General features: G+C 38.5%; 13 protein-coding genes and 1 long non-coding RNA gene across 14 annotated transcripts; 8 read left to right on the forward strand and 6 right to left on the reverse strand.

The window, feature by feature from the left end:
* Window positions 1-14838: 14838 nt before the first annotated feature.
* LOC110620171 (germin-like protein subfamily 1 member 13) lies at window positions 14839-15803 on the forward strand. Its single transcript, XM_021763789.2, has 2 exons — window positions 14839-14996; window positions 15128-15803. The coding sequence occupies exons 1-2, from the start codon at window positions 14882-14884 to the stop codon at window positions 15673-15675; spliced, it is 663 nt and encodes a 220-aa protein (XP_021619481.1). The 5' UTR covers window positions 14839-14881; the 3' UTR covers window positions 15676-15803.
* Window positions 15804-18609: 2806 nt separating this feature from the next.
* LOC110620169 (germin-like protein subfamily 1 member 7) lies at window positions 18610-19542 on the reverse strand. The gene is made up of 2 exons (XM_021763786.2): window positions 19363-19542; window positions 18610-19266 (listed from the first exon to the last, which is right to left on the reverse strand). Exons 1-2 carry the CDS (start codon window positions 19490-19492, stop codon window positions 18719-18721), a joined length of 678 nt encoding a protein of 225 aa, XP_021619478.1. The 5' UTR covers window positions 19493-19542; the 3' UTR covers window positions 18610-18718.
* A 1765-nt stretch (window positions 19543-21307) lies between these two features.
* On the forward strand, window positions 21308-22267 carry LOC110620170 (germin-like protein subfamily 1 member 17). Its single transcript, XM_021763787.2, has 2 exons — window positions 21308-21467; window positions 21556-22267. Exons 1-2 carry the CDS (start codon window positions 21347-21349, stop codon window positions 22098-22100), a joined length of 666 nt encoding a protein of 221 aa, XP_021619479.1. The 5' UTR covers window positions 21308-21346; the 3' UTR covers window positions 22101-22267.
* Window positions 22268-25603: 3336 nt separating this feature from the next.
* LOC110620168 (germin-like protein subfamily 1 member 13) lies at window positions 25604-26584 on the forward strand. The gene is made up of 2 exons (XM_043958816.1): window positions 25604-25770; window positions 25903-26584. Exons 1-2 carry the CDS (start codon window positions 25644-25646, stop codon window positions 26445-26447), a joined length of 672 nt encoding a protein of 223 aa, XP_043814751.1. The 5' UTR covers window positions 25604-25643; the 3' UTR covers window positions 26448-26584.
* A 4847-nt stretch (window positions 26585-31431) lies between these two features.
* Window positions 31432-33980, reverse strand: LOC122724452. The gene is made up of 3 exons (XM_043959417.1): window positions 33951-33980; window positions 33417-33714; window positions 31432-33287 (listed from the first exon to the last, which is right to left on the reverse strand). The coding sequence occupies exons 1-3, from the start codon at window positions 33978-33980 to the stop codon at window positions 31432-31434; spliced, it is 2184 nt and encodes a 727-aa protein (XP_043815352.1).
* Window positions 33981-37347: 3367 nt separating this feature from the next.
* LOC122724337 (germin-like protein subfamily 1 member 16) lies at window positions 37348-38476 on the forward strand. The gene is made up of 2 exons (XM_043958880.1): window positions 37348-37529; window positions 37681-38476. The coding sequence occupies exons 1-2, from the start codon at window positions 37406-37408 to the stop codon at window positions 38229-38231; spliced, it is 675 nt and encodes a 224-aa protein (XP_043814815.1). The 5' UTR covers window positions 37348-37405; the 3' UTR covers window positions 38232-38476.
* Window positions 38477-40771: 2295 nt separating this feature from the next.
* Window positions 40772-53656, reverse strand: LOC110621607 (probable UDP-N-acetylglucosamine--peptide N-acetylglucosaminyltransferase SEC). The gene is made up of 14 exons (XM_021765874.2): window positions 53594-53656; window positions 53337-53408; window positions 53138-53218; window positions 52857-53055; window positions 52585-52752; window positions 52000-52075; window positions 42546-42580; window positions 42370-42456; window positions 42127-42254; window positions 41934-42016; window positions 41640-41745; window positions 41395-41541; window positions 41176-41296; window positions 40772-41073 (listed from the first exon to the last, which is right to left on the reverse strand). Exons 3-14 carry the CDS (start codon window positions 53185-53187, stop codon window positions 40960-40962), a joined length of 1314 nt encoding a protein of 437 aa, XP_021621566.1. The 5' UTR covers window positions 53188-53218; window positions 53337-53408; window positions 53594-53656; the 3' UTR covers window positions 40772-40959.
* A 50-nt stretch (window positions 53657-53706) lies between these two features.
* Window positions 53707-54603, reverse strand: LOC110619994 (probable UDP-N-acetylglucosamine--peptide N-acetylglucosaminyltransferase SEC). The gene is made up of 4 exons (XM_043959418.1): window positions 54511-54603; window positions 54283-54351; window positions 53919-54121; window positions 53707-53737 (listed from the first exon to the last, which is right to left on the reverse strand). Exons 1-4 carry the CDS (start codon window positions 54601-54603, stop codon window positions 53707-53709), a joined length of 396 nt encoding a protein of 131 aa, XP_043815353.1.
* A 948-nt stretch (window positions 54604-55551) lies between these two features.
* LOC110621417 (germin-like protein subfamily 1 member 7) lies at window positions 55552-56469 on the reverse strand. Its single transcript, XM_021765697.2, has 2 exons — window positions 56301-56469; window positions 55552-56204 (listed from the first exon to the last, which is right to left on the reverse strand). Exons 1-2 carry the CDS (start codon window positions 56428-56430, stop codon window positions 55657-55659), a joined length of 678 nt encoding a protein of 225 aa, XP_021621389.1. The 5' UTR covers window positions 56431-56469; the 3' UTR covers window positions 55552-55656.
* A 19905-nt stretch (window positions 56470-76374) lies between these two features.
* Window positions 76375-96019, forward strand: LOC122724343. Its single transcript, XR_006351644.1, has 2 exons — window positions 76375-77584; window positions 95724-96019. It is a non-coding gene; the product is annotated as an uncharacterized LOC122724343 (long non-coding RNA).
* A 4537-nt stretch (window positions 96020-100556) lies between these two features.
* LOC110620735 (U-box domain-containing protein 9) lies at window positions 100557-102862 on the forward strand. Its single transcript, XM_021764573.2, has 2 exons — window positions 100557-101039; window positions 101617-102862. The coding sequence occupies exons 1-2, from the start codon at window positions 100749-100751 to the stop codon at window positions 102676-102678; spliced, it is 1353 nt and encodes a 450-aa protein (XP_021620265.1). The 5' UTR covers window positions 100557-100748; the 3' UTR covers window positions 102679-102862.
* Window positions 102863-112454: 9592 nt separating this feature from the next.
* LOC110620089 (U-box domain-containing protein 9) lies at window positions 112455-115296 on the forward strand. The gene is made up of 2 exons (XM_021763669.2): window positions 112455-112891; window positions 113944-115296. Exons 1-2 carry the CDS (start codon window positions 112601-112603, stop codon window positions 115021-115023), a joined length of 1371 nt encoding a protein of 456 aa, XP_021619361.2. The 5' UTR covers window positions 112455-112600; the 3' UTR covers window positions 115024-115296.
* A 15713-nt stretch (window positions 115297-131009) lies between these two features.
* On the forward strand, window positions 131010-133935 carry LOC122724403 (U-box domain-containing protein 9-like). The gene is made up of 2 exons (XM_043959322.1): window positions 131010-131508; window positions 132562-133935. The coding sequence occupies exons 1-2, from the start codon at window positions 131218-131220 to the stop codon at window positions 133639-133641; spliced, it is 1371 nt and encodes a 456-aa protein (XP_043815257.1). The 5' UTR covers window positions 131010-131217; the 3' UTR covers window positions 133642-133935.
* A 1532-nt stretch (window positions 133936-135467) lies between these two features.
* LOC110620189 lies at window positions 135468-137411 on the reverse strand. The gene is made up of 4 exons (XM_021763816.2): window positions 136931-137411; window positions 136559-136762; window positions 136108-136356; window positions 135468-135706 (listed from the first exon to the last, which is right to left on the reverse strand). Exons 1-4 carry the CDS (start codon window positions 136934-136936, stop codon window positions 135653-135655), a joined length of 513 nt encoding a protein of 170 aa, XP_021619508.1. The 5' UTR covers window positions 136937-137411; the 3' UTR covers window positions 135468-135652.
* Between the last annotated feature and the right edge of the window lie 4548 nt (window positions 137412-141959).

A 141959-nucleotide genomic window follows, 5' to 3' on the forward strand; every position in this document is an offset into this window, starting at 1 on the left:
AGGGTCTAAAACTGCCCTTACCTTTGTAAACAGAAAGATGCACGTTCTGAACAAGGGAAAACGGATCAACCTCTCAAAATCTCAAAAACGTAACTTTAGTTTCTCTCAACTCTCAACACTTTTGCAAGCACCTCCAGCTTCTGTATGATCACCCAAAACATATACAAGTGAATCATAGAGACGTGGCCATTCCATGGCAAGAATCTGAGGCCAACACTTGTCAAAAACCATGACTCAGCTCACCAGCCAACTCATCGTCGGCTGCCCAATCACATGCAAGACCATGCAACGTTCGGGGGCCAAACTCACCTTCGGAAGCCGAACACCTTCGGCGGCCGAACTTACCTTCGGCGGTCGAACTTGGCTCAACTGCCTTAGGTTATTTCAACTCAAAACTATCATACTGTAAACCCAGAAAACACATCATAAGACGTAGAAAACATAATTCCTACCCTTATATAGAATCCCAACACCCCGGATTCCACCAGACAACAGGAATTCCGGTGCCGGACTCTAGCCGGGTATTACATGCTCTGTGATCTTCTTGAAGCCGTAACTCGAAGACTTATGTTTTTCATGCGTGACATACGAACAACATATAATATCTGAGCTTGTTCGTATGTATCGTGCATCACATTTGGGCAATCGAATGTTTGCCTATAGGGGAACAGTGAGAAATGCTTATGGGAATCAACTTATTCAGTTCCCCTATAATAACTCGGCCGACCTACAGAGCTCGTTTTCCGTATCCGAGAGTTCCTCTGTATCGAAAACTAGGATAGTGTGATGGGTGATAGTGATGTAAACGTAGACGATGTATTTGGTCATGTAAATCCTCTAAGGATAGCTTTTTATTCTGTAATGTGGATATTCGTAACGTGCTGTAATGAAACTTTCATTTTTTCGTTCATATCCGAACTGTTCCTTCTTTATTATGAATGAGATGTTGAGACTGTTTTCTTCGTGGTTTTCTCTGAGAAGTCTACGATATTGTTTTTTCCTTCTTGCCTTTTAATTGACCTGACCCAGAATCCATTTAGCCAGTCTGAGTTTTTAGTTTACTCTTTCCGAGCTGTACCGACCGACCTGCGAGCTCGCTTTCGGTTTACTTTATCCAAGCGAGACCTACCGACCTGCGAGCTCTGCTTTTAATCAAGGGGTTGAGCTTCTGACCCATAACTTTCAATTTACTTTTTCCGAGCTGGACTAATCGACCTGTGAGCTCTGTCTTTAATCAATGGGTTGAGCTTCTGACCCATAACTTGGTAAGATTCCGAGGCGTCTTCATCGCTTCGTTCTAGGCTCCTGGCCTTTGCTTAATGATGATCCTTCTTAGGTGATAGGCTGGTCTGACCTTTATCATGCTTCCCCCTGTTTGTCCCCTTGGGTCTTTCTACGACTTACTCTTCTTCCTTAGTTTTTACTGCCTGAGCGGTGATGATGTGCATTTTGCGTGTCAGGTCGTCCTAAGTGAGAGATTCAATTGGAGCTCGGTCTCAGGGTTTTGACAATTTGGGTTTATCTTATGTAGATAGCGTGTGGGCCTTCGGCTGATGGGCTATTGTCGTGGGCCCGACCCTTTGTAGGGGTGGAGAAGCCCAGCGGTTATCTCCTTGCCCCTTTACCTTCTCGCCGGTCATTATCTAACCGTTGAGAGGGTAAACTTCGAGAGCAATTAATGATCGTGCCGCTCCAAGACAAAACTGCTCAGAATAACGTTTCATCTCATTATTGCCTTTCACTTCGAATTCTCCCTGTCTTCTGAAGAAACTCGCTCTCTTCCGTTCTCTGTTTTCCTGCAACTTCTTCTGTTTTTTCCACCCTATTGCGTTTTCAGGTACGCTTCTTTGCTCTTCCATGGAGGGTCCAAAGCTCCCGGATGTCACTAATCTTAGGTTGCATATCACTTCTTCTACCATAAATAAACATATTTCTCAGAGGTATCTAGATACTCCGCTTTATCTTATTCGAGCTCCTTTCCAAAATGAAAGGATAGTTCTTCCAAACCCTCCCCCCCTGGTTTGATGGATCCCCAGAGGGGGCGTTGAATAGTCTTTTTTCTCAAACAGAGGGATTTCGGTCTACCTTTCCCTTTTACTCCTTTTTTTGTCGAGGTTTTTCGATACTTCGGAGTAACCCCCCGGATGTTATCCCTAAATTCTATTCTGTTCATGAGTTGTTTCGAATCCATCTGCCGAAGCTGGGGTTTCACACCCACGGCCTGTCTGTTCGTCACTTTCTTCCGTCTCGTTAGGGCGGTTCAGAATTTCTATTATTTTTCCCCCCGTAGTGGGTTGTCTCTTTTCACGGGCTACAAGGATTCCATAAAGGGATGGGTTGAGAATTTTCTTGTGGCGGAGCTGAAATTAGAATCCGCCTTATCATGGGAAGTGGATCTAAGTTGGGAGGATGTTCCTCCGGGCTGCAATGACCTGCCCCGATTGAGCCTTATTGAGCAGGTGGGGTTGCTTCGACTGACTTCTGTTGAAAGGAAGTATGACGTCGAGAAGTGTATGTTCTTGTCTAATCTTAGGGATATCCGGGACACGGGTACAGTGCCTCGTCCAGTGACTCCGTTTCTTCTTTGGAAATGATATTATAAAATGCGCTAATCCTTTATAGTTTCGTGTTTTTGCAGCTTCTGTCGTTGAAATGGAAGAGATCAGGCATCCGAAGAACTTAGTCCTGTCTCAGGGATAATATGCATGCAATTTTCGATGCCCTTCGGGCTGGGCGTTCTGTGCCTGAGGTCGCCGCAGAGGTGGCTCAAGTTGCTTCTTCCAAGAAAGTTAGCCGACCTCCTACCAAGGTTTCCTCTCGAGATCCTAAGCTGAGCTCTCGAGGCTCTAAGTCATCTCGGCCATCTAGTCGTGGCAAGTCGGCCTTGACTATTAAGCCTACTGAAGAACCTAAGTCTGCTCAAGCTTCTTCAGAGGGTGTGAGGGAAGTTTCTCTAGCCATTGTGGAGCAGACCGAGGTCGTTGAACAGGCACAGTTGGGTCTTGCTCGTTCTTCTGAAGAGGTGTCAGGGGGAAAACTTAAGTCCCCCATTACCGATGATGAGGAGGCCCCTGGGAAGGGAAAAGAGATCGTCCTTGTGGAGGATGACGTCTTGGAGGCGCCTGCCAAAGATGCCCCTGCCCCTGTGGGGGTCAGGTCTGAGTCTGGAGACTCCGTAGGGAAAACCGAGGACAAGCGTCCAGCGCCTCATGGAACATCTGCCCCTCCTCCTGCCCAGAAGAAGCCCAGGGTTTCCAAAGGATCTTCTCCTGCCCTTCCTCCTATTGGGAAGGGAAAAAGATGTTCCTGTTGTACCTCTATTGTCTTCTACTGACAACGACACTCTGAACGTAGCGGACATCACCTCTCAATCTCCGGCCAATGCTGTCGCCGAATTTCTTAGAGAACGGATGTTCGGCGGTGCTACAGAGGCCTCGGATCCATGCCTGCTTGCCCTTACTGGTTTTTTAGCCAGTTCTACCAAGGAGCAAGCGTCCTTCCGATCCCGATCTCGTGAAGAGCTCGGGAATACAATCAGGGAGATGCTTTTGATGGTAAATTATTTTTCTCTCTCTTTTGGTCTTTTTTGTTTATTTCTTTTAACGGTTGTCCTCCCCTACTAGGTGACGGGTCTTTTTATGGAGGTGGACGCTCGCGACCACTCTCTCCGGGAGTCCATGGATCGCCGGATTGAAGAGGCGCGCCTGGAAGAGAATATATCCGCCACCAATGACGCCAGAGGCAATCTTCTAGCTGCTCGGGAACATTCCCAGTCCCTCCAGGTGGAGTTGCACTCTACGTTGGAGGCCCTTAAAAGAGCTGAAGGCAAAGCGGCTGAGCCAGCAGAGCACACCAAATCCCTGGAAGCAGAGTTGTCTCGTACTCGCAGGGTTCTCAAGGAGTCTGATGAGAGGACAGCTGAGGTGGAAGTTCGTTGTGTAGAAGTTTTAAAGCAGCTGTCCTCTATGACAGCGGCTCTTCAGGAAAGAGATGAGGCTGTAAGTCAAAGGAATGAAATCCAGTGCCAATATGAAGCCTTAAAGGCTGATTCTGAAGGACTTCAAGTTCACCTGAATGAGGTGAATGCTCAGAAAGAGAGGACCCTAGCTCGGGTGGAAGTCCTTGAGCAGGAGCTGAGCACGAGCTCTGAACGTATCAGAGTCCTGGCTTCATCGGCGGAGGAGTCCCAACTTCGCCATCAACAGCTTAACCATGAAGTCAGGACTTTGGAACGTAAATGTTCAGCCCTGCTCGAGGTGGTGAAACATGCTGAAGGCAAGGTCCTGCTAGAATGCGAGAGGTGTCTAGCGGAATATCAGGAGTCGGAGGAGCTGAAAAGAAAGATTGAGCAGGCCTGTGAAGCTCACCTTCAGGACTACAAGGATTCTCCTGAGTTGAAGGCATTTATAGCTGAGGCCTGTGAAACACATCTTAACGAATATAAAGCCTCTACGGATATGAAGGCTGCTATTCTTCATAAAGCCTTCCGCATGTATGTAACTGGTTACAATCGCGGTATAAGAGAGGCTAGACACACTCCTGATACTCCTCTGGCAAAGCTTCGTATGGCCGAAGTGGACTCTGATGGTGAGCCGGTGTTGTATGGAGAAGATGATTTCCCTATGCCTAGAGGGGACTGTCGCGTTGGAGGCCCGTCAGCTGTATCTTCTGAAGAAGAATCTGAGCCGGATGGGGAGGACATGGGAGCCCTTGAGTCTGAAGGAGGCGACCCCGAATCTGAAGGGGAGGACCTCAATCCAGGGTTGGAGAGTGCCCCTGTTGTTGATACTGAGACATCTGACCCAAAGGATGCCGGGCTTCCTCCAGATACAGTTGTAAATAAACGTAATGTAGGCGAGGATGTTCTTACAAATGTAAGTCCTTTAAGGACTATCTTTCCTTCAACCTCGCCCGATAAGTAGGTTGTAACAGCCCTGTATTCTTAATGAAATTTTAATTTCTTTTTACTTGAACTATTTTTCGCTTTATAATTTATCTCTCCTTCTCGTAACTGTAATGCTTACATTGTATATTTTTATTCATAAGCTTTTTCTGAACTAGATTAGCCTTTAGTCATGAGCTCGATTCTTAGCTGATTGTCTGAACTTATAAGTCAGATCACATACCTTCTAATGGTGATTAGCAGGGCTGCCTTTTTGCTTTTAGTTCTGTCTTGTCAGGAAATGAAGCTGAGGTCCTTTCTTCCCAAATTGCCCCCTTGACCTCCTCAACCTTTCATTACATGAGTGTTGAGGGGGTAAATAATTTTTTCCTGCTTCCTTAGTTATGAGCTCGGATGTCTATTTGACGGACTCGAGTTATGAGTGCGGTCCTGCAGCTTCATATGGAATTTTTTTTTTTATCCGAGCTGAGAACTCGGCTCTTTACTCTTCACTTAGGCTTTTACGCCTATGGCTTGTGATGCTTCATATATCCCTGGGTATCTTCCAGGCTATTTGCTGTCTAGACCTCTTTGTAAGCTGAGCTTAGCGTCAGCGATCATTTTTTAAGTTCAGTACCTTTTGGCCATAGTGCTCCGAGCTCCTTCGGGAGATCGGAGTTTGGCCTGCCTTTGATGCCTTTGGACGCATCTTTTTGTGAGGTCGGAACTGTATTTTTATGCATTGTCCCTGCATATGATATGGGGGATTTTTGCTTAAAGATGGTCTTAAGGCCTTCTCCAGCTGTTTTTTACTTTGTTTTCCCGGGAGTTCTTAGGGAATCCCGGTCTTCTTTGTGTTTCAGGGACGACCTCGGGGCCTCGCCGGCTGTTTTTTGCTTTGTTTTTCCGGGAGTTCTTAGGGGATCCCGGTCTTCTTTGTATTTCTGGGACCACCTCAGGGCCTCGCCGGCTGTTTTTTGCTTTGTTTTCCCGGGAGTTCTTAGGGGATCCCGGTCTTCTTTGTATTTCCGGGACGACCTCGGGGCCTCGCCAGCTGTTTTTGCTCCAGGAGATCTTATGGGATCCTGGTCATTTTTGTATTTCCGGAATGACCTCGAGGCCTCGCCGGTTGTTTTTGCTCCAGGAGATCTTATGGGATCCTGGTCATTTTTGTATTTCCGGGATGACCTCGGGGCCTCGCCGGCTGTTTTTGCTCCAGGAGATCTTATGGGATCCTGGTCATTTTTGTATTTCCGGGATGACCTCGGGGCATCGCCGGTTGTTTTTGCTCCAGGAGATCTTATGGGATCCTGGTCATTTTTGTATTTCCGGGATGACCTCGGGGCCTCGCCGGCTGTTTTTGCTCCAGGAGATCTTATGGGATCCTAGTCATTTTTGTATTTCCGGGATGACCTCGGGGCCTCGCCGGTTGTTTTTGCTCCAGGAGATCTTATGGGATCTTGGTCATTTTTGTATTTCTGGGATGACCTCGGGGCCTCGCCGGTTGTTTTTGCTCCAGGAGATCTTATGGGATCCTGGTCATTTTTGTATTTTCGGGATGACCTCGGGGCCTCGCCGGTTGTTTTTGCTCCAGGAGATCTTATGGAATCCTGGTCATTTTTGTTCCGGGGTGACCTCGGGGCCCCGCCGGCTGTTTGTGCTCTCTACTTGGTTTGTGGTGTCAGGAAATCTAGGGGATCCTGTACACCTACCTTTCTTTTTCATGGAGGAATATTATTCATGATAATAAAGATAATCTCATTGTGTAAATAACTTGTTTCCTTCATATTTATCAGAATACAATGTTTTTCTTTACAACTATATCAGGGGAAATACCTCTTTAGGTGTTGAATATTCCAAGCGTGGGGCTCATGGTTCCCTTGCATATCTTCGATCTGGTATACTCCTGGCCGGACTACTTTTGTTACTTTGAACGGACCCTCCCAGGTCGGTGCTAGCTTACCAGCTGCCGCCCTTTTTCCTGTGGCTTCCAGGTTTCTTAAGGCCAGGTCTCCCACTTTCAAGCTTCTTTCTCTGACCTTTTGGTTGCAGTATCGTGCTGCCCGTTGTTGATAGGCGGCAGTTCGGATTTGAGCTTCTTCCCTGATTTCCTCAAGGGCATCCAGGTTGCTTCTTAGCTTGTCATCGTTAGTGCTCTCACTAGCAAATTGGACTCGAAGAGTATGAATCTGCAACTCAATTGGGACTACGGCCTCTGTACCATAAGCAAGTGCAAAGGGCGTTTCTTTAGTGGGTGCTCTAGGGGTGGTTCGGAGTGCCCACAGGATGCTGTTGAGCTCTTCTGCCCAATTTGCCTTTGCCCCATCTAGCCGCTTTTTTAATCCTTGTAGGATGGCTCTGTTGGTGATCTCTGTTTGGCCGTTAGTTTGAGGATGAGCCACAGAGGAGAATTTATGCCAGATACCCATGTTCGTTGTGAAAGCTCTGAAGGTGTTGCTATCAAACTGTCTGCCATTATCTAAAATAAGCACTCTGGGTACACCAAATCTGCAGATGATATGCCCCCACACAAAATCTATCATCTTTCGAGCTGTGATTGTGGCTATTGCTTCTGCCTCTGGCCATTTTGAGAAGTACTCTACAGCCACCACTACAAATTTCCTCTGCCCCGTGGTTTTGGGGAAAGGTCCCAGGATGTCAATTCCCCATTGTGAGAAAGGCCATGGACTGGATATGTTGGCTTGAGGAGTGGCTGGAGTTTTGATGGCATTGGCAAATCTCTGGCATACGTCGCACCTTCGGACGAACTCTTCTGCTTCTCTTTTAATAGTGGGCCAATAATACCCTTGCCTGAATACTTTATTAGCTAATGTCCCTCCTCCCTCGTGGGCTCCACACATGCCTCTATGTATTTCTTCCATCACCTTCGTAGCCTCTTCCGGGCTCACGCATCGGAGCCACGGACTAGACTTTCCTTTTCTGTATAAGGTCCCCCTTATCGCTTGGTAGTTAGCGGCACGAGCTGCTATTTTTTTGGCTTCATCTTTATCCTCGGGGAGTTTACCTTTCTCCAGGTATTCTAAGTAAGGGGTCATCCAAGTCGGGTTCTGTTCCACCTGCAATATCGCGTTAGTTTTATTAAAAGCAGGTATATGGACATGTTGTATGTACACTTCATCGGGAAGCTGTTCCAATTCTTCTTTGGATAATCGGCTAAGCAGGTCTGCTTCCTCATTTTCTTCTCGGGGTATTCTTTGAAATCTGATGGTTACTCCTCGACTTGTGAGCTCGGCTTCTAAAGTTTTTACCTTAGCCAGGTAATTCTGCATAATGGGGTCTCTAGCCTGATACATTCCTGTTACTTGGTTGATCACCAGCTGAGAGTCGCTGTTTATCTCGAGATCGGTTACTCCCACTTCCAGTGCCACTAACATCCCATTTATCAAGGCTTCATATTCTGCCACATTATTCGAGGCTTTGAACTCTAGACGTAAGGCGTAACATACCTTAAAATCCTCTGGCCCCTTAAGCATTATTCCAGCACCACTGCCCTCAGTGCCTGATGCTCCGTCTACATACAACTTCCAGTTAAATTCTGGATGAGGCTCCCCCTCACGTTCCTTTCCTGCTATCCCTGAGGATGATCCTCTCTGCTCCCCGTTGAATGTACATTCTACTATGAAGTCAGCTAAGGCTTGAGATTTTATAGTTGTCCTAGGTCGATACTCTAGACAGTAAGGGCTGATCTCTACGGACCAAGCCAACATCCGACCTGAAGTTTTCGGCCTGCGTAGAATCTTCTTTAAGGGTTGGTCTGTCATCACAACTCCTTAGTGGCCTTCCAAATAAACTTTGAATTTCCGGACTGCTAGTAATAGGGCGTAAGCCATTTTTTCAATGTTCGAATATCTGACCTCGGTATCTCTGAGTACCTTGCTGACGTAAAAAACGGGTTTCTGCTCCCCTTCCTCCACCCTTACTAACACTGCGCTGACTGCTTGTTCTGAGGCTGCCAAGTATATCAGGAGTTCTTCTCATTTCATAGGACTACTGAGCACGTGGGGCGAGCTAAGATATTCCTTAAGCTCTGCGAAGGCTTTTTGGCAGTCTTCTGTCCATTCAAAGTTTGGCACCTTCCTCAATTTTTTGAAAAATGGTAAGCATTTTTCTGCTGACCTTGACATGAATCGGTTGAGTGCTACTACTCTTCCGGTTAGTCTTTGGACGTCCCTTACACAGGTCGGCTCTGGCATTTTCAATATGGCTTCTACCTTCTCCGGGTTAGGCTCGATGCCTTTTTCGCTCTCCATGAATCCCAAGAATTTTCCTCCTCTAATAAAGAAAGCACATTTTGCTGGGTTCAACTTCATTCTGTACTGGTTTAATACCCCGAATACCTCCCTCAAGTCTGCTACGTGCTGCTGGAAATTTGGGCTTTTGATCACCATATCATCTACATATACTTCTACATTTCTGCCAATCTGGTTTTTGAAGATTTTATTCATCAATCTTTGGTAAGTTGCCCCGGCATTTCTCAATCCGAATGGCATAGCTCTGTAGCAATAAGTTCCATCTTCAGTTATAAACGAGGTTTTTTCCTCATCCGACCTTTCCATTGGGATTTGATGATAACCAGACATAGCATCCAAAGAAGACATATAATCGAAACCGGTCGTAGAGTCGACCATTTTATTAATATCAGGAAGTGGATAACAATCTTTAGGGCATGCCTTATTTAGGTCAGTAAAATCTATGCACATCCTATATTTGCCATTGGCTTTTTTGACTAATACAGGATTTGCTAGCCACTGTGGGTACATAACTTCCCTAATAAAGCCTGCCTCCTCGAGTTTCTGCACCTCCTCCCTGGTGGCCTGCTGCTTCTCTCTTCCTACTACTCTCTTCTTCTGCTTTACTGGCTTGGCTTCGGGGAGTACATTCAGTTTGTGTGTCATTACTTTAGGGTCAATTCCAGGCATGTCGAAGGGCTTCCAGGCGAAACTAGACACATGACCTCGGATCAGGGCCATGACTTCAGCTTTTTGTTCTTCAGTGAGGCTGGCGTTGAGACTGAAGACCTTTTCTGTGTCTGCTTCTGATAAAGGGAAGATCTCCAGCTCCCCCACCGGCTCTATCCTGGCCTCTGTTTTCTCATCCCGAACCTCTAGAACTTCTGAGTCAAGGGCTTTTCCAGTGGAGCTTGGTTCTGCTACTGTGGCTAAGTATACTGCTCTTGCCTCTTCCTGGCTGCCCCGGACTATTCCCACCCCTTCTTCTGTTGGAAATTTAAGCGCCAAATACCTGATACTGGTGACAGCTTCGAAGTTGAACAGCGCAGGCCTCCCCAGGATCACATTATAGCTCAACGGAAGTTTGACCACTAAGAATACCTCGTGGTGAGTGCGAGTCCTGGGTGCTTCACCTAAGGTGAGAGCCAGCTTCACCTAAGGTGAGAGCCAGCTTCACCTTCCCTTCTACGAGCACTGGTACTCCTCCGATTCCCTTGATTGGTGCTTGGTCTCGGACTAACTATTCTTCCGAAATTCCCATCTGCTGAAAAACCCGGTATGACAGCAAGTTGACTTTACTCCCGTCATCCACTAAGACCTTCTTTACCCGATAATTATGAATGACGGCTTCAATGACAAGCGCGTCATCATGGGGCATCTGTATACCCTGAGCATCTTCTGAAGAGAAGGTGATGGTCATGGGAGACTGGTCAACGATTTGCATGACCTCAGTACTGCTGCTATCTCCCTCCCGATTTCTCTTCTTCCCCCGGCGGCCCATCCGACCTCCCGTTCCTCCAACAATCATGTTGATGGTCCCACTGGATCCATCGTTCACTGGTCCAGTTCCTGTTCTCCTCGGCATCTGAACTGCCGGACTGGATTGAGGCCTTTGTCCCACTGATTTCTTCACAAAGTTCTTTAGGTGCCCCCTCTTTATCAACCTCTCGATCTCTACTATCAACTGGAAGCAGTTGTTGGTATCGTGGCCATGCGTCCGATGATATTGACAATACTTGTCAGGATTCCATTGGTCTGCTTCCGACTTCATAGGTTTGGGCCACTGGAGAAACTCCTTATCCTGGACAGCCATGAGCACCTCGGCTCTGGACGCATTTAGTGGAGTCGGCTTCTCAGGGACCCAAGGGGGAGGCAATCTTGACTCATGGACCCGTGGAGGGGGAGGCCTTTGATCCCGTCGCTCCCAGGCCTGCTTGTACGGCTCGGCCCTCTTGCCGTGTTTCTTTTCATGTTTCTTCGGCCTCCTTTCTTCTGAGGCTTTCTCTTTTCCTGTCATCCCTTTGGCAAATCGGCTTGTTACTAAGGCGTCATCCTGCCTTATATACTTCTCCACTCTCTTCATCAGCTCGGCCAGGGAGGTTGGAGGCTTCCTGCTTAAGGAACCGAAGAACTCAGCAGAGGTCGTTCCCTTTTGCATGGCCTCTACCGCCCTTCCTTCATCGAGTTCGAGAATCTGCAGGGCCTCCGTATTAAAACGAGCGACATACTCTCTGAGTGATTCGCCCCCCCTCTGTCTTACTGTCTCCAAGTAGCTCGTCTTCCTCTCTGCTAGCACCCTGGCTATGAATCGACTAATGAAGCGAATGGCTAGGTCTCCGAAACTTCTGATACTTCCGGCCTCAAGGCTGTTGAACCACGCCCGTGCTGGTCCCGAGAGCGTCGTTGGAAATACTTTACACATTAAGGCATCTGACAGAGTTTGCAACTCCATGAAGGTCTTATAGTTCATGACGTGCTCCCTTGGGTTACCGGTCCCATCATAAGCCGCCATTGATGGCATCATAAACTTCTTAGGAACAGTCTCTTGCTGCACCCACTTTGAGAAAGGGGAAGAAGTAGGCAAAGAGGTTTGGCTTTGGTCTTTCTTACCTAGCTCGACTAAGAGCTGTTCTCTCAATCTCTTCAACTTTTGGTCCACCTTCTCGTCTTCTGGGCTGGGTTTTTTCTCCAGGTGGTACTCCTCCTCCTCTACTTCAGTTCCCGTCCACCCGTTTGTTTCGGCGGAATAGTTATCCACCTCCTCATTTTCTATCATCTCTCTCGCCCTCCTCGCATGGATTTGGGCCTCCAGTCCTTCCTTTTCCCCGGCTCTTCTTCCTCTTTCTCCAGTATCGCGGCTGCTGGTTTGAAGACGGTCAGGTGCAGGTCGGGGGTCATTGGTCTGAGGTTCCTCTACAACCGGGAGCGCATTTACTAGGGTGCTGAGGCCTCTTTGTTGCATTATCTGCCCCAACCAGTGGGCGGTGTTTTGTAACTGGAAAACCATGTTTTGAAGATCCTGGTTAGACAGGGTAACAGTGGGAGTATTCCCTGCCAAACTTGGCGAGGGATTAAGAGGAACAGGCGTTTGGTTGTTTAATGTCATAGGACTAGAAAAGGAGAATTGTTGCCCCTCTTGGGCAGAGCTTAGGTCATTTGGGACGTTAAGGTTACTCTCCTGGTGATTAGCCATCGTGGATCTCAGTGGGTTTTGTTAAGAGTGAACACTCCGGTGATGAAAAGATCTCCGTCGTTTCCCACAGACGGCGCCAATTGATGATCTGAGATCCAGTAGAATAGGGTTTTACAAGGATTTTTGTGTTGAAGAATAAAGCTTGGTCCATCTCTCTAGAGGGGTATCCCTTTTATCCTTTCTTTCTGCTTGCTGGTGACGTACAACGGCTCTCCTATGATTGGGCCACGCGTCTCTGCCATACAGATATGGGCGTACGAGGATATCAGGCGCCTGCTCCATGCGTAACAGCCCCTGATTCTCCCCCGTGCGTACGCTCGAGCGGATCTGCCAGGCTGTATGACGAGTCTCGTTCTGGATTCTGGGCTGGGCCGAGAGCTGGGCTGGACGCTGAACCCATGAGGAGAAGGAATCTGTGGGGAGGTTATACGGGCTGGGCCGATCTCGATTAGGAAGAATCTGTTGGAGTCCGGCCTCAGGGGTCTGATGATCCGGGCCTGTTTTACTTGAGAGGGCGTGCGGGCCTTCCTTTCATGGGCCATGGCCGTAATCTGGGCCCAGGATTAGGATAGGGAAATCCAGCAGTCATCAAGATCAGATACCAATTGTTTATATATATATATATATATATATATATCACGTATTAATTGGGTGTTTCATCTCTTCATGGTCCACGTAAATCTTTTCCTTGTTTATTAAACTAGCACAAAATGGTGAAACAAGACAAAACTTCACAAAGGGAGCTAATCCAGGTTGACTTGGTTTCGTTGTTTTGGGTCTCTCCTTTTCGAAGCAAAACCCTTTTTAGTGAAATTTCATATTCTAAGACTAAGAAATAGGTTTTGTAATAAGGAACAAGTAATTGGTTGTTTTGGGAAGCTTAGTGTTTTGAGTATTCCTAGTAACTAGCTTGTTTTTATATTTGTAATTTACTTGCATTTCAATCTGGTTGTGTTCATCTCTATTTTTGGAGGCTCTTTCGGTAGGATGTAGTGGGATTGATGGCCATCCATCTCCTCCCATTCCTCTATCTGTTATTAATAAATTATTTTTCTATTTTTATATATATATTATCAATTTAATTATTATTTTAAATATAATTTTATAATAATTACTATTCAACATTTATTAATGTGATTTTTCAAATACGAGATTAATTGATTCATTAATTTCGCAATTATATATATATATAATGTCTGTGTGTTCTAGAAAGTACAGGTTGGAGGGCATATGAAAATGGAAAAATCTTTATAGAAAGGCAAGAACAACCAACAAATCCTGGAAATTTGGGTTTGATAATTGGAGGAACGTCCCATCCAGTACTCAATTTCCATCAAGTTTCAAAGTCCTTGCCATCTTAGAGTCAGCGGAAGATTATATTAATCTTCTAATTATAATCTAAGGATCTCTGAATCCAACCACATTACATTTTAGGTGTAACTAATTTGTAGTTAATTAGTCTAACTCATCAAATCTTTGAACTTTTCTTCTCAATCCAACGATCCTTTATCCTAATACAATGTTTTGATTTCGGTTATTTTCATGGTAAGGATCACTTTTTCGAAATAAATTTCAAATCAAAGTGATTTTGATCTAGATTGATATTTTATATACTATAAGATGTAATTTTATAAGATAATAAGTTTATAACATGTATTATTTATTTAGTTTTTAGTGTAAAGAAAATTTAAGGGAAGAATATGAATTTTTCAAAAAAAGAAAATTATATTTTGAATAAGGTTGGTTTTAGTTAAAATCACTGATTCAAACTAATGATTCTGCGTCAATTTCATTCATTTTCCAGAAAGAAGAGACCAAATGATCAGCTTCTATGTTCTGATTTTAACTAAATAATTCATAAATTAGATATTTTTATTATTTATAATTTCTCATCATATTGCAAAATTTGGTGGTGGAAGCGGACATGGAGAGTGTATGATTAATTAAGTTAAAGTTTTAAATATTTTTATTTAAATATTAACAATCTTTTACACATATATATTATATATTAATAAAAATTTTGAATATTTTATATAACTATTAAAATTTTTAAATATAAATTAATTTTAAATTTGAAAATTATTAAATTAAGATCTATAAAATTAAATAAATTAAAGTATTTTCGGATGATAATAATTTATTTTAAAACGAATTCAAATAATTTTCGTGTGATTGTTCGTCAATGCAAAATTTATAATAAAAATGATGGAGAAAAAGAGAGGAGGGACATAGAACATGACAATATTTAGATTAATATTATTAATTTTTTTATATTTTTTTATATTTAAAATACTCAAAAATTTTAGTCAATACTAAAACATTTTTTTGATAAAAAGATTTGGAGCACTTGGGAATGATTAGATGTATATGCATATCCTTGGAGAAGAATTCCTTGATTGATGAAATTTAAAAAAGAAAATAACATTACCTACTACTTGGAAAATCTTTCATCAGCCTGTAGAGATTTTCACCTATAAATACTCATATATTCATGCAAGATTTTTCACACCATCAGCTCCCACAACTAAAGCCTAGAGAAATTAAAGTAGTCATAAAATGAAGGCCTTTCATTTCCTTGCCTTATTGGCTTTGGCTTTCTCTTTAGCCTCTGCTTATGACCCTAGCCCTCTCCAGGACTTCTGCGTTGCAATTCCTGAACCTAAGAATGCTGGTATCTCTATAAGCTTAGCTTTCAGTTTTTTCTTTCTGCTTTCTTTCATTGACATCTTTTTTCTTATTTTGTTGAATGCATGGTCATCAATGGTGATACTGACAATAACCTTTATGAATTAATTAATGCAGTGTTCGTCAATGGAAAGTTCTGCAAGAACCCAAACCTTACTGTAGCTAATGATTTCTCATTCTCGGGACTCAATATTCCAGCAAATACACAAAATCGAGTTGGATCAAATGTTACCCTCTTGAATGTTGATAGAATACCAGGACTTAATACTCTTGGTATTTCACTTGCTCGGATAGACTATGCACCCAATGGTGGCTTGAACCCTCCTCACACTCACCCTCGTGCTACAGAGATCCTCGTAGTTGTGGAAGGCACCCTTTATGTTGGCTTTGTCACATCCAACCCTAATCGTTTTATCTCCAAAGTCTTATACCCAGGAGATGTGTTTGTATTTCCAATCGGTCTCATTCATTTCCAGTTTAATATTGCAAAAACGCATGCAGTTGCGTTTGCAGGTCTAAGCAGCCAAAACCCAGGTGTCATTACCATAGCAAATGCAATCTTCGGACCTAATCCACCCATTAATCCTGATGTTCTCGCTAAAGCTTTCCAGCTGGATAAGAATGTCGTGGAAAATCTTCAGAAGCTGTTTAAGAATAATGCATGAAAGATCTAGCAGAATTAGTCAATGTTTGCTTACTGTTTAAGAATGGTGTTTGGTTATGTTTCCTTCAGTGTGGCCAATAATTGAGCTTGCATATCCTAATTCAATAAAGATGTTTTTTGTGGCGTTTATATATATTAATTAAATAAAGATATATTTTTATTAATTTTTTTGTTGCTTTTCCTATATAGATTCATTTCGATTTTAATATTGTATTTCACTTTATGTATATATGTATTTTAATCCTTGATATATATCATGTCCCTCTAACACTTAGAGAAAAAAAAAATAACAGTGTAATATAAATTGAATAAAAAAATCTTAAATTTAGTTGTTTCGCTTTCATTTGATGACTTTTGCCTTTTTCATTTGTTTATTTGAAATATAACTAAAAATTGAAAACAAATTATTTAAATACTTTCTTTTATCACTCAAATTACTAAAAATAACAAAAACAATGAAAATCAAGAAAAATTTGAAATTAAATGTATATTTAAAATTTATGAAATAATATATAAAATATAAAGTCCTTTACGATTAGAATATGTGTATAGAATATGTGTCTGTGCTAAAAATAACAAAAACAATAAAAATCAAGAAAAGTTTGAAATTTAATGTGTATTTAAAACTCCTAAAATAACATATAAAACATAAAGTCCCATACTATTAGAATATGAGTATGTAGTCCGACTAATTAAATATGGACAATTAAAAAGAATCGATTTTAATAAAAATTAAGTAGGTCATTTGATCCGATCAAAGAACAAACATAAATTTTCATTACGATATTCGGCTATATTAGTTCATAACAAAATCATAAATACATGTATTAAATATCATGTCAACGTGACACAGATAAATAGATAGAAAATGAATTAATTGACTCTACATTTATTAATCAATTATCTACCATCAATAAACCGCTTGACACATCGGCTAAAAAGGCATTTTTGTCTCATCTAATAATCTAACTTACATTTTTTTTATTTTTCTTAAATCTTTAACCTATTCGAACCAATATATAAATCTATTAACTTTTCAACCACCAATCCCAATCTATTGATCCTCGCTTAATCGGATCCTTACTCAAGCATCACCATTCGATATATCTTCCGAATCTTAGTTCATCACACTATATTTAAAAAAAAAAAAATATTGATTTTAAATATTAGAAATATCATGTGTCAATCATAAAGGGAAAGTATCATACTTTTTTTTTTTTTTTTTTCAATGGGAAAGGTACCATACTCATTTATTATAATGTAACATAAAACACTGACTCAAGCTAAAGTATGAGAGACTGATTTGCAAATTGCTTTATAAACATATTTGCAAAAATATACTATTAATGTTAGCAAATTCTGCAACATATACAGTTTACTGTATGTATTTACACTCTTCACTAATGAAAAGAAAGTTTTTTTCTTAAATTTTGGAGGATGTAATTCATACTTTCTAAATAAGCATACACACCCTAGTGCTTTGAATAATTTCCCTCTAAAAAGCAAAGCTACACTATGTCCTTATTTCAATAGATAAAAGAAAAAATGAATATTTTTATATATTTAACTTCGGCTGAAATTTAAACTCAAACATCTTAAATTATATATATAAAAAAAAAAAATTCAATACCATTAAACTAAAACTCATTATTAAATGATAATTATAATAATAATGATATAAATTTAATCTCATATAAAATCAATTAAATTTATAAGTTAAATTTATGGCTTCTTATGGCTTTTGAAGAAACGCGATATGGTGGCCTTTAACTTGTAGGTGTCGATCCAAAGTAAGTTAAGAGTCCTAATCAAGATATGCAAATCTGACAAAGTGTAAACCCGAATAAAAGCAAACCTTTTGCCTCCTTTGTTTAGTTTCCTTGCAACATAGACATTGAAAATTCTGACAAACTTGGAAGCAATCTTATGCAAGAAAGCTGCATCACACTTGAGAGGGAACTTTTCCAGGTAAATACTAAGATTTGATGAAGAGGAAGTGGGATTGAGGTGATGTTCGGCAGGAAGATGGATGGTTTGGGCAAAAGGGGTTGGGATGGGGTGTGCATGTTCATTCTTATATAGAGTACCCTTTATCGATTGGATTTCGGAGCCTCAGCATACAGGCTTAACTAATGCTCCAGCTTCTCCTCGAAGATCTTCATCGCCGGCTGATTGCTCCCGTAATTGAATGCAGTTTCTCTGCAAGTAGTTCATGGTGCCAAAAATAATAATTTAGCTAGCATGCCCTAGATGTCTCCATCTACTGGACAGCATGCATCATGGTTATTGCAGCATCTTTCACCGGTAAGAATGGCTATAGCTGCCCTACGGATAAGAGGAGTCCAACAAAATTAAAGCTCCACAAAATCTGAAATAAGAAGTTGGAGAAAAATCCAAGAGGTGAAAGCTTTTTCTCTCTGGAAATACAGGAAATATGTAGATCCTTATACAATGATTAATCCACCATTATCGCCTTATTAATTATAAATACTCATCTGTTGGTGCAAGATTTTTCACATCTTCAGCTCAACAACTAAAGCCTAGAGAAAGTAGTCATAAGATGAAGGCATGTCATTTCCTTATCTTGTTGGCTTTAGCCTTGCTTTCTCTTTTGCAACTTCAGAAACTGTTTGAGAGTGCATAAAACAATTAGACATTGCGGTTCCTTAGTGCCTCGGATGGGGCTCTATCTCGTCTCAACATGAGTAGTTATAGGTGAAAAGTGTGAGAAGCCTTGCATGTAAAGATGAGTATTTATAGGTGAAATTCTCTGAATTATTCAATTGTTATCCCTTGCGCACAATCAGCTGATGAAGTAGTCTAATGTCTCCAAGAGTCTTGAGTCTTGACTTGTAATGCAATATGCAATTCAAAACAAAAGTATGAATCACTATCTACAAAAATATGTATAGAGAAATTAACTAAAGCTGCACACAACAAAATAAAATCATTTCTTTATTTAATTAATACTCATGGCAATACAGGGAATGTAAACACCATTACAATTAAATGATTTTGTAATTATTTTACGCATGCCTCTCTAATCAATTACTATCCCAGAACAACTTCTGAAGAGAGGTGACAACATTCTTGTCTAATTGGAAAGCCTTAGCTAGAACATCAGGATTAATGGATGGATTAGACCCGAATACTGCATTTGCTATAGTGATAACTCCAGGGTTTTGGCTGCTTAGCCCAGCAAAAGCGACTGCATTTGTCTTTCCAACATTAAACTGGAAATGAATGAGACCGATTGGGAACACAAAGACATCTCCTGGATATAAGACTTTAGTGATAAGGCGATTAGGATTGGATGTGACAAAGCCAACATAAAGCGTGCCTTCGATGACTACTAGGATTTCTGTGGCACGAGGGTGAGTGTGAGGAGGATTTAAGCCGCCATTGGGTGCAAAGTCTAACCGAGCGAGAGAAATACCAAGAGTATTAAGTCCTGGTATTCTATCAACATTCAAGAGGGTGACATTTGATCTAACTCTATTTTCAGTATTTCCAGGAATATTGAGTCCAGAGAAGGAGAAATCATCAGCTACAGTGAGATTTGGATTCTTGCAGAACTTCCCATTGACAAACACTGCATTAAAGAATCTCTCAATATCAAGCATCTATCAAAGCAAGAAAGGATTTCAAAATATTAAATAAGAAAAAACAAAAACAAGGTTATAAATACCAGCATTCTTGGGATCATTCATTGCCACGCAGAAGTCCTGGAGAGGGCTAGGATCATAGGCTGAGGCCATGGAGAAAGCCAAAGCCAAGACTAATACTGCAGAAGCTGCAAGGAATCGACTTCCTTCCATTTTGTTTTTTTTCTTAAGTTGGGAAGACTATCTTTAATTAGCTTATGTGATATGAATGCAAAGTGTGAGAAGCCTTGCATGTAAAGATGAGTATTTATGGGTGAAATTCTCTGAATTATTCAATTTTTATCCCTTGCACACAATCAGTTGATGGAGTAGTCGTTCATTGTTTTCTTGTTTCTTAATGTTCCAACAATGAATCATTCTTTCTTTTGATGGAAATGGTCATCTTTCTTTTGTTTCTCTTAATGTTTGAATTAATCTTCAGTATCTTGGATTAGTTCTACGCTAGGCCACAATTTTAACACACTAAGTAAAACTTTTCTCCTTCTGGGTTAAAAAGAAATGTAGATTAATATAAATCTGTAAATGACTTGCACTAATTTTCTGCAATATTTATTTTTTCCATTTATTAAATGGATATATATATATCTATGACTAAATGGTTCAAACATCATCTTTATCTCATTTGAGAATCGACATGTGTATATGTGGTATTAGTTGTATATATGGTTGGAATGCTTAGGAAAATTCAGACAGTCTAATTAATTAATGGACTAATTAAAAGATATAGATAGGATGAATAAACAAATGATACTGCATGGATTTTAAACAATTTATACCATCAAAATAAATATTTATATCTGAATTTATGATAAAATATCTTACGAATTTAACTTTAAATATTTATTATTTAATACTTAGTAATTAAATAGTTTATAATAGCCGCAGTCTATATTATGCATTTGTTGCTTAATTCCAAGTTTAATTATAGCTGATTCTATGTATCATTTACCTGCCCATTACCAAATTACGTATAAAATATTAATAGAATATATGAATTCGTTATAATTTGACAAATTAATCTTTGAAACAAGACCAAGTAAAAAAAATTAATATCCGCTTGCTTATTGTACTTAGTCATGAGAAGAAGTCATAATGAAAACAATGGATTTTTTTTTATTTTTTTTTATTTTTTTATTTGTAGAATAAGGCTATTCTGTGATCATGTCTCCACGGGTAACCACTAAATAAGTCTCCGATTGGATCATACGTAAATTTAAAAAATAAATTTTTAGCAGCCATTAGTCATAAGACTATGCTATTATATTATATTTATTAATTATTATAATAAGCAGAGTTAGATACTTAAAAATTTTCAAATCATTTTATTTCAAGAATAGCAATTAATATTTCTTGTAAACAATTTTTAGCAGTACAAATTCTCAAACCCTAACTCTCCATTAAACCAAAAAACAGAGTAATAAGAAAAATAAATTAAAAAATATATACTTTATCAAATAAATGGGAAAATTTTGATTTCATAAAATGGGATGTTATACTATATACGTTCTCATACAATCACTGGAATAAGGCCATCTTTTATTATGTCTCCATGGAGGACTTGTTCATATGTAGTTTTAGCAGCCATCAAATTTCATCACTCTCCCTTATTATATTGTACATACCTAATATTATTGCTAGATTAAAAAATAATTTTTTAGCAGCCAGCAAATTCCTTGTAAACAATTTAGCTGTGCAAATTCCCAAACCCTAACTCTCCATTAAACCAAAAAACAAAATAAATAAAACTATAGGAGGTGAAAATGAAAACTTCAAAACTTGAACGATTTGAAGCGGTCCAAGTTTACATTGAAAATTAATTCAAAAGGAGGAATGGTTAGATGTATATGCTTACATTTATAGAATAATTCGTGGTTTGGTGAAATAAAAAACAGCTAACCCTTGAGAATACCTGAGAGAGCTTTACCTATAAATACTCATCCGTTGCAGCAACATTTTTCAGACCTTCAGCTCAACAACAAAAGGCTAGAGAAATCAAGCAGTCCTAAAATGAAGGCCTTTCATTTCCTTGTCTTATTAGCTTTGGCTGTGGCTTTCTCTTTTGCCTCCGCCTTTGACCCTAGCCCTCTCCAGGACTTCTGTGTTGCAATTCCTGAACCTAAGAATGCTGGTATACATCACAATATTAATCTTTTTTCTTATTTTGTTATTTTCATGTCTAATGGATACTGATACTAACTTTTTATGTATTAATGCAGTGTTTGTTAATGGGAAGTTCTGCAAGAATCCAAATCTCACTGTAGCTGGTGATTTCTCTATTTCGGGACTCAATATTCCTGCATTTACAGGAAACCGAGTTGGATCAAATGTCACCCTCGTAAACGTTGACAAAATACCAGGACTTAATACTCTTGGTATTTCTCTCGCTCGCTTAGACTTTGCTCCTAATGGTGGCTTAAACCCTCCCCACACTCACCCTCGTGCCACAGAGATCCTTGTAGTTGTGGAGGGCACCCTTTATGTTGGCTTTGTCACATCCAACCCCAATCGTTTGTTCACCAAAGTCTTATACCCCGGAGATGTTTTTGTATTTCCAATTGGTCTCATCCACTTCCAGTTTAACATTGCAAAGACGAATGCAGTTGCCTTTGCTGGTCTAAGCAGCCAAAACCCAGGCGTCATCACCATAGCAAATGCAGTCTTTGGGCCTAATCCACCCATTAATCCAGATGTTCTTGCTAAGGCCTTCCAATTGGACAATTATGCTGTGGAAAAATTGCAGAAACTATTTGCCAATGCCTAAAACAATCATTTAAAGTCAATGGTGCTCATTATTTTAAAATAATGTTTAGTTACATTTCATGCATTTGTCTCTAATAATTGAGCAAGCATATACTAGTTATATGCAAATGTATGCATTCTTGGTGTTCTTATAATAATTTAATAAAGAGACTTTTGGTGTGCCTTCTCTATATGTTCATTTCGGATCCGTATTTGAAATATGGGCTGAAACACTTGAAAAGAAAAATAATAATAAAAGAGAAAGAAATATTGAATCAATACTAACAATTGAATCAGAGTATCTAAGACTCAAAAGATTCCTTCCACTCTTATTTAAGTTTAGCCTGTTTTGTTTGTCTGGTTGAGATTGCTAAAAAGAGAAGAAAAACTTGAGATTACAAAACGTTTTTCATCTACTATTAATTCAATTATCAGCAGCCTAAATGTTCTTCCTATAGTGGTGTCTAGGGAATTTCTGGTCCTAATGGCTCCGTTGCCTAGTCAGTCTTTACCGAATCTCTAGCCTGCTATTGTTGGATTGGGTTACTGCGGCATCACATCCCTGGATTTGGCACCTTTTCCACATCATCTGCATCCTTATTTTGGGTTGGCTTAGCTAGGGTTTGGTTTAAAAGTAGAGCTGTTATGTTTGATTATTTCCTGATGCTTTTTTTTTGTGGTATATTTGAGCAATTGAGTTGCCCTGCAATGTGGGATTGTCTGTTCTTGGTACATAGATCTGATCTTTCCAAGTTTTTCAACTACCATGCATACTTGTCCTAGATTAGATATATTTGTAAGGTTGATGATATATTTCCAAGTTTTTTTTTTATTTCCTAAATGTTCATTAATAAAATTTCACGTCCTTATGTATAAACATATACACATTCAACATCAACTTTTTTTAAAAAAAAAAAAAGTAGAGAAAACATTAATTCTGTGCAACCATATTATTTCATATGATTCAAAAGAATCTAATAAGTGTTCTCATGCATAAATTACTTCACACCTTCCAATTAAACAGATAATCTTGTTTTCAATGGATTTATGCTAAAATTAATCATAGATGAGAGCTTTTAAGCTTTTTTAATGTACTTATCATATTATGGTTCATTATAACTTTTTTTACTGGTTCGTAATAATAAAATACCTTGAGTTAAAGAATGTAACTATACAAATTGGGTAATTCGTGCACGTCACTCCTTTTCCATGGTTGCTCCTTCTTATCGCATCAACATCTTTTTCTATTTGATTTTTCGTCGTGTGGCTTTTAGATACAACTGGTGATTCTTGAGTCTTTTCACCCCTCTCTTTCTTTTTATTTTTCTTATTGTTTGGCTATTAGCTTTTTTTGGTTTGCCACGTGGATCTCAATAAGTTTGGTTTGGAAACTCCAGCGATCGGATAGTCTCATTCGTTGCAGACAGCGCCACATGATGTAAGGGAGATCTAGGGGGTGTCCATATGTGAACACCTGGTAGTGGTTCAATCCAATAGGTTGACTGTTGATCCAGCCTCCAGGATTGGTTCTGTTGAGTCCTTCCACACTTGATCTTGTGGGAGGGGATCTGTAAGACAGACAAGATGATTAGGGGTCCACTGGGAATGCCCCCAGTGGAGACCCTCCGAAGCTCAGGTTAGATTGTTAATATAGAGAGGAAATAAAAGTAAATGAAGTAATAAAATATTTTCAAGAAATCTCCAAAGGACCTTTATTTTGAGGATATTTCTGTGAGTATATGTGAAGAATATTAACTCCTTTTGGGCCTTGGCTCCTAGAGAAAAGAGAGCCTCTATCTGGCGGGGTTCCTCAGTTGATATATCAAAGAGAGAGTCCACTTTAAGAGAACTTTTTGTTTTAGGGAGAGTCAATTTACCGAAGCTTGAGAGAGAAAGATGGTCTCTTCCTTATAGCCTCTTGTGGCAAGGTGGGTTTTGGGATATTTATATCCCGATTTCCTGCTTTATGTTCTACCGGATTGGATGGTGACATGGTGCGGCAGGTATGTAAGCCAGCTGGCAGACAACTGATTAATGCTAAGCCATTGAGCCCATATTTTTTGGCAGGTATGTTAGGTGGATGAGCAGTCTTTCTGCACACTTATTTAATATCTCGGAATGGGCTAAAGAGGGGTCGATTATCGCATGGAAATTGGTTGACTTACTCTAGTTTTATCAGGTGATGCCCAGTCTGCACGATCTTCATTGGGATCGATGGTCTTTACATTTGTTTCTAATATGTGGTAGGAGCAATGAAAAGGTCGCCCTGCTCGTTCTGGGTATGGAGGAGGTCAAGAGTGATAATGGTCTTTTTTCAATTTGGTCAGATCAGATAAAAAGGTTAACTCGTCTCTTTTAAATCACGCGTACACGTGTCACGATCTCAACCTTCATTACTTTTTATATATTATCAAAATGAAACGATTTATAACTGCAATTTAAATATATATTACACTAATTTATAGTCATTTTATTAGATACATTATAAAGTGGTGACCATCTTCCTATAATAGTTGAATTAAAATATTAAATCTTATAATATAGCATGTTAAAAATTGAAGAGTATATAATTAAATAATGAAATAGTGCTAAAAAAAATTGGCCTATTGTATGCTAACTGCTAGAGGCCTTGCTTGAATTCAAGATTCGTAAGTTTCTTTCATGCATATGCATGGGGTGACAATTACTTCATTGACGTGGTCTTTGAGACAAACGAAAGGAAACTTCAACCGCCACCACAAGGTTTCTGATTATTTTTTCACTTTGCATTTGAACTTTTCTTTTCAAATCCAACCACCCTTTTTTATTATTTACAAAGTTTGAATTTTAACTACTGATTTTATTAAATTAATTTGATGAATTGATACTCGGTCTTTAAGTAATGCCATATTCTTTTGCATTTTTATCTCTTAATATTTTCCTAATTTTTTTTATTCAATTGGATAGTCCCTCCATTTATTTATTTTTTTCTCAATATATTCTAGCAAAATCAGCCCAGTAAAAGATAAAATATTCATAAAAATTCATGAAAATAGCTAATAAATTCATGAATGTAACCATAATTTATATTGTAGGAACTTGTACGATCTTTTACCATATATCAAAACAGATATCTACACTAAGAAACAATCTGTTCTAATATGATTTAGTCGAGCTGAGTACATACAAAAATCCAACCCATAAACATAGTATCCTCTTTCCCTTAAACAAAAAAAGGTGGTGAGAAAAGAAAATTAGAACTCTAGGGAGGTCAAAATGCAAATTTTCATCACAGGTTGCAGAAGCTTGAAAGAGTTGAATCATTCCAACTTGAGATTGAAATTTAATTCAAAAGAAGGGATGATTAAATGCATATGCACATACTTGTAGAAAAGTTCCTGGGTTGCTTAAATTTTTTTTAAAAAAAAAATGGAAATCATTAACCACTACCTAGCAACCTTGCATCAGCATCTAGAGATCAAAGCAGAGATGAGAGACTAATTTAACCTATAAATACTCATTTATTCATGCAAGATTATTCACACCTCCAACTCAACAATTAAAGGCTAGCAAAACAAGTCATAAAATGAAGGCCTTTGATTTCCTTGTCTTGTTGGCTTTGGCTTTGGCTTTGGCTTCCTCTTTTGCCTCTGCCGATGACCCTAGCCCTCTCCAGGACTTCTGTGTTGCAATTCCTGAACCTGAGAATGCTGGTATATCTATAAGCTTGCTTTCAGTTTTTTCTTTCACGTTCTGTCATAGTATATCCTTCAAAGAATCCTTTTTTCTTGTTTAAATGCATATATGGTGAATGGATTCTAATAGTAACTAATGTGTTAATGCAGTGTTTGTCAATGGAAAGTTCTGCAAGAACCCAAACCTTACTGTAGCTGGCGATTTCTCTTTTTCGGGACTCAATATCCCAGCATTTACAGGAAATCGAGTTGGATCAAATGTCACCCTCCTAAATGTTGATAAAATACCTGGACTTAATACTCTTGGTATTTCTCTCGCTCGCTTAGACTTTGCTCCCTATGGTGGCTTAAACCCTCCCCACACTCACCCTCGTGCCACAGAGATCCTTGTAGTTGTGGAAGGAACCCTTTATGTTGGCTTTGTCACATCCAACCCCAATCGTTTATTCACCAAAGTCTTATACCCAGGAGATGTGTTTGTATTCCCAATCGGTCTCATTCACTTTCAGTTCAATATTGCAAAGACGAATGCAGTTGCGTTTGCAGGTCTAAGCAGCCAAAACCCAGGCGTCATCACTATAGCAAATGCAGTCTTTGGGCCTAATCCACCAATTAATCCTGATGTTCTTGCTAAGGCCTTCCAATTGGACAATGCTATGGTTGAAAAACTTCAGAAACTATTTGAGAGTGCATAAAATAATCAGTAGAAGTCAAAGCTGCTCAGTGTCTCCAATAAATGAGCAAAGCATATCCTTATTAACTAAAAAGATGCTTTCTTGGTGTGCCTTCACTAATTAAATAAAGAGATTTCTCTCTGTGTCTTTTCTATTTACGTTGATTCTATTCATTTTAGATACAGTATTGCACTTTACTTGAAATATCACTATAAACTTAATTAGTATTATATAATTAAATTAATCCTTGAGAAAATGTGACCGGAACACTTGGAAAACAAATTAAATTTTAATTAAGATTCAAAGGGCCACAGATGTATATCATTGCAAGGGCGCCAATTTTAACCAACTCCCCGGCAAGGAGGCTCCACCTTCCTTAATTGTGCATGGGCGGCAAGGAGAGTGTGAAGGCAAGACTTGGGTACCTTGAGGAGCATCTTGAAGACACTTGAGCAGCAAGTAAAGACCAAAGGTCCCACTCCTTGCATTTGAACACATGCCCCACGTTTTTCCTTTTCACATGTTCATGGATAGCACATCTTGGACTAAGGGCATTTTGGGCAGCCTCTTGAAGTCTTTTGGGCAGCCTCTTGACACCTTGGGCAGCCTGTTCACTAATTAGGAAGCAAGTATCATCTAGGGCAACACTTTTTATGTCACACCTATTCTCTAATCTGTAGAGATGGATATGACTGGAAAAACTGCCAGAGCTTCCCCTAATATTTATACATATAAAACACCTTTAACCTGCTATGATTTCAAAACATTAAGCATAAAAGAGAAAAACTGATAGTTGGACCTGTCAATTCATAAAATATTTACAATCAACAAAACACCTTTTCCACTGGGCTGTACAATCTATACATGATCTATCAAAATTATAAAAGAAAAGACAAAAGGCTTAGGATTGGTCCGACCTCCTCTAGACTCTGAGTGGACGATGTGGAAAGAATGACAAACAAGAAGATGAGGACTGCTGAGCAAATCACCAAAAAGGAACTGTAAATTTAAAAGAAATAAAAGGGTGAGTACAAACTACTCAGTGAGCGGATAAATAAATAACAAAGGGGAAAAGATAAGTTTAGGTACTTAATAGTACCAAATATTTAGCTAAAATAAGTCAGCTGAATAAATACAATTTAATTCCATCAATATAAAATAAACTGTGAAAAATAGAATCCGCATACACTCATAATATGTTCCCTGCAGATAATGCTGGCATCTCAGGTATAATAAAATAATAACAGCCTGATAGCAATGCTGGCATCTTAGGCTCTATAATGACAAATTTGGCCTAAGAGCTAATGAAATGCTGGTCATACACATGTGCAGAGCTACCCCCAAAGGGTGACCACCTGACATACGCCCCAAAGGCTATCTGTATATCAAGCGCTGTCCCAAAGACAGTATAACTATATATCATGCTGAAAATAAATCACCTGTCATCAAGGTGTTATCTGTTCGGTGCATATACAGAGTGTAATCGGCTATTTATTCAGCTGTGCTTTACATTAAATTTTCAGTGATTCAAGAAATATAAAATAACTTTATCCTTTCCCATTTTAAATAAACAAAATAACATATACACATATAAATACATTTAAGAAAAATATCAATGTTATATATTTATCCCCTCACCAGAATACTTGGGACAAAAGACCTAGGTCGCAGGAGGACCCCTATTATCTATCCTGGAAGCTGGATCCTCTCCTAGAATTAAAAAGAAAATAAAATAATATATCAAATAATAAAAATGCTCTAGAACAATAATATAAAATGTAAAATACGAAATTTTAAATATATTTATATATATATTTTTAAGAAAATTTCGGTAATATTTCGGCATAGTTAGTCCTTCCAAAAATATCCAAACTCAACAAAAATACTCAATAAGCTGTAAATATTATTTAAATCAACCTATAAAAATCATTAATCCCAAAAATAAATATTAAAACTCATTAATTGGATCTACCTAAAACATAACCCATTTTTATCCTCAAATCACAAAAATCACTATTAAAAGGGAAAGAAAATAAATTATATCGTAAAAATTGAATAAAAGGAATAAAACTCACCTACCCAAATTTTGGAGCCTCTGGAAGACATTATTGAATTTTTTAAGCAGAATATAGGTTTAATCAGGATCTAGCTGAAGGATCTTAGAAGTTTATGGGTTGGTTGGGTTGAGAAGGAGAAGATTTGGATTTAAAGAAAAGGAAATTTTTTTTTTTTTAAACTAACAGAGCAAGCTCTATTTCTGGAGGAGGAAGACGGTGGCCGCGGTTTCGGGATCCTTCCCGAAACCAAAGCTTTTAATTATTATTATTATTATTATTTTTGTTTAAAGGCCTGGGCCTGGGCCTGATAATTCTCTCCTCCTAATAGAAATTTCGTCCTCGAAATTTACATACCTGGTGAAGGGAATAAATGTGGAAATTGAATTCGCATATTCTTCTTTTTCCCAGATAGCTTCTTTAGTAGAATGGTTACTCCATCGAACTTTAACCAGGGTATTATCTTGCTCCTTAAAACCTTCTCTTCTCTGGCAATGATCTCTACTGGCTCTTCTTCATATGTTAAATCTTTCCTCAACTCAATAGGCTATTTCTGGAGGATGTGGGAAGGGTCACTTCTGTATCTCCTTAACATAGATACATGGAAGACATCATGAATCTGAGATAGCTCTAGAGGTAGTGCTAAAGGATAAGCAACTGGTCCAATTCTCTCTAAAATCTCATATGGTCCAATGAATCGCGGACTCAATTTTCCACGTTTGCCAAAACGTACAACCCCTTTCCAAGGAGAGATCTTCAGAAATACCTTGTCGCCAACATTATATTCAATATCCCTTCTCTTCAGATCTGTATAACTCTTCTATCTGTCTTGTGCTGCTTTTAATCTACTTCTGATCATCTGAATTTTATCTGTAGTGTGTTGTACAAGTTCTGGACCTTCTAATTGTCTTTCCCCTATCTCATTCCAACACAATGGTGTTCTGCATCTTCTCCCATACAAAGCTTCGTAAGGAGCCATGCCGATACTCGAATGATAACTATTATTATAAGAAAACTCCATTAAATGCACATACCTATCCCAACTTTCTTTAAACTCCATTACACAAGCTCTCAGCATATCCTCCAAGGTCTGAATAGTTCTTTCTGATTGACCATCAGTTTGAGGGTGGAAAGAAGTGCTAAACTTCAACTTAGTGCCTAAAGCATTTTGCAAACTAGGCCAAAAACGAGAAGTGAATCTTGGAGCTCTATCTGAAACAATAGAAACTGGAGCACCATGAAGTCTTACAATCTCATTGACATAGATCTCTGCTAACTTGTCTAAAGAATAATTCATCCTGACAGGAAAAAAGTGTGCTGACTTGGTTAATCTATCAACTATCACCCAAACTGCATTATGTCTATGCGAACTACGAGATAACCCAAAAATAAAATCCATAGTGATGTGTTCCCACTTCCATTCCGGAATAGAGAGTGGTTGCAGCTTCCCTGTTGGATGTTGATGTTCTGCTTTAATCTGTTGGCAAACTAAACATGTAGACACAAAGTCAGCTATTTCTTTCTTCATACCTGGCCACCAATAGTTTTCTCTAAGATCTCTGTACATTTTTGTACTGCCTGGATGCATAGAGTAAGCAGAACAATGGGCTTCCTCCATAATCTCTCTCTTCAAGCTTTCCACTTTGGGTACACACAGTCTATTACCAAACATTAAAATATTGTCTTCCCTTAAAGAAAAGTCAATACGGGTGCCATCTCTTACTTCATTACTGATTTTACTCAACTGCTCATGTTGATTTTGGGCTTCTCTGACTTTTTCTATCAACACTGGTCGAACTTTAAGAGTTGCTAACAATGCTCCTGCATCATCCACTGCTAGCTCTACCCTTAAGGATCTGATCTCTAGTAACAAAGGAAGCCGAACTGTTTTGAGATAGGCTAAATTACTAAAGGACTTGCGACTAAGAGCATCAGTTACCACATTAGCTTTACCTGGATGATATTCAATAGTACAGTCGTAGTCCTTAAGTAACTCAATCCACCGTCTCTGCCTTAAATTCAACTCCTTCTGTGTGAGAAGATACTTCAAACTCTTATGATCTGTAAAAATCTGGCAAGTCACGCCATAAAGATAATGCCTCCATGTCTTTAATGCAAACACTACTGCAGCTAATTCCAGATCATGGGTGGGATAATTTAATTCATGTGGTCTAAGCTGTCTAGAAGCATAAGCTATCACCTTCCCATGTTGCATGAGTACACAACCTAAACCCTTGTGAGAAGCATCACTATACACCACAAATCCATCTGTACCTGAGGGTAAGGTAAGAACTGGAGCTGATGTAAGACACGTTTTAAGCTTCTCAAAACTCTCTTGACATTCATCTGTCCATTCAAACTTTGCATTCTTTCGAAGGAGTTTAGTCAATGGTGCTGCAATGATGGAGAAATCCCGAACAAAGCGACGATAATACCCTGCTAAGCCCAGAAAACTTCTAACCTCGGTAACATTCGTCGGAGGATCCCAATTGACTACTGCTTCAATCTTCTTAGGATCAACCAAAACTCCATCTGCTGAGATAACATGTCCCAAGAAAACCACCCGATCAAGCCAGAACTCACATTTGCTCAATTTAGCATATAGTTGTTTATCTCTCAAAATCTGCAGTACTATCCGTAGATGCATCATGCTCTTCCTTGCTACGAGAATACACTAAGATGTCATCAATAAACACAATAACAAAGCTATCCAAGTAGGGCTTGAACACCCTATTCATGAGATCCATAAAAGCAGCGGGTGCATTAGTTAACCCGAAAGGCATGACGAGAAACTCATAATGCCCGTAACGAGTTCTAAAGGCTGTCTTAGGTATTTCAGACTCCTTGATCTTCAATTGATGATAACCAGACCGCAAATCAATCTTAGAGAATACTTTAGCACCTTGAAGTTGATCAAAAAGATCATCAATGCGGGGTAAAGGATACTTATTTCACACTGTGACTCGATTCAATTGTCTGTAGTCAATACACAACCTTAAGGAACCATCCTTCTTCTTCACAAATAGCACAGGGGCTCCCCAAGGTGAAACACTGGGTCTTATGAAACCTTTATCAAGTAACTCCTGCAATTGTGCTTTTAACTCCTTCAATTCTGCTGGGGCCATTCTGTATAGTGCCATGGAAATAGGAGCTGTACCTGGATTTAAATCAATAGAGAATTCAATCTCTCTATCTGGAGGCAACCCAGGAAGCTCTTTAGGAAATACATCAGGGAACTCGTTTACTATTGGTATATCCTCCAATTTAGGTCCTTCCTGACTACTGTCCATCACATAGGCTAAGTATGCTTGACAACCCTTCCGAAGCATCTTCCTAGTAGTCATGGCGGAAATCACATAAGAAGGAAGTAAACGCCTCTCCCCAAAGAAAGTGAACTTAGACCCTTCTAGACTATTAAATACCACTGATTTCTCAAAGCAATCTATTGTGGCATGATGACGGGATAACCAGTCCATACCTAGGATGACATCCAGATCTTGTAGACACAAAGGAATTAGATCCACTAACAGCTCATGGTCGCCCAACTTAACAACACAATCCCTATACACATGTTCACATACTACAGAATCCCCAACTGGAGTACTCACAGCTAATCCACAGTCTAAAGGTTTTAATTCTCTATCAGCATGCTTAGAGAAGGATTGAGATACGAAAGAGTGAGTGGAACCAGGATTTATAAGAATGTGTGCATCTTTATCGAAAATAGTTAACATACCAGTCACCACCTCTGGAGATGCTCGTGCCTCCTGCTGTGTCACAGCAAAAACTCTGGCCTGAGTGCGAGGTCTGCCAGGTTGCATCGTTGGTCTAGACTGAGAAGATGAAGTAGCTCCACTGGCTCTGCTTGTGCCAGGCCCCACTTGTGCCGTAGGTACACCCTGTGATGGTGTCACACCATACCTTAGATTCTGAGGCGCCACTGATCCTTGCTGAGAACCACTGTCTCTGGCTATCAGCAATGGACAATCTCTCTTAAAATAGCCCGAAGAACCACATTCAAAACAACCCCTATCGAATTTTCTGCACTCCCCAGCATGATGTTTACCACAGGTGGCACATTGAGGAAAATGTCTCTTCCTTTGTTCAAACCCAGAATCATATCCTTGTCCTTGTCCACGTCTCTGTGCCCCAAAGGAACTACCCGCTGGTTGTGCTACTGAGCTCTGATTGGACTGTGGTCGAGCAACCTGCTGCTCTGTGTTAACAAAAGAACCTCTACCACTACCACTGTATCCAGCTTGGGACTGAAATGAACTGCTCCCTCTCTTAGTTGGTCTTTCTCTAAACCCCTGTGAGCCCTGCAAATGCTTTCTACTCATCTTCTGTTCATACTCTTTCTCTTCTTGCTTAACTTTTTCAACATTCAAAACTGCTTCCACCAACTCTCTGAAGTTATTACCTCTGAACCAGGTCATAGATGATCTGATATTAACATGTAGACCCTGTCTGAATCTGTCACATTTTGCTTCCTCAGAAGGCAATATATCTGAAACAAAGCAATAATAAAGATCTTCAAACTTGTCTACATATTCTCTTATTGAGAGGCTTCCCTGAAACAACCTGAAAAAGGCATCATGTTTTCCTTTCCTATAACTTTCTGACAAATATTCCTGGCAAAATTCATGTATAAATTGATCCCAAGTCAGTCTGACTCCATGTCTACGACGAATGCCATCAAACCAAGCATCAGCCTTACCCTGAAGTAAACCATGTACATTTTCCACCTTCTCTGGATCAGTCAACTTCATTAATTCAAACACTTTTAGCACTTTCTTTAACCATTTATCTGCAATGTCAGCATCAGAGGAACCCTCAAAATCATAAGCTCCCAAACGTCTAGCACGATCCACTATCTCCCACGGATCTCTAGGTTTGGCTGTAACAGCTGCTGTAACTACTTATGCCACAAAAGCACCCAGGTCGGCATTTATCTGAAAAGGATGGGCTGGTGCTACAGGTGAAACAAAAGGTGGAGCTGCAGGTGCGACAGGAGGTGCAACTGCAGGTGCTGAAGGAAATGATGGTGCAGTCGGATATGTTCTTGATTCAACATCATGAGAAACAGAATCTCCATGTCCTTCTCCGCTCTCGGGTAAAACATGATCTGCCACCCCTTCAAGAGATGGAGGTATAACTGTAGGATCCCTATGAGGTCGACCAATATCAGCTAATCTAGCTGTACGAACACCACGGCCCTGACTTTTATTACCATACTGACTCGAGGAAAGTCTACAGAATCTATAAACCTAAGCTCTGATACCAAAAATTGTCACACCTATTCTCTAATCTGTAGAGATGGATATGACTGGAAAAACTGACAGAGCTTCCCCTAATATTTATACATATAAAACACCTTTAACCTGCTATGATTTCAAAACATTAAGCATAAAAGAGAAAAACTTATAGTTGGACCTGTCAATTCATAAAATATTTACAATCAACAAAACACCTTTTCCACTGGACTGTACAATCTATACATGATCTATCAAAATTATAAAAGAAAAGACAAAAGGCTTAGGATTGGTCCGACCTCCTCTAGACTCTGAGTGGACGATGTGGAAAGAATGACAAACAAGAAGATGAGGACTGCTGAGCAGATCACCAAAAAGGAACTGTAAATTTAAAAGAAATAAAAGGGTGAGTACAAACTACTCAGTGAGCAGATAAATAAATAACAAAGGGGAAAAGATAAATTTAGGTACTTAATAGTACCAAATATTTAGCTAAAATAAGTCAGCTGAATAAATACAATTTAATTCCATCAATATAAAATAAACTGTGAAAAATAGAATCCGCATACACTCATAATATGTTCCCTGCAGATAATGCTGGCATCTCAGGTGTAATAAAATAATAACAGTCTGATAGCAATGCTGGCATCTTAAGCTCTATAATGACAAATTTGGCCCAAGAGCTAATGAAATGCTGGTCATACACATGTGCAGAGCTACCCCCAAAGGGTGACCACCTGACATACGCCCCAAAGGCTATCTGTATATCAAGCGCTGTCCCAAAGACAGTATAACTATATATCATGCTGAAAATAAATCACCTGTCATCAAGGTGTTATCTGTTCGGTGCATATACAGAGTGTAATCGGCTATTTATTCAGCTGTGCTTTACATTAAATTTTCAGTGATTCAAGAAATATAAAATAACTTTATCCTTTCCCATTTTAAATAAACAAAATAACATATACACATATAAATACATTTAAGAAAAATATCAATGTTATATATTTATCCACTCACCAGAATACTTGGGACAAAAGACCTAGGTCGCAGGAGGACCCCTATTATCAATCCTGGAAGCTGGATCCTCTCCTAGAATTAAAAAGAAAATAAAATAATATATCAAATAATAAAAATGCTCTAGAACAATAATATAAAATGTAAAATACGAAATTTTAAATATATTTATATATATATTTTTAAGAAAATTTCGGCATAGTTAGTCCTTCCAAAAATATCCAAACTCAACAAAAATACTCAATAAGCTGTAAATATTATTTAAATCAACCTATAAAAATCATTAATCCCAAAAATAAATATTAAAACTCATTAATTGGATCTACCTAAAACATAACCCATTTTTATCCTCAAATCACAAAAATCACTATTAAAAGGGAAAGAAAATAAATTATATCGTAAAAATTGAATAAAAGGAATAAAACTCACCTACCCAAATTTTGGAGCCTCTGGAAGACATTATTGAATTTTTTAAGCAGAATATAGGTTTAATCAGGATCTAGCTGAAGGATCTTAGAAGTTTATGGGTTGGTTGGGTTGAGAAGGAGAAGATTTGGATTTAAAGAAAAGGAAAAATTTTTTTTTTAAACTAACAGAGCAAGCTCTGTTTCTGGAGGAGGAAGACGGTGGCCGCGGTTTCGGGATCCTTCCCGAAACCAAAGCTTTTAATTATTATTATTATTTTTTTTGTTTAAAGGCCTGGGCCTAGGCCTGATATTTTAAGTATAAAAAGACACATAAGGAGCCTCCCCATGTTTTTTCAAGCCCCCTTGGAGGCAAGTGGCCACATCTCTTCTTCTACCTTTCTTCTTTTTTTATTTTTTCAGTTTTTTTTTCAGCCATGAGAGGCTGAAGCCCTTTATTCTAATTGAAAATTAGGTGATACTTTAGTTGTTATATGGATTGGGAGACTTGATCAAACATTGTTTAACTTTTAGTTGTTCAATATTTGTGCAATTTCATACTTGATTTCAATATTGCTTTGTTGTTTAGATCTACGTTGATTCTTGATTTCAAAGTAATAATATGTTAGTTTAGATGATTTAAGTCCGTAATTGCTTGGATTATTCAAAAATAAGAACACTTGGTGTAAAAACTAAGGAAATTGTATGATCTAACGACATCTCATGCGATTGAGTAGTTAGGATTGGATCTCTCTATCTCTTTATGCAATTAACAATTGTTTTGATGCCTAAGGCCCAAGAACGTTCCTTGGCAATTTGTTAATTAGTAATTAATTATAGGACGTCCCCTAATTGGTTTAATCATAAGGAGAGACATGGTGGTGAGAAGCGTCTTCCATCTCCATAACTAATTTATTGAATCTATCAAGGGAAACTAAGTGTCAATGATCAATCCCAACAACTAAAGTAGATCAAACTCTTCAACTAGATCTTTCTCATATTTGATTTCTCTTTATTTTTTTTTACTATTTGCTTCTTTTATTGCTTTCAGTTTTAGATCTTTTGAATCAATCTCAAAACTCCCCATTTTACTTTCAGTTTAGTTGGTTTCACATTTATCTCGTTTCAATTTATTTACTTTCAGTTTATTTCGCTTTCAGTTATTTGCTCTCAGTTAATTCTCGTTTCAGTTATTCTCTTTCAGTTATTTGCTTTCAGTTTCATCTCGTTTCAGTTTATTTCGTTTTCAGTTTATCTCGTTTTCAGTTTATTTTTATTTTAATTTATTTTATTGGTCTTGATAAGGAAAATAGGTAAGTTCTCAATTTCCTGTGGATTCGATCATTTCACCACTATCTGCAGTTGTAAGTTGTTGATAACCAGAAAGGTTATTTTTGACCGATTTCGACAACCGCGAGTCAAAAATTGGCGCCGTTGCCGCGAGCCCAGTAAGTCATCTGCTGCATCTCCATGATCACACTCATTGAGGGTTGAATAGTATAAATCAACAACTCGTCTGAGAGTAAAAGGGCAACAGATTGAAGCAGGTAACCAACCAAAACTACTTTTTTTTGAAATATATGAAAAGTTGCATTATTAAATAAGATTTTCTTTTTCCGTTATACACCTACTATATATTAAGAAAATATACATCATCAATGCAATAAGAATTAGACGCTGGCACAAAGCTTGGAAGCAACCATGCATGACAAATACTACAATAATGTATCCATCCAAAATGAAATTGCAAATTTGTTAGAGAGAAGAAATGGCAACAAAGTTTCTGGAAACGTATTTACTGTGCCGCTAGTGTTTGTTCTCCATGGACCTACTGATTCAGAACTACTGAACTAGTTTGGGATTGGAGCATGAAGAAGCCAACCAAAACCACTCCTTCAAAAACCTTTGCTCTCTTCCTAACATTAACACCATATCATTTTTAGAAATTTAAAAATGTTTTAGCAGCCATCAACTTGTTACTGTGCCACCAAAATACTGAATTTTCCTCGAGTTCAGTTGCAAGACTATAAATTAATTGATGAGTTGTTAATACAGACATAAAATTTTCAAGCTATCTATTTCAAGTATAACAAATAAAATTCAAAATCTAGACGTGGTTCACCCAGACCATGTGATATGGTGATGTAAGCGTAGAACTTTGCAAATGAGCTTCATCTATAAATAGAAATGAAATCATGCAAGATTCCTCACCCAAAATTAAAGATATAGGAAGCTAGAGACAGTTTGATCAAATGAAGAGTTCTCATTTCTTTCTAGCCTTTGCACTCTTGGCTTTGGCTTTGTCATATGCCTCCGCCTATGACCCTAGCCCTCTCCAGGACTTCTGTGTTGCAATCAATAACCCCTTCAATGCTGGTATAGTCTTGTGAAGTTTTCTTGCTTTCTTTCAAGTTTCTATCATAACTTTATCCTATATAAATATATATATATACACTTTTTTTGGCAGTCTCTGTTTTGGTTTACAATATGGAGTGATGACAGTTAACAAAAATTTTATGTTGTGCAGTGTTCGTGAATGGAAAATTTTGCAAGAATCCCAACCTTACTATAGCCAATGACTTCTCTTTTTCGGGACTGAATGTTCCTAGAAATACAGGGAATCAAGTAGGATCAACTGTAACCCTCTTAAATGTGGAACAAATACCAGGAGTTAACACTCTTGGTATCTCCCTTGCTCGTATAGACTATGCACCGAACGGTGGTTTAAACCCTCCCCATTTTCATCCTCGTGCCACAGAAATCCTTTTAGTCCTCGAGGGCACTCTTTACGTTGGTTTCATCACATCCAACCCCAATCGCCTTATCAGTAAAGTCTTAAATCCAGGAGATGTTTTTGTGTTTCCAATTGGCCTGATTCACTTTCAGTTTAATATTGCAAAGACGAATGGAGTTGCCATTGCTAGTTTAAACAGCCAAAATCCTGGAGTTGTCACTATAGCAAATGCAACCTTTGGAACTAATCCACCAATTAATCCTGATGTTCTGGCTAAGGCCTTCCAGCTGGACAAGCAAGTTGTCAAAAATCTTCAGGCCAAGTTTGGTGGAAGCAACAACTAGAGAGACACGCACAAATAAGTTTGGTGGAACCAGTAACCTTCTTTGATAAGATAGTGCAATATTCTCTGTAATGCCGTGAGAAGAATAAAACAAAGGGTGATTTCCTATTACGTGCTAATGTCTATTATGTTCATTTTGGGTGCAGTATGAAACACTGGAATTCCTGTAAAATAAGCTTTCCTGCTATTCCAGCAGCTCAGTTTGTAGCCAAAATTTCAATGTCTATCTAAACTCATTTCACTGTAGTGCTGAAGGACCATCAAAGTGAATACTAATTATCCTCACAGTTCTGGCACTCAACCACAAATTTACAAAAATAAAACATAAAGACGCCTCTATTTAACTCTTGAACCAAATTTGATAAAGAGATAAAAGATCAAAGTGATGTATAAAGGTGAGAAATATGACAAAATATGTAACAAATAATTTAAGTTTTGAGAGGAAAAACAGAAAAAAAGCTCACTTCACTTTCTTGAAATTGACCCATCATCCGTTTCTTTTCCTGCAAAAGACACGGTATTTTCAAAAACTTAACAAAGCCACTTCAAGCATTTGTGAGGGCAAGGGCAGAGGAAAGAAGCAGCAGCTGTGGTGCACATATCGCAGTCATCTCAACCAAATAATTAGCTGCTTCCATTCTACGTATCTTCCTCCAAGTCCGCGCATAGTTAATCAACATCGTTACACCGGCCTATTTGGAGCATGTCTTATAACTTTCATTTTACCAAAGAAACAGAAGGCATCATCAAATTGCCCTCTCGTACAAGCATATGTACTCGGAAATGTCCTCAGTCGAACTGCGCAATAGCCGAAAAGACTCATCAATGAACTAAAATCTTATGTAAGCGTTTATATTAGAACAAAACCCCAACTTGTACACACTGTAATACGTATCAATACAAAAATCAATTTCCTGCTTTACAAATGGCTTCAATCAACGAATAACATATTAACATCCGGCACAAATTTCCTAACAACCATTCAATTGACAAATCACGCATGCTCGCTAGAGAATTAAATCTCTTGTTACTCATTTCCTCCGAGAACTCCTGTGCTTCCCTCAACTTCCCACTGGAGCACCATCCATTAACAAGAACCGCATAAGTCGTCTTATCAGGAACCAACCCTTCCCAATCATCCTCCTAATCAACGCATAAGCTCCATGCAACATATTCACTTCACAGAGGGCAAAAAGCAAGGCATTGTGAACATCGAGCACCGTTCACAATTCAAACTAGTGCACTTGTTAAAAACTACCACTGCCTGATCGATGTAACTATGCCTCCAGTAAGGTATTGAGAAATTTGAATTAGGGATCCAATTTTGTTTTATCAGTATAACAACTAATTTTATTTATTTCAAAAAAAAAATTTTACACGTATGTATATTAAAGATAAAATTATGAAATTGAAAGTCAAATTAACAAAAAAAAGATATTCACATGAACAAAATATTGTGAATTAAATCAGTTTGTTCATATAAAAATTTTTTAAAATGTTTAAATAACTTAACCTATTATCTACATAAATACTACATTTTATTTATATTTAAATTTTTTTTAAATAATCTAACTCATAACATATTAATCTCATTAAATAATCTAAGATATTGCGGCCTATTATATTGGTTATGTGGGATATCAAGGGTAGGGGTGAGCAGTATTCGGTTCAAATCGAAAAAATCGATCGAACCGAATCGATTTGAAAATTTAGTTCGGTTTTTTATATATTTCGATTCGGTTCGGTTTTTAATTTCAAAAATTTTAGTTATTTCGGTTCGGTTCGGTTTTGATCAGAAAAAAACTGAAAAAATCGAACCGAACCGATTAGTGATAATAATATGTTTTTTTCAATAATATAGAGAAATTAAATCATATTAAGTTTAAAATATTTTAATTAAATTTAAAATATTAAAAATAAAGTGTGAAAAATAAAAAAATAATTAAAAATCGAAACCGATCAAATCGAACCGAATCGAACCGAATCAGACCGGTTCGGTTCAATTCGGTTTTTGACCAAAATCGGTTCGGTTCGGTTTTTACAAACACTAAAATTTCGGTTTTCGGTTTATTCGGTTCGGTTCGGTTTTGAACCGAACCGACCGAATGCTCACCCAGGCAAAGTAGGCGTCTTTGCCGGCGGAAGGAATCGGGGAATTAAAGTTAGAGAGGATTTGAAATAAAATGGCGGCCGTGAATCTGGCGCGGGTGAGTTCGGCGGAGATCTGCACTTAAGTTGGCCTACAAGGAAAAGCGACGTATCACCGATTGAGCGAAGAGGCTTCCGAGAGGAAGGCCACGAATGCACCAGTTTCTTGTATCACAAAGTTGCAACGTTATTGGGGATTATCTTTACTACGCAACTCACCAACTTCCTTGGGTTATTACAAGACTCTAGTTTATTAGTTAAGTTTACATCATCTCATTCACCAAGCGGCAGCTCGTATTGAAGACCTTACAAGTAGGCACAGGACGTATACCTGTTCACATATATTCTTGAAGAAACTCTTTATCATAAAGTTTGAACTGAATCACAACCGCAGAAAGAAATGTTATACATAGATTGAATTTAGTCGATTCCCACGACAGATTTGGCTAAATGAACAGTTACAAATTCGATCACCATATGATCATCTCAATGATCTTAACCAATATCAATGTATCATGCTAAGTATACTTATAGATCTTTTTCTCTTGCTCTTATCTACAATGCCGTCTATTCACTCCCCCTCATCTATCATAAGGGAACTCGGAGTCCCTTTCTGTCACTTTAAAGTGCTGAGGCTGCTGTCCTGAGCAATGGATATTCCACATTTTGAAATATGCCCTCTCCAGATTACGAACCTGCATAATTATTTCAAGAAAAAATCAACTTCACAAAACAAAAAAGGAATAATAATAATAACAATAATAATAAATCATCAGGAATACTTCACTAGGGCTTACCCAGCGTGCCGTATCAAAGAGCGGGCAAGTCATGCGGACTGCCTTCAGTTTATTGGTAAGAGCCTGCAATTTTGGCTTATTCAAAGCCAGAGACACTGCTCTCTCTTCGTATTCCTTCATACTGTCATATGGTAAATTAGTGAGTCAAGAAAATTCACACAACCCATTATGCTTCAGGCTGAGAATTGTTCACAAGCACAGAGAAAATAAAATGCCTACCTGCTAACAATCATCTCCTCCCCTAGTCCAGTGGCAAGACACAATGATCCAGCAACTCTTGTAGCCATTTTCTCAAGGGGCAGTGTTACCATAGGTAAACCTGTCCATAAAATATCCGTCCCTGTTGTATGTGCATTACATAATGGCCTAAAAGAGAGAAATCCAACTATGAGTACCTAGAGACCCAGGACCAAAATGACTACCTTCACACACGCACACAAAGACAGAGAGAGGAGAGAGATTACGAGTCCAGAAATAGATCAGCTAAAGCACTGCGCCTGATATGTTCATGTTTCATGGCAACATCAGTGAAAATAATTTGCTCTGGATGTACCCCTTGTGCAACAGCATCTGAAAAACACCAGATGGCAAAGTTAGACTAAATAGGTACTTTATACTGCAAACTTATTCACATTGTTCTCCCAACCACAGGACAGGAACTTGGACAATTCATCTAAGGTGGTCATTCACAAAAATTTGAACAAATGCACAACAAGAATATGTGAATTCTACAGAATGAATAAAACAAGTTCACCTACATGAACGAAGTCTCATTTCGCCTGCAGCTGGGAACCTAAGGAGCCAAAGGGCACTGTTGGGCACACGTTTGAGAATGTTGCACCTATAATGATCAAATATACAAAACAAAACAAAAAAACCAAAAAACAGTAAGATACCTGAAAGTGCTACATTGTGCATGCATAAAATAAGCCAACAGACAGATAACAATACCAAGTATTAAAGATTTCAGGATCCATCTTGTACAACTGGTTGAAGCATGCAAATATAAATTTGTCTTCAGGAAGACCATAATCTGATCGCTTGTGCTGGCATGTTGGATCCAGAACATCTAGATTTTTCTGAAAAAAAATAGTAGCAGTTGTACACACTAAGATTCCAAAATTGAAACAACATAAGATGGTTTAAACCAAAAGGCTACAATTCTCTTCTCTCAGGATTTTCATAGGGACATACCTGCTTATAGTCATTCACAAAGTAGCAATGAGGCATGTGAACAAGCTTTTCGGAGTAAATATGCGAGTAACGTATAGGTGAAACAAACTGAGAGCAAAGTGCATACATATCAGACTGGTGAAAACAGAGACCAAACTTAATGCATGTTTAAGATTAGATTGAGGTCAATCTCCCACCTCATCAGTGACCAAATAATCAATATATGTTGCTCCAGTTGTAACAGCCCGGAAACCGAACTGTCACCGGCACTAGGATCCAGATCGGCTTAAGGCCGCCGGGACCCGTAGTAAGCCTACTGTGACCTCTGTGTACCTGTAGAAGCCCATACATGATCATACATTTTCAGTAAAAATTAAAATCTTTTCTTCCTTTCCAAGGCTTAACCTGCGCATAACATAACTCTATATCATTAACCCCTACTAGAGCACTCATCAAAGCTCTAGGTGGGCTACTCATTCTATGTTAAGCCTGGTTTTCATTACATAACATAAAACATTTACATTAAAACATGATCATGTATACAAAGGGTTTACATCTCTTATTAGTCAAGCACAATCTATACACTGCACATTACAATCTATCTCTTTACAAAACATGTCCATACTAGCTATTTCATATCCTTCTTTCTCTTCCATACCCTGCTAACCTTGCTCTGGACTCTGAACCTGCAAAACTGGAGTTAAGGGAGAGGGATGAGCTATACTAGCCCAGTGAGCAGAACTAGAAAACAGGTGATAAAATATGCTCTCATAGAATGCGTCATAACACAGTTATATCAACGTCTGTTACATCATCCGTATGGGTTCACGCAAGCGTCCTTCCCCAGAGAGTTCACGCAAGCGTCCTTCCTCTCACGGAATCATCTTCATTTCATCAACATAGCACAATGCAATGAGTCATCTTCATGGTTTCTAATGCAACAACCTATATACATTATGATGCATGAAGCATGATAAAATATTGGATTTTTCATATTAAAAGATTTAAGTTTAGTTCCACTCCCCTTGGCTGACTCTGATCTAACTTGCAGGTTCAGAACTGTGCTCACTGTTGACCTCCTTGATTCCTCTGGTCCGTTCCTACACAGGTGGACTTATATGAGGGATCAAACTATCATAAGAACAACTCTAAGAAACTCCCCAAAACCCCTCTAAAAGATCCTAAAACAATCACATAAAACATGCAAAAGAAGGCTGGACAGGGTACATTCGGCGGCAGGTTCGGCGGCCGAAAGTCCCGTCCAGAGACGAAACTCATGCACTTTCGGCGGCCGAACCTCTTCCTTCGGCGGCCGAAAGTCCTCTACTCTCCTTCGGGTGCACCTTCGGCATCCGAAAGTCTCGTTCAAAGACGAAACTCAACCTTCGGCAGCACTTTCGGCGGCCGAACCTTGCCTCCAGAGACGAAAGTCCCAACTTTCGGAAGCAAGCTTTGGCAGCCGAAACTGCCTCCACAAGGGGTTCGGCGGCCGAACCTTCCTTCGGCGGCCGAACCTGGCTTTGCCTAACGGGCAGAAGCCAGCTCTGCTTCATGCAAACTTTCCCCTCAGCTCCTCTCAACATGCATATCAACACCCACAACCAGCATATACTCAAATATATGCACAAAGGGGTCCAAAACTAACCTATTACCCCAAACACACAATATCAAACATCACTTAAACATTTTATATCCATACTTGCACCAAAACATGCATAAAACCTAATCATGCATACTACCCATCAAACCTTCATAAAACCTTTATACATCAACAAAGAAGCTCAAGATCAAGCCTTACCTCCTAAAGAACTTGAGGATAGGTGATCTTCACGTGGAGATAGGGAGAAAACCTCTTCCAAAGCTCCAAGCTTCAAAACTCACTTCTTTGCTCAAAACCTTCAAAATACCTCAAAACCTTTAAAAACCTTGAAAGATTTGATGAAAAACATGAAGATCATCAAAGTCAACATGGAGAGGTCTTGGACTCACCTCTGGCTGCAAGTGAAGGAGAAATATCCTCTCTCCACCGACCTTTGGCCCTTTTATAGGTGGCTGGCCAGACCACCTTCGGCAGCCGAACGTGCATCCGAAACCCTGCAAGGTTCGGCGGCCGAAAGTGACCTTCGGCGGCCGAACTTTGCATTTCTCCCTTATTGCTTTTCTTTCAAAAACTCATTTCTTTTAACACTTTAAAACATTAAAACACTTAAAACATTTTGGAAAACATGTGTATTACCCTTCTAGATGCTTCCGACACCTGAGATTCCACCGGTCTACAGGAATTCCGATGCCGGACTCTAGCCGGGTATTACATTCTCCCCCCCTTAAGAACATTCGTCCCCGAATGTTCCTCAAACATAAAAACACATAATCACATAGAAAAGGGGAAAACTAACCTTAAAACAAATATGGGTATTGCTGGAGCATAGACTCCCGTGTCTCCCAGGTGCACTCTTCCAGATTATGGTGGTTCCACAGGACTTTCACCATCGGTATCTCCTTGTTCCTTAGCTTCCTGATCTGTGTGTCCAGAATCCGTACTGGCTGCTCTACATAAGTGAGATCTCCTAGGATCTCTACCTCAGGTTCATGAAGAACCTTACTCGGATCTGACACAAATTTCCTTAACATAGAAACATGAAACACCGGGTGAATTCTCTCCATAGATGCAGGCAAATCCAGCTTATACGACACATTCCCGATCTTCTGCAAGATCTCAAAGGGACCAACGTATCGTGGAGCTAGTTTACCCTTCTTTCCAAAACGAACCACTCCTTTCATCGGAGACACCTTTAGCAATATCATATCACCCTCCTGAAACTCTATCTGCTTCCTATGGACGTCTGCATAACTTTTCTGTCGGCTGACAGCTGTTCTGATCCTCTCTCTGATGATAGGCACTAACCTGCTGGTAATTTCTACAATCTCTGGCCCTGCAAGAGCCTTCTCTCCTACCTCTTCCCAGCAAACAGGTGTTCGGCACTTCCTTCCATACAGAGCTTCATAAGGAGCCATCCCTATGCTAGCATGATGGCTGTTATTGTAGGCAAACTCCACCAAAGGTAGATGCTGCCTCCAAGAACCGCCAAAGTCTAACACACACATTCTTAACATATCTTCAATAGCCTGGATGGTCCTTTCCGACTGACCGTCTGTCTGTGGATGGAAAGCAGTACTGAAATCCAATCTGGTGCCCATCTCAGCTTGCAGACTCCGCCAAAACCTGGAGGTAAACTGTGGTCCTCTGTCTGATACTATTGACACTGGAACTCCATGCAGCCTCACTATCTCTTCCACGTATACCTGCGCCAACTTGTCCACAGAGTAGTTACTCCTGACTGGAATGAAATGTGCAGATTTAGTCAGTCTATCCACAATCACCCAGATAGAGTCTAATCTGTTAGACGTCGCCGGTAACCCCACTACAAAATCCATAGCTATGTTCTCCCATTTCCACTCTGGAATCGGCAGTGGGTTAAGCATTCCAGCCGGCTTCTGGTGCTCTAGCTTCACCCTTTGGCAAACCTCGCAGGCTGCCACGAACTGTGCCACTTCCTTCTTCATCGCTGGCCACCAATACACTCTTCTCAGGTCTTGATACATCTTGGTGGCTCCAGGGTGAACGCTATACCTCGCATTATGAGCTTCCCTCATAATGTCTTCCTTTAAACTGCTGTCATCTGGTACACATAACCTCTTCCCGTGCCGAAGAATCCCCTCACTGTCAAATCTGAACTCCGTATTGTTGCCAGACTGAACAGTCCTGGCAATCTTCACTAACTCGGGGTCCTCGTGCTGTTTCAGAGCCACTTGCTCTAGAAACACGGGTGTAACTCTCATCTGTGCTATCAATGCACCTGTACCAGATAACCCTAACTGTAGCCCTTCATCTATAAGCCTGTAAAAGTCCTTCACCACCGGCCTTCTCGTTGCTGATATGTGGGATAAACTGCCTAGTGACTTCCGGCTTAAGGCATCTGCTACTACATTAGCCTTTCCCGGATGATACTGGATCTTGCAATCATAATCACTGAGCAATTCTACCCACCGTCTCTGCCTCAAGTTTAGCTCTTTCTGACTCAAGATGTGTTGCAGGCTCTTATGATCTGTAAAGATCTCACACTTTACCCCATAGAGGTAATGCCTCCACATCTTAAGTGCAAAAATAACAGCTGCCATTTCTAGATCGTGTGTCGGGTAGTTCAGCTCGTGCTTCTTCAGCTGTCTTGAAGCATAAGCTATCACTCTGTCTTTCTGCATCAACACACAACCCAATCCCACTCGGGATGCATCACAGAATACTGTGAAATCTTCATCACTAGTCGGCAGAGCTAACACCGGTGCTGAAGTCAACCGTCTCTTCAACTCTTCAAAGCTCTCATCACATTCTTCTGACCATACAAACTTCTGATTCTTCCTGGTCAGTCTGGTCATAGGAGCAGCAATTCTAGAGAAGTCCTGTACGAACCTCCTATAATAGCCTGCCAAACCCAGAAAACTCTTGATTTCTGTCACTGTAGTGGGTGTAGGCCAATTGGCTACTGCCTCTACCTTCTTGGGGTCTACTGCTATACCTTCATCTGATACTACATGCCCCAAAAAGGAAATGCTCCTCAGCCAGAACTCACACTTAGAGAACTTGGCATACAAGCCATGCTCTCTCAAAGTCTGCAACACTATCCTCAGATGCTGGGCATGCTCCTCTGCATCTCTGGAGTACACTAAGATATCATCGATAAAGACAATAACGAAACGATCCAAGTACTCCCTGAAAACCCTGTTCATGAGATCCATGAATGCTGCAGGGGCATTAGTCAACCCGAACGGCATTACTAGGAACTCATAATGCCCATATCTGGTCCTGAAAGCGGTCTTAGGTACGTCATCTTCCCTGATCTTCAACTGATGGTATCCGGATCTCAGATCTATCTTAGAGAAACAACCTGCTCCTGCCAGCTGGTCGAATAGATCATCAATCCTGGGTAGAGGATACTTATTCTTGGTAGTGACTTTGTTCAACTGCCTGTAGTCAATACAAAGTCTCAGAGATCCATCCTTCTTCCTGACGAACAGTACTGGAGCACCCCAAGGCGAGGTACTCGGGCGGATGAAACCCTTGTCTACCAACTCTTGTAACTGCTCTTTCAACTCTCTCAGCTCTGCTGGTGCCATCCTGTAGGGAGGAATAGAGATCGGTCTTGTACCAGGCATCAATTCAATCTCGAACTCTATTTCCCTGTCAGGTGGTAGTCCTGGAAGCTCTTCAGGAAACACATCTGGGAATTCTCTAACAACTGGTACTGAGGATGGTTCCCTAACCTGTTTGTCTAGCTCTCTCACATGAGCTATGAACCCCTGACACCCTCTCCTCAACAACCTACGAGCCTGAAGGGCTGATATCAAACCCTTAGGTGTCCCCCTCCTATCTCCTCTGAAGACACATACTGACCCATCCTGGTCTCTGAAACTGACTACCTTGTCTTTGCAGTTCAAGGTAGCATCAAACGTAGATAACCAATCCATCCCTAGAATGACATCAAAATTTGTCAACTCTAGAACCACTAGGTCGGCTGGAAGGTATCTACCCTCTATGCATACTGGACTGAACCGACAGACTGACTCTGCCAATGATGGGTCACATCTGGGTCCACTAACCCAAAGAGGACACTCTAACTCTGTGACTATCAACCCCAATCTCTCTGCGGCTCTAGAAGCAATAAAAGAGTGAGAAGCACCGGGGTCCATCAAAGCATACACCTCGGAACACCCAATGATGAGATTACCTGACACCACTGTGTTCGATGTGTCTGCCTCTTGCTGAGTCATGGTGAAAATCCGTGCTGGGGCTGACGGACCTGCACCTCGGGAACCCATCCCTGATGAAGAGGCTGCCCTTCTTCCTCTGCCTCTGCCACTGCTCTGTGGTACGGCTGAAGCTACTGGCTGTGCTACACTGCCAGAAGTCATCTGCTGGGATGGTGCAACCAAAGTCGCTTGAGGACATTCCCGTGCCATATGTCCTTCCTGCCCACATCTGTAGCAGGCTGTAGTTCCCATCAGACAAACTCCTCGATGTAGTTTTCCACATTTCTTGCATACTTGACCTGTTGTGCCAGAGCTGGAGCCACTACCTATTCCCAGACCAGATCTAATCTTGTTCCAGAACTTTCCCCTTTTTCCTCTTGCCTTCATTCCCTTCTTGCTACCCATAGCTGCTGTGCTCTGAGAGGAGGATTCCAACTTGGAACCTGAAGACTGTGCCTTAGGCTGTTTCACTGTTCCTTGTATAATGGCACTCGCCTCCATCTTCCTAGCTGCATCCACAATGGAGTGGAAACTTTCTTTCTCAGCTGGAAGAATCAAGGAGAAATACCTGGGGTGAAGTCTTGTGGCATATCTCCTTGCCTTCTTCTGATCCGTGTCATACGCCTGACCCACATAGGGTAACAATTCCAGGAACTTCTCTGTGTACTCATCCACTGTCATCTCATCCGTCTGTCTCAACTGTTCGAACTCTACCACTTTCATTTCCCTGAAACTGTCAGGAAAAGCCCAACCAGCAAATTCATTGGCGAACTCTTCCCAGGACATACTGTCTATTTTGGGGTCCACGTAGCTCTTGAACCATTCTCTGGCTTTCTTACACTTTAATGTGAACCCTGCCATCTCAATGGCCCTGTGATCATCTGCTCCCAACTCACTTGTGATCATCCTGACTGCACTGAGATACTCAAAAGGATCATCTCCTGTGTTGAACTTAGGAGCATCCAACTTCAAGTATTCAGTCATCTTCACCTTACTTCCCCCTGAGGTACTGGGTTGCTGTACTTCAACAGCAGGGGCTGCTGGTTCTGATGGTGGTGCTGCTTCTCTAGGTTCAGGGTTTGCTGAACTTGATGGAACAGGTGGGGGTGGATACATGGGATAAGGTGAATAAAAAGATGGATAAGGCATATAAGGCATGTAGGGTGGATATGGGGCAAAGCTAGAGTAATCCGACGTACCTTCCATCGGATAACCGGGGCCCTGTGTAAAGGTTGGAAAGCCAAACCCTGAGGCCTGTGTGCCTCCCTGGGACTCCCCCATACCTTCCTATGTCCTTCCTCTGCTCCTATTTTCATCTCTACTTTGCTCAACATCTCTTGCTTCTCTTACTTCCTCTGATCTTCCTCCTCTGACTATACCTCTCCTGCTCTCATCAGAAGACCTTCTAGGGTCTCGTGACATTCCCTCACTGCTTGACCTGTGTCTCCTTGCCCTTGGCAATGCAGGAGGACGAGCAGCTGTACCCTCACTTCCCTGTGGGACTCCAGTCAATCTCGCGGATCGACGAGTTCCTCGAATCTCAACTCTCTGGAACACAACATATAGCAAAACACATAAGCATACATCACCTATCATATAACAATGCACATGCATAAATCATGGCATTTCACATCATCATCAAAAAGACAGGACTGTCATCCTATCCTAGTGGACATGTTTTCCTATTGTGCTTGACCAACTATAACCTCTATGAGCCCATCTTTCTCTATAGGTCCGACCATACGAACCTCGTGCTCTGATACCACTCTGTAACAGCCCGGAAACCGAACTGTCACCGGCACTAGGATCCAGATCGGCTTAAGGCCGCCGGGACCCGTAGTAAGCCTACTGTGACCTCTGTGTACCTGTAGAAGCCCATACATGATCATACATTTTCAGTAAAAATTAAAATCTTTTCTTCCTTTCCAAGGCTTAACCTGCGCATAACATAACTCTATATCATTAACCCCTACTAGAGCACTCATCAAAGCTCTAGGTGGGCTACTCATTCTATGTTAAGCCTGGTTTTCATTACATAACATAAAACATTTACATTAAAACATGATCATGTATACAAAGGGTTTACATCTCTTATTAGTCAAGCACAATCTATACACTGCACATTACAATCTATCTCTTTACAAAACATGTCCATACTAGCTATTACATATCCTTCTTTCTCTTCCATACCCTGCTAACCTTGCTCTGAACTCTGAACCTGCAAAACTGGGGTTAAGGGAGAGGGATGAGCTATACTAGCCCAGTGAGCAGAACTAGAAAACAGGTGATAAAATATGCTCTCATGGAATGCGTCATAACACAGTTATATCAACGTCTGTTACATCATCCGTATGGGTTCACGCAAGCGTCCTTCCCCAGAGAGTTCACGCAAGCGTCCTTCCTCTCACGGAATCATCTTCATTTCATCAACATAGCACAATGCAATGAGTCATCTTCGTGGTTTCTAATGCAACAACCTATATACATTATGATGCATGAAGCATGATAAAATATTGGATTTTCCATATTAAAAGATTTAAGTTTAGTTCCACTCACCTTGGCTGACTCTGATCTAACTTGCAGGTTCAGAACTGTGCTCACTGTTGACCTCCTTGATTCCTCTGGTCCGTTCCTACACAGGTGGACTTATATGAGGGATCAAACTATCATAAGAACAACTCTAAGAAACTCCCCAAAACCCCTCTAAAAGATCCTAAAACAATCACATAAAACATGCAAAAGAAGGCTGGACAGGGTACATTCGGCGGCAGGTTCGGCGGCCGAAAGTCCCGTCCAGAGACGAAACTCATGCACTTTCGGCGGCCGAACCTCTTCCTTCGGCGGCCGAAAGTCCTCTACTCTCCTTCGGGTGCACCTTCGGCATCCGAAAGTCTCGTTCAGAGACGAAACTCAACCTTCGGCAGCACTTTCGGCGGCCGAACCTTGCCTCCAGAGACGAAAGTCCCAACTTTCGGAAGCAAGCTTTGGCAGCCGAAACTGCCTCCACAAGGGGTTCGGCGGCCGAACCTTCCTTCGGCGGCCGAACCTGGCTTTGCCTAACGGGCAGAAGCCAGCTCTGCTTCATGCAAACTTTCCCCTCAGCTCCTCTCAACATGCATATCAACACCCACAACCAGCATATACTCAAATATATGCACAAAGGGGTCCAAAACTAACCTATTACCCCAAACACACAACATCAAACATCACTTAAACATTTTATATCCATACTTGCACCAAAACATGCATAAAACCTAATCATGCATACTACCCATCAAACCTTCATAAAACCTTTATACATCAACAAAGAAGCTCAAGATCAAGCCTTACCTCCTAAAGAACTTGAGGATAGGTGATCTTCACGTGGAGATAGGGAGAAAACCTCTTCCAAAGCTCCAAGCTTCAAAACTCACTTCTTTGCTCAAAACCTTCAAAATACCTCAAAACCTTTAAAAACCTTGAAAGATTTGATGAAAAACATGAAGATCATCAAAGTCAACATGGAGAGGTCTTGGACTCACCTCTGGCTGCAAGTGAAGGAGAAATATCCTCTCTCCACCGACCTTTGGCCCTTTTATAGGTGGCTGGCCAGACCACCTTCGGCAGCCGAACGTGCATCCGAAACCCTGCAAGGTTCGGCGGCCGAAAGTGACCTTCGGCGGCCGAACTTTGCATTTCTCCCTTATTGCTTTTCTTTCAAAAACTCATTTCTTTTAACACTTTAAAACATTAAAACACTTAAAACATTTTGGAAAACATGTGTATTACCCTTCTAGATGCTTCCGACACCTGAGATTCCACCGGTCTACAGGAATTCCGATGCCGGACTCTAGCCGGGTATTACACCAGTGGTCCCAGGAAATCCCATGTATGACACCTGTATGGGTGCAGGCTGCATAGCAAATATTTCATTTCTGGCACCCTGCATGATAAAAGATGGAATATATGTTAGAAGGCACGATGGAAATACTATGGAAAATTACTCTTACTGAAACACGTATAGAAACCCCAGTCCAGAATATTGCAAATTATCGCAGAGAGCATGTAATAGCATGGTTATGTTCAACTTCCATAACAGAAATTTTCACAAATCAATCTCAGGCTTTAAAAATATACAAAACAAACGCAATTGGAAACCAAAATAAAATTATTTTCCAAGCTACTCATCTTTTTCTATATAGAGATTAAAAATAGGGGACCCAAGGGAGATTTCTGTTCAATTTCACAATACCAATCAACATACAAATAGCGATTAAAAGTCAACCTTACATGTAAAAATCAGCCATTGAACAGGTTGCAAGTAATTTCAAGACGATTCAGGCAGAGTAAGTAATGTAATCCAAACTGAATGTTAACACTTGATGCTGCAAATGTTTAAAGCATGAGATCCAATTTCTGCAGCACTTATCCCAAAAATTAACCAGACCTTACCTTGGTATAACCATTGAGATTAATGAGAATCTGTATTTTATCCTCATTAATTAGTTTGGCAATCATATCTGACGACATGGCAGAAACATCTACAAAATGCTCTGCTTCAGATTGGATACGCTGCCTCCATTCTGTACCATCATTTGGACTCAATGCATAGCAGAAGACCTGCATGGATTTTGTTAATTTTAACAGAAGATTGCAGAAAGGGAATAATAAATATTCCGAGTCACTAGAGGTGAAAAAGAGAGCAAAATTCAAAATTTACAAACCTCAACATTCTCTCTGTTGTGCATGCCAAATACAGATCCCATAAGGTGTGATAAGGGGTGATTACCAAAGTCACTGCTAACATAGCCAATCCTAAGTCTCTCACTACGATCACGCTTTACGGGAATTGGTGGAGGATGATTGAAAGGAGGAAGTCCAAAACGTGAAGCAATTATGGAACAATGAGCTGCATATTTGCTGCTTCAAGATGAAAGGAAAAAATGAGAATGAAAAGCATCAGGTCATACAGAATGACTGCAAAAACTAACACTCCATCTTCTACCTGATATCGAGAGCCAGTATTGGATCAATGGGATATATATGCAATAGCATGAAAAGGCTGCACACTAGGAAGAATAGATATCTGAAAGCATAAATTATTTTAGAGAACATATTAGCCTCATATGAAAAATATTTTTAAGGCATAAATAACTAATAAACAATTAAAGAAACAATTGAAGGACATCAGTGACGTCTCTTACAGAAATCTGCCTCCGGATGATCCCTTCAACTTCAGCAAACATCTTATCTCTATCCTCCCAACTGCATACACACTAGAGAAAATATCCTCAAATATATTAGTTTACAATAATCTTCTGCATGAGAAACATAAAAATTCCTCCAAAATTCTTTATCAGAACAGCTTCAATAAACTGAGGCTGAAGTTTATGAACAAACTACAATAATAGAAAAGGAAACAAAAATTTTAAATATGCATCATATTTCATTTTGGTTATACCTGTAATGTGTGCAGAAGGTTGCAAGTAGCTTCAGGGAAGTCCGGTCGAAGATGCAAAGCCTGTCTGTAGCTCTTTATAGCAGCCTCCACATGTCCACTGCATATCATATAAATTAATGTTTACGCAGCTGGAAAAGCAATATCCTATGGAGCGCAACAGCAACAGGATTTAACTTATTGGTTCAATCCAAACCTTATACTTTCCCCACAGCATAGAACTAAACATGGCAGTTTCAAGCTATCCCACAAAGAAAAGGGGGAAGAAAAAGACAGGTAAAAAATTGGATAATGATAAAATTTTGGATAGACTATCCTAATAGAATACCTGTCTTTATAAGCTGAAGCCAAATTTGCATGAGCTTGAGCCATATTTGGCCGAATAGTAATAGCACGAATGTAATCCTGAATTGCTTCACTCACTCTACCAATCTCCTTGTAAGTGTTGCCCCTGTTTACAAGTCCATCAGCTGCCAAGGGATCAATACGAAGAACCTCATTGTAGCAAGATATAGCATCTGCATAATTTCCCTGCCATGAGAATGAAATGAATAAAAGTTTTAGTAAATAAACATCACAAGAATTCAAGCAAGATCAAGATGGAACAATGCTGGCATTCAATTTGTTTAATACACAAAAATAAATAAATAAATAAAAAGCAGGAAGCTGAAATAAGTATCCAATGCCATCACCTGTTGTTTATAGATTACAGCAAGATTGTTGAAAGGAGCAGACAATCCTGTTGTGACTGCCAATGTAGCCTTGTAATATGAAGCAGCAGTCGATACCATATTCCTGGATTGAGGTGATGTTTGGCAGGAAAGATGGATGATTTGGGCAAAAGGGGTTGGGATGGGGTGTGCATGTTCATTCTTATACAGAGTAGCCTTTATCGATTGGATTTCGGAGCCTCAGCATACAGGCTTAACTAATGCTCCAGCTTCTCCTCGAAGATCTTCATCGCCGGCTGATTGCTCCCGTAATTGAATGCAGTTTCTCTGCAAGTAGTTCATGTTGGCAAAAATAATAATTTAGCTAGATGTCTCCATCTACTGGACAGCATGCATGATGGTTATTGCAGCATCTTTCACCGGTAAGAATGGCTATAGCTGCCCTACGGATAAGAGGAGTCCAACAAAATTAAAGCTCCACAAAAATCTGAAATAAGAAGTGGGAGGAAAAACCAAGAGGTGAAAGCTTTTTCTCTCTCTGGAAATACAGGAAATATGTAGGTCCTTGTACAATGATTAATCCACCATTATCGCCTTATTAATTATAAATACTCATCTGTTGATGCAAGATTTTTCACATCTTCAGCTCAACAACTAAAGCCTAGAGAAAGTAGTCATAAGATGAACGCGTGTCATTTCCTTATCTTCTTGGCTTTAGCCTTGCTTTCTCTTTTGCAACTTCAGAAACTGTTTGAGAGTGCATAAAACAATTAGATATTGCGGTTACTTAGTCATTTCCTTGCAGACCCATCAATTCCGTTCAACCTATTTTTTAGGTAGTCCAAAATTATTAATTTAACTTTTAACCGGCTTATATATACGATCTCAACTTCTTTTGAAAAATCGACGTGGGATGTTTCAGTAGAAGTGTCCCCCATGCCTTAAGCTAATTGAGTGGCTTGGATTATAGCATTTTTGTTATCTGCTAAAGGGGTAGAACAATAAGATTAATTCCTTACTAAAACTGCTACAGTTGCCTGCGAATCTCCTTCTTCCTTAGCCACATTACTATTGCATTTAAGAGTTCCCTTTGGAGCTTTATGCCTGACTGAAACTATATTGGCTGGCTGGTTGTGTTCAGAAAGGGCAATGTTTTGCATGCATGGGAGTCTAATTGTCTCCAAGAGTCTTGAGTCTTGACTTGTAATGCAATATGCAATTCAAAACAAAAGTATAAATCACTATCTACAAAAATATGTATAGAGAAATTAACTAAAGCTGCACACAAAAAAATAAAATCATTTCTTTATTTAATTAATACTTATGGCAATACAGGGAATGTAAACACCATTACAATTAAATGATTTTGTAATTATTTTACGCATGCCTCTCTAATCAATTACTATCCCAGAACAACTTCTGAAGAGAGGTGACAACATTCTTGTCTAATTGGAAAGCCTTAGCTAGAACATCAGGATTAATGGATGGATTAGACCCGAATACTGCATTTGCTATAGTGATAACTCCAGGGTTTTGGCTGCTTAGCCCAGCAAAAGCGACTGCATTTTTCTTTCCAACATTGAACTGGAAATGAATGAGACCGATTGGGAACACAAAGACATCTCCTGGATATAAGACTTTAGTGATAAGGCGATTAGGATTGGATGTGACAAAGCCAACATAAAGCGTGCCTTCGATGACTACTAGGATTTCTGTGGCACGAGGGTGAATGTGAGGAGGATTTAAGCCGCCATTGGGTGCAAAGTCTAACCGAGCGAGAGAAATACCAAGAGTATTAAGTCCTGGTATTCTATCAACATTCAAGAGGGTGACATTTGATCTAACTCTATTTTCAGTATTTCCAGGAATATTGAGTCCAGAGAAGGAGAAATCATCAACTACAGTGAGATTTGGATTCTTGCAGAACTTCCCATTGACAAACACTGCATTAAAGAATCTCTCAATGTCTAGCATGTATCAAAGCAAGAAAGGATTTCAAAATATTAAATAAGAAAAAACAAAAACAAGGTTATAAATACCAGCATTCTTGGGATCATTCATTGCCACGCAGAAGTCCTGGAGAGGGCTAGGATCATAGGCTGAGGCCATTGAGAAAGCCAAAGCCAAGACTAATACTGCAGAAGCTGCAAGGAATCGACTTCCTTCCATTTTTTTTTTCTTAAGTTGGGAAGATTATCTTTAATTAGCTTATGTGATATGAGTGAAAAGTGTGAGAAGCCTTTCATGTAAAGATGAGTATTTATAGGTGAAATTCTCTGAATTATTCAATTGTTATCCCTTGCACACAATCAGTTGATGAAGTAGTCGTTCATTGTTTTCTTGTTTCTTAATGTTCCAACAATGAATCATTCTCCCACAAGTATATATATACATATATTTATATGTAGAAGTAACCTTTTGATGGAAATGGTCATCTTTCTTTTGTTTCTCTTAATGTTTGAATTAGTTTTCAGTATCTTGGATTAGTTCTACGCTAGGCCACAATTTTAACACACTAAATGAAACTTTTCTCCTTCTGGGTTAAAAGGCAATGTAGATTAATATAAATCTGTAAATGACTTGCACTAATTTTCTGCAATATTTCTTTTTTCCATTTATTAAATGGATATTGATCAAGCACAATTTAGCCACATTTTTATCATAATTATTATTGTTTATTTACACATTTTTTGGTTAATTTATGGTTTTTATCTTGTTTTTACAGAAAAGGAAGAATTTGGAAAATTGGAGAAAAAGTGCAGAAAATTGACAGAAAAGTGATTGGGTCAGTGATTTGCCCAGTGATCTGCCCAGATCAAGCTGAAGCAGAAACCTGGAGGCAACAGGCAGAAGTGATATGGGCAGTGATTTGCCCAAGACACTCGAAGAAACTGGGCAAATCACTCGCAGAGGCAGAGAGGACTGACTCACAAAAAAGTGATTGGGTCAGTGATTTGCCCAAAACACTCAAATCACCAGGCAAATCACTTTGACAGCAGAAACTGACAGAAGAGCGGGAAATTGGGCAGAAAATAGAAATCCGAATTTTCAGAAGTCCAAATCCAACCCAATCACTACCAACATAAAACCAAGAGCCACGAAAGAGCTTCTCATCCAAGGAATTCCAATTACAATTAAATTCAACATCATAAGAGGAGTCAAACACCAAATCAAAAAGGGATTTTGAAACCCTAGATGGATGAAATTCTGCAGCTATAAAAGGAGAGCCTCCAAACCAGCAAAGGCATCATTAAATTAGCTATTGAGCCTCCTCTTCCTCTCGCCAGAAACTCTGCAGCTCTTCCTTTTTTCTTTTCTTTTCATCTTTTGTGTATTATGTCCACCATGAGTGGCTAAACACTTTCTTTCTAGTTGAAGTTGGTGAATTTCAGATTTTGTGATGAATTGGGAGATTTAATACTCCATTGTTGAACTCTTGTTTATTTCAATATTTATGCAATCTGATCTTTTCCATAATTATTACTTTGCTTTTAGAATCAAAAAGAGCCTATTGCTTTTAAATTGCTTAAGTGATAAATTGTTTGAATGATTTAGGTCCGTAATTGCTTAAATTGTTTAAACTCACATTTAATCAAGTTGCATGATCTAAACTTGACCACGCGGTTGGCAAGGTTAGAATTAGGTTTCTCTAAGTCTTAATGCAGTTAACAGTTGTTCGATGCTATAATGCCCCAAGGACGTTCCTTGGCAACTTGTTAACTAGTGTTTGATTAGCGAACGTTTCCTAATCAAACTAGAACTAAGGAGGAATTTGGATTGTGAGAAGCGTCTTCCACATCCAAAACTAATTTATTGAAATAAATAGGAGAGTTAAAGAATCAATGATCAATTCTAAACAATCTGAAATAAGATCCATACTTCAACTAGAAGCTTTTCTCTTATTGATTTACTCATCTTTAAATTATTGCTTTCTTTTGCTATTTAGTTTTAATTCATCAACTCAAACCCCCCTGTTTTATTTACTTGTTATTTACTTGACCTAGTCATTATTAGGAAAATCATTGGTGTCAATTCTCTGTGGTTCGACCCTATTGCTACTATCTACAAGTTTATTGTTGATTGTTTAATAGGTTTATTTTTGACGGCTTCGACAACCGCTTATCAAAAATTGGCGCTGTTGCCGGGGAATTGATCTAACTAACGTATTTTCCCTTTATGACCAGGTCTGGCCGTAAAGACACTCTTCTTTACGACCCTGAGATTGAGAAAACTGCCAAGCACTTAAGGAAGCAAGCAAATTTGAGGAACCAAGCCTCAAAAGCATCTTCATCAGCAACACCATCTCACAGAGCTGTTGTTATACCTGCTGATTTTTCTGCACCAGCAAATTCACCTACCTCTGCACCAGCTGAAGCACTTGCTGTCACATCTGCCCCTCCTGCAGAAATTTTTGCACCAGCAGACTCTCCTACAGCCACTACTGCATTTGAACCTAATACCCGATTCCAGGTTATGGTAGAAAATCCAGCAATGGCGCAACCACCTGCTGCACATGTAGAAGCTGAAAATCAAGCCAGAAACGTGCCCATCCAAGCACCTCAGCCACGGGAAAGAACTATCGGAGAGTTAGCTAAACCAACAGGAGATCAAGCACCCTTATGCATTGAATATCCCCTATTGACAGCACCATTCGAGCTAAGGACAGGTCTGATCCATCTCCTTCCCAAATTCAGAGGCCTAGAAAATGAAGACCCTCACAAGCATTTGAAGGCATTCCACGTTGTGTGCTCAACCATGAGACCCCAAGGTATTCCCGAAGATGATATCAAACTTAGAGCCTTCCCTTTTTCCCTTGAAGACTATGCCAAAGAATGGCTATTCTACTTGCCACCCGGATCCATCACATCATGGGCTGATATGGTAAGAGCATTCTTGAGAAAATTCTTTCCAACCTCAAAAGCCATAGGCATCCGTCGAGAAATAAGTGGCATAAAGCAAAAGCACTCTGAAGGCTTGTATGAGTACTGGGAGAGGTTCAAAAAGTTGTGCACAAGCTGCCCTCGGCATGATATTTCTGACCAATCTCTCATTGAGTACTTCTATGGAGGTTTGCTACCCTCAGAGAGAAAATTTATTGACGCAGCCTGTAGAGGAACAATTGAAAAAAAATCACCTCGAGAGATGAGGGACTTAATTTCCTCCATGGCTGCAGCTTCTCAACAATTTGGAGACCAAGAGCTGCCAACAAGGAATGTAAATGAGGTGAGTAATTCCATTTTATCATCCCAACTTTCTGAACTCACCAATGCTGTCCGTAGCCTTGTTGTGAGTCAAACCCAACAAGTCCAGCAGATTCAGCAGCCCAAGACATGTGGAATATGTGCTAACAACCACCCAACTGATCTATGTCCTTCCCTTTAAGAGGAGGACCAGTAAGTCAATGCTGTTGGAGGCTTCAATGGGCAAAGAAGGTATGATCCCTATGCAAATACTTATAATCCAGGCTGGAGGGACCATCCAAATTTCAGTTATGCAAGGGGAAACCAATACCCAAGCTACCAGCAAAGGAACCAAGCTCAAGCTGCACCTCAGAACTCCAATGAATCTCTTGAAGAGATTGTGAAGAATTTAGCAAGTACCGTGCAAAATCTTGAGAAACAAGTGAGCCAAATGGCCACTTCAATGAGCAAATATGAATCTCAAGGGAAGCTACCCTCCCAAACTGAGATAAATCCAAGGCAAAATGCTAGTGCCATCACATTGAGGAGTGGAAAGGAGTTGCAAGACAATAGGGCTGAAAAATTGCAAAAACAGGGCATGGAAGAAATTCTGCCAGAAAGTGATCAGGGCAGTGATTTGCCCAATTCACTAGGAGAAACTGACCCGATCACTGGTCAAACTGAGCTGTCCAGCAGTGATCTGCCCAAACCACCAGAGAAGGCAGAAAGTGATTTGCCCAAATCACCAGAGAAGGCAGAATCCAGTCAAAGACAGAAACAGCAACCAGCAGAGAAGTTCAAGGTACCTCCTCCCTTCCCAAAGAGATTTGCAAGGTCCCAAAAGGAGAAAGAAGAAAAAGAGATACTTGAGACACTCTGCAAGGTGGAAATCAACATTCCCCTACTTGATGCTGTAAAACAAATTCCAAGGTATGCCAAGTTTCTCAAAGAGCTATGCACCAACCGAAGGAAACTTGCTGAACGTGAAAAGGTAAGTGTGGGGGAGTGTGTTTCAGCTGTCATCCAAAGGAAACTTCCAACCAAATGCAAGGATAGAGGAATGTTTGCCATTTCATGCAAAATAGGCAACATAGGAATAAAGAAGGCCATATGTGACCTTGGAGCTTCAATAAATGTCATGCCTCTTTCTATTTTTAACTTGTTGAATGCAGGTACACTTAAGGACACCAGCATTATGATCCAATTGGCTGATCGATCTGTTGTCTACCCCAAGGGAGTGCTAGAAGATGTGTTGGTGCAAGTGGACCAATTAGTCTTTCCAGCAGATTTTTATGTTATTGACATGGAGGAAGACAAGGGCAAAATCACCTCTGATATCCTACTTGGAAGACCATTCTTAAGTACAGCAAGAACTAAAATTGATGTGCATGATGGCACATTGACTATGGAGTTTGAAGGGGAAGTTATCAAATTTAATGTTTATGATGCCATGAAATTCCCCAATGATGTTTCTCCTGTTTATGGCCTTGATGTTATTGATGATTTAAGTCAAGAAATTTTTGATTTTGATCAAGAAAATTTACTTTATGATGGTCTTTGCAGGAAAGGAGAAGTGGACAGCAACATCACTGAAGCAGAAAAAATAGCAGACTGCTGTAACTTGCTGGATGTGGGTGATTTGCCCAGTGATTTGCCCAGATCACCAGATAATCTGCTCAAATCACAGACCAAATCACTGGAGCAGACAGACTTCACAGACAGTGATTTGCCCAGATCACCAGATAATCTGCCTAAATCACAGCCCAAATCAGACAGCAAACAGCAGAAATCAGCACAAACAGCAACTGCACTAGAACTGAAACCATTACCCAGCCACCTCAAATATGCCTACTTGGGAGCTGGAAACTCACTACCAGTCATTATTTCTAACCAGCTCAGCCAAGAAGAAGAGGAAAAGCTCCTTGATCTGTTGAGAAAGCACAAGAAAGCAATTGGGTGGACCTTGGAGGACATAAAAGGCACCTCAAGACCATTCGGTGGAGGCTCAAGACAGGATGCAGCACATGGAAAGCATGTTGCAGCTGCTGGTTCAACATTTTCTGCCCACAGACCAGCCACGACAATGATTTGACCAGTGATTTGCCCAAATCACCTGCTCAAATCACCCACATCCCAGGCAGTCCCTTTCCTTCTCCTTATTAATTTTTTCATATGGGAAAATTACTTCTTAGTCCCTCAGGTTTAACGTAATTAACACTTCTGTCCCTCTATTTTGGCGACCAAACACTTAAGTCCCTCACTTTCTCTTCCGTCCAAATTCATAGTCCTTCCGTCCATTTAAACCGTTTGGTCAAAGAGTCAAAAGTGAGAGGTGATAATTTTTTCCAGAAATACCCTTCTCTTAATGTGAAATTCCTTTTTTTTTCTCTCTTTCATGCTTTCTCCCGTTGCAGAAGAAAGAAGAAGAAGAAGAAGAAGAAGAAGAAGAAGAAGAAGAAGAAGAAGAAGAAGGAGAAGAAGAAGAAGAAGAAGAAGAAGGAGGAGAAGAAGAAGAAGAAGAAGAAGAAGAAGAAGAAGAAGAAGAAGAAGAAGAAGAAAAAGAAAAAGAAGAATAAGAAGTTACAGAAAAGAGGGTAGGAAGAGAAGAAGAAGGAGAAGAAGAAGAAGAAGAAGAAGAAGAAGGAGAAGAAGAAGAAGAAGAAGAAGAAGAAGAAGAAGAAGAAGAAGAAGAAGAAGAAGGAGAAGAAGAAGAAGAAGAAGAAGAAGAAGGAGAAGAAGAAGGAGAAGAAGAAGAAGAAGAAGAAGAAGAAGAAGAAGAAGAAGAAGAAGAAGAAGAAGAAGAAGAAGAAGAAGAAGAAGAAGAAAAAGAAGAATAAGAAGTTGCAGAAAAGAGGGTAGGAAGAAGAAGAAGAAGAAGAAAGAAGAAGAAGAAGAAGAAGGAGAAGAAGAAGGAGAAGAAGAAGAAGAAGAAGAAGAAGAAGAAGAAGAAGAAGAAGAAGAAGAAGAAGAAGAAGAAGAAGAAGAAGTTGCAGAAAAGAGGGTAGGAAGAAGAAGAAGAAGAAGAAAGAAGAAGAAGAAGAAGAAGAAGAAGAAGAAGAAGGGGTATTTGGGTTTGGGTTTAGTGAGGGTTAATTTTGTCAATTCACGTGTCCCAAACGGCTATTTTGGACGGAAGGACTGCGAATTTGGACGGAAGAGAAAGCGAGGGACTTAAGTGTTGGGTCGCCAAAATAGAGGGACAGAAGTGTTAATTACGTTAAACCTCAGGGACTAAAAAGTAATTTTCCCTTTTCATATTTATGTTTAAACATCGAGGACAATGTTTGGGATAGGTGTGGGGGTATTTGCTATTAGGTTTAGGTTATATTTTTTCCGTTTACATTATCTTTTTGCTTTCTTTTTATTTCTTTTTGCATCTTTTTGCCCCATAAACACACACCAAAATTTTTTCACACATTTTTTTCACTTTTTGCGCATACACACAGAATTTTGTCTTGGCTTTTGTTCTACTCAACATAGATAACAAGGTTAAAAGAGTTTCCTTATCTCATGACCCCATTGATTTGCCACCCCTTTAAGCTTAAATTGAATCATTCACAGTATGTTACCTTCACTTAGGGAGTTTTTCTCTTGAATTGAATCCTCAAATTTGCTAAGGTCAGGGGAAATAAAAATACAAATACATGCAAACACAAAGTTAGTGTAACTCCCTAAGAGCTGATTTGCCCAAACTACCATGAAAAACCAGCATAAAGCACAAATCGTAAACCTGTTCCAATGGTCTAAGACTATGAACTGAGCCTAATAGCCACTTGGAGAAGTGACTGACTGAGTAACCGGGGGTGTATCACCCATGTACACAATCGCGTAAAAAGGTCAGTAACTTTTTCAAGCAAATAAGTTTCGATGGTCTAGACTATGAACAGAGCTAGTAGCCACTTGAACGAGTGACTAACTGAGTAACCGGGGGTGTATCACCCATGTACACAATCGCGTAAAAAGGTTAGTGACTTTTTCAGGCAAGGATAAGAATAAGTGCTGCTGAAAATAAAAATAAAAATTAAATAAAAAGGAGAAAGAGAGAAGGTGGCAAGTCACTCCTAGGGGTTGCATTAAACCTAACATAAAGGAATAAGCATGACTGAGTCAAAAACCTTTCTCTTGACCATGGTAGGTGAAAGGAAACAAGGAAAGGAGAGGATGACCTTAGTGCATGTATTCTATACTGTGATACTTCAATTTAGGAGTCTAGGGGGGGCTGATTAAGTGGTACTTAGGCTCAAAAGAAAAAGGAGCTTGATTGACTAAGTTATTTATTGCTTGAGGACAAGCAAAAAGCTAGGTGTGGGGGTATTTGATCAAGCACAATTTAGCCACATTTTTATCATAATTATTATTGTTTATTTACACATTTTTTGGTTAATTTATGGTTTTTATCTTGTTTTTACAGAAAAGGAAGAATTTGGAAAATTGGAGAAAAAGTGCAGAAAATTGACAGAAAAGTGATTGGGTCAGTGATTTGCCCAGTGATCTGCCCAGATCAAGCTGAAGCAGAAACCTGGAGGCAACAAGCAGAAGTGATATGGGCAGTGATTTGCCCAAGACACTCGAAGAAACTGGGCAAATCACTCGCAGAGGCAGAGAGGACTGACTCACAGAAAAGTGATTGGGTCAGTGATTTGCCCAAAACACTCAAATCACCAGGCAAATCACTTTGACATCAGAAACTGACAGAAGAGCGGGAAATTGGGCAGAAAATAGAAATCCGAATTTTCAGAAGTCCAAATCCAACCCAATCACTACCAACATAAAACCAAGAGCCACAAAAGAGCTTCTTATCCAAGGAATTCCAATTACAATTAAATTCAACATCATAAGAGGAGTCAAACACCAAATCAAAAAGGGATTTTGAAACCCTAGATGGATGAAATTCTGCAGCTATAAAAGGAGAGCCTCCAAACCAGCAAAGGCATCATTGGATTAGCTATTGAGCCTCCTCTTCCTCTCGCCAGAAACTCTGCAGCTCTTCCTTTTTTCTTTTCTTTTCATCTTTTGTGTATTATGTCCACCATGAGTAGCTAAACACTTTCTTTCTAGTTGAAGTTGGTGAATTTCAGATTTTGTGATGAATTGGGAGATTTAATACTCCATTGTTGAACTCTTGTTTATTTCAATATTTATGCAATCTGATCTTTTCCATAATTATTACTTTGCTTTTAGAATCAATAAGAGCCCATTGCTTTTAAATTGCTTAAGTGATAAATTGTTTGAATGATTTAGGTCCGTAATTGCTTAAATTGTTTAAACTCACATTTAATCAAGTTGCATGATCTAAACTTGACCACGCGGTTGGCAAGGTTAGAATTAGGTTTCTCTAAGTCTTAATGCAGTTAACAGTTGTTCGATGCTATAATGCCCCAAGGACGTTATTTGGCAACTTGTTAACTAGTGTTTGATTAGCGAACGTTTCCTAATCAAACTAGAACTAAGGAGGAATTTGGATTGTGAGAAGCGTCTTCTACATCCAAAACTAATTTATTGAAATAAATAGGAGAGTTAAAGAATCAATGATCAATTCTAAACAATCTGAAATAAGATCCATACTTCAACTAGAAGCTTTTCTCTTATTGATTTACTCATCTTTAAATTATTGCTTTCTTTTGCTATTTAGTTTTAATTCATCAACTCAAACCCCCCTGTTTTATTTACTTGTTATTTACTTGACCTAGTCATTATTAGGAAAATCATTGGTGTCAATTCTCTGTGGTTCGACCCTATTGCTACTATCTACAAGTTTATTGTTGATTGTTTAATAGGTTTATTTTTTACGGTTTCGACAATCGCTTATCAGATATATATATCTATGACTAAATGGTTCAAACATCATCTTTATCTCATTTGAGAATCGACATGTGTATGTGTGGTATTAGTTGTATATATGGTTGGAATGCATAGGAAAATTCAGACAGTCTAATCAATTAATGGACTAATTAAAAGATATAGACAGGATGAACAACCAAATGATAATGCATGGATCTTAAACAAATTATACCATCAAATTAAATATTTATATCTGAATTTGTGATAAAATATCTTAAACAAATTATACCATCAAATTAAAAATTCATATATGAATTTGTGATAAAAAAATTCTTACGAATTTAACCGTAAATATTTATTATTTAATATTTAGTAATTAAATAGTTTATAATAGCCGCAGTCTATATTATCATAGAGATAAACACATTCGAACAGCCGAAGCTAAGCATTTGTTGCTTAATTCCAAGTTTAATTATAGCTGATTCTATGTACCATTTACCTGCCCATTACCAAACTACATATAAAATATTAATAGAATATATGAATTCTTTATAATTTGACAAATAAATATTGACTAAGTAAAAAAATTAAAATCCCCTTGCTTATACTTAGTCATGAGAAGAGGTCATAGTGAAAACAATGGATTTTTTTTTCTGTAGAAAAAAATTGTACGATGTTGTTGAAATTAGAAAAGTTGCTATGCTAAGCCACCGTATTAAGATTGCAAGTACTAGTTGAGCTTGGCTATATATAACTGTTGGAAGGATCAGATTCAAATTTTCACTCTCCATTTCCGATTAAAAAAAAATTGCTGAGTACCAAAATTACCTATAGATGTACCTAGAAGAATCTACTGTAACTAAAGCAACCAGCCCACACAAACCCGCAATCCTCCTTGCCAAAATACCCAACCAGTGCTAGGAATAGTTCAGCTACTAGCAAATAGCTTGTCCTACATTGAAAAAGTGTAAATAAGTGGAAATGTCATAAAATCCAGTACCATGCTCGTAAAATTTGTTGAATATTGCACCTTCCTCCATGAATTTATCTTCCATTCCATGTTAGAAAGACGTTCGACAAAGCTATAAATTACTCTTTTAGTTCTGTTTTTGATAAATTCAGAGGTTTTTTTAGATTTGTCTGTCAGTTGTGGTTTTTAACAAATAGTGAATGTTTTATAAGGTTTTTAGTTTTGCATGTAGGTCTCTGTGCTTCTTAAGATTAGTTTCTATAGAGATCTATCTTCTTCTACCCTAAATATTGGTGAAGAAAACTCAGGTATGCATCGCTAGTTATTTCAAAAGTGAATATGGGTAACTCCCCTTTTAGGCCTACGTGTCATAATTGCTTCAATCAAAAGTGATAGAGTTTTTATATTAAATCAAAACTAACAAGTTATTTCAAAAAAAAATCTCAAATCTTTACCTCTTCCCTTATCTCCCTCAAAACCCTGCCCCAAATTTATTCTTCCACTTCGTTCTCCAACCTCCTCCTCCACCACCAACGGCAAATTCCTCACCGACCTCCTTTCTCTGTTTTACGGAACCCTCCTCCATCCCAGAACTAGCTCTCCAAAACCTCAAAATGTTAACCATGTCTCCTGCCCCTTCAACTCTCATCACCTCATGCCACCGGAGTCTGCATTTTTTCTATTCTCTCTGCTGCCCATCTCCTCTCTTTAAAGATCCATTTCTCTCATTGACTCGCTGCAATCGTTATGAAATAGTTTGTTTAAATGAGCTGTGAGAAAGAAAAGAAAAGAATTTCACGTAGAAAGTTTACAAGAATTTTCTAGTGTTTATATGCGAAAAACTTTACTTCAAACTTAAAGTGATTTGGAGATAAATTTTGAATTCACTTCAAATTGATTAAATAATATTATAAATCAAAAGACTTGCACATTTATTTTTATAATCTTTCTTGCCTTTGTTGTGAGTATTGCCACAACAGTGCTCTTTTGTTCCATTTTGCGGTTAAATGTAATCAAAGTTAGCGACTTTAAGAGGTGGGTTATTCCAATTCTCCACGTTATGGTGTGTTGATTGATATTTATATGAGGGGTCATTGATATGTGATTTATAGACTCTGTAAGGGCAACTAGAAGAGAAGCTTTGAGTTTTCTGTTTAGGAGATTAATACTCTAATAAGCGGTTGTCGAAGCCATCAAAAATAAACCTATTATCAATCAACAAATAAATTTGTAGATAGTGGCAATAGGGTCGAACCACAGGGAATTGACACTAAAGATCTTCCTAATAATAACCAAGATAAGTAAATAACAAATAATTAAAAGAGGGGGGTTTGAGTTGATGAATTAAAACTAAATAGTAAAAGAAAGTAATAATTTAAAGATGAGTAAATCAATAAGAGAAAAGCTTCTAGTTGAAGTATGGATCTTATTTCAGATTGTTTAGAATTGATCATTGATTCTTTAATACTCCTATTTATCTCAATAAATTAGTTTTGGATGTGGAAGACGCTTCTCACAATCCAAATTCCTCCTTAGTTCTAGTTTGATTAGGAAACGTTCGCTAATCAAACACTAGTTAACAAGTTGCCAAGGAACGTCCTTGGGGCATTATAGCATCGAACAACTGTTAACTGCATTAAGACTTAGAGAAACCTAATTCTAACCTTGCCAACCGCGTGGTCAAGTCTAGATCATGCAATTTGATTAAATGTGTATTTGAACAACCTAAGCAATTACGGACCTAAATCATTCAAATAATATTACTTAAGCAATTTAAAAACAATGGGCCCTTATTGATTCTAAAAGCAAAGTAATAATTATGGAAAGCTCAAATTGCATAAATATTGAAAAGAAATAGAAGTTTAACAATGGAGATTTAAATCTCCCAATTCATCACACAAATCTGAAATTCACCAACTTCAACTAGAAAAGAATGGATTTAGCCACTCATGGTGGACTAAATACACAAAAAGATGAAAAGAAAGAAAAGAAGAGCAGTTGCAGAGTTTCTGGCGAGGGAGATGGTGCTGAGTTCCTGATCAGAAGGTGCCTTTGCTGGTTTGGAAGCTCTCCTTTTATAGCTGAAGAATTCTATCTATCTAGGGTTTTGAAATCCCTTTTTGATTTGGTGTTTGACTCCTCTTTTGATGTTGAATTTAATTGCAATTGGAATTCCTTGGATGAGAAGCTCTTTCGTGGCTCTTGGTTTTATGTTGGTAGTGATTGGGTTGGATTTGGACTTCTGAAAATTCAGATTTCTGTTTTCTGCCCAAATTCCCGCTCTGCTGTCAGTTTCTGTTGTGAAAGTGATTTGCCCGGTGATTTGACCAGTTTCTTCAAGTGATTGGGCAAATCACAGACCCGATCACGTTTCTGTGAGTCGGTTCTCTCTATCTTCTGCGAGTGATTTGGCCAGTGTCTTCGAGTGTCCTGGGCAAATCACTGACCTTATCACTTCTGCCTGTTGCCTCCAGGTTTCTGCTTCAGCTTGATCTGGGAGGATCACTGGGCAAATCACTGACCCAATCACTTTTCTGTCAATTTTCTGCACTTTTTCTCCAATTTTTCAATTTCTTCCTTTTCTGTAAAAACAAGATAAAAACCATAAATTAAACTAAAAAATGTGTAAATAAGCAATAAAAAAGATAATAAAAATGTGGCTAATTTATGCTTGATCAAATACCCCCACACCTAGCTTTTTGCTTGTCCTCAAGCAACAAATAACTTAGCCAATCAAGCCCCTTTTTCTTTTGAGCCTAAGTACCACTTAATCAGCCCCCCCTAGACTCCTAATCTAAACTATCACAGTATAGAGTACATGCACTAAGGTCATCCTCTCCTTTCCTTGTTTCCTTTCACCTACCATGATCAAGAGAAATGTTTTTGACTCAATCATGCTTATTCTTTTATGTTAGGTTTAGAGCAGCCCCTAGGAGTGACTTGCCCCTTTTCTTCTTTCTTCCTTTTTATTTTTATTTTTATTTTCAGCAGCACTTATTCTTATCCTTGCCTGAAAAAGTCACTAACCTTTTTACGCGATTGTGTACATGGGTGATACACCCCCGGTTACTCAGTTAGTCACTTGTTCAAGTGGCTACTAGCTCTGTTCATAGTCTAGACCATTGAAACTTATTTGCTTGGAAAGGTCACTGACCTTTTTACGCGATTGTGTACATGGGTGATACACCCCCGGTTACTCAGTCAGTCATTTCTCCAAGTGGCTATTAGGCTCAGTTCATAGTCTTAAACCATTGGAACAAGTTTATGATTTGTGCTTTATGCTGGTTTTTTATGATAGTTTGGGCAAATCAGCTCATAGGGAGTTACACTAACTTTATGTTTACATGTATTTTTATTTTTATTTCCCTTGACCACAACAAATTTAAGGATTCAATTCAAGTAAAGAACTTTCTAAGTGAAGATAACATACTATGAATGATTCAATTTAGGCTTAAAGGGGTGGCAAATCAATGGGGTCATGAGATAAGGAAACTCTTTTAACCTTGTTATCTATGTTGAGTAGAGCAAAAACCAAGACAAAATTCTGTGTGTGTGTGCAAAAAGTGTGAAAAAAATTCTGGTGTGTGCAAAAAGGTGTAAGAATAATGTAAAAAGAAACAAAAAGAAACAATAAGAAACAAATAGAAATCAAAAGATGGTGTGATCAGTGAATAAATACTCTCCAGTACCCCCACACCTATCCCAAATATTGTCCTCAATGTTTGAATATATATATATATAGAAATGAAGGAGAAAAGGGAAAGGGACTTCCTGGCCTGTGGGTGATTTGACCAGTGACTTGGGCAAGCACTGGGCAAATCACTGGGCAGATCGCTATCTGTCACGGTGCTGGGGCAGAAAATGGTCCACCAGCAGGTCCAACAAGTGCTCCATCCTTTGCATTCGGTCCTCAATCCTACTGAGACGAGCCTCTACTGTCTGGTTGGGGGCTTCGTCTTCTGGTGGCTGAGGAGCATCCTGCTGGGGTCTGCTAGAAGTGTATTTGCTGGTTCTTGCCCTGTTTCCTGTGTTGTCCCATCTGCAGGGGCTGCTGTGGAGGGGTGTCCCGCGCTTCGTCATCACTGTCGGAGGGGATGGGTCTCGGCAGCCCTAGTTTCTTCCACATGAACGGTCCGCCGGTGGCCTTCATCTTAATTCTTACCATTGTGGTCTTGAGTTTGCCGGTGGGTGAGTGGTGGGTCGGAGAGGAGAAATCTTGAAGAAGAAGAGATAAAAACAGTAGATAGCGTAAAAAGTAAAAGAGTAAAAGAAAAGAACTACTTAAAATGATTTGGGTATGTGAATTGCCCTGATCATTTAATGCTGGCCCTCTGGATTCTTGACAGGGTGATTTGACCAGTGATTTGGATAAGCAGTGGGCAAATCACTTGGCCAGACCGCTTCTCCTTTGCAGTTGCTGGGCTGGTACTGTTCACGCCCTTTTCTGATGATGTGCTTGATTTTGCGATTGGACGGGTGATCTTGGTCAAATTATCTGGGCAATTGGGCAAATCACTGCCTCGATCACTTGTGACTATGGTATATTCAGTCGATTTGCCCGGCGATTTGGGCAAGCAGTGGGCAAATCACTGGGCAAATCACTACATCTGGGCTGCCTCCCAGTAGCGCCCTGTTTTCTGTCTTGGGCTGGACTTCAGTGTCTTGCTCAGCAGTCTTGGGAAGGGGGATCCAAGGGAACCTCCTCCACAACATGGACAATAAAACCTTCATAGAATCTCTTCAAACGATGCCCATTAACCTTGAAAACCTTGTTTGTTTGTGGACTCCGTATGTCAATAGCTTCATGTGCTGTATCCTGTCTCTGATTCTGGTGAGATGAGCCTCCACCGAATGGTCTTGAGGTGCCTTTTATGTCCTCCAAGGTCCACCCAATTGCTTTTTTGTGCTTCTTTAACACATCAAGGAGCTTTTCCTCTTCTTCTTGGCTGAGCTAGTTAGAAATAATGACTGGAAGTGAATTTCCAGCTCCCAAGTAGGCATATTTGAGGTGGCTTGGCAATGGTTTCAGTTCTAGTGCTGATTTCTGCTGTTTGCTGTCTGATTTGGGCTGTGATTTGGGCAGATTATCTGGTGGTCTGGGCAAATCACTTTCTGTCAAGTCTGTCTGCTCCAGTGATTTGGTCTGTGATTTGAGCAGATTATCTGGTGGTCTGGGCAAATCACTGGGCAAATCACCCACATCCAGCAAGTTACAGCAGTCTGCTATTTTTTCTGCTTCAGTGATGTTGCTGTCCACTTCTCCTTTCCTGCAAAGACCTTCATAAAGTAAGTTTTCTTGATCAAAATCAAAAATTTCTTGACTTAAATCATCAATAACATCAAGGCCATAAACAGGAGAAACATCATTGGGGAATTTCATGGCATCATAAACATTAAATTTGATAACTTCCCCTTCAAACTCCATAGTCAATGTGCCATCATGCACATCAATTTTTGTTCTTGCTGTGCTCAAGAATGGTCTCCCAAGTAAGATGTCAGAGGTGATTTTGCCCTTATCCTCCTCCATGTCAATCACATAAAAATCTGCTGGGAAGACTAGTTGGTCAACTTGTACCAACACATCTTCTAGCACTCCCTTGGGATGGACGACGGATCGGTCAGCCAATTGGATCACAATACTGGTGCCCTTGAGTGTACCTGCATTCAACAAGTTAAAAATGGAAAGTGGCATGACATTTATTGAAGCTCCAAGGTCACACATGGCCTTCTTTATTCCCACATTGCCTATCTTGCATGAAACCGCGAACATTCCTCTATCCTTGCATTTGGTTGGAAGTTTCCTTTGGATTACAGCTGAAACACACTCCCCCACACTTACCTTTTCACGTTCAGCAAGTTTCCTTCGGTTGGTGCATAGCTCTTTGAGAAACTTGGCATACCTTGGAATTTGCTTTACAGCATCAAGTAAGGGAATGTTGATTTCCACCTTGCGGAGTGTCTCCAATATCTCTTTTTCCTCTTTCTCCTTTTGGGACTTTGCAAATCTCTTTGGGAAGGGAGGAGGTATCTTGAATTTTTCTGCTGGTTGCTGTTTCTGCCTTTGACTGGATTCTGCCTTCTCTGGTGATTTGGGCAAATCACTTTCTGCCTTCTCTGGTGGTTTGGGCAGATCACTACTGGACAGCTCAGTTTGACCAGCGATCGGGTCAGTTTCTACTAGTGAACTGGGCAAATCACTGCCCTGATCACTTTCTGGCAGAATTTCTTCCATGCCCTGTTTTTGCAATTTTTCAGCCCTAATGTCTTGCAACTCCTTTCCACTCCTTAATGTGATGGCGCTAACATTTTGTCTTGGATTTATCTCAGTTTGGGAGGGTAGCTTCCCTTGAGATTCATATTTGCTCATTGAAGTGGCCATTTGGCTCACTTGTTTCTCAAGATTTTGCACAGTACTTGCTAAATTCTTCACAATTTCTTCAAGAGATGCATTGGAGTTCTGAGGTGCAGCTTGAGCTTGGTTCCTTTGCTGGTAGCTTGGATATTGATTTCCCCTTGCATAACTGAAATTTGGATGGTCCCTCCAACCTGGATTATAAGTATTTGCATAAGGATCATACCTTCTTTGCCCATTGAAGCCTCCAACAGCATTGACTTGCTGGTCCTCCTCTTGAAGGGAAGGACATAGATCAGTTGGGTGGTTGTTGGCACATATTCCACATGTCTTGGGCTGCTGAATCTGCTGGACTTGTTGGGTTTGACTCACAACAAGGCTACGGACAACATTGGTGAGTTCAGAAAGTTGGGATGATAAAATGGAATTACTCACCTCATTTACATTCCTTGTTGGCAGCTCTTGGTCTCCAAATTGTTAAGAAGCTGCAGCCATGGAGGAAATTAAGTCCCTCATCTCTCGAGGTGATTTTTTTTCAATTGTTCCTCCACAGGCTGCGTCAATAAATTTTCTCTCCGAGGGTATAGAAGTACTCAATGAGAGATTGGTCAGAAATATCATGCCGAGGGCAGCTTGTGCACAACTTTTTGAACCTTTCCCAGTACTCATACAAGCCTTCAGAGTGCTTTTGCTTTATGCCACTTATTTCTCGACGGATGCCTATGGCTTTTGAGGTTGGAAAGAATTTTCTCAAGAATGCTCTTACCATATCAGCCCATGATGTGATGGATCCGGGTGGCAAGTAGAATAGCCATTCTTTGGCATAGTCTTCAAGGGAAAAAGGGAAGGCTCTAAGCTTGATATCGTCTTCTGGAATGCCTTGGGGTCTCATGGTTGAGCACACAACGTGGAATGCCTTTAAATGCTTGTGAGGATCTTCATTTTCTAGGCCTCTGAATTTAGGAAGGAGATGAATCAGACCTGTCTTTAACTCAAAAGGTGCTGTCAGTTCAGGATAAGTTATGCATAGTGGTGCATGGTCTTCAGCTGGCATAGCTAGCTCTCCAAGGGTTCTCTCCCTTTGTTGTGGAGCTTGGATAGGCAAGTTTCTAGCTTGATTTTCAGCTTCAGCAGCAGGTTGTTCTGCCATTTCAGGAATTTCTGCAGTAACCCGGATTCGGGTATCTGGTTCAAACGCAGCAGTGTTTGGCGTGACAGCACGTATGTCTGTTGGTGCAACAAATTCTGCAGCAGGGGCAGATGTGACAGCAAGTGCTTCAGCTGGTGCAGAAAAATCAGTAGGTGCAGTAACCGTTCTGTGAGATGGTGTTGCTGATGAAGATGCTTTTGAGGCTTGGTTCCTCAAATTTGCTTGCTTCCTTAAGTGCTTGGCGGTTTTCTCAATCTCAGGGTCGTAAAGAAGAGTGTCTTTACGGCCAGACCTGGTCATAAAGGGAAAATACGTTAGTTTAAATCAGTTCCCCGGCAACGGCGCCAATTTTTGATAAGCGGTTGTCGAAGCCGTCAAAAATAAACCTATTATCAATCAACAAATAAATTTGTAGATAGTGGCAATAGGGTCGAACCACAGGGAATTGACACTAAAGATCTTCCTAATAATAACCAAGATAAGTAAATAACAAATAATTAAAAGAGGGGGGTTTGAGTTGATGAATTAAAACTAAATAGCAAAAGAAAGTAATAATTTAAAGATGAGTAAATCAATAAGAGAAAAGCTTCTAGTTGAAGTATGGATCTTATTTCAAATTGTTTAGAATTGATCATTGATTCTTTAATACTCCTATTTATCTCAATAAATTAGTTTTGGATGTGGAAGACGCTTCTCACAATCCAAATTCCTCCTTAGTTCTAGTTTGATTAGGAAACGTTCGCTAATCAAACACTAGTTAACAAGTTGCCAAGGAATGTCCTTGGGGCATTATAGCATCGAACAACTGTTAACTGCATTAAGACTTAGAGAAACCTAATTCTAACCTTGCCAACCGCGTGGTCAAGTCTAGATCATGCAATTTGATTAAATGTGTATTTGAACAACCTAAGCAATTACGGACCTAAATCATTCAAATAATATTACTTAAGCAATTTAAAAACAATGGGCCCTTATTGATTCTAAAAGCAAAGTAATAATTATGGAAAGCTCAAATTGCATAAATATTGAAAAGAAATAGAAGTTTAACAATGGAGATTTAAATCTCCCAATTCATCACACAAATCTGAAATTCACCAACTTCAACTAGAAAAGAATGGATTTAGCCACTCATGGTGGACTAAATACACAAAAAGATGAAAAGAAAGAAAAGAAGAGCAGTTGCAGAGTTTCTGGCGAGGGAGAGGGTGCTGAGTTCCTGATCAGAAGGTGCCTTTGCTGGTTTGGAGGCTCTTCTTTTATAGCTGAAGAATTCTATCTATCTAGGGTTTTGAAATCCCTTTTTGATTTGGTGTTTGACTCCTCTTTTGATGTTGAATTTAATTGCAATTGGAATTCCTTGGATGAGAAGCTCTTTCGTGGCTCTTGGTTTTATGTTGGTAGTGATTGGGTTGGATTTGGACTTCTGAAAATTTGGATTTCTGTTTTCTGCCCAAATTCCCGCTCTGCTGTCAGTTTCTATTGTGAAAGTGATTTGCCCGGTGATTTGACCAGTTTCTTCAAGTGATTGGGCAAATCACAGACCCGATCACGTTTCTGTGAGTCGGTTCTCTCTGTCTTCTGCGAGTGATTTGGCCAGTGTCTTCGAGTGTCCTGGGCAAATCACTGACCTTATCACTTCTGCCTGTTGCCTCCAGGTTTCTGCTTCAGCTTGATCTGGGCGGATCACTGGGCAAATCACTGACCCAATCACTTTTCTGTCAATTTTCTGCACTTTTTCTCCAATTTTCCAATTTCTTCCTTTTCTGTAAAAACAAGATAAAAAACCATAAATTAAACTAAAAAATGTGTAAATAAGCAATAAAAAAGATAATAAAAATGTGGCTAATTTATGCTTGATCATACTCAAACTTTGAGTTTTAACTGTACAGTTTTGCTTCAAGTTTTAATGTGGATTGCACCTCATCTTTCTGTTTTATATGGTGAAATGAATGCAAAATGCTTTGCTATTCACATTTTTAGGTAATGTGAGGTTGCCAATGCGGTGTTGTTTCCTTGGACATAATTTGAAAGAAAGACAAAAGGAGTTGAATGCTAATGATAGTGGCCTGAGTGACGTTAAATTTGGAGAACCTCTTGAAGGAAGTATAGAGTGCTAAGTAAGCAAAGAAGTGAATCAAAGTGCTTATAAAAAGGTGGTTCTTTTGTCCCAAGGGCAGCTTCAGTTGCAGCATATTGCATGAACTATCGCTATCCCCTTAAGTCAAAGATTTAAGGAGCCTAAAATTTTTTTCTGATCTAGGATGGTTTTGATATCAATTGTAATAGTTCGGCTTGCACCGATCCAAATAAATTATAAATACACTTTCACTTTAAACTCTAAAATGGTTAACCCTGTTTAATAATTTCGTACTAATTATTATATACAATTTCACTATTTATTCAATGTGGAATCCCATAGTTACGTCAGTACTTGAGGATAAACAAGCGTTCTGTGCCTCAAAATAATACTTCTGTTTATTGTCAATAACAACTTGATGAAATAATATCTGACAATAGATTTTTTTTTCTCCTGCACTTTCAATTAGAAACCTGAGAAATTGTATCAAGGGTAGAATCTCTCAAACTCCACTATTATCAGTCACCGCTTGGTGTGGATCTGGAAGTCTGAATTTATGTCAAAGGAATTTACTAAGACTTTGCAAAATCTGAAAATAATTTATTTGACTGTGGGGAATGAATGGCCTGAGCCAGTTACTATTAGTTAGACTGCTGAAAACTGATGCCATGTTAATGGTTGTGTCTAATTCAGTTTAACTATTTCATTGATTCATCTTGTGAAGAGTGAAATTCTGTGTTTTTGAAAAAATGCTCTGGTTTGTTGGTAATTGTTGATTATTGAAGCAATAATAAAGTCATTTGCTTTTAGGAACTGGGTTTCTTCTCTCACATCCCTCGATTAATATCTATTTCCTATTGCTCACATCATGTTTGAGCAGTTGTTTGATTCTATTCCAACTAGCTTGTTATTTGAATATATATTATTATTAGTCTGGAATAAGTATTATCAGGAACTTCCTCCAAAATTCTGTAAGAGTGACAGAGCTTCTCCTTATTTTTGCAGGATGGGTGAGCATGATTTGCAGATAGGAAGATGTTTTGACATTGAATAAGTACCCTTTTTTCTATTGCTAGTTTGTATGAAAGTTAAATGTATTATGAGAGAAAAGCTTGTGTATTTATTCATTGAAGGATCTGTTTATATACACAGATTTGTAATATTGGCGGGAAAGGGAAAAATGAAACTGACTAACAAATCTGTTACATTCTACTGCATTCTAGAATAGTCTGGGGACTTCTAGGAAATTTTACATTATGACTGGAATCCATACGTTAAACGCCATCATTTTGCTTCTGTGTTTTCTCGGTGTTTTACGATGTCGTATTAACTTGGTATTTAGTCTCTTCAGCCCCTCTGCGAGATGGAGTCGACCTAATTTGGGAGAGTCCCATCTTGGACAAAAGACTCTAAAACTGCGCAGCTCCTAAAGACTTTGTGAAGAGATCTGCGATCTGTTGTCGCGAAGGGAAATGCAAGGTTGTGATGAACCCTCTAGTGATTTGGTCACGAACTAGGTGGAAGTCGATATCGAGGTGCTTCGTTCGTTTGTGAAAAACGTTGGGCGGCCCGATTATCGCAATGCAGGGGTATGGGGAGATTTGACCAGATCTGGAAATCTTTGAGGAGATAAGTAACCCATTGAATCTCACATGCTGTCACAGCCATACTACGATATTTAGCTTTAGCTGAAGAGCGACTAACCGTGTTTTGCTTCTTTGTTTTACAGGAAATAAGAGAGGAGCTATTTTGTTAAAAGCCTGTATGGCCTAAAATATGCGAATTGGTTAAAAGCCTGTTGTGAGATTAAGTGGTACCTACATAGTCATTGTCTATCCTCACTTGCTTCGTTGTTTTGTTAAATTAAGTGGTGACCATGTTGATGAATTCCTCCAGAATAGGAAATACACATTGTTTGCTTTAGAGCAAATAAGTCCAACTTGCTCTAGTATAGTCATCCACTAGTGTCAAAATGTACTTGGCATTTGAGATAGAGTAGACTGAATAAGGGCCCCAAAGATCTATGTGTACTAATTCAAAACAATCAATAGAAGTAATCTTTCTTTTATTGAAGCTTAACCTTTGTTGTTTTGCAATAGAGCAAACACTATATATGTATGGGCTGAAATCACTTGCACTTATTACATTCAAATGTAGTAATTTGTTTCTAGAAATATGACCCAGTTGTAATACCCGGCTAGACTCCGGTACCGGAATTCCTATCGTCCGGTGGAATCTCGGATGTCGGAGACCTCTAGAAGGGTAAAATCATGTTTTTGTAAAATGTTTTCATGTTTTAATGGTTTTAAGTATGAAATTAAATGAGTTTTTGCATGAGAAGTCCTTGGAGGAAAACCCAGGTTCGGCCGCCGAAAGTCAAGTTCGGCCGCCGAACATGCATGCGTTTTGGAGGCACGTTAGGCCCCCGAAAGCATGAGTGAGGGAAGTCCAGGTTCGGCCGCCGAACCTCATGTTCGACCGCCGAACATTGCATGGATGCGGAGGCATTTTCGGCCCCCGAACGTGGCCTGGCCAGCCACCTATAAAAGGGGCACTTAGCCGAAAAGGGCGAGTTTTCTCCCATTTTCGGCCACAGCAAGCTTCCGACCTTCCCTTTGCAACTCTTGTGTTCTTCCTCCAAATCTCTTCCATTTTTCTTGAGTTTTAAACTCACATTGCAAGTTTTGAGCATTTAAACCAAATTTTGGAGCTTTGGCAACTCAGGAGCTCATTTTCGTGGATCTCCAAGTTTAGGTCGTCTCCCTCTCGATCTTCAAGAGGTAAGGGCCGATCTTAAGCTCCTTATGTGTTTTAAGTAAGTTTTATGCAAGATCTATGGGTAGGAATGCATGTTAGGTTATATGTTGAGTTATGGGTTAATATTGATGTTTTGAACAATGTGTGTGGATTTTGTGTGTTTGAAGTGTTGTAGTTGGGGTTTATGACTGCTTGAGACCCCTAGGAACTTGTATGCATGTTTTAGTTGAGATTTATGCATGATTTGAGGTTTTGGGAGGCAAGAGGTTCATGTGAACCAAGTTTCTGCCCTTCTGGCAGAAACCAGGTTCGGCCGCCGAAGGGAGTTTCGGCCGCCGAACCCCCTTGTGGAGGCAGCATTCGGCTGCCGAAACTTGCCCCCGAAAGAAGACTTTCGGATCTGTCTGGGAGGTTCGGCCGCCGAAGGTGCCGCCGAACCTGCCTGACTTTCGGCTCTTGAGGGACTTTCGGCCGCCGAACCTGCCGCCGAAAGTGCCCTGTTCAGCCATTTCTTGCATGTTTTTATGTGATGTTTTCAGGATGTTTTAGGGGGTTTTTGGGGAATATTTTAGAGTTATATTCAAGTATGTTTGGTCCCTCATTTGAGTCCACCTGTGTAGGTTCGGACCCGAGGAACCGAGGACCCCAGCAGTGAGTCCAGCTGCTTCGGTGTTGTCAGAGTCAGCCAGAGATGAGTGGAACTAAACTTAATCTTTTAAATTAAATGTTTTATCATGTTTCATGCATCATGATTATGCAATAGGGTGATTGCATTAGTTTCACGAATATGCCGCATTGCATCATGTGTTGTTGATGTGGGTGAATGTTGGATGACCCAATTAGTCCATGACAGGAAGACCAGGACCCCATTCTACGGCCTGGCACGGAAATGAAAGACCAGGACCCCATTCTACGGCCTGGCACGATTGTGGACTCGAAGACCAGGAGCCCAGAGGAGGCCCTGGAATAATGGTAAGTAATGTATGTATGACAGGAAGACCAGGACCCCATGCTACGGCCTGGCACTATGTAGCTTGGACTAATTGGTGACAAGTTCACCCAACCCTTATGTGAATTGTTTGTGTTATGATGCATTTCATAGAGCATAGTATTTATGTGTTTTAATAGTTCAGCTCACTGGGCTTTTAGCTCACCCCTCTCCCTTTACCCCCAGGCTTGCAGGTACAGTATAGTGCGGGAGTCCGGATAGAGTAAAGAAGTCATGCTTATGTAATAGCTAGCAATGGACATGATCAAATTGTAATGTAAAAGTACAGTATAGTCATGTAATGAGGTTTATGGATGTTAGTGTGTGCTTGACCATAAATTGTGCTATCCCTTTAATACATGATCTTAGAGATTTTGATGATGTTTATGTAAACCAACTCAACAGATGTATGTCACCCATGGAGGGCACAGATGAGATCCCACAGAGGGATCAAGGTTATGTTTATGTTTATGCACAGATTGAGTTTGGTTGATGTATGTGGAAAGAAAAGTTTTAATTTTTATGTATGTTGTGGATCATGTATGGGATTATACAGGTTTACAGGTTATATGTCAGGCTTGCTACGGGTCCCGGCGGCCTTAAGCCGATCTGGATCCTAGCGCCGGTAGCGGTCTGATTTTCGGGTCGTTACAAAATGGTATCAGAGCCCTAGGTTCATATGGTCGGACCTAGAGTGTCGGGCTCATAGATGTTATAGAAGGTCATGCACAATAGGAAAGATCATGTCCACTAGGATAGGATGTGGAGTCCTGTCTTGCATGATGATGTGAAATGCCATGATAATATGCATGTGCATTAATGATGTGCTATGATATGTGATGTATGTGATGCGGGTTCATGTGTGCCCACATGAACCATATGATGCTAATGTTTATGTGCTGTGCACTATTTTTCAGAAAACATGATGAGAGGAACTCGTCGATCAGCAAGATTGACTGGAGTACCACCTGAGGATGAGGGCATGAGCGCCCGTCCTCCAGCATTGCCTAGGGCAATGTCTAGTAGGTCTAACCGAGAAAGAGCAGCAAGAGACCCTAGAAGGTCTTTGGATCTGGGTAGAAGCAGATCAGTCAGAGGAACAGTTCAGGGAGGAATGTCTGAGAGCATGGGGGATGAGATGGATGTAGAGCAGAGGAGGGATGGCAGTCTGGGAGTTGGCATGTCAGAGGAAGGTATGGGAGAGTCCCAATGAGGCACTCAGGCCTCGGGATTTGTTCAGCCACCTCACTACCCACATTTCTCACAACATCCCGGGTGTTCGATGGGAGGTACATCGGATTACCCTAGTTTCACCCCTTATCCCACACAGATGCCATACCCACCATACTACCCACCATACTCTCAGTACCCAATGTATCCACCTCCACCCTACTATCCAAGTCCAGCAAACCCTACCTCAGAAAATGTTGCACCACCTCCACCACCTGCAGAACCAGCAGCCCCAGTTGTTCAGCCACCTAGACCTAGCTCAGCCAGTGGGAGCAAGGTTAAGATGACCGACTACATGAAATTGGGTGCTCCTCAGTATGAAAAAAGGGATGACCCATTTGTGTACCTTGAAAGGGTTAAAGTAATCACTAATGAGATTGGGGCTGATGACAGTAGAGCCATTCAGATGGCCGGGTTCACGCTTAAGTGCAAGAAGGCACGGGAGTGGTTCAAGAATTATGTGAAACCGAGAGTGGACAGCATGACTTGGGAAGAGTTTGCAAACGAGTTTGCAGGATGGGCTTTTCCCGATAGTTCAAGGGAGCTGAAGATGATAGAGTTTGAACAGTTGAGGCAGACGGATGAAATGGGTGTGGAGGAGTTCACCGACCGATTTTTGGAGCTGTTGCCTTTTTCTGGGCAGAGTCTGGACACAGATTCGAAGAGGTCAAGGAGGTATGTTATGAAACTCCATTCCAGGTATTCCTCCTTGATCCAGTCAGTGGACAGGGAGAGCTTCCATGCCATAGTAGATATGGCCAGGAAAATGGAGGCCAGTGCCATCGTTCAGGGGACAGTCAAGCAGTCAGTGGCACAGTCTTCCGGTTCTAAAACTCCGGGTGGGGGAAGATTAGATCCCTCTACCCTGAGTGCAGCAGCTTCAGGCAGTAAGAGATGGGGTAAGCCCAAGGGTAAGAAGAACAAGTTCTGGAATAAAGTCAAGTCCAGTCTGGGATTTGGGAGTGGCTCAAGCTCTGGTGCGGATAATGCAGTTTGTGCGAGGTGTGGTAAGCCACACAGGGGAGTATGTCGGTTTGGGACGAACGCCTGTTTCAGATGTGGTCAGGAGGGGCATATGGCTCAAGATTGTCCAAGAGCAGTCCCGATGGCTCCGTCCCAGCAGACAGCTTCAGGCAGTGTAGCGCAGCCAGCAGCTCCAGCCATGACTCAGGCCAGTGGCAGAGGCAGAGGGAGAGGGGCAGCCTCTTCTTCAGCGGGTTTCAGAGGTGAAGGTCCATCAGCTCCGGCACGGATCTTCACAATGACACAGCAGGAGGCAGATGCATCTAACACCGTGGTGGCATGTAACTTAATTATTGGTTGTTCAGATGTATATGCCTTGATGGACCCTGGCGCATCTCATTCTTTTATCGCTCCGAGAGCCGTGGGGAGGTTGGGTCTGATGACTTCTGGGTTAGAGTGTCCTCTCTGGGTCAGTGGACCCAAGTGTGATCCATCTGTGGCAGAGTCAGTCTGCCAGTGTAGTCCTGTGTTTGTTGAGGGAAGATGCTTGTCCGCCGACCTAGTGGTTCTAGATTTGACAGATTTTGACGTCATTCTAGGGATGGACTGGCTATCTACCCATGGTGCTACCTTGGACTGCAGAGACAAGGTAGTCAGGTTCAGAGGTCAGGATGGGTCTGAGGTTGTCTTTAGAGGAGACAGGAGGGGTACACCTAGAGGTCTGATATCAGCCCTTCAGGCTCGTAGGTTGCTCAGGAGGGGATGTCAGGGGTATTTGGCTCATGTAAGAGAGCTTAGCAGTCAGGTTAGAGAGCCCGCCTCGGTGCCAGTGGTTAGAGAGTTCTTAGATGTGTTCCCAGACGAACTGCCAGGTTTACCACCTGCTAGGGAAATAGAGTTCGAGATAGAACTGATGGCTGGAACCCGACCGATCTCTATCCCTCCCTACAGGATGGCGCCAGCAGAGTTGAAAGAGTTGAAGGAACAGTTGCAGGAGCTGGTAGACAAGGGCTTCATCCGACCGAGTACCTCACCCTGGGGTGCTCCAGTCTTATTTGTGAGAAAGAAGGATGGATCCCTTAGACTTTGTATCGACTACAGGCAGTTGAACAAAGTCACTACCAAGAACAAGTACCCATTGCCAAGGATCGACGATCTATTCGACCAGCTAGCAGGAGCGGGTTGTTTCTCCAAAATAGATCTGAGGTCCGGATATCATCAGTTGAGGATCAGGGAAGAGGATGTACCGAAGACAGCTTTCAGGACCAGATATGGGCATTTTGAGTTCCTTGTGATGCCGTTCAGGTTAACTAACGCCCCTGCAGCATTCATGGACCTCATGAACAGAGTGTTTAGCCAGTACCTGGATCACTTCGTTATTGTCTTCATGGATGATATCTTGGTGTATTCCAGGAATGCAGAGGAGCATGCCTATCATCTGAGGTTGGTCCTACAGACCTTGAGAGAACATGGCTTGTATGCCAAGTTCTCCAAGTGTGAGTTCTGGCTGAGGAGCATTTCCTTCTTGGGGCATGTGGTGTCAGAAAATGGTATAGAGGTAGACCCCAAGAAGGTAGAAGCTGTGGCTAACTGGCCTAGACCCACTTCAGTAACAGAGATCAGGAGTTTCTTGGGTTTGGCAGGTTACTACAGGAGGTTCGTTCAAGACTTCTCGAAAATTGCAGCTCCTCTGACCAGACTAACCAGGAAGAATCAGAAGTTTCTGTGGATCGACCAGTGTGAGGAGAGTTTTGAAGAGCTTAAGAAGAGGTTGACTTCAGCACCAGTTTTAGCTCTGCCATCTAGTGATGAGGACTTTACAGTCTTTTGTGATGCGTCCCGTGTGGGACTGGGTTGCGTACTAATGCAGAATGAGAGGGTGATTGCTTATGCTTCTAGGCAGCTGAAGAAGCATGAGTTGAATTACCCCACGCATGACCTTGAGATGGCAGCAGTAATCTTTGCACTCAAGATGTGGAGGCACTACCTCTATGGGGTTAAATGTGAGATCTTTACAGATCATAAGAGCCTGCAATACATCCTGAGTCAAAGAGATTTGAACTTGAGACAGAGGAGGTGGGTAGAGCTGCTGAGTGACTATGATTGCAAGATTCAGTATCATCCGGGTAAGGCGAATGTCGTGGCAGACGCTCTAAGCCGGAAGTCACTAGGCAGTCTATCCCACATCACGGCAGAGAGGAGACCAGTGGTGAAGGAGTTTTACAAGCTCATTGAGGAAGGTTTACAGTTAGAGTTGTCTGGTACAGGTGCCTTGGTCGCTCAGATGAAAGTGACACCCGTATTTCTGGAGCAGGTGGCTCAGAAACAGCATGAGGACCCAGAGTTAATGAAGATTGCCAGGACTGTTCAGTCAGGCAAGGACAGTGAGTTCAGATTTGACAATAGGGGGATCCTCCGCTATGGGAGTCGATTGTGTGTACCAGATGACATAGGGCTAAAAGGAGACATTATGAGAGAGGCTCATAATACAAGATACAGCATTCACCCCGGAGCCACCAAGATGTATCAAGATCTGAAGAAAGTTTACTGGTGGCCAGCTATGAAGAAAGAAGTGGCACAGTTTGTGTCAGCCTGCGAAGTGTGTCAGAGGGTGAAGCTGGAACATCAGAAGCCGGCTGGAATGCTTAACCCGCTACCTATTCCAGAATGGAAATGGGAGAATATAGCTATGGACTTCGTAGTGGGGTTACCGGCGACGTCCAACAGATTGGACTCCATATGGGTGATTGTGGACAGACTCACCAAATCTGCTCACTTCGTCCCTGTCAGGAGTGGCTATTCTGTGGACAAGTTGGCGCAGGTGTACGTTGATGAGATAGTCAGACTGCATGGGGTTCCTGTTTCTATAGTGTCAGATAGAGGGCCCCAGTTCACCTCCAGGTTTTGGCGGAGTCTGCAGAATGCTATGGGTACTAGGTTGGATTTCAGCACTGCCTTCCACCCACAGACAGACGGACAGTCAGAGAGGACCATCCAGACCATAGAAGATATGCTAAGAATGTGTGTGCTGGACTTTGGCGGTTCTTGGAGGCAACATCTACCTTTGGTGGAGTTTGCCTACAATAACAGCCATCATGCTAGCATCGGGATGGCTCCATATGAAGCTTTATATGGGAGGAAGTGCAGGTCACCTGTTTGCTGGGAAGAAGTTGGAGAAAAGGCCTTGGCAGGGCCTGAGCTAGTAGAGATCACCAGCAGGGTGGTACCCTTAATCAGAGAAAGAATCAAGACAGCTGCAAGCAGACAGAAGAGTTATGCAGACATCCGCAGAAGACTAGTAGAGTTTCAGGAGGGGGATCTGGTATTGCTTAAGGTGTCTCCAATGAAAGGAGTGGTTTGGTTCGGGAAGAAAGGTAAGCTGGCTCCGCGGTACATCGGACCCTTTGAAGTCTTGCAAAAGATTGGGAGTGTATCGTATAAGCTGGACTTACCTGCTTCAATGGAGAGAATCCATCCGGTTTTCCATGTTTCTATGTTGAGAAAATTTGTGTCAGATCCGGGCAAGGTTCTTAGTGAGCCTGATGTGGAGATCCAAGAGGATCTCACCTATGTTGAGCAGCCAGTACGGATCCTAGACACCCAGATCAGGAAGCTGAGAAACAAGGAAATCCCGATGGTGAAAGTCCTGTGGAACCACCACAATATGGAAGAATGCACTTGGGAGACACGGGAGTCTATGCTCCGGCAATATCCTCATCTCTTTTAAGGTTAGTCTCTATGTGTTTCATGTGTATGTTATGTTGTTTGCTATGCATGTGCTAGTTGAGGAACATTCGAGGACGAATGTTCTTAAGGGGGGGAGAATGTAATACCCGGCTAGACTCCGGTACCGGAATTCCTACCGTCCGGTGGAATCTCGGATGTCGGAGACCTCTAGAAGGGTAAAATCATGTTTTTGTAAAATGTTTTCATGTTTTAATGGTTTTAAGTATGAAATTAAATGAGTTTTTGCATGAGAAGTCCTTGGAGGAAAACCCAGGTTCGGCCGCCGAAAGTCAAGTTCGGCCGCCGAACATGCATGCGTTTTGGAGGCACGTTAGGCCCCCGAAAGCATGAGTGAGGGAAGTCCAGGTTCGGCCGCCGAACCTCATGTTCGGCCGCCGAACATTGCATGGATGCGGAGGCATTTTCGGCCCCCGAACGTGGCCTGGCCAGCCACCTATAAAAGGGGCACTTAGCCGAAAAGGGCGAGTTTTCTCCCATTTTCGGCCACAGCAAGCTTCCGACCTTCCCTTTGCAACACTTGTGTTCTTCCTCCAAATCTCTTCCATTTTTCTTGAGTTTTAAACTCACATTGCAAGTTTTGAGCATTTAAACCAAATTTTGGAGCTTTGGCAACTCAGGAGCTCATTTTCGTGGATCTCCAAGTTTAGGTCGTCTCCCTCTCGATCTTCAAGAGGTAAGGGCCGATCTTAAGCTCCTTATGTGTTTTAAGTAAGTTTTATGCAAGATCTATGGGTAGGAATGCATGTTAGGTTATATGTTGAGTTATGGGTGTAATACCCGGCTAGACCCCGGTATCGGAATTCCTACGTTCCGGCGGATTTTCCGTTGGAAGTCGGGATTCGAGGATGTCGGAGCTTGCCCTAAGGGTATAAGAAAGGTTTTTAAGATGTTTTTTAAGTGTTTTTATCATGTTTGCATGTTTTGAGTTAAGCAAATTGCGTTTTGACATGAAAAGGCCAAGGGGACAAAAGCCAGGTTCGGCCGCCGAAGGTGAAGTTCGGCCGCCGAAAGTTGCATGGTTTCGCATGCACGTTAGGCCGCCGAAGGAAGAGTCGGTTGGCCACTACAAAAGCCCCTTTGCCCGAGACTCGAGTGTTAACACACTGTTTTTGGGTCAAAGGTGGGTTTAACCTCTCCTTGGTGTGATTTTTCATGTTTTCCTCAAATCTTGCATGTTTTCACATGTTTTGAGCTTTGTATTAGAGATTTGAGCAAAAGGAAGCAAAGTTGAGCACTTGGAGACTTTGATTGAGTTTTCCCCCATCTCCAAGCTTGGATCATCAATCCTCTAGTTCTTCAAGAGGTAAGCATGGATCCTCACCTCCCCTTATGTTTAAAGCAAGTTTTAAGCAGTTTTGAAGAGTTTATGGCATGTTTTGGGGTGTAACCATGAGTTTGAACATATGTTGATCATATGAGTTTCTATGAGTTTTGTTGTTGTTTTTGAGGCTTGAGATAGTTTTTAGGCCTCTATATGCATGAGTTATGTTATGTGTGAGTTGAGAAGTGTTGGTATGCATGTTATGGGTGTTTGATAGGAGTTTGGAGGCTGAGAGCATGAGTTGTGCTCGGATTCTGCCTTTCTGGAGAATCCAGGTTCGGCCGCCGAAGCAAGGTTCGGCCGCCGAACCCTTGTGGAGGCAGTTTCGGCTGCCAAACCTTGCCCCCGAAAGCTAGGGTTTTGGGTGAGAAAGAGACTTTCAGCCGCCGAAAGAGGGAGTTCGGCCGCCGAAAGTGCATGAGTTTCGTCTCTGGACGAGGCTTTCGGCCGCCGAAGGTGCCGCCGAACATGCATGAGTTTCGTCTCTGGAGAGGGGTTTCGGCCGCCGAAAGTGCCGCCGAAAGTGCCCAGTCCAGCCTTCTTTTGCCCATTTTTCCATGCATACCTATGATGTTTTAGAGGGGTTTTGGGGAGATACTAAGAGTTATGTTTAAGTAAGTTTGGTCCTCATTTGAGTCCACCTGTGTAGGTACGGACCCGAGAGACCAAGGAGGCCCACAGAGTTAGAGTTACAGAGACTGCTCAGCAGTTGACAGAGGTGAGTGGAACAGAACTTTATTTTAAAGGTTAAGAACTGTTTTAGCATGATTCATGCATCATTAATGCCATGTTTATGTAGGATGCTTTGCATTAGTATTCACCAAGTTGATGCATTGCATTATTACGTGTATATGTGGATTGGACCGAGGCGATCTCAATAGCCCATAAGTCTGGCATGAGAGTATGTCCTGTGTGAGCTCCTTTGGGGCCGGGCATTTACCTTGGATGAGTCCTGTGAGAGCCCTTATAGGGTCGGGCACCATGAGTAGTTAGTGAAAGACCTGTGTGAGCTCCTTTGGGGGCCGGGCACTGACAGAGGGAGTTTTGGGATCATGTCCAATCCGAGATGTGAAATGTTTGTGCAGTGATGCATCATATGATAGCATGTTTTAAATGTGATTTTTTATAGATTCCGCTCACTGGGCTTTAGCAGCTCATCCCTCTCCCTAACCCCATTTTTCAGGGCCTCAGAGAAGAGAAAGAGAAAGAGATAGCAAGGGTAAAAGGCATATGTAATAGTATAGAATAGTGGACATGAGAATGATGTATAGTACCGAGTTTATGTAAAGTATAGAAATGATGTAATAGCAAGTTATATAGTGAGTTATAGTATTGTGCTTGGCCCTAGTGCTTGTTATCCCTTTGCACATGATCCTTTTATGTTTTATATGACTGAGATGATGTTGTGATGATGATGAGCTAAGCTTGGTGCATGGTAGTCTTTCTATCTCTGTAGTTACTGTATGGTACCATAGCAGGTATCACTCTTCGAGTGCATACAGACAGAGCATGCATAGTCCAGGCTTAGTTGATGAGAAAAGTTTCAAGAAAAGAAAAGATAGTCAAGCAAAGAAAAAAAAAACAGAAGAGTAAGTAACAGTGTTAAGCTTAAGTTTGATCATGTATGGGATTTATCAGGTACTCCGAGTTGACAGTAGGCTTACTACGGGTCCCGGCGGCCTTAAGCCGATCTGGATCCTAGTGCCGGTGATGGTCCGGTAAGCGGGCTGTTACAGATTGGTATCAGAGCATAGGGCCTCTAGAGTACGGTGTGCTGAGCTAAGATGCTCAGGGATTAGAGATATCTCACATCGGAAAGAGGTTGGTTTAGAGGGCAAGCACAATAGGAAGATCATGTCCACTAGGATAGGATGTTGAGTCCTGTCTTGATGTGTAATGCCATGCTTTTATGCCTGTGCATTTCATGATATGCTATGATATGCTATGCTATGAGTTGCGGGTTCATGTTGTTACATGGATCCTATGATGCTAAAGTTTATGTTATGTTTTTCAGAAGCTACGATGAGAGGAACCCGTCGATCAGCTAGATTGACTGGAGCTCCGCCCGAGAATGAGGGTATGGAAGGGCGTCCCCCTGCTTTGCCAAGAGCTATGTCCCAAAGGGCAGGCAGAGAAAGATCATCAAGGGACCCTAGAAGGTCTTTTGATGAAGGCAGGAGGGAAACAGAACAGAGAAGACGATCTAGTGATACAAGGGAAGAGATGGATGTGGATCCAAGAAGGGATGGAGGGTTAGGTGTTGGCACTACAGAGGAGGATGTGGGATCATCACAGGGAGGCGGTCAGGCCTCGGGGTATGGTTATCCACCCCACTATCAGCCCTACCCACAGGGCCCAGGATATTCGATGGGAGGTACATCGGATTATCCTAGTTTTCAACCATATCCCACATATATGCCTTATCCATCATATTACCCCCCATATCCACCATATCCCATGTATCCACCCTCACCTTTTTACCCCAATCCAGCATACTCTACACCAGAAAGTTCTGCACCACCACCACCACCACCACCAGTGGTACAACCAGAAGCCCCAGTTATCCAAACACCTCAACCTGGCCCATCTGTGAGGAGCAATGTGTGCTAGATTTTGGCGGATCTTGGAGGCAGCATCTACCCTTAGTAGAGTTTGCCTACAACAATAGTCATCATGCTAGCATAGGGATGGCCCCATATGAAGCTCTGTATGGGAGGAAGTGCAGGTCACCAGTTTGTTGGGAAGAGGTTGGAGAAAGGTCCCTAGCAGGGCCTGAGTTAGTAGAGATCACGAACAGGGTGGTGCCCATCATCAGAGAGAGGCTCAAGACTGCTGTGAGTCGGCAGAAGAGCTATGCAGACGTTCGCAGAAAGCACATAGAGTTTGAGGAGGGGGATCTAGTCTTGCTAAAAGTGTCTCCAATGAAAGGGGTGGTTCGTTTTGGGAGGAAAGGTAAGCTGGCTCCGCGGTACATTGGACCTTTTGAGATTTTGCAGAAGGTCGGAAATGTGTCGTATAAGCTTGATTTGCCTATGTCTATGGAAAGAATCCATCCAGTCTTCCATGTTTCGATGCTAAGGAAGTTTGTGTCAGATCCGAATAAGGTGCTCAGCGAACCAGATGTGGAGATCCTAGGTGATCTCACGTATGTAGAACAACCAGTGCGGATCATTGACACCCAGATCAGAAAGCTAAGGAACAAGGAGATCCCGATGGTGAAAGTCCTCTGGAACCACCATAATATAGAAGAGTGCACCTGGGAGACACGGGAGTCTATGCTCCAACAGTACCCCCATCTCTTTTGAGGTTAGTGTTAGCTTCTTTCTGTGCTTTATGTTCTGTTTTTACTCTGTTTTGAGTTAGAGAGGAACATTCGGGGACGAATGTTCTTAAGGGGGGGAGAATGTAATACCCGGCTAGACCCCGGTATCGGAATTCCTACGTTCCGGCGGATTTTCCGTTGGAAGTCGGGATTCGAGGATGTCGGAGCTTGCCCTAAGGGTATAAGAAAGGTTTTTAAGATGTTTTTTAAGTGTTTTTATCATGTTTGCATGTTTTGAGTTAAGCAAATTGCGTTTTGACATGAAAAGGCCAAGGGGACAAAAGCCAGGTTCGGCCGCCGAAGGTGAAGTTCGGCCGTCGAAAGTTGCATGGTTTCGCATGCACGTTAGGCCGCCGAAGGAAGAGTCGGTTGGCCACTACAAAAGCCCCTTTGCCCGAGACTCGAGTGTTAACACACTGTTTTTGGGTCAAAGGTGGGTTTAACCTCTCCTTGGTGTGATTTTTCATGTTTTCCTCAAATCTTGCATGTTTTCACATGTTTTGAGCTTTGTATTAGAGATTTGAGCAAAAGGAAGCAAAGTTGAGCACTTGGAGACTTTGATTGAGTTTTCCCCCATCTCCAAGCTTGGATCATCAATCCTCTAGTTCTTCAAGAGGTAAGCATGGATCCTCACCTCCCCTTATGTTTAAAGCAAGTTTTAAGCAGTTTTGAAGAGTTTATGGCATGTTTTGGGGTGTAACCATGAGTTTGAACATATGTTGATCATATGAGTTTCTATGAGTTTTGTTGTTGTTTTTGAGGCTTGAGCTAGTTTTTAGGCCTCTATATGCATGAGTTATGTTATGTGTGAGTTGAGAAGTGTTGGTATGCATGTTATGGGTGTTTGATAGGAGTTTGGAGGCTGAGAGCATGAGTTGTGCTCGGATTCTGCCTTTCTGGAGAATCCAGGTTCGGCCGCCGAAGCAAGGTTCGGCCGCCGAACCCTTGTGGAGGCAGTTTCGGCTGCCAAACCTTGCCCCCGAAAGCTAGGGTTTTGGGTGAGAAAGAGACTTTCGGCCGCCGAAAGAGGGAGTTCGGCCGCCGAAAGTGCATGAGTTTCGTCTCTGGACGAGGCTTTCGGCCGCCGAAGGTGCCGCCGAACATGCATGAGTTTCGTCTCTGGAGAGGGGTTTCGGCCGCCGAAAGTGCCCAGTCCAGCCTTCTTTTGCCCATTTTTCCATGCATACCTATGATGTTTTAGAGGGGTTTTGGGGAGATACTAAGAGTTATGTTTAAGTAAGTTTGGTCCTCATTTGAGTCCACCTGTGTAGGTACGGACCCGAGAGACCAAGGAGGCCCACAGAGTTAGAGTTACAGAGACTGCTCAGCAGTTGACAGAGGTGAGTGGAACAGAACTTTATTTTAAAGGTTAAGAACTGTTTTAGCATGATTCATGCATCATTAATGCCATGTTTATGTAGGATGCTTTGCATTAGTATTCACCAAGTTGATGCATTGCATTATTACGTGTATATGTGGATTGGACCGAGGCGATCTCAATAGCCCATAAGTCTGGCATGAGAGTATGTCCTGTGTGAGCTCCTTTGGGGCCGGGCATTTACCTTGGATGAGTCCTGTGAGAGCCCTTATAGGGTCGGGCACCATGAGTAGTTAGTGAAAGACCTGTGTGAGCTCCTTTGGGGGCCGGGCACTGACAGAGGGAGTTTTGGGATCATGTCCAATCCGAGATGTGAAATGTTTGTGCAGTGATGCATCATATGATAGCATGTTTTAAATGTGATTTTTTATAGATTCCGCTCACTGGGCTTTAGCAGCTCATCCCTCTCCCTAACCCCATTTTTCAGGGCCTCAGAGAAGAGAAAGAGAAAGAGATAGCAAGGGTAAAAGGCATATGTAATAGTATAGAATAGTGGACATGAGAATGATGTATAGTACCGAGTTTATGTAAAGTATAGAAATGATGTAATAGCAAGTTATATAGTGAGTTATAGTATTGTGCTTGGCCCTAGTGCTTGTTATCCCTTTGCACATGATCCTTTTATGTTTTATATGACTGAGATGATGTTGTGATGATGATGAGCTAAGCTTGGTGCATGGTAGTCTTTCTATCTCTGTAGTTACTGTATGGTACCATAGCAGGTATCACTCTTCGAGTGCATACAGACAGAGCATGCATAGTCCAGGCTTAGTTGATGAGAAAAGTTTCAAGAAAAGAAAAGATAGTCAAGCAAAGAAAAAAAAAACAGAAGAGTAAGTAATAGTGTTAAGCTTAAGTTTGATCATGTATGGGATTTATCAGGTACTCCGAGTTGACAGTAGGCTTACTACGGGTCCCGGCGGCCTTAAGCCGATCTGGATCCTAGTGCCGGTGATGGTCCGGTAAGCGGGCTGTTACAATGGGTTAATATTGATGTTTTGAACAATGTGTGTGGATTTTGTGTGTTTGAAGTGTTGTAGTTGGGGTTTATGACTGCTTGAGATCCCTAGGAACTTGTATGCATGTTTTAGTTGAGATTTATGCATGATTTGAGGTTTTGGGAGGCAAGAGGTTCATGTGAACCAAGTTTCTGCCCTTCTGGCAGAAACCAGGTTCGGCCACCGAAGGGAGTTTCGGCCGCCGAACCCCCTTGTGGAGGCAGCATTCGGCTGCCGAAGCTTGCCCCCGAAAGAAGACTTTCGAATCTGTCTGGGAGGTTCGGCCGCCGAAGGTGCCGCCGAACCTGCCTGACTTTCGGCTCTGGAGGGACTTTCGGCCGCCGAACCTGCCGCCGAAAGTGCCCTGTTCAGCCATTTCTTGCATGTTTTTATGTGATGTTTTCAGGATGTTTTAGGGGGTTTTTGGGGAATATTTTAGAGTTATATTCAAGTATGTTTGGTCCCTCATTTGAGTCCACCTGTGTAGGTTCGGACCCGAGGAACCGAGGACCCCAGCAGTGAGTCCAGCTGCTTCGGTGTTGTCAGAGTCAGCCAGAGGTGAGTGGAACTAAACTTAATCTTTTAAATTAAATGTTTTATCATGTTTCATGCATCATGATTATGCAATAGGGTGATTGCATTAGTTTCACGAATATGCCGCATTGCATCATGTGTTGTTGATGTGGGTGAATGTTGGATGACCCAATTAGTCCATGACAGGAAGACCAGGACCCCATTCTACGGCCTGGCACGGAAATGAAAGACCAGGACCCCATTCTACGGCCTGGCACGATTGTGGACTCGAAGACCAGGAGCCCAGAGGAGGCCCTGGAATAATGGTAAGTAATGTATGTATGACAGGAAGACCAGGACCCCATGCTACGGCCTGGCACTATGTAGCTTGGACTAATTGGTGACAAGTTCACCCAACCCTTATGTGAATTGTTTGTGTTATGATGCATTTCATAGAGCATAGTATTTATGTGTTTTAATAGTTCAGCTCACTGGGCTTTTAGCTCACCCCTCTCCCTTTACCCCCAGGCTTGCAGGTACAGTATAGTGCGGGAGTCCGGATAGAGTAAAGAAGTCATGCTTATGTAATAGCTAGCAATGGACATGATCAAATTGTAATGTAAAAGTACAGTATAGTCATGTAATGAGGTTTATGGATGTTAGTGTGTGCTTGACCATAAATTGTGCTATCCCTTTAATACATGATCTTAGAGATTTTGATGATGTTTATGTAAACCAACTCAACAGATGTATGTCACCCATTGAGGGCACAGATGAGATCCCACAGAGGGATCAAGGTTATGTTTATGTTTATGCACAGATTGAGTTTGGTTGATGTATGTGGAAAGAAAAGTTTTAATTTTTATGTATGTTGTGGATCATGTATGGGATTATACAGGTTTACAGGTTATATGTCAGGCTTGCTACGGGTCCCGGCGGCCTTAAGCCGATCTGGATCCTAGCGCCGGTAGCGGTCCGATTTTCGGGTCGTTACACCAGTCTTCTGTGCCAAATCTCATACTAAGCAGATGGTGTCTGTGTAGCTTGTGCAGTGGTAGACATACACATTTGATGGCTAAACGACTCTTTATTTAGCTTGTATAACCCCTAGTGCATTCTTTCAATGGGCAGCAAGCCTTTAGTCACTAGGTCCTGCATGATGCATTAGTCATGAAAAAATAAAACAGGTATTTTGTTAATATTTATGATTTGACTAACTGAGAGTAAGTTCTATTTGAACATAGGTATGTATAGCAATTATGATAGGTGTAAATGAGGACTTAGATCCCTACTTTTGTTACAGATTTTGTAGTGTCATCTGGTAGTGTAACAAGGCTAGGTTTATTAGGTTTATTCAGAGTTCTGTGGTTTGAAAAAAAGGATAGGTTATTGCATAAATGAGCCATGGCGCCTGTATCTATAATCCATTCACTTAGAAAATTACTATTACAAGCATTAGAGTAGTAAAAGGATGACATACCTGCAAATCCCGCATAGCTCACGCAACCAACATCATTATTGATTATGTTACCTTACTCATGGTTCTTCATGCATTTCATCATTTCTTGCACAAGTAATCCCATGTTCCAGTCTGCTTTGCTTTGCACATTATTGTTCTCGCAATTTAATGGAGTGTCATTGACATGAGCACCCATATTTGCTTTCTCTTTTCCTTTCTTCAACTTGTAATCTTTGAACCAGTTAGGATATCTGTTGTGTTTGAAGCATGTCTCTCTCACATGTCCTTAGGCTCTACAGTAAGTGCACCATCTATCTTCTTTCCTCTTGTATTGCAGTTTTCCTCCTCTTTCTTTGACGTTTTCTAGAGCTTTCACTGCCATTGTACCGTTTCCAAAACCCTCATTATTGCCCTGGGCCTCCCTCTGCTTCTCAATTCTCAACACCATAGAATAAGCTTTGTTTATGCTAGGTAAAGGTTCCATGATGAGAATTTAATTTATTACATAGTCAAAGGTTTCATTCAAGCCATTAGAAATTGCATCAACTTGTGTTTGTTTTCAATATCTACAAATGCTTTAGATGCACCATAATCACATATAGGTGTGGGTTCTAAACATGTGTATTCGCCCTATAGTTTTTTTAGTTTAGTGTAATACATCATCACAGGAATGTTTCCTTACATTGTTAATCTCCTTTATTATTTGATACATCAAAGGACCATTGCTATCACCAAATCTTTCTTTTAATTCTTCCCATAATTCATAGGCATTTGTGGCATAAAAAAAGAGCTTATGCTAAGTCTTTTAAAAGAGCATTTAGGATCCAAGACATTATCTATCTTCTGCCATTCTGCATAATCGTTGTCTTTTGGATCTAGCATTTTGCATTATCTATTTATGAATCCCAGTTTGTTCTTGGCCTTTAATGTTATAATCATCGATCTGCTCCATGTCAGGGAAGAACTGACCAAGATCATGCTAGGTGAGTCAGATTTGTGATATTGGCGGGAAAGGGAAAATGAAACTGACTAATAGATCTGTTACATTTTACTGCATTCTAGAATGGTCTGGGGACTTCTAGGAAATTTTACATTATGACTGAAATCCATAAGTTAAATGTTGTTGTTTTGCTTCTTTATTTTCTTGTTGCTTTACGATGTTGTATTGACTTGGTATTTAGTCTCTTCAATTTGTCCTCATTCATAATTAGCTGATTAATGTTTAGGATTTACATTTCTTTTTTTATTTTTGTTTATTTTCGTTTATATGTCAAAGGTTACAAGGGAATAGATGGCTCGAACTTATTCTACCAGTTGTGAACAAATTCCTTAGCCGCTTGCTACTCAAAGGTCAATGCTAGACAACTTTCATTATTTTTTTTATGGCAAAAAAGGAAAGACAATGTTGCAATCTAGTGGGAAGGAAATTTTTATTATCCTATGATGACAAGTTGCCTGTAAGTAATTATTTCATAATTTAACTTGATTATGTATCAATTTTAAGTGATACAATTTTTAAAAATGATTTGTTTGAGAAATAAAAAATGGAAAAACAAAAATCAAATTGGACCACCGGTTTGAACTACTCGATTGCGTTTTGGTTCTAGTTCACAGAATGAGGAACTGAAATTGATCCCTCTGGTTTAATGTTTCGGTCCAGTTTAGGAACTGGAACTAGTTGACCGATCCCGTCCTGGGTTTGACCAGTCTGATTTCGGTTCAATCTACGGTTCAAACTGGACCGTGCCCATGTCTAGACCACCTCATTAATGAAAGAAGAAAAGAATGCAAAGAGGTGCATGTGCAAGTGTGCCATTGAAACTAATAAAAATGAGTGAACGTGGAAGTATGACATTAAAACCGTGAAAATGGAAAAGTGTGTAAGCATGTCTTGAAGCTTGCGAAATGCATTAATATGCCTTTGAAACTCGTTGCAAATATTAATATGTTGTTGGAACTTGTGAAAGTAGCCTGACTTTTTCTCTATAAGTCCCTGATTTTTTTACTTGTTTGTTTCAAGGATAAGTTCTATATAAGAGAGGAGAAGAAAAGAAGAGAAGTATGAATTGATTCAATAAAGACATTGTTGTTTTTTCAGAGAGAGTGTGCATAGCTTTTAAATAGGATTTTTTTTCTCTGAAATTTTTGCACAAAAATTACAAAAAAAGTTTAAGGTATAATTTTTTTTGTTACTTTTCAGCTTAGCTATAGTATTCAAGTATATTTAAAAAATTATTTTTCTATTGTGTTGTGGGTGAGAAAATAATTTAATATTTCTTGTATTGAAAATCTCTTATTTGTAAGTAATAAGAGAGTGATTGTAATGATTTTTTTTAATAGTAGATTTTGATTTAGAGTTTGGCCTATAATTTTTCTTTTTTCATGGAAAGGTTTTTCACGTAAATTTTGTGTTCTTTTTTGTGTTTAATTTTCTATTTTTTTATATGCATATTAATTTACACGATTATTTTTGTGGAGTGGTCCCCAACATTTTTAAGATATTTGTAACTTACAATTAAATTAATTGTTTTAGTATAACTTAAATTAAATTCCAAAAAGTTTAATTATAATTAGAAATAAAAAAGAATGAAATATAACACACTCAGCTACTTTTAGGTGAAGGGGAGGGACGTTGATGGTAAAAACTATGATGGCCAACAAAAAAGTTTGGCCTTGTTTGCAACCTCCACCAACCACCGTCTAGTCTTAAAAAGTCTTAAAATTACTCTTTTGTCGTCCGTACATGCGCAAGTGTCAAACACATACCAGTTACCTTTTTTTATATTTTTAAAGATGTAAGGATTGCATTTATAAGACCAAAAAAGGCTTAAGATATACAGGGATTTAAAGATCTCTATACAATTCAAACCAAATTAGAAGAATAAAATATAATTAAATCAATCCGAAATCAGTTTCAATCCGATCATATAACTCAATATGGAGAGAATTTCGATCATCATTATCATGGATAAGTCGAAATCCACCATCATCATCACCGATCAAAACGGAGAATTAATCAGGGGACAAAATCAGCAATAACAATGAAATGACAAATACTCAAAAATAAATCATACATGTCCAATTGAAAGCTTTAAAATAAATACAGATCTGAAATAGTCTATATCAGAAACAGATCGCACAAGGAGGAGACGTTGTAGAGCCTACGGCCAACGTCGGCCAACAAGATTGTGATTCCTCAAATGTGCCAGGGCGGTCTTAGGATACCAACGTTACAGCAGAGAAGTCTACCCTCACTCGGCAGATAATTCGAACTGCTAAAATCACAAAATAAAAAGAAATAAAATAAACTGGCGTTGACATGTAAAAGGAAAATCAAAATTAACGGATCGCCGTCCTTACCTGAAAGCAAAAAAAAAAAATAAAACGATCTAAGAAAAAACTAAAACAAAAAAGGAAAATAAAACAAAACCATCTACGAATGCAACAAGAAAAGAATTTATGCTCGCTGGCCGCTCTCTTCATCGTCTAAACTCCAACTTTTCTCTTTGCTCGTCTTTTTTCCCGTGGTTCTCTCATTAGGTGCTAATTAGCATTACTTAGCTAGATTTTCTTTTTCCATATGTCATTAAAAAAACCACATTGATAAAAATAATCCAGTGAAAAAAATGAATTTAGGGCAATTTTTTAATATTGTATTTTTTTATTTTGAAATGATTTTAATATTGTTTTAATAAGTTTTAATTTAAAAAATTAAGCGTTTTTCATCTTTAATTTATTTTTTTATTTGTAACGTCAAAAGTTACTCCAAATAAATTATTAAAACTTAATTTAATTTTTATATTAATTAATTTATTTTTTATATAATCTCTATTAATTTATTTTTTCAAATAAAAATTCAAACTGTTTCTTAATATTTAATTTAAATTATATATTAATAAAATTTAATATCTTAATTTTATATTAAAAAATATAAACAAAAATTATGGGATAAAAAAGCACTTAACATTCCTTTAGCAGATAACTCTCCAAATTTGGAAATTGATCTCTATTTTCATGGTTTGCTTAATTGATTTTAAATACACATATATATAGTAAAAAAAATAAAAATTAATTAAATTTCTAAATCATTTAATGATATAATTTAAGAGTATTGACTACGATTATATGTTCAACGAAGTAATCATATTGAATTAATTTATTCACTTAAATGATTAATATCATTTATTTATTTAAATTATTTATTGTGCATACATGGTAGAGGCCAATCTTCACCGACAATATCCAATTCTTGATTAGCTAACCTCTTTAACCTTTTGGTTTGATTTGAAGTAAATTATTTGCATCAAAAGAATTTAAACTAATTTTTACATGAATTTTTTAAATTAAAAAAAATAAATTATTTCATTCTAAACAACAATTAATTAAATTAAATTTTTATGAATTTATTAATTCAAAATATAGGATTATAAAATAAATTATTTAATTCTAAACAACATTTTGTTTCTCTCTATTGAGTAGCGCCTTGTCAAAGATTTGTGAATCAGTGACTTTTTGCACTGGAGCATGGTTGGCTCCTCAAGAGGACTCTATAGATATTAAAAACTGAAAACGCCACAGGGTGGTTCCTTCTTGTTGCGGTCAACGGTGAGTTTTAAAGCTTTGGTTGATCTTTAGCGATGCTTTTTTGTGACGGCGAGAGGTTGAGTTTATTCATGCTTATTGTTTCATTGATATGAATGGGCTCTCTGTTAGTTTTGCTTTCATCGCTGTTTGGTGATTTTTAGAATTCCTGGATTGCGGTTGGTGGTATTGTTCTGTGTTTTGATTGTCGTCGATAACGTCGCTTCCTATTTGTGATTTTGTTTCAGTTTGTAGGGACGACAATGTCGATAGCTACATGCAAGCATCACTGTTGCCGGATGTCCTGAGTTTGTTCTGCTTATTTTAGTAGTTGTTGAATTTTATAAATACTAGCTGATTGGATCACATATAACAAATCCAAATCACAGAACTACAATTAATTAAAATATTATATAAAATAAAATAAAAGGATAAATCAACGGGAAAACTAAGGAATTTGCTGGGAGCTAGCTGCGAAACTATGCTGAATAGAGCATGGAGCACTGGGACTGGATAGCAAATTGGATTTATTAAAACTAAAGAAAATTTACTATTTAATTTTTATATCATCTAAAAATTTATTAATTAATTTTTAAATTTTAAAAAAATATATTAAAATGTTTAAAAAATATATGAAATGTGTTTATTGTTTTTATATTTTTTTTAAATATTAAAAATATTTTAATATATTTTTTAAAATTGAAAATTAATTAATAAATTCAATTATAATAAAAATTATATAAGAATTTTTTCAAAAATTAATAATTTGTTCAGTCGTTGAAACATAGGAATATTTTTATTTTTTTTAAATATTTTTATTAATTTATAAATTAAAATATATCATAATTATAATTTAGTGGTGATATGAGTGATTGCTACTAATTTTTAAAATTTTAATCCAACTTTCTTTTTTTTTAAATTATTTTTTTTAAAAAATAACTTATTTATCAGATCATAAGTTTTTTTTTTTTTAAATGGCTTTCTCCAATTTTTTTCAAAAAGTTGGAATAAAATGCTAAATTAAACAATCTAAATTGAGGTTTTCCAGTTAATTTACCTCCAGCTACATTACAGGAAAAAAATCAAATCACCCCATTTCTCTTCTTGAATAAAAGAAAACCTCGAAAAGCCAAATGAAATAGTTTAAAAAATTAATTTTATTATTTTTAGTCTCACTTAGAAAATTATTTTTTTATTATTTAAAAATATTTTTTCTTATTTTCATGAATTCATATATTTTTTTTTCAATGAATTCACATATTATAATTAACAGTAAATTAATAAATTCTATTACGAAATTTTAGATGAAAATTTTAGAAAATAATTTATTAACTAGTTTTCAGAATGAAAAATATATTAGAATATTTTTTATATTTCTAAAAATTTATTAATTTATATTTTTATTATTTTTAATTATTAAATATTTTATTATTTAATTTTTAAAATATAAAAGAAAAGCTTTGTGTATGGATGGAATTGTCCCTTTATGCAAGTATATATATAGACGAAGTTGAAGTATAAGCCCGCCAGTACTCCTATTCATTTTCATTCTTCGGAAAAGTGGGACACAGAAAAATCATTCAAAAAATAAACTGCAAGAAAGAAGAAACCTGCCTATTCACACGTTTAATCTTCTATTTCTGTTCTCACGCTAGTACCCATTTTAATCCTTTTCTTGTTTTTTGTTTCTTGTTCTCAAAATTCTTCTTCTTGGCTTTTTATGGCGAAAACTGGGGGTGTTCTTGAAGTTGTTCCCACTACTTCTTTGCCAAACTCAGCTGAGTTGAAGAAGGAACTGCAGAGGCTCGTGAATGCAATTCTTGATGGGGAAGATTTTAGTCTGGAGATTACTGACGAGGCTATCATGTTATTGACTGCTTTGAAGGAACTGAAATTTGAGAAATCATCGGATTCTTTGAAGCTGGTGGATGATACGGTTCTTCCTGATGAATTTAAATGCCCCATTTCAAGAAAACTCATGGCTGACCCTGTCGTCTTGGCTACTGGGCAGGTTAGAGATCGCATTTGCTGTTCAACTTTCCGTTTAATTTCTGGTTTCCTTTTTGTTTCTTTTGAGGGTGTACTTATTTTCTTCGTTCCTTCCCCAAGATTGCCTGTGAAATTACATGCATAAATTTCACTTTATTGGGGGATTTCGGTTCAAGGGTTTTACGTCAAATTTGGTATGTGATCTTCTGTTGAATATTTTGCCATGCATTTAAAACAGATTTTAAGAATTCTGCTCACATGAATTCTGGTTCTGCTTCATAATTTGATTTTCTGGGTTATTGTGATACTGGAGTTTATTATCATACCTTCTTCCTCGCCTAATTCTGCAAGAATCAAGGTTCTTGAATTAAAATATTAATATTTTAGAAAAAAATAAATTTTAAAACTATTACATATTAGAAAATTTATTAAATCCCTTTCTGATAATTCTTTATGTTCCATTTTTCTGTCCACCTTCTGATAATTCTTTACGCTTGAATTCTTTCGATGTGATAGCTGGTTCCATTCTTTTCTATGACTTGAAGACTCATTGTGTGTTATTCATTTTTGTTCTTCCTCAAATGTGTCTTGATGTGCAGACTTATGATCGGCCATCTATCCTGCAATGGCTAAGTACTGGGCACCAGACATGTCCTCAAACTCAGCAAGTCCTCTCCCATAATGTGCTTACCCCTAATCACTTGGTGCGAGAAATAATTACACGCTGGTGCAAGAAGCATGGACTTGAGCTCCCCAAGCCTTTCGGGGATAGTGATGGCAATTTTGTTGCTTATGCAGAAGGAGACCACTTGAATTCACTTCTTGAAAAGATGTCTTCTTCACTCTCTGATCAAAAAGAAGCTGCAAGAGAGCTTCGTCTGCTAACTAGAACGATGCCATCATTTCGGGCCCTTTTTGGTGAGTCCAGTGATGCCATTCCCAAATTACTGTGTCCACTATCGTTCGGCAGAGTGGATTCTCACCCTGATCTCCAAGAGGATTTGATTACAACAATTTTGAACCTCTCTATTCATGACAATAACAAGCAACTGGTTGCAGAAAATCCACTTGCCATTCCTCTGCTTATTGAATCTCTGAAATCAGGAACTATAGAAACAAGAAGTAATGCAGCAGCAGCTCTATTTACCCTATCAGGTCATGATTCAAACAAGATTTCTATTGGGAAAGCAGGTGCTCTAAAACCTCTGATTGACCTTTTAGAGGAAGGGCCTACATTAGCCATGAAGGATGCTGCATCGGCAATATTCAACCTATGCATTATCCTCGAGAATAATGGGAGAGCAGTCCAGGAAGGGGCAGTGAGGGTGATCCTGAAAAAGATAATGGATGGCATACTTGTCGATGAGTTGCTTGCTATTCTTGCTATGCTTGCTACCCATCAGAAGGCTGTTGAGGATATGAAGGAGCTTGGTGCTGTGGGTTGCTTGCTCAGCATTATCAGGGAGGGACCTTCTGAACGCAACAAGGAGAACTGTGCAGCAATCCTATACACAATCTGTCTAAATGATGGAACTACATGCAGGGAGATAAGAGATGAAGAAAATGCCAACCATACAATTTCAAAACTTGCTGAAAATGGTACTTCAAGAGCCAGGAGAATGGCCAACTTTATTCTCGAGAGGCTAGATAGAGCTGCTTGAAACAATCCTTATTCCAGAGACGTGATCAATTGGTTCCTGTACATACTTTCATCCATCACTCTGCTATGCACACACATTAATACTGGCTCATAACATGTAAAAACCTCACATATCTGTATATACTTTCATACAAGGAAGGTTTTGTTCAATCTAAGGCTAATAGATAAGTAAAGGGCATTCAATTTTTGCGTCTACTTTCTAAATCATATATATAGTAAAAAAATAAAAATTAATTAAATTTCCAAATCATTTAATGATATAATTTAAGAGTATTGACTAATTTTTACATGGTTAATCATATTGAATTAATTTATTCACTTAAATGATTAATATCATTTATTTATTTAAATTATTTATTGTGCATTACATGGTTGAGGTCACCGACAATACCCATTTCTTGATTAGCTAACCTCTTTTAACCTTTTGGTTTGATTTGAAATAACTTATTTGCATCAAAAGAATTTAAACTAATTTTTACATGGTTATGTAATTTCTAATCAATTTTTTAAATTGAAAAAAAAAATTCTTTCATTCTAAATAATAATCAATTAAATTAAATTTATATAAATTTATTAATTCAAAATATAGGATCATAAAAATCTATGATAAAAAAGACCAAAAAGCGAGAGAACGCGTGATCGACCGTTTGTTGATGGGATTCTATTGCCTTTGGGCGCTGGATTTCCCTCTGTTTTCTTCTTTTTTTTTTTTTACTCTCACTTAATTTAATTATCCGAAATAAACTTATATTGGACTTGAAATCGGAGAAAAACAATTTGAGTATGAATTTGAATTATTATATTAAGAGAGTGTTTAATTTAAATCATAAATAATAATTAAATATTTAATTATAATGGTTATAAGCATCTGATGATTAATTCATGAATTTTAATTTAATTGAAAAAAATATTATTGAATTGTGATCGAGTTAAAATTGATAGCATTGATATTTAATTTCCATTCGTGATATAATTTTTGAAAAAGTCGTTTATTCCAGATTTTAATAAAGTTAAAAGTATTAGTGATTTAATTTTTCATACTCTACGGATCGAACTTCCTACCACTCAATTCGATTAAATAAAAAGATTCGTTCGATTCTTGTAAATATTGTATACATATATTATTATTTTAATTTTAATTTTTTATATATTATTAAATAAAATCTAAGTAGTATATTTATTATTAAAATTATTAAAAATAATATTAAATAAAATATATAATTAAAATTTAAAATTAAATGAGCTTTTTTTATTTTATAAATTGAACTTATAAATAAAAAATTATGATAAATAAATAAATCAACTTATTTTTAAAATTGATAAAAAAAATAGTTTATAATTATGATAAATATCCTCTAAATCGTATCATATAAAATTCATAATTTATCAATAACTTGTGCTTATTTCAAAATACTGATAATCAAAAGTAGAAATTCATTATTAGTTGTTGTTATTAGTCAACAACAGGTCTTTGCCTTTTTCTATATTTGTTTTCAATAAATTTAGCCTTTTTTTTTTTTTGGGAAGAAGAAAAAATTATCTATTTTTGTTCTTTTATTTATTTCATTTTAAATCTTTTTTTCTTTTATTTATTTCATTTTAAATCTTTTTCTCTCTAATTATAAATTCAATTTGAAGTTGTAGTTGATCAACGGCTGCATCTTCTTTATTTTTCTTTATTTTTTCTTAAAAAATTCATATTTATTTTCAATAATTTATCTCATCTTGTTCTTTTATCTTTGAAATTTTTAAAATTTTTTATTTTTTTATTTTTTAAATATAGAGTTAAAGGTAAACTTTAATCTCTAAATTTTAGTATAATTAATAAATTAATATTTATATTTTTAAAATCAAACACTTAAATCCTTCTATTTTCATTTTGTTCAAATATACTGTCCATTCATTCATTTCTCCGTTAGTTCAAAGATAAATAACTGGTCAAATATCTTACAATTATTTTTTCTTTTCACAACACTCTTATGCACTCTGAGAAAATTATAGATTTTGAATTTAGAAACTGATATGTTTTAATACATAAAAATCGAATGATTTAAATATTTATAGTTAATTGAATACTATACCTAGAAATTTTGAGCAATGGCAGCAAACCAGAAAATTTTAAATTGTTTTGTATTTATGCATTAAAAGAAATGAGTTAATGTATTCGATACAAAAAAAATTGAAAATGGTAAAAATTTTGAGAAAACTGTAGATTTTGAATTCAGTGACTGATCTGTTTTAATACATAAAAATTTAAGGAGTTAAGTATTTATAATTACTTAAATTTTATACTAAGAATTTATACCAAGAATTCAAATAATTATAAACACTTTAAGCCCTTTAATTTTTATATATTAAAACATATCGGTTCCTGAATTCAAAATTTACAATTTTTTCAAAGTGCATAAAGGTACCGTAGGAAGAAAAAATAATTTTTCGATGTTTAACCAATCATTTACTTTTGAATTAATGGAGAATTATTCTGATGTTTAACCAATCATTTACTTTTGAATTAACGGAGAAATAGAGAGAGGAATTGTGCATTTGGACGAAATTGAAATAGAGATATTTAAGTATTCAATTTTAAAAATATAAAAGTCAGTCTATTAATTATACTAAAATTTATATATTAAAGTTTAATTTACCTTAAATGAATTCCATGTATAACAAAAAAAAGTAGACAAATTCTACAATACTATGCATGTAAACACATACATTAGTATATTTGAGTAATTTTTTTTCTTTGAATAAACCATTCACTTTAATTGATATTTTTTCTATAAAAAGCAAATATGAGATAATAAAATCAATTTTTCATTAAAATTTAAAATGGTCGTCTTGAATTTAAGTCGATTATATTTGACCCATTGATGATTAATAATTTCTAATTGTAATTTTTGCAGATTGGATCACATATACAAATCACATATAACAAATCCAAATCACATGACCATAATTAATTAAAATATTATATAAAATAAAATAAAATGATGAATGAACCAGAAAATTAAGTGATGTAGTCGATATTAGATTGATAATATAATCAGAGTGGAATTGAGCTGTGATTGGCTGGAACCTGCAAAGAGAGAAATGTGAGGTGGTGGTTTGATACTCAAGTCGGTATCGTAACAAGGAGAGAGTATAATGAATTGCTTATACCTTTTATGTTAGAGAATAGTATTCCTTGGCTTCTGGGATTATTTTCCTTTTATACTGTAAAAAAATATAGATAAATATAGTGTTTTCTAAAAATCTGGTGATGATGTGGCCGACTGCTCGGTAATAGACATCGCCAGTCAATGGGTTGATGATCTCGTGATCATAGACGAAACAAAAAAGTATCTAGTAACGATAACTTTGTACCAAGACTAGGCCTATCAAGGTAGGGCGAGTCTTGACAATAGTCCAGATATTAAAGTGTTCAGGTCTCTTTTTACGTAGCGGGACCTCATCTCCCACTTGTTAGTTCCCTATCATGTGGCTCTTGTCTTGTGATGATAGCTTATAGCTTACTTCAGATGTTATGTAACATCAGAGGTCCTCACGCTAGTATTCATTTCTTCTAATTAGAAAAAGACATCTTTTACCAAGGCTTGGGACACATGGCCCCTTGTGATTGGCTCTTTGTTAGCACATCACCTCGCGTGCTATTCCTTTTGATGGCTGCTGCGATGTTCATCGTGCCGCATTTAATGTTTGCCATCAAAACTACCCTTGTAAGGGTCCATCATCTTCTCCAAGCATACCTTTTACGTTTTTTCTGCAACTTCTTTTTCAGAAAGATTCACTCCTTCGACTCTTGTTCTATTAAAGCTCTCACCTAATTTTTGTTAACTTTATTATCTTTTTTGATATGGATAGAAACATCTCTTTCTCTTCTAGCGGGGTTTTTAGCTCCTCCTCTAACGGCTCTATCTAAGTGCCTGTCCCTATTATTCCTTTGAGGAAAACCTCTAAGAATGAGGGTGCCTCTCTTAGCGATATCACGTCCGTCTTCTCGAATAGTGACGTGGATCGTTTGCATGGTATCTATACATTCCTTGGGATTCTTTTCAAATTTTCGCTCCTTCTCCCCGCGTTCGTACTAACGACTTGATTCGTGCTGGTGATACAATCATAATCTTCAAGGATCAACTGAACGCGAGTCTCTCTTTCCCTTTGGACCCCTTGTTTGTGGAGGTCCTCCGGTTTTACAAGCTTTTTGTCGCTCAGCTCCATCCTAATAGTTGGAGGATTTTGGTAGCTCTTCGGTTCGTGTGTGTTAATAATCACATTAAGCCTAGTGTAGCATTTTTCTCCCAGTTTTATCAATTGGATACTCGCAAGAATGAAGAGTTTTGGTACTTTAGCAGTTAAAAATATTTGAATATTTTTTACTGGATGCCTTCTTCTTTAAAATGATGAAAAAATAAATTTTTTGTCCTCCATCATCGTACTCTAGGGGTTTTTGGACACCTTCAAGCTAACTGGCACTACTGGATGGAGTTAAAGAAAGATGGAGTTCGTCCAAGCAGAGAGGAGGACGAGGCTTTAGCCTCCCATATGGCACTGGCTAAAACCTTGAGGAAGATTGATATTACTCAGGCAGTGAGAAACATCATTTTATCATAGCAGAGCCACCTGTCAGCAAGCCAGGCTTGCGCTTCTCACCCGCCCTCCCTTTCCAAAAACGTACCCCTTCCTCAGGATCAGGGTACTTCCCTTTTCAACTTTTTTATTTTCTGAACTAACTATCTTACTTACTTTTTCTTTTGTTTGAAGATATGGCCGAATCAAGCAGTTTCATCGAGGTGGTACGTGCTGCTCGAAAGGGCAAAGTTGTTGCTGCTGAGGTTACCAACCTTCCTGCTAAGTGCGCTCGCACTTCGGAGGACGTGATTGTACTTACTCCTCCTCCTTCCCAACCTTCGGTTGAGGAACTGACATCCCCTCAACCTAGCCTTTGGTCCCAAGTGCCTTTATTTTCGCCTCAGCTCCTACACTTCTCACCGATGCCCTGTCTTCTTTCACTCTCAGGGTCAAGTCTTCTTGGCCTGCGGGCATTCAACATTTGGCCTTCGTGCTAATAGGGCACCTTTCCTCCTTGATGACCCTTCTCTGGGTCTTCTACTAATCAAGAATGCTTTGAAGCTCGTGGATCATCATCACTTAAATGAGATTGAGATGGACAAGCTATTTATAAATGTTATTCATTTCGTGCTGGAGGGGGCCTTTTGCGCCTATGTGGTCAAGGAGCATTTTAGGACCTTGAGATGGGAATTCAGTGCAAATGAGATGCACTAGGGTACAATGAAGGAGACCCTGGAATCTGTGGACAAACTTCTAGCTGACCTTATTGTGACCTTTGCCTCTAAGCTGTACCTCGAGAATCAAGCTAAATCTGCTGAGGATCAAGTGACCTTGTTGCAATGGAGTTGCAGGCTCAAGCTGAGAAGGCCCGGGTTACCTCCACCAGGATAGCCGAGCTAAAAGCTGAACTCTAGGAGACAATGGTCCAAGGCGGGAAGATGTTTGTTCAAGATCAAAATTCTGTGAAAAATGGACTGATGAAGCATTATCCTTCTGAGAATTTCTCATGGATAGATGATATCCTCCTTGAGGAAGAAGGTGAGGGTGGAGGGGAGAATGCTGAAGATACTCCTTTTAAGGATGAGCGTGATGAAGTTGTACCCTTTGATCAGATTTTTCCTATAATGAATGTTGAGAATTTTAATGTAACAGAGACTCGGGCGAATGAGGCTAATAACCCTGCCCCTTTGTAATCTTTTTATTTTTAATGAGAATGTTTCCTTTGTCTATTGTTCATATTTTCTGCATATAATTTTTCCTTTGAGAAGAAAGGTTTGTTCATGTGGCTAACACTTTGTTTATGACCCTTAGTCACTGGCCCATCTTAAGGTCCATGAGATAAAAAACTTGGTGAATTTCCAGCGACCAACCATAAGTTATGGCGAATGCTTGCCTTTGTGGTTATAAGTCATGACCTGGTGTAAACTGCCTTATGACATTAATTAATGGGATCACTCGCCCTAGTGGTTTGGCAAGAATTGCCTTACGACCTAGCCTAACTAAGATTTGTCTTATAGCTTTGATTTATGGGATCACTCGCTCCAATGGTCTAGCGGGAACTGCCTAACGACCTGGCTTGACTAAGATTTGCCTTATGGCCTTAATTTGTGGGACCAACGCCTGAGTGGTCTGACGAAGATTGCCTTGTGACCTGACCTGAGTAAAATTTACCTTTTGACCTTGATTCGTGGGACAAACGCCTGAGTGGCTTGGCAAAAATTGCCTTGTGACTTGGCTTGGCCTAAATTTGCCTTGTGGCCTTGATTTGTGGGATCAATGCCCGAGTGGTCTGGTGAAGATTACCTTGTGACCTGGCCTAGCTAAAATTTGCGTTGTGACCTTAATTCGTAGGACTATCATCCGAGTAGTCTGGTGAAGATTGCCTTGTGACCTGGTCTAGCTAAAATTTTCCTTATGACCTTGATTCGTAGGACCAATGCTGAGAGGTCTGACAAAGATTGCCTTGTGACCTGACCTGGCTAAAATTTGCCTTGTGGCCTTTGTTCTCGGTACTAATGTCTAAGTGGTCTGGCGGGAACCACCTAAGAATATACTATGTACCAATACTTTGTTGACTTTATTATTAAAAGAATATCCTTCATTTACATGCAAGAAAAAACTAAATTACTTGTCAAAATATAAATAATATCATAATTGATACTTAGGGCAGAAGACCCTTATAGGCGAATGTTCTCCTCGCCTTTCTAGTAACCAAACTGTAATCTTGTCTATACTTCATTGGGTCCTTTTGTTATCACATATATGACTCACACAGGTTCTCGATCAAGGGTCGTCTCAGGGGTTACTTCCTCAGACTTAGACTTTTGCCCTTGTTTTCCTTTCCTTGTGAATTTTTGAAAGGTGTCATCCCTTATGAGCCTCTCGATCTTGTCCTTTAATTGTCGACATTCTTCCGTTATGTGGCTATGATCATCGTGAAAATGACAATATTTGGTCCTGTCCCGTTTGTCCGCCTTTTCGGGATTTAGCTTGGGAGACCACCTGATCTCTTTGTCATTCTTCCTGATCCACATCAAGATACGAGTTCATGAGTCATTTACCAGGCTGTAATTTCTATACTTACCCTGTTTGTCCTTTTTTCACGAGATGGGATACCTCCTGTGATCTCCTTCAGAGACTCATCTCTCGGACTTTTGACTCGCCTTCTTATGTTCTTTTAATGTTTGGATCTCATCCTCTAATATGATATACTTATGGGCTTTGTCTATTAACTGTTAGTATGTTGTTGTTGGGTTTTTTATTAAGGAATCCATGAACTTGACGTTACGGCTCCCTTTCTTCAATGCCTCACATGCTATCTTGTGATTCAACTCTTCTACCTATATGACTTTAGTATTGAAATGGACAATAAAACTCCTTAAAGACTTGCCTTCTTCTTGGCGGATCTTTCGCAGGTCCGAGAAAAGCTTTTTTGTAGGTATGCAAGTGATAAATCTGGATTTAAATATCGTAGCAAACTGTGTAAAGTTTCGGATTAAACCTAGGCTTAGGTGTTGATACCATTTCTGAACAAAATCTGTGAGTGTCAATGTGAACACTTGGCATAGCCAAAGTCATTTATATCTTGAAGCTGCATGGTCATCCTGAAGATGGCTAGATGATCTCGAGGGTCCACTGTTCCGTCATATTTATCCAAACTGGATAACTTGAACTTAGCGAAAAAAGTTTTCACTAGTATTTCTTCCGAAAGAGGCGAGACCCCATCTAAACTAAAATCATTTTCCTGTTCTTTTTGATATCTTTGTACGGCCCGTACTAGCTTTCAATCCACTCCTTTTAGAGCCTTTACGATTCATCTTTAGATTCGGACTTACCTTTATGCTACATTCTGGTCACTTTCATCTGGGCCCTTGGGGTGTCTACGAAAGCTTCATTTCTTCTCTTGGGATCCACCTTAGATGTCTCTTCTCGGGCCTTATACTGCCCGAGAATAGCCTGCAACCTTTGGATATACTAGAGCATCTACTCGTTGTTCAGATTATTAAGGTTTGCTTTATTAATCACTGTGGGTGTGTTTTCTCTATTGTCTTAGACAGAGAAAATAATGATCCCCTTGTTGGTAGCAACATTAGTAGTGGTTGTAGGGCTATCGACCATTTTGAGAGTGAGAGGAGATAGAAGGAATAAGAAACTGATCATAATCCACATGAATGAAGAGGATTCAATGGATTTTCTCGACGATGGAACCAAATGATTTGGCCGAGATTAGATTGATGACATGACCAGAGTGGAATTGAGCTGCAATTGGCTGGAACATGCAAAAAGAAAAATGTGAGGTACTGGTGGATGTTCACGACAGCCACTCCGACGCTCAAGTCAGTATCGTAACAAGCAGAGAATGTAATGAATTGCTTATAACTTTTGTGTTAAAGAATAATGTCTCTTTGCTTCTGAAATCATTTTCCTTTTATATCGTAAGAAATTGAAAATAAATATAGTATTTTTTGAAAATTTGAAAATAATGTGACCGACTGTTTAATAATAAATATCACCAGCCAATAAATTAATGATTCCGCGATCATAGATGAAATGAAAAAAATATCTAATAACAATAATTTTATATCAAAACTGGGTCTTTTAAGAGAGAGCAAATTTTAATAATAGTCCAAATATTAAAGTGTTTGAATTTTTTTTTCTATACTGAAACGGCATCTCTCACTTATCAATTTCGCCGTGCAACTACTGTCAAATGGTAATAATTTATAATTTATTTTGATATTATATATCATTATTAAGAAATTTGCCCGGAGCCCAGCTCCAAAACTATGCTGAATAGAGTATAGAGTATTAGGACAGGACAACAAATTGGATTTATTAAAATTTTAAAAAAAATAATATTTAATTTTTATATCAAATTTATTAATTAATTTTTTAATTTTAAAAAAATATATTAAAATATTTTTAATATTTAAAAAAAATTACTAATTAATTATTTTATTAACTTCAATAATTAAATATTATAACAAAAGTTTGTAACGCGGTTAATATAAAAAAGTTAATTTTTATATTTTTTAAATATTAAAAATATTTTAATATATTTTTAAAATTAAAAAATTAATTAATGAATTTATTTATAATATAAAATTATATAATAATTTTTCTTAAAATTAATAATTTGTCCGCTGATTGAAACATAGGAATATTTTTATTTTCTTAAATATTTTTATTAAATTATAAATTAAAATATATCATACTCATAATTTAGTGGTGATGATAATATCAGTGATTGCTCCTAATTTTTAAAATTCATAATGATATTTTAATTGTCCCATTTTGAATCGAATTTTCTATTTTTTGAATTTTTTTTAAGAAATAACTTATTTATCGGATCATAACCTCCATTCTCTTTTCGGATAAAAAAGAACCCTTCAAAAGCAAAATAAAATAATTTAAAATAATTAATTTTATTATTTTAAAAATATTTTTTCTTATTTTCATGAATTCATATATTCTTTTTTTTTTCAATGAATTCAAATATTATAATTAACTGTAAATTAATAAATTCTATTAACAAATTTTAGATGAAACTTTAAAAAACAATTTACTAACTAATTTTTAGAATAAAAAATGCATTAAAATATTATTAATATTTTTAAAAATTTATTAATTTATATTAAAACATTAAATATTTTTTATGTAATTTTTATAATATAGACGAAGTTGAAGTACAAGTCATTCAAAAAAGAAACTGCGAGAAAGATACAAGAAGAAGAAACCTGCCGATTCACACGTATAATCTTCTATTTCTGTTCTTACGCTCGTAGCCATTTTAATCCTTTTCTTTTCTTTTCATTTTTTGTTTCTTGTTCTCAAATTCTTCTTCTTGGCTTTTTATGGGGAAAACTGGGGGCGTTCTTGAAGCTGTTCCCACTACTTCTGTGCCAAACTCAGCTGAGTTGAAGAAGGAACTGCAGAGGCTCGTGAATGCAATTCTTGATGAGGAAGATTTTAGCCTGGAGATTACTGACGAGGCTATCAGGTTATTGACTGCTTTGAAGGAACTGAAATTTGAGAAATCATCGGATTCTTTGAAGCTGGTGGATGATACGGTTCTTCCTGATGAATTTAAATGTCCCATTTCTAGAAAACTAATGGCTGACCCTGTCGTCTTGGCTACTGGGCAGGTTAGAGATCGCATTTGCTGTTCAACTTTCCGTTTAATTTCTGGTTTCCTTTTTGTTTCTTTTGAGGGTGTACTTATTTTCTTTGTTCCTTCCCCAAGATTGCCTGTGAAATTACATGCATAAATTTCACTTTATTGGGGGATTTCGGTTCAAGGGTTTTACGTCAAATTTGGTATGTGATCTTCTGTTGAATGTTTTGCCATGCATTTAAAATAGATTTTAAGAATTCTGCTCGCGTGAATTCTGGTTCTGCTTCATAATTTGATTTCTGGGTTATTGTGATACTGGAGTTTATTATCATACCTTCTTCCTCGCTTAATTCTGCAAGAATCAAGGTTCTTGAATTAAAATATTAAAATTCTTAATATTTTAGAAAAAATAAAAATAAAATTATTAAAATATTAGAAAAATTATTAAATCCCTTTCCCTCTCCTAGTTACTCTTTTGCTCTTTGTGTTTGTATTGAATTTCTTCATTTTTATGTAATACCCGCAGTAGGAATCAAGAACTCACATTCAATTTCAGAAACCTGAATTCTTGAGAAAGTGGGGCTTTAAGCAAAGAATTTCGTAGGTGAAGAATCCAGTTGATAATTAAGCATAATTTGAGATTAGGAGGAAAGAAAATTCCTGCTTGGAATATTCAAATAGCCTGGATATTTATGTTGGACACTTTCACAAATGTTTTCTATGTTGGAGATGATGTATTGTAGTCAGACGAATAATCTACATTTTAGATAGCAGCCTCACAAATAAGGATAAGAAATTGATGCTCATTGATTTTGGGTGCTAATATTCTGGCGCTTTAATGATGATAATCTAATTTGTTTTGCCAATTTATACGTGATAAATGACCTTCAAAACTAGGATGAGGAATTTAGTCTTCATCAATTATGGAGCACTGAGATTTATGTTCCCTTTTTCTGTCCACCTGATGATTCTTTACGCTTGAATTCTTTCGATGTGATAGCTGGTTCCATTCTTTTCTATGACTTGAAGACTCATTGTGTGTTATTCATTTTTGTTCTTCCTCAAATGTGTCTTGATGTGCAGACTTATGATCGGCCATCTATCCTGCAATGGCTAAGTACTGGGCACCAGACATGTCCTCGAACTCAGCAAGTCCTCTCCCATACTGTGCTTACCCCTAATCACTTGGTGCGAGAAATAATTACACGCTGGTGCAAGAAGCATGGACTTGAGCTCCCCAAGCCTTTCGGGTATAGTGATGACAATTTTGTTGCTTATGCAGATGGAGACCACTTGAATTCACTGCTTGAAAAGATGTGTTCTTCACTTTCTGATCAAAAAGAAGCTGCAAGAGAGCTTCGCCTGCTAACTAGAACGATGCCATCAGTTCGGGCCCTTTTTGGTGAGTCCAGTGATGCCATTCCCAAATTACTCTGTCCACTATCGTTAGGCAGAGTGGATTCTCACGCTGATCTCCAAGAGGATTTGATTACAACAATTTTGAACCTCTCTATTCATGATAATAACAAGCAACTAGTTGCTGAAAATCCACTTGCCATTCCTCTGCTTATTGAATCTCTGAAATCAGGAACTATAGAAACAAGAAGTAATGCTGCAGCAGCTCTATTTACCCTATCAGGTCCTGATTCAAACAAGATTTCTATTGGGAAAGCAGGTGCTCTAAAACCTCTGATTGATCTTTTAGAGGAAGGGCATACATTAGCCATGAAGGATGCTGCATCGGCAATATTCAACCTATGCATTATCCTCGAGAATAAAGGGAGAGCAGTCCATGAAGGGGCAGTGAGGGTGATCCTGAAAAAGATAATGGATGGCATACTTGTCGATGAGTTGCTTGCTATTCTTGCTATGCTTGCTACCCATCAGAAGGCTGTTGAGGATATGAAGGAGCTTGGTGCTGTGGGTTGCTTGCTCAGCATTATCAGGGAGGGACCTTCTGAACGCAACAAGGAGAACTGTGCAGCAATCCTATACACAATCTGTCTAAATGATCGAACTACATGTAGGGAGATAAGAGATGAAGAAAATGCCAACCATACAATTTCAAAACTTGCTGAAAATGGTACTTCAAGAGCCAGGAGAAAGGCCAACGGTATTCTCGAGAGGCTGGATAGAGCTGCTCTACTTCTCCATACTGCCTGATAAAACTATACTTATTTCAGGGACATGATCAATTGGTTCCTGTACATACTTTCATCCATCACTCTGCTATGCACACACATCAATACTAGCTCATAACATCTAAAAACCTCACATATCTGTATATACTACCTATTTTCATACCAGGCAGGTTTTGTTCAATCTAAGGCTAATAGATAACTAAAGGGCATTCAATTTTTGTAAGGATCTCTTAATAATTATAAGTAATTAAGGATATATAGTTGCCACATTTCAAGTCTAATAATGAGGACAATTTTGAGCTTTTAAATATGATAATTATTATACAAATCCCTACAGAACTCTCTCACTTGAGCCTAAAACTCATACTGTTGAACCAGTCTTGATTATCTCTTTTATTTTACTCCAATAAAATATCAAAAAAAAAAAAAAAAAACATAAGCTTGAAAGTGTTGGAACTGTTGAACCAGTCGAGGAGGGATGGTGTAATGATGAAAAACAGGTGACCATTCAACAAGCATCTATGAAATTAAAGATGAACACAACTCAATCATGTTGGAAAATGTCGTTGCCATATTGGATCTGTTCTATTGCGCCGTTATGATTGTTGGACTTGTCGTTGCATCGCTGTGACTACTGTGATGATGGAGGCCACCTAAAGTCGCGTTGGTACTGCTAGGGCTGCACCACTCGATGAATTTTTTCTTAAACTATGTATTTAATTTCAGCAATGGAGGAAGAGAAGCCTTGACCTTCTATCCTAATATAATTAAAAGTACCTTACCACTGAGATACTGTAAATATATTAATATAGTCTATTTGATTTGATTGAAATTTTAATTTTTAAAATTAAATCAAATTAATTTAATTAAAAATTTTAAATCAAATCAAACATTTATTATATAAACTAAACTTAATTATAGAATTAAATCGATTTTATCCGTTTAAACCAAATAATCCAACCACTTCTTAGAAATTATTAATAAATTGCTTTTTTTTTTCCTTTTTAAATAAGATTGTTTCCGTTATATACCCTACATATATGATGCAAAATATATTTCACCAGTACAATACAAAGACAAATTACAAATATAAAATTTCATCAAACCAGAGAAAATTACATATAAATCTTAAAATACTAGCCCACATCTCAAAATGAGTATAACGCATAGCTACTCGCGCCATAAGGTGAGCAGCCATATTAATTTGTATCAGAATCCATGATAAAGTTCAATTAGATCCTTTTGAAAAGAGAATCCTATAATCAGAAACCAGTCATCCTCATAAAATCTAAACACGTCCACCACACTCCTAGTATCAATCTCAATATCTACATTATATTCCTTATAGTCTTTTAGCCAATTAAGAGCTTTCCTAAGAGACAAAACCTCAACCAACAAGGAAGAAACAATACCTTCCATAAAACTTGTCAACCCACCGCAAAGTTGTCCTGAGCTATCTCTAAGAATGACAGCAAAAAAGGTCTTACCCTTATGCTCTTGAATTCCAGTATCTACATTACATTTGGTAATTTGACACGTATAGGCTTGATTCTTTTGTATGTTAGGAAATGACTAAGAGAAAAACAGACATGAACAGTAACTCTGGTGTCTAAGATCCATACATTAGTTTGCAAATAACACACACAAAAAAAAAAAAGAAAAATTACTTGGAGAATTGGAGCAAGAAATAATGAGATGAAGAGAATCTGTGGATATAGATGTGCTTACTTAATTTATGGAATATATGTCTTGTTTAGATTTGGTTGACTGACTTATTAGCTAAATCAAAGCAAGTAAGCGTTGGCATTAATCTTGAGTGAAATGATGATTTGAGGAATCAGGGTTGCCTTGATTGAGAGCAGCAATGCTAGATGAATCAGTTGTCTTGATGTTATTGATAGTAGCGTTGTTGGAGCTATTTCTAAACTTAAAACTAGGTGGAAAGCCATATTTTCTATAGCAAGTCCCCTTTGTATGTCTTGATTTGCCACAAAAAGTATAAATCTTGGGTTATTCTGAGCATTGTATCTTCTATTATCTTGAAAAGAAGGTATACGAGTACCTTGTCTATGACAAGATCTTTGAAATGTTTCTTGGTTAGATTTGGCAATCAATGCCTTAGATTTTGGGATTACACCAAGAAACAATTGTCTTTCTAGTTGTACCAAAAGAGAAAAGACTTTCTTTATTGAAGGCAATGGATCTATCATCATGATTTGTGACCTGACATTATTGAACTGATCATTGAGACCCTTTAAAAATCTAATGACATAATCGTTTTCTGTATGTTCTCACAATTGCAATTGCACCACAACTGCATGAAGGATTACATGTGCATTGAGGTATAGGTTTGAAGTTGATTAATTCATCCCACAAGATTTTTAGATGGGTGAAGTAGTTTTTAATAGATGAATCTGCATGTTTGAGACTATAAACCTCTTCCTGTAAATCAGAAATGCGGAATATATCTTTCGGCAAGAATCTATCTTAAAGGTCTTTCCATGCATCTGCTGCAACATCGATCCAAATAATACTTTGTGCAATTAACTGTGATAAAGATTTTGTGATCAAAGATAGAATTACACCTTCCCATGCTGCAAACATCTGATCTATGGCTTTTGGCATCGTTAAAGATCCATTAATGAATTTTATCTTGTTCTTGGATTGTAAGGCCATTTTCATTGCTGCACTAAGAATGGTGAAAGAGCAGATGATACAAGAATCAAAGCAGGATTTTCGTTTGTATGTAAAAAGTATGGAATTGGAGGATTGGTGAGATAATCTATTGTTTGGTTTTGAGGCTGATTTAAAAACATGATATTTTGGTGTGCCAGGAATACAATTGGAAGGAAGAAGAAGAAGAAAAGAAAAAGAAAAAAAAAATGTTATTGCTCTGATACCATGTTATAAAAGGAAATTTGACCGAAATAGAGAGACTAAGACAAAATAAGTTTAATTATTTTATTTGAATAGAATGTGTTTATATACCACTCTATTGAGTATTTTGGAAGAAAGTATGCAACATAATGTATAGTTGTTGTTATAGCAGAAAATATGTGAGTTAAAAGAGAGAAGAAGAGAGAAAATTCTGCAATATCCATCCAATTCTAATTCTGCCATTTTAGAATAGTTATTCGACCCGGTCATCTTGGAGTAATCGTCTGGTCGTCCATTAATTCTAATCCAGTCATTTTAGAATAGTTATCCAACCTAGTCATTTTAGAGTGATCGTCTGGTTATCCATTGATTTCAATCCAGTCATTTTAAAATAGTTGACTGACCTGATCATCTTGGAGTGGCCATCTAACCTGGTCTATTTGAGTAGTCGTCTGATCTAGTTCTGACCTGGTCGACTGTCTTTAAGTAGTCGTCCGACCTGATCTTCTGATTCTTGTAACTCTGGTCTATTAGAATAGTTATTCGACCTGGTCATCTTGGAGAAGAACCAATCATGGAACCAAGGAGGAAAGTCTCAGCTTTCCTTATCTAGTTGGAATTGGATAAACCAACTAAATTTTCTTTCTCTGTTATGCGACTTGGGTTTCACTAGACTCGATGGATAGACCTCTTCAACCCGGCTCTGATACTAAAAGGGGAAGCTAGCGCACTAAAAGTGGTTATCTCTGATTAATCTATCTAAAAATTCAATGAATTTTCAATAGATAAAATATCCTGGCTAGCAAGGAGAATAATGATTAAATGGTGGGATAAATATGAATTTTTTGAAGCCCCAATCAATGGGGATAATTGTCCCATTTTCTATGTTACGTCCTAAAAGTCTAATCTTTGTTTGGAAGAGTTTTATCTTTCAAGCTGACACCTCTAGTCCATTGTTTTTAACAATCCTAGTAAACAAGCTTAGATATTACAGTTATTTTGATTATATTCATGTCTAGACAGGAGCTCTCTTATATGAGAACAGACAAATGAAATTTAGTTGGTTTATCCAATTCCAACTAGATAAGGAAAGCTGGGACTTTCCTCCTTAGTTCCATGACTGGTTCTACGTTAAGTTCCAGATCTTCTTGTTCTGAATCAGTGTCATTTAAGAACAATTTTGCTAAAGTATCTTTTAGATCTTCTTCTATAGTTAAAGCCTCTTATCTCTAACACAAAGGATGGCTGAAGTATTTAAAACTAGTCTTGTTGCAGGTTTTACTGCAATATGTACTATTCTAATGTGGAGGAATATGTACTTTTCTTGATGTTTTTAGTATCTCTTTTAAGTCATAAGGAGTTTGCTTCTCCTCTATATTTCGTTCAAGGGGATTTCTAGAACTAGATGCCTTTGATTTTTCCCTATATATTTTAATAAGGAAAAGATCTTCCTTTTAAGGAGAGACAATGCCTTAAGAATTCAGGGAAAGTTTTAATCCCCTCCTTTAGCTTGTAAGTTTCAAATCTTCCAAGGGCTCCAGTCGTTGAACTTATTTTCTAAAGAGCTTATACAAAAACATCAAGAAAAGTATCTATTCCTCCACATAAGAATGGTACAGATTGCAGTAAAATCTGCAACAAATTTTTTGAAGCCCCATCAGTTTATAATAGTAAAGGATTAATCTGCTTGGCAAAAAAGCCAAATACATGTAAAAATACTCCATCTTCTAATCTATCTGAATTCTTCAAAGTTATTAAACCTAGTCATCTTAGAGTGATCGTCTGGTCATCCATTGATTTCAATTAGATCATTTTAGAATAGTTGACTAGCCTGATCATCTTGAAGTGGTCATCTAATCTAGTCTGTTGGAGTAGTCGTCCGATCTGGTCTTCTAACCTGATCGTCTGTCTTTGAATAGTAGTTCGACTTGATCTTGGATGATCATTTGACCTAATCTTCAGGAATGGTCATTCGATTTATTTGACTTTCGTTTGATCTTGAGTGGTCGTCCGACCTAATCTTGGATGATCGTCTTACCTAATCTTTTAGAATAATCAACCGACCTGTCCGATTTTCATCTGATCTTAGGTGGTTGTCCGACTTTTAGAAGCCTTTTTTGCAACCTCCACCGATTACCGTCTGGTCTTAAAAAGTCCTAAAATTGCTCTTTCACAATCCGTGCATGGGCATGTGTGAAACACGTAGCAGCTAACCTTGCTTAGCTAGATTTTCTTTTTCTCCTATTACATTAAAAAAAAAAAAACACATAATAAAAGTAATTCAGTAAAAAAAATTGAATTTAGGGCAATTTTTTACTATCGTATTAATGATTTTTAATTTCGAAAATTAAGCGTTTTTCATCTTTAATTTATTTTTTTATTCGTCACGTCAAAAGTTACTCCAATTAAATTATTAAAATTTAATTTAATTTTTATATTTATTTATTTATTTTTAATATAATCTCTATTAATTTATTTTTTCAAATAAATATTCAAAACTGTCTCTTAATATTTAATTAATTATATATTAATAAAATTTAATATCTTAATTTTATATTAAAAATATGATTAAAAAATAATTAAAAAATTTATTTTTTAACTAAAATGACTAATATTTCGTAATTTATATCAAAAAGTATAAACAAAAATTACAAGATAAAAAAACATTAACGGATGACTTTCAAAATTTCGAAATCCATCTCTATTTCCATAGTTTGCTTAATTGATTTTAAATGCATATATATCGTAAAAAAATCAAAATTAATTAAATTTCTAAATCGTTTAATGATATAAGAAAAATCGTATTGTTTTTAAGAGTATTGACTACGATTATATGTTCAACGAAGTAATCATTTAAGTAATCATATTGAATTAATTTATTCACTTAAATGATTAATATCATTTATTTATTTATTTAAATTATTTATTGTGCATACTTGGCTGTGGCTAATCTTCACCGACAATATCTAATTCTTGATTAGCTAACCTCTTTTAACCTTTTGGTTTGATTTGAAATAAATTATTTGCATCAAAAGAGTTTAAATTAATTTTTACATAACTATGTATTTCCTAATGAATTTTTTAAATTAAAAAAAAAAAAAAAAACTTCTTACCTCAGAGTTATACTGTAATTGGCCAATCCTACAAGATAGAGAAAATGAGATGCACACCCATTTCGACGCTCAATTCAACAATTTGTGTGAAACAATAACGTATTTTTACTTCTATGATCCTTATTCTTTTATACTATAAAAAAAATATAGATAAATATAGTATTTCTTAATAATCCGACGATGATATGACCAGCTGCTTGATAAGAGATATCGTCAGCTGATAGGTAGGTGATTTCGCGATTACAAGCATAAGGAGATACATTGGGCTATGCCTGATAATAGTAACTTTGTGCTGAGACTCACCCTATACAGAGAATGGCGAGTCTTGATGACTAGTTAGGTGTTAAAGTGTCTGGATCTTTCTTTCCTTAGGTGGGACCGTATTACCCATTTATCAGATTCTTACCACGTAGACTTGTTCCATGGTAACAACTTATGGCTTACTTTGGGCGAGTTTTATGTAATATTAGAGGTTCCCTATTGGTCTTCGATTCATCATATTCCAAGGTGACGGTTTATCTTTTTGGTCTGAGATATATGACGCGATTTGGCTTGCCTTTTGAAAATACATGTTTTGCATATTTATTTTTAGGTGTTTGTTTATCCCGTGTGTGTGCCCTCGTCACTACTAATGATTTGAATAATTTTTTATCATCCAGCCAAAGGGCTACTGTCCAATCAAATCCACAAATTTGGTGACCACCATTTTTTGCCCAAAAGAAGGGAGCTAAGGCACATTCACTTCACAGGGCTTAACGCCCGGTTAGCAGACATAAAATAATTTGAAGAATTTTCGCAAAATAGGATTAATATCTGGACATGTGGCATGGTGGACTTCCGCCTCCCAATCATGAAATGCCTTAGGGAAACTTTACAATAAGGAACTTACACTCAGTCATGAGTCTTGAGACTTGGCCATAAGGCTCGTCTCGCCAACATTAATCTTTGATTTGACACTTTCATCTTTTAGGGATTAGCATACTCACCTTGTGGCCTGGCATAGATGACTTGATTAGTCGAACCAATACCCAAATTGAGGTTTCGCCTTATGACTTGGCCTAGCGGAACCCACCTTGTAATCGTATTTAGTGGGACAATGCCCAAATTGTGGTTTGGCGAAACCCGTCTTGTGACTTTGCTTGGCAAAACCTGCCTTGTGGCCTTGTTTAGTGGGATTAATGCCCATATTGTGGTCTGGCGGAACCTGCCTTATGACCTTGCCTGGTGAAACCTGTCTTGTAGCCTTGTTTAGTGGGACCAATATCCATATTATGTATGGCGAAACTCGCCTTATGACCTGGCCTGACAGAACCCGCCTTGTGGCCTCTTCTTGTCTCCTTAATCTTTTTGAGAAAGGCAATCCCATCGTTCCTTATCACTGAAGAACACAACATATGAAAAATATCTCGTTATCTTGTTATTGATAAAATTTTCTCATATTACAGATATTCCAGGAATGGAAAATGACTTGACCATCTAGCGTGACCAGCTTATAGGATCCTGAGTGAATAACCTTCGAGACCCTAAACAGAGTTTTTCAGTTCTCGCCCAACTTACCAGACCTGATATTGCCACTTGTTACATCTATTTTTTTTAAGAAGTAGGTCCCCCCACATTTAAAGTACGTGGCCTGACCTTACTGTTAAACATCCTAGACATTTTATTTCTATAAAACACCATTCTGATTGTAGTCTTTTCTCGTAGAAATTCAGCTTGATCTAAATTGAATTGTATTTCTTTGAGATTTTCTGAAATCTCAGGATGTTGTGTCCTGAAACTGCTTATTTGGATTTCCACGGGAATGACTGCATCGACTCCATATACAAGAGAAAATAGTGTTTCTCCTGTGATTGTCCTGGGGGTTGTCCTGTACGCCACGGTATATGAGGTAACTCCTCGGATCCATTGCCCTTGGCCTAATCGAGCCTGTTCTTTAGCCCTTGTAGGATAGTCTTGTTTGTCACCTTGGTCATTCCATTAGTCTGGGAGATGATAGGCTGAGCTGAAACTCAAGTCAATTTCGGTAATACCCGGCTCGTTCAGGCATCGAAATTTCTACCGTCCGGTGGAATCTCGGATGTCGGTTTCATTTTGCGGGATATTGCAAGGGTAAACTGAAGTTGTTACAAGGTTTTCTCAACATTTTCTAACATGTGTGTTGAAGTGTTTTATGGTGTTGAAAGGAAAGGAAGTGAGTTTTGAAGAGAAAAGACCAAGGAGGCAAAATGCAGGTTCGGCCGCCGAAAGTGCTTGAGGTTTGGCTTCCGAAACTCCAAGTTCGGCCGCCGAACGTTGCATGGTTTTGCATGCAGTTTCGGCAGCCGAAGGAAAGGCGGTTGGCCACCTATTTAGGCCCCGTTGACTGGCCATGGAGGGTGCTAGACACTTTCCTTGTGGTAAAGGTGGGGTTGATGCTCTCCTTGGGTGTTTTCATGGTGTTTCCTCAAATCTTTCATGGTTTTTATAAGTTTTAACTTGGTTTTGAAGGTTTTGAGTAAAAAGAGCAAGTTGTGGAGCTTGAAGCTTGAGAAGCTTGGTTTCTCCATGTTTTGAAGCTAGGATCACACCAGCCTTTGTTCTTGAAGAGGTAAGTGTTGATCCTTATGTTTTATGGTGTTTTAAGCAAGTTTTATGGAGGAAAAGGGGAGAGTTGCATGGTGAGGTGTTCAAGGAGGTTTTTGAGGGTTTATGCATGAAATATGTTTATGTGTTATGGGTGTTGTTTGTTGGGGTTTCTAGGTAGTTTTGGACCCCTTTGTGCATATCTTTGAGTATATGCTTGTTATGTTTGTTGAGATGCATGTTGAGTGAAGTTTGGGGGAAGTTGTGCATGAGGTGAACTAGGTTCTGCCCTATCGCAGGAACCAGGTTCGGCCGCCGAAGAAGGGTTCGGCCGCCGAACATGTGAGGAGGTGGTTTCGGCTGCCTCAACCTGCCCCCGAAGGATTGGACTTTCGTCTCTGGAGGGGAGGTTCGGCCGCCGAAGGTGCCGCCGAAGGTTAGAGACTTTCGTCTCTGGAGTGTGTTTTGGCCCCCGAACGTTGCCCCCGAAGGGTTCGGCCGCCGAAAGAAGAGCTTCGGCCGCCGAAGGTAGGCGAGTTTCGTCTCTGGAGAGGACATTCGGCCGCCGAACCTGCCGCCGAAAGTGTCCTGTCCAGCCTTCTTTTGCATGCTTTGTGTGATTGTGCTAGGGTCTTTTAGAGGGTTTTTGGGGAGTTGTTTAGGAGATGTGTTAGCGTTATGTTAGCGTTGTTTGGCACCTCATGTGAGTCCACCTGTGTAGGATCGGACCTGAGGCGAGGTGTTTAGCGCCAGTGTGAGAGTTAGCCCTGAGTTAACTACAGCTTGGTTTCAGGTGAGTAGAACTAACTATGCATGTTTTAAAGCTAATGGTTAAAGATAGTGACAGTATGAGCATGAGACACGCATCATGGATGCCATATGATACTAGGTTGTACTGCATTAGAGATCACGAATATGCTGCATTGCATTCCTATTGTTGATGGGATGGACCAAGGCGATCTCAGTAGCCCGCAACCTGTTATGTCTAGATAAGACCTTTGGGAGCTCCGCAGTTAGGGGCCAGGCTCTAGTACATATAGTGACCTGAGAGTCCGTAGGGGCCGGGCACCGACAGAGGGAGTTCTGGGATCATGTCTAATCCGAGATATGAGATGTTTGTGCTATGACACATTCCATGAAAGCATATAATGAATGAACTGTTTTATGGTTTCTACTCACTGGGCTTTAGTAGCTCATCCCATTCCCTTAACTCCAGTTTTGCAGGGCCAGTAGTAGCTATGAAAGATCAGTGATCATCAGAGTGAGCTATGAGTTCCTCAGAGTTTCAGCATGGGTTGCCATGATTGGATGTAATAGCATAGCTAGGTTTTGATAGAGTGGCATGTATATGTATGAAAGAAGCTTGATGTATATGTTTATGCAAGATATGTAAAGATTACAGGATGTTATGTTATGTTATGTATGTTCGTAGAGTATAGTTGTGGACATGATGTATGGACATGATGTGTATACAGGTTATGAATGGAAAGAGCATGTTGTACAGAGATAGAGTATAATGAGATAATGTCTAGAGATGTGCTTTGCCCAGTGTATGCTTAATCCCTAGTTTATGCATGTATCCTGTTTTACGTTTCTTGATGAGAAATGTGTCTAGCTAGGCTTAACATATGATGTGTTTATAAAACTCCAGTGATCAGGGAAGAAAGGGTATAAAACCCCTTGACCCACTTGACCCATTTGAGAGGGAAGAAAGGGCAAATCCCTTGACCCAAAACAGAAAGTAAGGCTAGCCTGTAATATGTTGACCCTACGCGGATGGGGTCTATGTTGTCAGTTTAGTAGTAGATCACTGGTGTAGGCCTTGACGGCTGTGGTTTTAAGGTTAAGCCTGGTGGTTTTTCAGAAAAGGTTTTAAAAGCTAGTGGTCTAGTCGGATCATGTATGGGATTGATCAGGTACACAGAGTTCAGTTTAGGCTTGCTACGGGTCTAGGCGGCCTTAAGCCGATCTGGATAGCGCCGAGCAGTTTGGAGCCGTTACAGAGGGGTATCGGTTTCCGGGCTGTTACAATTTCTATTTCTTACAAAAGTCTTTGAACCTAGAGCTTGCAAACTAAGTTTCATTATCAGTGATCACATCACTATTTTTGGTATTCCAAATAGAGTGACTATATTTTTGTTGATGAAAGAGATCACTTGTTGGGTGGTGATGGACTGCACTGCCTCAGCCTCTGCCCACTTGCTGAAATGATTTACTGTCATGATTACGAACTTCTTTGATTTGGTTGCCTTTGAGAACAGGCCAAGATGTCTATCCCCCATTAAAAGAAAGGCCAGGGGATTCTAATCGCTACTTGCATTTCTTCTGGGGTTCTTGGGATGTTTGCATTTACTTGATATCTTTAACACTTCTGGACAAGCTGTTTCGCATCTTGCATTATCATCAACCAGTAATACCCTTGTTTGAATGCTTTTCGGTGATTGTCTGAGCTCCTTCATGGCTCCCGCAAATACCTTCATGGATATCCTTTAAGATTTTCTAGCCTTCTTCCTCCGTAACACAATGCAGCCATGGTTGTGTCGACGACCTCCTGTACAACTAACCATTAATTAGTGCATACTTAAAAGACTTTTTAATTATTTGTTTGGCTAATAACTCATTGCCTGAAAGGTCATCTTGTGTAAAAAATTTGTATATGGGTGTCATACATGACTCCCCTTCTCTATGGGAAAGGACTCCTCTACGTCCATTGCTGGAGTGTGCAGTTCCTTGAACTAAAATGGTTGAGTCAGGTGTTATTCACCCACCATTGCCATCTTGGCTAAGAGATTTGCCTTTTCAGTTTTTGCCTCTAGCCACCTGGCGAAGCTCGCAACTACCCTGCTTGTCTTTAATCCTCTCCATTAGAGTCCGAACATTTTTCTCGTATTTGATGAAATTCAATTCTCAGAAGTTAATTTGTCCCTGGAATTGATTAACAATCAATTGTGAGTCATTAAAAACTATGGATTTCTGTATACCTAGTTTTTTTTATGATTCTCAATGCCATTATTACAGTCTCGTATTCAGCTATATTATTGGTAGTATTGAAAGCGAGTTTTGTCGCATATCAAAGCTTTATACTGATTTGAGATTGCAATAGGATCCTGATTCCAGAATCCCCAGCACCGTAGGCTCCATTTGCCCAAATCTTCCACTCCTTTATGGTTGATTTAAGGGATTTCGAGGGTTCTAATGATGGAGTTATTTCTGCAATAAAATCACTATTGCTTGGGCCCTCATTTCCTTTCTTGGAATGCATCTGATATCAAAGGCTGATAATATTACCTCCCAGGTGGATAGTCGCCATAACAGCTTTAGCATGTGTAGAACCTTTCATAGAGGATAATATGTTCTAATTTCTATAGTGTGTGACTCGAAGTATGGACGTAGCTTTGTGGTTGACATTAAGACTGCAAATGCCAACTTTTCAAGAGGAGGATAATTCAACTATGCCCCCTTCAAGTCTTGACTTGCATAATATACTAAGCTTTGTTCCCCATTGTTCTCACGAATAAGTACTGAGCAAACTATTTCATGTGTCACAGACAAGTATAAAAATAAAACTTCGCCTTCGACAGGCGAGTTTAACAATGGAGGAGATGATAAAAAGATTTTAAGACTTTCAAATGCCTTTACAAATTCTTTCCCTCACACAAACTTATCTTTGCCTTTTAACGCTTTGAAGAATGGGAGACACCTTCTGGCTGAGCACAATATGAATTGACCCAGGGCAGTGACTCGCCCGTTCAACCTTTATACTTCATTAATGGTTTTGGGTGCTTCCATATTTTGGATGGCACTGATCTTCTCAGGGTTTACTTCTATGCCTCTTTCTGAGATTATATATCCCAGAAACTTTCTAGCTTTTATCTCGAAAGTACACTTTTCAGGGTTCAGCTTTATACTCGCCTTGTCTAATACGTCAAAGACTTTCTGGACTTCTTTTGGATGGTCTTCCAAGGATCAGTTCTTTACCACCATATCATCCACATACACTTCGACTGTTGATCTGACCATGTCTTTAAAAATGCTCGACACTAGCCTTTATTAAGTCACTCCTGCGTTTTTTAAACCAAATGGCATCACCTTGTAGTAGAAGACTCCTTAATATGTTATGAACACAATCTTCTCTGTGTCCTTAGTATCCATCATGATTTGGCGGTAACCTGAAATGGCATCAAGAAAGGAAACCACTGCGTGACCTGATATTGAGTCTACTAACCTGTCAATAGACGACAATGTGTAATGATCTTTCGGACACGCCTTATTTAGGTTAGTAAAATTCACACACATTCTCCATTTTCCTTTAGCTTTCTTCGCCAGGACCGCATTGGCGAGCCATGTGGGATATTATACTTCATTTATTAGTCATGCGCTCAATAGGTTGTTAACTTCTTCTTTGATCACTTGCTATCTCTCTGGTATGAATCTTTTTTTTTTCTTTTATTGAATCAGTTAGTCATCTTTGTCAACAGACATCTTGTGAGTGATGAGAGTCAGATCCACCCCTGTTACATCTTTTGGAGACCAAGCCAAAGTCGTTACTCGGCTTTTTAGCAGCTTTATTAAATGAGTTTTTGTTTCGCCAGTTAATGCAGTATCGGACTGTACCTTTTGATCCTTACGTAACTAAATCTCCTCTATTGGGTCTGCTGGTTCCAGCTTTATGTGAGATTCTAGCTTCTCTAGCAAGTCAATGGACATTGTTACTTTTTTGAGACTTTTTGCCGAGTTTATGTGGTATTCTTTAGCTAACCTCGGATTGCCTCATACCATGGCTATTCCCCCTGAAGCTGGTAGCTTAAGGCATATAACACCCATATTAACAATAATACCGTGGTAGTTTAGAACTAGGCAGCCGAGTATCACATTTTATGCAAATGGAATATCTACCATCGCAAACTCTACATTCTCTTTTATACTTTTCATAATCCAGTAGTAGGGGGAGGTTGATGATGCCCAATACTACCACGGTCTTATCTCCCAATCCTACTAATGGATAGGAAACCCTGACAAGACTATTTTTATCCAATCCTTACTTGTTAAAAATATTTAAAATGAGGACGTTAATAGAACTACATGTATCCACCAATACTCGCCTTACTTTGTACCTATTTAGGAGGATCTTGACGATCAGTGAGTCGTTTTGAAAGAATCCAATGTAGGACCAAACCTTACCTCTTGCTTAGTCCATAGTTCATGTTCAATTGACAGGACATCTTTTTCTACGCACTTATTTTTCTCTTTACCTTTATCAGGTCCTCTTGCAATGACATGTATGACTCCGGTCATTTTAAGAGAAGAAAAAAAACCTTTTTTCAGAAAAAGAGTAGGAGACCGATTGTAATGCAAATGAACAGAGAGGATTCAATGGACTTCCAACTGCTGAACCAAATGATGTAGCTGAAAAATAAAGATATATTGTGATTGGCTAATCCTGCAAGACAAAGAAAATGAGGCAGTGGGTGCTCATGGCAGTCACTCCAATGCTCAAGTTAGTAAGTTGAAGAGAATAGGCTGAATGAAGAATTCAAGCATAATTGTTTGAGAAAATAGTCTTTTTTTACCTCTGTGATCCTTCTTCTTTTATACGGTAAGAAAATAGAGATAAAAATAGTATTTCCTGATAATCCGATAATGATGTGGTCGGCTGCTTGATAACGGATATCGCTAACTGATGGGTAGGTGATCCTGTGATTACAGGCGTAAACGGGATACGCTAGGCTGGACCTGATAATAGTAATTTTGTGCCGAGACTCGTTCTATCTAGAAGAGGGAGAATCTTTGATGATGAGGCAGATGTTAAGGTGTCCGGATCTTTTTTTTTTCTCAGATGAAATCGTATTATACATTTATCATATTTTTACTACGTGAACATGTTATGTGATGACATTTCATTGACTTGTTTTAGATGAGCCTTATATAACATTCATTATAAATAACAATCAATTTCTAAATATAGGATTATAAAAATATCTAGTGGCGAGCGGACAACTTTACTTATACTAAAATAAATTTAATAATAAAAAAAGTAAAAAGAGATTTTTTTTTTAAAAAAAAGTAAATCTACTGGTTGTATTAATAAAATTTCATCAAACAGAGATATATTATTTCAAACAGAGACGATCATGTCTAATAAATTCTCTAACCAAAATATGAACAGTTAGAGTGGTATGACGATGAACATATCTAACAAAAATATCAGTTCTAAAGTCTAATAAAAATTTATAATAATCTAAAATCAAACATAGTGTAAAAATGTTTAAATATAAAGACCGAAAAGTTTGAATTCCTGTGGTTATTAAATTAAATTTATAATACAATTTTCACAGATAAATAAATCAATTTATTTTTGGTGTTTATAAAAAAAATTCAGTTTATAATTAAGATAAATATCCTCGAAATCGTATCATTTAAAATTCATAATTAATCAATAACTTGTGTTTATTTCAAATATTGATAATCAAAAAGTATAAATTCATCATGGGTCGTTGTTATTAGTCAACAACATGTCTTTGTCTTTTTCCATATTTGTTTTCAATAAATTTAACCTTTTTTGTTTGAAGAAGAAAAATTATCTATTTTTGTTCTTTTATTTATTTCATTTTAAATCTTTTTTTCTTTTATTTATTTCATTTTAAATCTTTTTCTCTCTAATTATAAATTCAATTTGAAGTTGTAGTTGATCAACGGCTGCATCTTCTTTATTTTTCTTTATTTGCTATTTACATCTGAGATTATGTACTAGCTTAACTTTATTTTCTTAAATATTTTTATTAATTTATAAAATAAATTATTTATCGGATCCAAAGTTATTTTGGAATAAAATGCTAAATTAAACAATCTAAATGATTTATTTTGGAAAAAATCAAATCACCTCCGTTTCTCTTTTTGGATAAAAAAAAAAAGCCAAATGAAATAATTTAAACATTAATTTTATTATTTTTAGTCTCACTTAGAAAATTAATTTTTTATTATTTAAAAAATACTTTTTCTAATTTTCATGAATTCATATATTCTTCTTTTTCAATGAATTCACATATTATAATTAACTGTAAATTAATAAATTCTATTAAAAAATTTTAGATCAAACTTTAAAAAATAATTAATAAATTCAGAATCGAAAAATACATTAAAAAATTAAAAATACATTAAAATGTTTTTAATATTTTTAAAAACTTATTAATTTATATTTCCATTATTTTAATACTTAAATATTTTATTATTTAATTTTTATAATATAAAAAATTATTAATTAATTTTTTACAATTAAATTATATATTATTTAATCTTTGACTATTAATGACTATTTAAATTTTTAAGAATAAATAAAATTAATAAAATATTTTAATATATTTTTTTAAAATAAATTGCTATTAAAGAAAAGAAAAGAAAAGCTTTGGGTATGGATGAAATTGTCCCTTTGTGTAAGTATATATATAGACGAAGTTGAAGTATAAACCAACCGGTACTCCCTATTCATTTTCATTCTTCGGAGAAGTGGGGAAAATCATTCCAAAAAAGAAACTGCGAGAAAGATACAAGAAGAAACCTGCCGATTCACACATATAATCTTCTATTTCTGTTCTTACGCTCGTACCCATTTTAATCCTTTTCTTGTTTTTTGTTTCTTGTTCTCAAATTCTTCTTCTTGGCTTTTTATGGCGAAAACTGGGGGTGTTCTTGAAGTTGTTCCCACTACTTCTGTGCCAAACTCAGCTGAGTTGAAGAAGGAACTGCAGAGGCTCGTGAATGCAATTCTTGATGGGGAAGATTTTAGCCTGGAGATTACTGACGAGGCTATCAGGTTATTGACTGCTTTGAAGGAACTGAAATTTGAGAAATCATCGGATTCTTTGAAGCTGGTGGATGATACGGTTCTTCCTGATGAATTTAAATGTCCCATTTCAAGAAAACTAATGGCTGACCCTGTTGTCTTGGCTACTGGGCAGGTTAGAGATCGCATTTGCTGTTCAACTTTCCGTTTAAGTTCTGGGTTTCCTTTTTGTTTCTTTTGAGGGTGTACTTATTTTCTTTGTTCCTTCCCCAAGATTGCCTGTGAAATTACATGCATAAATTTCACTTTATTGGGGGATTTCGGTTCAAGGGTTTTACGTCAAATTTGGTATGTGATCTTCTGTTGAATGTTTTGCCATGCATTTAAAATAGATTTTAAGAATTCTGCTCGCGTGAATTCTGGTTCTGCTTCATAATTTGATTTCTGGGTTATTGTGATACTGGAGTTTATTATCATACCTGCTTCCTCGCTTAATTCTGCAAGAATCAAGGTTCTTGAATTAAAATATTAAAATTATTAATATTTTAGAAAAAATAAAAATAAAATTATTAAAATATTAGAAAAATTATTAAATCCCTTTCCCTCTCCTAGTTACTCTTTTGCTCTTTGTGTTTGTATTGAATTTCTTCATTTTTATGTAATACCCGCAGTAGGAATCAAGAACTCACATTCAATTTCAGAAACCTGAATTCTTGAGAAAGTGGGGCTTTAAGCAAAGAATTTCGTAGGTGAAGAATCCAGCTGATAATTAAGCATAATTTGAGATTAGGATAAAAGAAAATTCCTGCTTAGAATATTCAAATAGCCTGGATATTTATGTTGGACACTTTCACAAATGTTTTCTATGTTGGAGATGATGTATTGTAGTCAGACGAATAATCTACATTTTGGATAGCAGCCTCACAAATAAGGATAAGAAATTGATGCTCATTGATTTTGGGTGCTAATATTCTGGCGCTTTAATGATGATAATCTAATTTGTTTTGCCAATTTATACGTGATAAATGACATTCAAAACTAGGATGAGGAATTTAGTCTTCATCAATTATGGAGCACTGAGATTTATGTTCCATTTTTCTGTCCACCTGATAATTCTTTACGCTTGAATTCTTTCGATGTGATAGCTGGTTCCATTCTTTTCTATGACTTGAAGACTCATTGTGTGTTATTCATTTTTGTTCTTCCTCAAATGTGTCTTGATGTGCAGACTTATGATCGGCCATCTATCCTGCAATGGCTAAGTACTGGGCACCAGACATGTCCTCGAACTCAGCAAGTCCTCTCCCATACTGTGCTTACCCCTAATCACTTGGTGCGAGAAATAATTACACGCTGGTGCAAGAAGCATGGACTTGAGCTCCCCAAGCCTTTCGGGTATAGTGATGACAATTTTGTTGCTTATGCAGATGGAGACCACTTGAATTCACTGCTTGAAAAGATGTGTTCTTCACTTTCTGATCAAAAAGAAGCTGCAAGAGAGCTTCGCCTGCTAACTAGAACGATGCCATCAGTTCGGGCCCTTTTTGGTGAGTCCAGTGATGCCATTCCCAAATTACTCTGTCCACTATCGTTAGGCAGAGTGGATTCTCACCCTGATCTCCAAGAGGATTTGATTACAACAATTTTGAACCTCTCTATTCATGATAATAACAAGCAACTAGTTGCTGAAAATCCACTTGCCATTCCTCTGCTTATTGAATCTCTGAAATCAGGAACTATAGAAACAAGAAGTAATGCTGCAGCAGCTCTATTTACCCTATCAGGTCCTGATTCAAACAAGATTTCTATTGGGAAAGCAGGTGCTCTAAAACCTCTGATTGATCTTTTAGAGGAAGGGCATACATTAGCCATGAAGGATGCTGCATCGGCAATATTCAACCTATGCATTATCCTCGAGAATAAAGGGAGAGCAGTCCATGAAGGGGCAGTGAGGGTGATCCTGAAAAAGATAATGGATGGCATACTTGTCGATGAGTTGCTTGCTATTCTTGCTATGCTTGCTACCCATCAGAAGGCTGTTGAGGATATGAAGGAGCTTGGTGCTGTGGGTTGCTTGCTCAGCATTATCAGGGAGGGATCTTCTGAACGCAACAAGGAGAACTGTGCAGCAATCCTATACACAATCTGCCTAAATGATCGAACTACATGGAGGGAGATAAGAGATGAAGAAAATGCCAACCATACAATTTCAAAACTTGCTGAAAATGGTACGTCAAGAGCCAGGAGAAAGGCCAACGGTATTCTCGAGAGGCTGGATAGAGCTGCTTTACTTCTCCATACTGCCTGATAAAAAAATCCTTATTTCAGGGACATGATCAATTGCTTCCTGTACATACCTTCATCCATCACTCTGCTATGCACACACATTAATACTAGCTCATAACATCTAAAAACCTCACATATCAGTATATACTACCTATTTTCATACCAGGCAGGTTTTGTTCAATCTAAGGCTAATAGATAAGTAAAGGGCATTCATTTTTTGCGTCTACTTTCATGAATGAATACCTTAGTAAGGCTGGTGAGTTTGAATCTGTCTTCATGTGGATTCTTTAAATTTTTCTCCTCGTAATTTTTCTCCTAGATTCGTGTGTGGGTCTTTTTTTTTTTTTTTTTTTTATGATTCTTGACATTGTTGACATGTTAGAAGAGCTGGGCAGGGCCTAGTGATTGGAAATGATCGTCACAGATTAAGATGGTGAGTGGCTGGAGTTGTTGTAAGGTCTCAGTTTCAGTTGTTCCTTTCACCAGCAACTTTGGAGTGTCGGCACTATATAGCCAAAAAAATATATTTTTTATGTAGTTATTTAAACACCTAGTGGTTTCGAATATTAAAATATCGTATGATCCTGACAAAATCTGGACGGTGCTTTGAGATTCAATAACTAGACTAGAATAATACAAGCAAAAGCAGTAAACTGATGTTGATCTCCAAGATGCGGCTGACTCCTTATTCCATCATTTCTCATCCCCACCATAGATTAAATTACAGGTTAACCATTTTTATTTCTTCTAACAATACAGTGAACTAGAAAACATGCAAAAGGTCCATTATTGTACTTTGATTCCTTGTGAATGAGATGGGGATTTGGCCATTGTAGTGGAAGCAGAGCTTTAAGGGCAGGATTGCTGTTATTTCAGACAAAGTTAGTAGATACCAAATGGGTCGCTCTCAATTTGAATGGATGTGTTGGGCCAATTGGACTTTAAGCATTCATGAATTTACTGTGAGCTATGTGGATAGTGTCATGTCTGCATTTATTTTTCTTTGAGCTTTCGGTTAAGTGGTCCAAATTAGAGGGGTGAGAAAGAACAATTCTCTTGAGATTTGACAAGCAATGGAAGAAAGAGTGGATGAAAAGAGAAACCAGTGGACTTGCTTTCTATAATTCCTTGTTCCTTCTACCTGCACACAGATTAATGGACTTTGGCTTAAATTTACCTTATACTGATATATTGCCAAACCCATTATTGGTTTTCATATCTGAGTCAAATCCAATATTTTATTGACTCAATTGAAATGCTCCTCTTAAAGCTTTAAAAAAATAAAATAAAAGGTGGCCATGATGTGGGAATCTGCTTTAAGCCCATGACTTTAAGAATAATTAGAGTATTAGGCCCAGACAAGAGACAGAGATTTCATTAGAAAAACTCTTCAACACCTATTATACTTCACAATCATCAAAAGCTCATTACTACTGAAATTGTCTTTAAAACTGTGAAATCTCAGAGCATGGAGGAGGTTTCCTATTGAATCTTATCTTACCTTAATTTCTATCCAATTCACTGAACTATAATAAAATAGCTTTATAATAACTTTTCAAATTAGAATAGCTTTATCCCATCTTTATGTATGACTAGAAAATAAATTTTTAAAATGTGTGTGTATCAATCTAGGGAGTTGAACTTAGAACTGATGTGCCTTTTGGGAAAGCTATAAAGATTCATACATGCATAATTGAAGAATTATTGAATATATTTTTTTAATGTATTATAAGTTTTTTAAAAGGAATTATTAATATTTAAATTCCTAATATTATAACTGGGGTTTCAATCATATATTTATATAAATTTATTCATGCTGCCATTACACAATTGGAAGAAGCTAACTCATGGAAAAGAGACATGAATTTGTATTATAATAAGGTCAAATAACAGTAATTCATAGTCTACCATATCAAACATTCTACCAAACGAAACAAAAATGTGCACAGATCTCTGTTCCACTTTCTTCTTCTTCTTCTTCTTCACATAAAAAGAGTCTCTTGACAAAAAGCATCTTCAAAATGCTGCAAAGTTTACGAAGCACAAGCAGGCACAAGGCATGAAAAGAATCCTGTCACCTTCTTCTTCTGCATTCCAAAAACATTCAAACATGATAATATTAAAAATTCATATTTCACAGTTTTTTTTAAAGTCTTTTAACGACTTTAGGGATGATGGATAAAATGATTTTCAATTATAGTGATAATTACGACCTTATAAAACAAAGTGGTGGACCCTATGTGCACTTAAATCAAGTTTCTTAGTTGACACGGATCCACCAAGAACTGCCTAATTTTTCAACCTCAACAGGAAATCTATGGACTCTCCCTCACTCACTCACCCACTTCAAAAGTAAACCCATATTACCTAACCTCCCCACTAATGTCTTCCTCCCTACTCCCTACTTTCAACTCTATGCACTTGGATTTTAAGAATGAATTCATTGGATAATGTTTATAAAAAGGACATAAGGAGGAGAGAAACTGACCCGCTTGGAAGAACGGAGGAGCTCCGGTGGGATTTTGTAGAGATCTTCATCGACAGGCTTAGGAGGTCTAACAGACAATTTAGGACGTGGATGAACTGAAACTCCATTTTTGTTTTCTGACACATTGTACATCGACATGGTTTTCTGCTGATGCTGTTGTTTCCTTGGCGGTTCTGTCACGTCACAAACTTTGCCTTGTTTCTTTGGCTCCTTGTTGCCATGTGAGACTCTTCTCTGTCTCACTCTTGTCTGTAAACAATTAACCCACCATTACACTCCAAATCATCATTAATAACATCATCATATTAATTTGTCATTACCCATTTGAAATTATAACCACAATTTGCTTTGTGTGAAAGCATCAAAGCAGATCTAATTCTAATGGCCTTCACATTTGCTTATCTTTTTTTTCAAGTTTTTTTTTATTCTAGTGATGAGAAAAATAACCAACCTTTCTTGGAGGAGCAAGTTCACGAGAAGGTTTCTTGAAATGGGTAGCATACAGATCACCACGCATGTATTGATCACATTCACCAGAGGAACTGTATCGAATCAAGCCTGCTTGTCTTGCACACTCGAAGTACTGAGTTATTGGCATCTCATTTGCGTGCTCCCAGTCTCCAAATGCTGGAATTTGTCCACTTCTTTTCCACTCCTGAATCATAAAGTTGCATTTTAGCTCAAACAGAAACACATAATTAAATTTTCCCGGAAAAGAAAAAAAGTTTCTTCTCCTTCTTCGTCTTTTCTTGGCTCCAGAATTAACTCCTGAAATTCAATTTAAAAAAGCAAAGGAATGACTAAAGGGAAAAAGAAGGCTTACATCCATGTTGTGGGGGGCAGCACAAGGAGCCAAGAAGAGAGAAAACAAAAAACAAAAGTAAAGAAAAGAGAAAATTGGCGAGGTTTTTATCTAAAAAGGAAGAGAGCAAAAAGGGTTTAAAAAGAATATTTGAGGATTCTCAAGAAAAAAACTTCGCAGAGGCAGGCATATAAGAGCTCAGAATTTGCAGAGAGAATCTAGAAAGAAAGATACATTTCAGTTCTTTATAGAACACAGAGGGAGTACAGTACCAAAGAGCCAGAGCAAGAGATAGAGAGAAAGAGAGAAAATGGGCTTGGTTGGCCTGAGCAGTGGGGGGGCTGGTAGTTTTTGTCAACTTTTGCAGGTTATAAAATAGGGTCCCTCTGTTGAATTCTCCAATCCCATTCCCCATGTATGAGCATTATCTATGGAGAAGTCTTTATTATTTTTCAGCTTTCTTTGGCTAAATTCACGCTGCTTACTGGAAATGGGGCCCCATGATTTCTGGGTTTTTTCACCTTGAATTGGGAGTTTTTTAACTGTTACAAAAAGTGGGTTCGGCACGTCGGCTGTGAAAGTGAAAGCAAACAGCCAAACTCAAAAGAAATGAGCAAAAGAAAAATAATAAAAAAGCTTGAAATTTACTTAACAATGGCTCTGCCTCTGCTCTGCAAATTGGCAAATAGGTAATGGTCAGTACCCCCAAAAAGGGCAACTCTTACTGTTTTACCTTCTTCACTGGTTCATTCAATAACTCCACCAACCTTACCCATGAGTCAATTTCTTTACCCATGAAAAATATTTACATAATATTAAAAAAAATTATTAAAATTGTGGAATTTGATTTTTGCATCAAATTAAAAATAGCAAAGACCTTGAACGAGAAAGTTGAAATTTGAAACCATATTTAATGAATAAAAACGTTAGTCATGAGTAGTAATAATGTTATGGTTGTAATGTTATAATGTAGCCATATAAAAGTTGATGTTTTAATTAAGACATTAAATGAAATTTCTCAGAATAAAGCACTGTGAGTAAATGCATACAATGCATATCTTCTTATTGCATTCAATGCTTTGTTTTACATTTACATTTTTTTAAAATTATTAAATGAATATTTAAAATATTTTTAATATTTAATAAAATTATTTTTTTAATATATATACAAAAATAAGATAAATTATTAATTTAAATGAATTGAATCTAGAAAAAAGACCATGTATTCGAGGTCAAAAGAGCTATGATTTGAGAAGAAGCTAGAGACTAGAAAATGTAGTGCACGGTTGGCCGAGGAGGAATGCCAATTGCCACACGCAAGGGGAACAAAAGTTTGACCAAGCACCGTATCTAAACTAAGTCAATATGTTGAATACGTACACACTAGTTTCACACGAATGCACGGCGACACATGTGTACGGGTGAGCATTCGGTCGATTCGGTTCAAAACCGAATCGAACCGAATAAACTGAAAATCGAAATTTTAGTGTTTATGAAAACCGAACCGAACAGATTTTGGTCAGAAACCGAATCGAACCGAACCGGTTTGATTCGGTTCGATTCGGTTCGATTTGATCAGTTTCGATTTTTAATAATTTTTTATTTTTTACCCTTTATTTTTAATATTTTAAAATTTAATTAAAATATTTTAATTTTAATATGATTTAATTTCTCTATCTTATTGAAAAAATATATTATTATCACTAATCGGTTCGGTTCGGTTTTTTCGGTTTTATTCTGATCAAAACCTAACCGAACCGAAATAATTAAAATTTCTGAAATTAAAAACCGAACCAAATCGAAATGTATAAAAAACCGAACTAAATTTTTAAATCGATTCGATTCGATCAATTTTTTTGATTTGAACCGAATACTGCTCACCCCTACACATGTGCATAGTATATATTCATAAATATATTAACTTTTATTGTAGATATATAAAATAAAATATTTTTAAAATATAAATAATTATTTTTTAAAAATACAATTACAATGAAATCCCTAGATTTTTAAGAATTTTATTGGTTTATTTCTATAATTCATAACACCAATTAAAAGCTCCTTACTATTTTAAAATGCAAATATTTAACTTTTATGTTATGTGTATTGATATTTTTTTTATGAAAATTTAATAAACACCACAATATACTTTAAAATTTAATTTCTAATATTTTAAATAAATTATTATAAGGTTTTTTGTATTTAAAAAAAAATATCGAAATAATTTTTAAATTTACGGGCATGAAATTTTCTAATCGAATTAGCCCAAGTAAATAAGGGCTAAACAATACAGCACTTTTCGTGTAAATGAATCAATACACTGATGTGAACAGGGGTGGGTAGTATTCGGTTCAAATTGAAAAAATCGATTTAATTGAATTGATTTAAAATTTTGATTTGATTTTTTATATATTTCGGTTCGGTTTAGTTTTTAATTTCAAAAATTTCAGTTATTTCGATTCGGTTCGATTTTGATCAGAAAAAAATCGAAAAAACCGAACCGATTAGTAATAATAATATGTTTTTTCAATAATATATAGAAATTAAATCATATTAAAATTAAAATATTTTAATTAAATTTTAAAATATTAAAAATAAAGTGTTAAAAATAAAAAAATTATTAAAAATCGAAACCGATCAAATTGAACTGAATCGAATCAGACCGGTTCGGTTCGATTCGATTTCTGACCAAAATTAATTCGGTTCGGTTTTCATAAACACTCAAATTTTAATTTTTTGATTTATTCGATTCGATTCGATTTTGAACCGAACCGACTGAATGCTCACCCCTAGAGGAAAAAAATGGAAAAAAGACCCATCATATCAAATAACCACTAATCACATCAACCATATAACATTCTAAAAATTTCAGTGAGATCATCATTATAATAAAAATCAAATCAGAAAGCAAGATCAAGCCAACCCAGGATATGGTTAAGTGAGCAACTCCTGGGTCATTTTGGTTGCAGAATGCTTTCCCATTCCATGGAGAGAAGCGTAGCCGTAGGATTCCCTTTTCCCCATGGCCATGGCCGTACACATAACGCAGCAGCAGCCAGCAGGAAGATATACTAATAGAATCATCCCAATGTATAAAGAAACCCTGAGAAAAAGACTTCCCCCAGGCAGAAAGGAGAAACGAGGAAAATGGATTCCAATTTGGCTTCTGGGTTTTGCCTCGGAGAGTGATATGTGCCGATCCATTTTTTGACTTGTAATTGCCAACTTCTTTGGGGAGGGTGTGCATGCAGCGCAGGCAGCTCAGTTGCAGAGATCGTCGCCATCTCTTAGACTTGGAAGTAATAAACAATAAGCAAGAAAACAAAGTGAGACTTTGACAACAGAAGCAAAGGAAGTCGAGAGTGGTTGCTGTGACTTGTCAATGTTGCCTCGCGAATATGGCAGTGCCTCCCCATACACTCAGCTCATTCATTCAATTAGTATAGGATAAATTACATTTTAACCTTTAAATTATGCCATAATTAATATATTAATTTTTTTATTTTTAAAATTAAACACTTAAAATTCTCTATTTTTATTTCGTTTAGTGAGTTTTTAAAATTTTTTTTTTTTCTATAAAATTATTTGCACCATATAACACATAAAAGAAATCTTTTTCGTTATCTTCACCACTTAAAAGATTTCTTTCTCTTAGCATTAAGAGATCATTGTTTTCACCACTTGACGATTTCTTTCTCTTAGCATTAAGAGATAATTGTTGTGTACAACGACAACTCAATCCCACCACTCCATTCGAAAGGGATTTCCACCTCTCAATCATCCACGTTCTCTTTTTATATCTATCATCATAATTTTTTCCTCTCATTCTTCCCTCATTTATGGCCACCGATGCCTCCTCGAAATATCTCCCTCCTGAATTTTACCACCTCGAGATTTCTGATATTTTCATCTCCCATTATGACCTTCATTTCTAGCAATTTACTCACGCTTTTCATTTTTAAAATCAATAAAAAGGCATAATAATAGCTATTTGCTCTCAAATCAAGTAATTAATAGTGAAATTATTCATAAATTCAAGATTTATAAAGTTTGAGGACAAAGAGAAAAAAGAAATCAAAACGATTTAGTTGTCGAATGAGTAAAGGTTATTAATCTGAGAGCTAATAAGAACAGTGAGAAGCGCGGCAACCACGCATCTTCCACAATTAGTTAGAGAATTTCATTCTTATATCCTTTTTTGTTTAGATAATTATTTGTCCATTTCCCTTGTTAATGACTCAAAAGAGTTAAAACTAGTGGGTTTGGCACGATTATGAACCGAAAAATTTAATTTCTTGAAATTCAATTATAATTATGCGAAGAAAATTAATTTGCTGGAATTCAATTGTGTTTATGAAATAATCTGATGACCGCTGGATTTTACTACCCCGGACCAAGACCAGACCCATGATGACAACCCATAACCTGAAGGCTTCTAAGTCTCCCGCGTGAGCCAGGTCCAGCCCGCTCAGTTTTAAGACCGGGCCCTATGTAGATTTCTCAATCAGGCCGGCCCTGCCTTTTCCGGCCCAATGATCAGACCTCCTCTAAGCTCAGCCTTAATCTCATCTTCCAGCCCAGCCCGGAAGAAGGAAGGTGGCCAGCCTGATCCATCTGGTGGGACCATCCGCATGCATGCCAGAGGAGAATTAAATGGCCGTTACGCATGAAGCAAAATATCTGATATTCTCGTACAACCGTATCAGGATGGCAGGGACAGATGGTCCAATGGCGGTAGGGCCATTACACGTCACTGACAGACAATGGAAAAGGATAAAAGGGAGAGGAACACTCTCCTCTCGTTTTAAGCTTACAAAATGCTTTGTAAACCCTATTTTCTGGATCTCAGATCATCAATTAGCGCCATCTGTGGGAACGAAGGAGATCTTTTCATCGCCGGAGTTTCACTCTCACAATACCCACTGAGATCTACAATGGCCAATCATAATGAAAACAACCTTGTTAACACCCCCAATGAGCCGAGCTCTGTCTAGGAGGGGCAACAGTTCTCTTTTTCCAGCCCCATAACCCCAAACAACCAAACACCAAT

The sequence above is a fragment of the Manihot esculenta genome, chromosome 8, assembly GCF_001659605.2.
Source record: "Manihot esculenta cultivar AM560-2 chromosome 8, M.esculenta_v8, whole genome shotgun sequence".
In the NCBI taxonomy this organism is placed as follows: domain Eukaryota; kingdom Viridiplantae; phylum Streptophyta; class Magnoliopsida; order Malpighiales; family Euphorbiaceae; genus Manihot; species Manihot esculenta.

Excerpts from the sequence above, each read along its gene's own strand:
- LOC110620171 (XM_021763789.2), top strand. The coding sequence starts at position 14,882 with ATGAAGGCCTTTCATTTCCTTGCCTTATTGGCTTTGGCTTTCTCTTTA. Across the intron at positions 14,997-15,127 it reads TCCTGAACCTAAGAATGCTG|TGTTCGTCAATGGAAAGTTC; the intron begins GTATCTCTATAA and ends TAATTAATGCAG.
- LOC110620169 (XM_021763786.2), bottom strand. The coding sequence starts at position 19,492 with ATGGAAGGAAGTCGATTCCTTGCAGCTTCTGCAGTATTAGTCTTGGCT. Across the intron at positions 19,267-19,362 it reads GAATGATCCCAAGAATGCTG|TGTTTGTCAATGGGAAGTTC; the intron begins GTATTTATAACC and ends TCTTTAATGCAG.
- LOC110620170 (XM_021763787.2), top strand. The coding sequence starts at position 21,347 with ATGAAGGCCTTTCATTTCCTTGTCTTATTAGCTTTGGCTGTGGCTTTC. Across the intron at positions 21,468-21,555 it reads TCCTGAACCTAAGAATGCTG|TGTTTGTTAATGGGAAGTTC; the intron begins GTATACATCACA and ends GTATTAATGCAG.
- LOC110620168 (XM_043958816.1), top strand. The coding sequence starts at position 25,644 with ATGAAGGCCTTTGATTTCCTTGTCTTGTTGGCTTTGGCTTTGGCTTTG. Across the intron at positions 25,771-25,902 it reads TCCTGAACCTGAGAATGCTG|TGTTTGTCAATGGAAAGTTC; the intron begins GTATATCTATAA and ends GTGTTAATGCAG.
- LOC122724452 (XM_043959417.1), bottom strand. The coding sequence starts at position 33,980 with ATGTATAGATTGTACAGTCCAGTGGAAAAG. Across the intron at positions 33,715-33,950 it reads TGTACAGTCCAGTGGAAAAG|TATGGTAATAAAAGTCAGGG; the intron begins GTGTTTTGTTGA and ends TCCTCGAGTCAG. Across the intron at positions 33,288-33,416 it reads TCAGATAAATGCCGACCTGG|ATAAATGGTTAAAGAAAGTG; the intron begins GTGCTTTTGTGG and ends CTGACATTGCAG.
- LOC122724337 (XM_043958880.1), top strand. The coding sequence starts at position 37,406 with ATGAAGAGTTCTCATTTCTTTCTAGCCTTTGCACTCTTGGCTTTGGCT. Across the intron at positions 37,530-37,680 it reads CAATAACCCCTTCAATGCTG|TGTTCGTGAATGGAAAATTT; the intron begins GTATAGTCTTGT and ends TATGTTGTGCAG.
- LOC110621607 (XM_021765874.2), bottom strand. The coding sequence starts at position 53,187 with ATGCTATTGCATATATATCCCATTGATCCAATACTGGCTCTCGATATC. Across the intron at positions 52,753-52,856 it reads ACAACAGAGAGAATGTTGAG|GTCTTCTGCTATGCATTGAG; the intron begins GTTTGTAAATTT and ends AAATCCATGCAG. Across the intron at positions 41,746-41,933 it reads CGAAATGAGACTTCGTTCAT|ATGCTGTTGCACAAGGGGTA; the intron begins GTAGGTGAACTT and ends GGTGTTTTTCAG.
- LOC110619994 (XM_043959418.1), bottom strand. The coding sequence starts at position 54,603 with ATGAACTACTTGCAGAGAAACTGCATTCAATTACGGGAGCAATCAGCC. Across the intron at positions 54,352-54,510 it reads CTGGAGCATTAGTTAAGCCT|GCTACATTGGCAGTCACAAC; the intron begins GTATGCTGAGGC and ends TCATATTACAAG. Across the intron at positions 53,738-53,918 it reads GCTTCAGCTTATAAAGACAG|GATATTGCTTTTCCAGCTGC; the intron begins GTATTCTATTAG and ends TGCGCTCCATAG.
- LOC110621417 (XM_021765697.2), bottom strand. The coding sequence starts at position 56,430 with ATGGAAGGAAGTCGATTCCTTGCAGCTTCTGCAGTATTAGTCTTGGCT. Across the intron at positions 56,205-56,300 it reads GAATGATCCCAAGAATGCTG|TGTTTGTCAATGGGAAGTTC; the intron begins GTATTTATAACC and ends TCTTTAATGCAG.
- LOC110620735 (XM_021764573.2), top strand. The coding sequence starts at position 100,749 with ATGGCGAAAACTGGGGGTGTTCTTGAAGTTGTTCCCACTACTTCTTTG. Across the intron at positions 101,040-101,616 it reads TCGTCTTGGCTACTGGGCAG|ACTTATGATCGGCCATCTAT; the intron begins GTTAGAGATCGC and ends CTTGATGTGCAG.
- LOC110620089 (XM_021763669.2), top strand. The coding sequence starts at position 112,601 with ATGGGGAAAACTGGGGGCGTTCTTGAAGCTGTTCCCACTACTTCTGTG. Across the intron at positions 112,892-113,943 it reads TCGTCTTGGCTACTGGGCAG|ACTTATGATCGGCCATCTAT; the intron begins GTTAGAGATCGC and ends CTTGATGTGCAG.
- LOC122724403 (XM_043959322.1), top strand. The coding sequence starts at position 131,218 with ATGGCGAAAACTGGGGGTGTTCTTGAAGTTGTTCCCACTACTTCTGTG. Across the intron at positions 131,509-132,561 it reads TTGTCTTGGCTACTGGGCAG|ACTTATGATCGGCCATCTAT; the intron begins GTTAGAGATCGC and ends CTTGATGTGCAG.
- LOC110620189 (XM_021763816.2), bottom strand. Across the intron at positions 136,357-136,558 it reads AACTTGCTCCTCCAAGAAAG|ACAAGAGTGAGACAGAGAAG; the intron begins GTTGGTTATTTT and ends AATTGTTTACAG. Across the intron at positions 135,707-136,107 it reads TCCTCCGTTCTTCCAAGCGG|AAGAAGAAGGTGACAGGATT; the intron begins GTCAGTTTCTCT and ends TTTGGAATGCAG.